This window comes from Mobula hypostoma, chromosome 2 (genome assembly GCF_963921235.1).
Source record: "Mobula hypostoma chromosome 2, sMobHyp1.1, whole genome shotgun sequence".
NCBI classification, from domain to species: Eukaryota; Metazoa; Chordata; class Chondrichthyes; order Myliobatiformes; family Myliobatidae; genus Mobula; species Mobula hypostoma.
The window spans coordinates 28,565,645-28,695,163 of record NC_086098.1 but is presented as its reverse complement, the minus strand read 5'-3'; the positions used below and the strand labels follow the sequence as shown (position 1 = coordinate 28,695,163).

The window sequence follows — 129,519 nt, the reverse complement described above, 5'->3', positions numbered from 1 at the left end:
GGTTGGGTCTGTGGTAAAGAAAGCAAATGCAATGTTAGCATTCATTTCTAGTGGTATAGAATATATGAGTAGGGATGTAATGTTGAGGTTCTATAAGGCACTCATGAGACCACACTTGGAGTATTGTGTCCAGTTTTGGGCTCCTTATTTCAGAAAGGATATACTGACATTGGAGACAGTTCAGGGAAGATTCACAAGAATGATTCCAGGAATGAAAGGTTTACCGTTTGAGGAATGTCTGGCAGCTCAGGAGAATGACAGGGGATCTCATAGAAACATTCCAAATGTTAAAAGGCCTGAACAGATTAGATATGGCAAAGTTATTTCCCCATGGTAGGGGAGGCTAGGACAAGAGGGCACGACTTCAGGATTGAAGGACGTCCATTTAGTTGATTAGTTTGATTTAGAGTAGTTTTTTTTATTGGGGCTTTTTTTTTCTTTTTTCTTTTTCCAGGATATTTTTGTATTTTTTTTCTATATACTACTATATTTGTACTCTGTAAGATGTTGGGAGGTTAATATCTGTGTATTAACTGCGTTTATATCCATGTATACAAATTATTAACAATGTAATCCCAATAGCTTTGTATCAATTTTTTGTAATGTTTGAGATTTTGATATTAATAAAAAGATTGAAAAAGGAAAAGAAGGACGTCCATTTAGAACAGAGATGCAGAGAAATTACTTTAGTCAGAGATTTACTTTCTAGGAATATCAAGTTGTTACCCCTCTCCACATCTGACAACACGAGCCTCTGGGATTTCCTCGTGCTCTGCATCTCAAAGGTCTTACCTGTCTTTCTCTTTGTATTCTCTATTTCTCTAAGTCATTTCACTAACCAATCAACCTCATATTTTTTATCAAAAACGTGCCACCAGGGCAATCCTAGCTACACCCCATCAGAGACAACAAAAATCAAACAAACTACAGGTATTGGAAATCTGAAGCAAAAACAGAAAATGCAGAAAAAGATCTTAGCAAGTTGGGCAGCATCGATGGAAAGAGTAACAGTTATCATTTTGGGTTGAAGACTTTTTGTCATAACTGGGAAGGAAAGAGGACAAGTTAGCATCAAGCTGCAGGGTGGGAGGAGAAGGGATAGACAAAGATAGCTCTGATAGGATGAGGCCACTGCTGCCCTGGAAATAAACTCCAAATGAAGTCAACCATCAATGGGGGAGCAACACTCACAACACGCTGGAGGAACTCAGCAGGTCGGGCAGCATTTGTGGAAAAAGATTGGTCGACGTTTCCGGCCGGAACCCTTCGTCAGGACAGTTCGGGAGGAAGTGGATGGTTGTTCATTCATTAAAGTTGAAATCCTGTTTGTCTTTCCACAGATGCTATGTGGCTTATTTCATCTCTGCAATTTATTTTCTAAACTTGTTTTCTAACTTTTCTGGTTCTGAAAAACATTCTTGACCAGAAATGTTAATTTTGTTCTTCTTATGGACGTCAATAGACCTCCTGAATATTTCTCACATCTTCAGCATCTACAGATTTTCAATTTCCATTTATTTACAACTATTAAGATTCCCTATCAATGGATTAAGAGTAATCAATACAAACTACTTTTAAAATTATAAATGCATCCTTGAACTCTACCTATCTTGTTTCTCAATGTACCTTCCATAAAGAGGAAACATCCATGCATATTAGCACATATGTTATTTTGGCAGCTGTTTGGAACAGTGATTCATGGGTCATTACTGAACTGATTATAGGAGACATACAAGAGTGATCAGAGACTCTGAACCTGACAGAACAGCACACAAAGCTAAAAGAATGCAATGGGGCATTGGGCAACCACACTGTCAGCAGAAAATAGTGCTCACATATCATTATAAAATAATCAAACATTTTGCCCTGCATGTTCCACACAGCTAAATAGCCTAAGGATTTTTGGCAAGTTCCAGGACCAGCAAGAACTATTTTACAGATTTTTTAAAAACTTAAGCACCTAATAAGGGTGGAGGGAGAAGCAATGCAGGACCTATATCAACATTGTTTCAGTCAATATGTATTTGGGGAAGAATTCTCCAGCAATTTTACGGTCCTACAAAAACTCTTGAACAGGACATAAAGGATGCAAACACTACACATATCAGGCTTCTAGCCTAGATACCCAGACCTATAAAAAATTTGGGATCATCTTAAGCTGACTACCAATTACTGCCTAAAGTCAGTGGATTGTAATCTCCTGGAGCTGTGCGGTCATAGATGGTCTCCTGTACAAAGCAACACGCACAAAATGCTGGAGGAACTCAGCAGGTCAGGCAGCAGCTATGGAAAAGAGTAAACAGTCTGAGACCCTCATGTACAAATCTTTCTACAAGGAACAGAGGAAATGATATGGTCCATTGAAAAGGAACATTCCATGGTAATGATGCAACACTTCAGAAAGGGATAATCTCAGTACATGGTCACAGTAGGTTTTTGCACAAGGTCTGTGCTCTGCTATACTATGATAAAGAATGCCAAATGTTTCAAGCCCAGACTGCAATTCAAGAAATCTGATCACTTATCTGTCCTTCTCCTACCTACATACAGAGGCTAAAGAGAAGGGCTTTAGAGATAAGAATAACAAAACGGGAGGCAGAAGAACAACTACAGGATTGCTTTGAGTCAGTGGACTGGGCCATGTTCAAGGACTCATCAAAGGATCTAAATGAAAACACCACAGCTGTCAAGGACTTTATTAAAACAGTCGTAGATGAGTGTGTCCCACAAAATTGTTCAGAGTCTTCTCAAACCAGAAGTCCTGGATGAACCATGAGTCCACAATCCGCTGAGGGCCAGATCAGTGGGATTCAGGTCTGACAACTAAGTAAGGTACATGAGGTCCAGGAATGTCATCTCACAGCTGAAGTGGCAATTCTGGATCAAACTTGAATCACTTTTTTCGATGATCGAAAACCAGCATGGATTAAAATAGAATTAGACAAGATAGGAGAAAATAGACCTGAAGATTTTATATATAGATGGGAATCTAAATGGATACGGGAAAAGAAAGAATCTCCTATATTAACTCATTTGATTGATCTATGGAATAAGATAAATGTTGATAATGAAATACAGAAATCTTTATTAGCAAGGAGACCTTTGTTCCAAAACAGACTTATTCCTTTTACAATGGACAATCAACTTTTATATAATTGGTACCAAAAAGGGATTAAATTTATAGGAGATTGTTATGAACGAGGTATATTGATGTCATTTGAACAACTAAAGGATAAATATAAAATATCAAATAACGCTTTCTTTTGTTACCTTCAATTAAGGGCTTACTTAAAAGGTAAGCTGGGTCAAACAATGTTTTTGCCAAAACCTAATGAAATTGAAACTTTAATTCAAAAAGGGAAAATTTAAAAATTTATTTCTTGTATGTATAATTTGATTCAAAAACAGACAATTAAACAAGGAATCCATAAGTCAAAACAAAAGTGGGAAACAGATCTGAATATTAATATTGATGAAACAAACTGGTCAAGACTCTGTCTTGACAGTATGACAAATACAATAAATGTTCGACTTAGATTACTATAATATAATTTTTTACACCAATTATATATTACACCACAAAAAAATAAATAGATTAAATTCAAATCTATCCAATAAATGCTTTCGGTGTAATCAAGAAATTGGTACTTTCTTACATTCTACTTGGTCTTCTTTTAAAATTCAACCCTTTTGGATAAATTTAAGTCTTATTGGAACAAATTACTGGAACTCAACTTCCACATAACCCTGTATTATTTCTATTAGGTGATATTAAAGGGATAAAACCGAAACTTAAATTGAATAAATATCAGAAAGAATTTATAAAAATTGCATTGGCAGTAGCTAAGAAGACTATAGCAGTTACTTAGAAATCTGATTCGTGTTTAAGTATGAATCGTTGGAATAATGAAATGGCTAGTTCTATTCCACTCGAAAAAATTACTTATGATTTAAGAGATAAATATGTAACATTTTTGAATATTTGGCGCCCTTATTTACAAAAGATAGGATGGCATATTTAAGTGCTCCGATAAAGATCTTGGTCCCTTGGAGAAAGTAACGCATAAGTATACCAAATTTATTTTGAATTCCATGGAGCATGTGGAAACCTTCCAACACCCAAGCAGTTCTTCTTTTTTTCTTCTTTCTTTTTTAGGTAGGACTCTATATGGGGGGGGGGGGGGGAAGGATAGATACTATCTTTTCATGTATTCCTTTTGAAAATTCAATAAAAATTATATTTAAAAAAAACTTGAATCACTGAAGGATGCTCAACAGTTGTGGCAGGGCTTGAATGCTATTACCTCTTACAAAGTGAAACCAAGCAATATAGGTGAAAACAAGGCTTCGCTCCCAGATGAGCTCAATGCCCTCTATGCTTGTTTTGATCATCAAAACATGGAGGAAACTTCACAAACTTTCATAGTCCCCTGATGACCTTGTGAATTCTGTCTCTGAGGCCAACGTGAAAGCATCCTTCAGGAGGATGAACCCATGAAAAGCATCCAGCCCCGATGGGGTGTCTGGCCAAGTACTAAAAACCTGTGCTGATCATCTGGCTGGAGTGTTCACTGAGATCTTCAACCTCTCACTTCAGCAGTCTGAGGTATCCACCTGCTTCAAGCGGACTCCAACTATACCGGTGCCTCAGAAGAATGTTGTAACCTGTGTCAATGACTGTTGTCCAGTAGCACTTACATCCACTGTGACAAAGTGCTTTGAGGGGTTAGTGATGAAACATATCAACTCCTGACTGAGAAGGGACTTGAATCTGCTCCAATTTGCCCACCAGCACAACACATTAACAGCAGATGCTATTTCATTGGCTCTTCACTCAACTTTGGAACATCTGGACAGCAAAAATGCATTTACCAGGATGCTTTTTATCGACTACAGATCAGCATTCAACACCATCATCCTCTCAAAACTAATCAATGAGCTTCAAGACCTTGACATCAATACCTCCTTATGCAATTGGATCCCCTATTTCAGCACTTGCAGACCCCAGTCAATTCAGGCTGGCAACAATATCTCCTCCACAATCTCTATGAGCACAGGTATACACAAGACTGTGTGCTTAGCCTCCTGCTCTGCTTGCTTTAAACTAATGACCATGAGGCTAACGACAGCACCTATGCCATACTTAAGTTTGCTGATGACATCACTGTCATTGACCAAATAAAAGGAGGTGATGAATCAGCATATAGGAGGAAGATTGAAAATCTTGCTGAGTGGTGCTATGACAACAACCTCAGTGCACGTCAGTTCCTCTATCTCCTTAAAACTTTACAAAGATTCAGCAGGATATCTAGGACTTTGACAAACTTCTATAAATGTGTGGTGGAGAATATATTGACTGGCTGCATCACAGCCTGGTATGGAAACACCAACACCTTTGAACAGAAAATCCTACAAAATGTAGTGGATACGGCCCAGTCTATCTCTGGTAAAACTCTCCCTACCATTGAGCACACCTACACAAAAGTGTTGTCATAGGAAAGCAGCACCCATCATCAAGGACACCTACCACCCTGATCATGCCCTTTTCTTCTTGTTGCCATTGTGAAGAAGGTACAGGAGCCTCAGGACCCACACCACCAGGTTCAGGAACAGTTATTACCAACCAACCATCAGGCTCTTGAACCAAAGGTGATAACTGCACTCTACTTCACTCGCCCCATCACTGAACTGTTCCCCATAACTTATGGACTCACTTTCAAGGACTCTTCATCTCATATTCTCGATATTTATTTCCTATTTATTAATTATTATTATTTCTTTTTTCTATTTTGCATTTGCAGTTTGTCCATCCAGTTGGGTGTGGACTCTATTATGTTTCTTAGACTTCCTGATTATGCCCGCAAAAAAATGAATCGCGGGGTTGTATATGGTGAAAATACATTTACTTTGAACTCTGAATGTTTGTGCAGTTGCACACAATGCTATCCCTCACAATGAGGGAAACATTTCTCCCCCTATTTTCAAGAGATTTTTGCATCGTGTCACAGCAGATATGTTATCTATCTTGGATCATCAGATGAAAGGAAAGATGGATAAGGTGACTGACCTTCATTTCTCGTAACATATAATGTTATGCAGCCCAAAATTATGTACTGTACATTTTAATTAATAATAGTTCCTCGGAGTCATCAAAAGCACAGCACAAAAACAGGCCATTTGGTCCATCTAGTCCATGCCAAGCCATTTGAACTGCCTACTTCCACAACTATAGCCCTCCTTAGCCCTGATTCTTGATGAAGCATAAGAAATTAGGAGCAAAAAAACCAAACTGCTGGAGGAATACGATGGGCCAGGCAGCATCAGTGGAGGGAAAAGTCCATGGTTCGGGTCAAGATCTTTATCTGGACTCATGAAGGGTCTTGACCCAAAACGTGGACAGTCCATTTCTTCCATAGATGCTTTCTTATATATAGAAATACAACAATACTTCCCTATTTTTAAACTCCTTCTCTCTTGTGATAACTTTTGTGATTGTTGCACAACTACTAGATCTCTTCGTAATTTTCTTCATTTAGAAAATAGCCTGCCTTTAGCTTCTAGTTAATGAAGTGCATGAGCTAACACTTTCCCATATTAAAGTCCATTTTCACCCACTTATTCACACCACCTATATCCAGTTGCAGAGTCCAAATATCTCAATTGAAACATACACTCCACATATTTTCATGTCATCAGCAAACTACTCAGATAGCTTATGCCCTGCCTGTTTCTCCATTATCAATCAAAAATATTTCAAAGTCAAAGTACATTTATTATCAAAGTATGTACACTTTTTACAACCTAGAGATTTTTACACCTTCTTACAAGCTGCTGCAAAACAAAGAAGCCCAGTAGAACCAATTAAAACAAAAGACTGCTAAACACACAACATGCAGAGGAAAAAAAAGTGCAAATAATGAGTAAGCAAATAGCATTCAGAACTGAAGTTCACAAAAGTGAACACGAGGAAATCTGCAGATGCTGGAATTTCTCGGCCCGAAACATCGACTGTATCTCTTCCTAGAGATGTTGCCTGGCCTGCTGCGTTCACCAGCAATTTTTATGTGTGTTGCTTCACAAAAATGAGTTCACACCATGATAGTAGCAGGCTACAGCCACAGTTTGGTGCAGAGATGAGTAAACCTCGTGGAATGAAGAGTTGAAGCCCCCATAGTGCAAGAACATGTCTACCATATGCTAACATGAGAAAAATAATTCTGCTTTATTTTCTTCTGTCTTTAAACCCAGCTTCTGGGCATGTGGCCAAGTGGTTAAGGCATTCGACTAGCGACCTGAAGGTCATGAGTTCGAGCCCCAGCCGAGGCAGTGTGTTGTGTCCTTGAGCAAGGCACTTAACCACACAGTGCTCTGTGATGACACTGGTGCCTTTGCCCTTTCCTTGGACAACATTGGTGTCATGGAGGGGGGAGACTTGCAGCATGGGCAACTGCCGGTCTTCCATACAACCTTGCCCAGGCCTGCACCCTGGAGAGTGAAGAATTTCCAGGCGCAGATCCATGGTCTCGCAAGACTAACGGATGCGTTTAATAAACCTAGCTTATGCAGTAGCTGTGCGCTGTACAGCAGTTTCAATATCAATGTGATCCTTGAGCTTGAGAGTTTTTAGGAAGAATTAAAATTTCTGGTTCAAGTTGTAACAGCAGAAGCCTCAAGTACCCACATGTAACAACATTCAAGCAGTTTTTGTTTTTGTGAGTATGTGGTTCACTGCACTGGAGCCTCTTTCAACAAGGTAGGAGGATGGAAGTGCAATGGAGCAGTTTGTCTCTTCTCCAAAGATCAGGAATCTCCGTATGACAGTGTAACCACATACCACAAAAGCAGACATTTTTGAAAAGCATTTTTGCTTCTTCATCATTCTAGATTTTGATATTTTCTTCTTGCAAGCTCTCTTCCTATTTTTTCATCTTGCAAAGAAGTGGGTTAATTACTCAGTCTGGAGTTTCCAGTCATTTCCAGATCGTTCAAATCCTTGAATCGATTCTGAAATTCCTTCTTCTGTGACTGCAGGTGCAAGCAGTACTCCTACAAATTACCATCTGTGAAAGAGAGTTCCATACTTTCCGTAAACAAGAGAAAACAAGAGTTGGTCAGGTCTCGCAGTGGGAGAACATTTTGGAGATAGTGATCACAATTCTATCTCCTTTACCATAGCATTGGAGAGGGATAGGAGCAGACAAGTTAGGAAAACGTTTAATTGGAGTAAGGGGAGCTATGAGGCTATCAGGCAGGAACTTGGAAGCATAAATTGGAAACAGATGTCCTCAGGGAAATGTACCAAAGAAATGTGGTAAATCTTCAGAAGATATTTCTGTGGGGTTCTGAGTAGGTACGTTCCAATGAGACATGGAAAGGATAGGAGGGTACAAGATCTGTGGTGCACAAAGTCTGTTGTAAATCTAGTCAAAAAGAAGAGCGTATGAAAGGTTCAAGAGATGATATGAATCTAGAAGATTACAAGGCTAGCAGGAAGGAGCTTAAGAATGAAATTAGGAGAGCCAGAAGGGACATGAGAAGGCCTTGGTGGACAGGATTAAGGAAAACCCCACGGTATTCTACAAGTATGTGAAGAGCAAGAGGATAAGATACGAGAGAATATAGGACCAATCAAGTGTGACAATGGAAAAGTGTGTGGAGGAAATAGCGGAGGTACTTAATGAATACTTTGCTGCAGTATTCACTACTGAAAAGGATCTAAGCACTTGTAGGAATGACTTGCAGTGGACTGGAAAGCTTGAGAATGTAGATATTAAGAAAGAGGATGTGCTGGAGCTTTTGGAAAGCATCAAGTTGGATAAGTCACTGGGCCCAGACGGGATGTACCCCAGGCTTCTGTAGGAAACGAGGGAGGAGATTGCTGAGCCTCTGGCAATGATCTTTGCATCATCAAAGTGGACAGGAGAGGTTCCAGAGGATTGGAGGGTTGCGGATGTTGTTCCCTTATTCAAGAAAGGGAGTAGAGATAGCCCAGGAAATTATAGGCCAGTGAGTCTTACTTCCGTGGTTAGTAAGTTGATGAAGGCAGGATTTATGAACATTTGGAGAGGCATAATATGATTAGGAATAGTCAGCATGGCTTTGTCAAAGGCAGATCATGCCTTACGAGCCTGATTGAATTTTTTGAGGATGTAACTAAGCACATTGATGAAGGTAGAGCTGTAGATGTAGTGTAGATGGATTTCAGCAAGGCATTTGATAAGGTACCCCATGAAAGGCTTATTGAGAAAGTAAGGAGGCATGGGATCCAAGGGGGCATTTCTTTGTGGATCCAGAACTGGCTTGCCCACAGAAGGCAAAGTGTGGTTGTAGGTGGGTCATACTCTGCATGGAGTTCGGTGACCAGTGGTGTGCTTCAGGGATCTGTTCTGGGACCCCTACTCTTTGTGATTTTTATAAATGACCTGGATGCGGAAGTGGGGGGATGAGTTAGTAAATTTGCTGATGACACAAAGGTTGGGTGCGTTGTGGATAAGTGTGGAGGGCTGTCAGAGGTTACAGCGGGACATTGATAGGATGCAAAAATGGGCTGAGGTCCTGTGCCATGAGTCAAGGGGAACTGTTGGGCACCCTAGTTGCTAATTTATGCATCTCCAATCATGCTTGTTTGGTTGGTGAGGTCAGATGAGATTGCTGAACTTCAGGTGAGTTGTGATGATGAGTGCTCACTGCTGAGAGAGCTATGGTCCTTCCTGCATTCCAGTGCCTCATCTTTTTTTTTTGCAAGTGCCTGCTCTACTAGCAGTAGGTCAGGTGTCGTGCCTCAAGTTAGGGTGCTACGTACCACCTTTCTTGAATCTTGAACTCCAATTATGGTATTGCTTTGCACTGCTGTAACTATATGTTATAATTATGTGGTTTTGTCAGTTTTAGTCTTTGGTTTGTCCTGTTTTTTTGTGATATCACTCTGGAGGAACATTGTATCATTTCTTAATACATGCATTTCTAAATGACAATAAACGAGGACTGAGTGTCCTCATAATCTAAAAAAAAAATTGCTTTTATCTCCTCTAAAGCCCTCTTAGGACATGTAACCGCCCCCATTGAATATCTCTGCCATAACAGAATCAATGAAAGACTGCTCAGCAAGTGTGTTCAACCAGGGTGCTGAAGACAACAAACTGAAAATACAAAAAGAAGAAACAATGATAATAAATATATAAGCAATAAATATTGAGAACAACAGATGAAGAATTCTTGAAAGTGAATCTATTGGTTATGGAAACATTTCAATGGTGAGGCAAGTGAAATTGAGTGAAGTTATGGCCTTTGGTTCAAGAGCCTGATGGTAGAAGGGTAGTAACTGTTCCTTAACCTGGTGGTGTGAGTTCTGAGGCTCTTGTACCTTCTTCCTGATGGCAGCAGCAAGCAGAGGTCATGTCCCGGGTGGCGGGGGTCCCCAATGGTAGATGCTGCTTTCCTGTGACAGCATTTTAAAACGATGTGCTGAATGGTTGGGAAGGCTTTACATGTGATGGACTGGGCCATATCCAGTACCTTTTGTTGGATTTTCTGTCCAAAGGCATTGGTGTTTCCACAAAAGGCTCTGGTGCAGCCAGTCAATATACTCTCCACTACACATCTAAAAAATTTTGTCGAAGTTTTAGATGTCTTGCCAAATCTCCGGAAGAAAAAGCTGCTGTGTTTTTTTCGTAATTGCATTTACAAACGTTTGTACATGGTGGGCCCAGGACAAGTCCTCCAAAATAACTTCAACAAAATTAATGTTGCAAACCTCCTCCGCCTCTGATCATCTGATGAGGACTGGCTCATGGACCTCTGCTTTCTTTCTCCTGAAGTTCAAGACAAAAGAACTGATTTTGAACTTCAGGATGGTGAAGTTGAGAGAACACACACCAAACCTCAGCTAATGGTCAAAAGGGAGAGTAGCGTCAAGTTCCTGGACATCGACATCTGAAAGGATTTATTCTGGGCTCAACACATTGATGCAATCACTAAAAAGGGACACCAGTGGTTATATTTCATTAGGAACTTGAGGAGCTTTGTTATGTTACTAAAGATTAGACCATAAGACCATAACACATAGGAGCAGAATTAGGCCATTCAGACCATCAAGTCTGCCCCGCCATTCCATCATGGCTGATCCCAGATCCCACTCAACCCCATACACCTGCCTTCTCACCATATCCTTTGATGTCCTGACTGATCAGGAAACTATCAACTTCTGCCTTAAATATACTCACAGACTTGGCCTCCACTGCAGTATGTGGCAGAGCATTCCACAGATTCACTACTCTCTGGCTAAAAAAAATTCTTCCTTACCTCTGTTCTAAAAGGTCACCCCTCAATTTTAAGGCTGTGCCCACCATAGGAAACATCCTCTCCATATCCACCCTATCTAGTCCTTTCAACATTCGGTAGGTTACAATGCTATCCCTCCACATTCTTCTAAATTCCAGTGAGTACAGGCCCAAAGCTGCCAAAAACTCCTCATATGTTAACTCCTTCATTCCTGGAATTATCCTTGGGAACTTCGTCTGGAGTCTCTCCACTATACATCCTTTCTGAGATATGGGGTCCAAAACTGTTGACAATACTTGAAGTGCGGACTGACTAGTGTCTTACAAAGACTCGGCACTATCTCCTTGCTTTCATATTTTCTTCCCCTTGAAATAAATGCCAACATTGCATTTGCCTTCTTTACCACAGACCCAACCTGTAAATTAACCTTCTGGGAGTCTTGCACAAGGGCTAAGTCCCTCTACACCACTGATATTTGAAGTTTCTCTCCATTTAGATAATAGTCTGCACTAATGTTTCTTTTACCAAAATGCATTATCATACATTTCCCAACACTGTATACCATCTGCCACTTTTTTGCCCATTCTTCCAATTTGTCTAAGTCATGCTGCAATCACATTGCCAGAATCAAGAGATTCGTGAAAAATCATGACCAACGCATCCGTTATCTCTTCAGCAACATCTTTCAGGACTCTGGTCCAGGTAACCTATCCACCTTAAGACGTTTGAGTTTGCCTAGCACTTTTTCCTTTGTAATTGCAATGGCACTCACTCCTGCTCTCTGACACTCACAGACCTCTGGCACACTGCTAGTGTCTTTCACAGTGAAGACAAATGCAAAGTACCCATTGTTCATCTGCCATTTCTTTGTCCCCCATTACTACCTCACCAGCATCATTTTCCAGTGGTCCAATATCAACTCTCACCTCCCTTTTACTCTTTATATAACTGAAAACAATTTTGGTATTCTGCTTTATATTATTGGCTAGTCTGCGCTAATATTTCATCTTTTCCCTTCTTATAGCTTTTGTAGTTGTTTTTTTTTGTTGGATGTTGAAAGCTTCCCAGTCATCCAACTTCCCACTCACTTTTGCTACATCATATGCCCTTTTCTTGGCTTTTATGCAGTCCTTAACTTTCTTTGTCAGCCACGGTTGTCTACCCCTACCATTTGAGAACATCTTCCTCTGTGGGACATATCTATTCTGCTCCTTATGAGCTATTCCCAGAAACTTCAGCCATCTCTGCTCAGCCGTCATGTCCACCGGTATCTTCCTTCAATCCACCTGGACAAGCTCCTCTCTTATGCCTCTGTAATTCCCTTTATTCCATTGCAATATTGATACATGTGAGCTATGCTTCTCTCTCTCAAACTGCAGTATGAATTCAATCGTATTATGTTACTATTCCCAAAGGGCTTCTTCATGACAAACTCCCTAATAAGGTCTGGGTTATTATACAACACCCAATCTAAATTAGCCTTTCCCCGAGTAGGCTCAAGCACAAGCTGCTCTAAAAACCTATCCTGTAGGCATTCAACACATTCCCTCTCTTGCTGTGACACACACCTGATTTTCCTAATCCCCTTGCATATTGAAGTCCCCTCTTACAATTGTGTCATTACCCTTATTACATGCCTTTTCCAGCTCCCTTTGCAACCTCAACCCCACATCTTAGGTACTATTTGGAGGCCTATATATGATTCCCATAATGGTTTTCTCACCCTTGCAGTTTCTTAACCCCACCAACAAAGATTCAACATTCTCTGACCCTATGTCACCTCTTTCTAATGATGTAATTTCATCTCTTACCAACAGAACCACACCAGTGCCTACGCCTTCCTGCCTGTCCTTTCAATACAAAGTACAGGCAGTCCCCGAATTATGAACGTACGACTTATGAACAACTCGTACTTACAGAGGAAGGAGAATGCCGTCCGCCACTTAAAGTCGGATCACAACGCCATCCGCCATTTTAATTCGTTGCTGTTAACACTGTGTTGAGTGTGTAACTTTGAATTTGGCTTAAATTTTTCTTAGCAAGATTCACCCTGACCCCTCTCCTTTTCCGGTCAGCACCACCCCCATTTGTCCATTTAACCTGTCTCAGTGCAGGTGGACTTTAGGACCCGGGGAAGCTCAGGTCAGGACCCGCTGCCCATGGCTGCTGCTGAATCCGCAGCGTTTCTGTTCCGTTGATGGAAAATGATCACGATTGAAAATAAAGTGGAAATAATAAAGCGATCGGAAAGTGGTGAAATGCCATCGGTCATTGGAAAAGCATTAAGCTACAGTCTGTCAACAATCGGAACAATTTTAAAGGATAAAGGATAAAGTGAGAATGATGGAGCATGTGAAAGGCCCTGCCCCAATGAAAGCTACAATTATTACTAAGCAACGTACTGATTTAATTATTGAAATACATACGTTTCTTAAGTGTTTTATATGCATAGAAAGGTAAAATATATACTATATACTAAGACAAACGTTTGACTGACGCTAAATAATACTGGATGTACCTGTTCCGACTTATGTACAAATCCGACTCAAAGACGAACTCAGAAACGGAACTTGTTCGTAACCTGGGGACTGCCTGTATATCCTTTAATGTTAAGCTTCCAACTATGGCCTCCTTTCAGCCACGACTTAGTGACGCCCACAACATCATACTGACCAATCTCTAATTGCATAAGAACATAAGAAATAGGAGCAGGAGTAGGCCATTTGGCCCGTCAAGCCTGCTCCACCATTCAATAAGATCATGGCTAATCTGGCCATGGATTCATCTCCACCTGCCTGCCTTTTCCCCATAACCCTTAATTGCAAAAATATATCCAACCTTGTCTTAAATATATTTACTCCACTGCTTCATTGGGTAGAGAATTCCACAGAGTCACCACTCTCTGGGAAAAGTAGTTCCTCCTCATCTCCATCCGAAATCTACTCCCCCGAATCTTGAGGCTGTGTCCCCTAGTTCTAGTCTCACCTACCAATGGAAACAGCTTTCCTGCTTCTATCTTATCTATCCCTTTCATAATTTTATATGTTTCTATAAGATCTCCTTCCATTCTTCTGAAATCCAGCGAGTACAGTCCCAGGTGACTCAATCTTTCCTCATAGTCTAACCCCCTCATCTTTGGAATCAACCTGGTGAACCTCCTCTGCACCAACTCCAAAGCAGTATATCCTTCTTCAAGTAAGGAGACCAGAACTGCACGCAGTACTTTAGGTGCGGTCTCACCAGTACCCTGCACAATTACAGCATAACCTCCCTGCTCTTAAATTCAATCCCTCTAGCAATGAAGGCCAACATTCCATATGCCTTCTTGATAGCCTGCTGCACCTGCAAACCAACCTTTTGTGATTCATGTACAAGCATTCCCAAATCCCTCTGCACAGCAGCATGCTGCAATTTTTTACCATTTAAATAATAATCTGCCTTTACATCTGTCCTTCCAAAGCGGATGACTTCACATTTGCCAATATTGTACTTCATCTGCCAGACCCTTACCCACTCACTTAACCTATCTATATCTCTCTGCAGGCTCTCCGTATCTTCTGCACAATTTGCTTTTCCCCTCAATTTAGTATCATCAACTACACTCGGTCCCTCTTCGAGATCGTTAATGTATGTTGTGAACAGTAGCAGGCCCAGTACCGACCCCTGCGACACACCACTCACCATTGATTGCCAACCAAAGTAACCCCCATCTATCTCAACTCTCTGCTTTCTTTTAGTTAAACAATCCTCTATCCATGCTACTACATCACCCCCAACTTTATTCATCCTTATCTTATGGATAAGCCTTTTATGTGGCACCTTATCAAACGCCTTCTGGAAATCAAAGTAAATAACGTCCATCTGTTCCCCTCTATCCAATGCACTCATTATATCCTCAAGGAGCTCCAGTAAGTTTGTTAAACAGGACCTGCCTTTGCTGAATCCATGCTGCGTCCATCTGATAGATCCATTACTTTTCAGATGCCTCGTTATTTCTTCTTCAATGATGGCTTCAAGCATTTTCCCAACTACAGATGTTAAACTAACTGGACTACAGTTACCTGCCTTTTGCCTACATCCTTTTTTGAACAGTGGCATGACATTCGCCGGCTTCCAATCTGCCGGGATCTGCCCAGAGTCCACAGAATTTTGGTAAATCATCACCAAAGCCTCTACTATAACTTCTGCCATTTCTTTCAATACCCTGGGATGCATTCCATCAGGACCAGGGGCCCACAAGTTTGCCCAGCACTACCACTTTAGTGATAGCTATTGAATTGAGGTCTTCACCTCCCATCGCATCCATAGCATCTCTCTTTGGCATGTTAGATGTGTCCTCCACTGTGAAGAATGACACAAAATAGTCATTCAAAGCCTCAGCCATTTCCTCAATACTCAATATCAATTACCCCTTCTCGTCCACCAAGGGATCTACATTCACTTTAGCCACCCTTTTCCACATCACATAATTACAAAAAAATTTTACTATCCACTTTTATATTTTGTGCTATTTTCTTCTCATAATCTAGCTTCCCTTCTTTAATGCTCACTTAGTGGTACTTTGTTGCTTTTTAAAGTTTTCCCAATCTTCCAGTTTCCCACTACTCTTGGCAACTTTGAATGTACGAGCTTTTAGTTTGATGCCTTCTTTTATTTCCTTTGTTATCCAAGGCTGGCTCTCCCCACCCTTACTGTCTTTGTTTTTAACTGGAATATACTTTTGTTGAGCACCATGAAAAATCTCTTCGGGCTTAGGCGGAAGCGGGCGAGGCGAGGAAGGTTTGACATTCATTTTCTGTTGCTATTTGAGGAGAGGGGCATTATGACTGTGAGGGCAGTTTGCTGTTCTCGGTGTCGGATGTGGGAGGCCCTGGAGTCTCCAAGCCTCCCGGACGTCTACATCTGCGCCAAGTGCATCGAGATGCAGTTCCTAAGGGACCGTGTTACGGAACTGGAGCTGCAGCTCGATGACCTTCGTCTGGTCAGGGAGAGCGAGGAGGTGATAGAGAGGAGTGGAAGGCAGGTGGTCACGCCGGGGCCACGGGAGGCAGACAAGTGGGTCACGGTTAGGAGGGGAAGGGGAAAAGGCAGGTGATGGGGAGTACCCCAGCGGCTGTGCCCCTTAACAACAGGTACTCCTGTTTGAGTACTGTTGGAGGGGACAGCTTACCCGGGGGAAGCGACAGTGGCCCTGCCTCCGGCACAGAGTCTGGCCCTGTAGCTCAGAAGGGTAGGGCAAGGAAGAGGAGGGCAGTTGTGATAGGGGACTCAATAGTAAGGGGGTCAGATAGGCGATTCTGTGGACGCAGTCCAGAGACTCGGATGGTAGTTTGCCTCCCTGGTGCCAGGGTCCGGGATATTTCTGATCGTGTCCAAGATATCTTGAAGTGGGAGGGTGAAGAGCCAGAGGTCCTGGTACATATAGGTACCAATGACATAGGTAGGAAAAGGGATGAGGTCCTGAAAGAAGAATATAGGGAGCTAGGAAGGGAGTTGAGAAAAAGGACCGCAAAGGTAGTAATCTCGGGATTACTGCCTGTGCCACGCGACAGTGAGAGTAGGAATGCGATGAGGTGGAGGATAAATGCGTGGCTGAGGGATTGGAGCAGGGGGCAGGGATTCAAGTTTTTGGATCATTGGGACCTCTTTTGGCGCAGGTGTGACCTGTACAAAAAGGACAGCTTACACTTAAATCCTAGGGGGACCAATATCCTGGCAGGGAGATTAGCGGGGGTCTACTGAGGTGACTTTAAACTAGAATGGTTGGGGGGTGGGAATCAAATTAAAGAGGCTAGGTGTGAGGAGGTTAGTTCACAACAGAGGGATGGGAACCAGTGCAGAGAGACAGAGGGGTGTAAAGTGAGCGTAGAAGCAAAAAGTACAAAGGGGAAAAGTAAAAGTGGCAGGCCGACAAATCCAGGGCAAGCATTAAAAAGGGCTAAGAGAGTTGTAAAAGAGCGTCTGAAGGCTTTATGTGTCAATGCAAGGAGCATTCGTAATAAGGTGGATGAATTGAAAGTGCAGATTGTTATTAATGATTATGATATAGTTGGGATCACAGAGACATGGCTCCAGGGTGACCAGGGATGGGAGCTCAACGTTCAGGGATATTCAATATTCAGGAGGGATAGACATGAAGGAAGGGGAGGTGGGGTGGCGTTGCTGGTTAAAAAAGAGATTAACGCAATAGAAAGGAAGGACATAAGCCGGGAAGATGTGGAATCGATATGGGTAGAGCTGCGTAACACTAAGGGGCAGAAGACGCTGGTGGGAGTTGTGTACAGGCCACCTAACGGTAGTAGTGAGGTCGGAGATGGTATTAAACAGGAAATTAGAAATGTGCGCAATAAAGGAACAGCAGTTATAATGGGTGACTTCAATCTACATGTAGACTGGGTGAACCAAATTGGTAAAGGTGCTGAGGAAGAGGATTTCTTGGAATGTATGCGGGATGGTTTTTTGAACCAACATGTCGAGGAACCGACTAGAGAGCAGGCTATTCTGGACTGGGTTTTGAGCAATGAGGAAGGGTTAATTAGTGATCTTGTCGTGAGAGGCCCCTTGGGTAAGAGTGACCATAATATGGTGGAATTCTTCATTAACATGGAGAGTGACGTAGTTAATTCAGAAACAAAGGTTCTGAACTTAAAGAGGGGTAACTTTAAAGGTATGAGACGTGAATTAGCTAAGATAGACTGGCATATGACACTTAAAGGATTGACGGTGGATATGCAATGGCAGGCATTTAAAGGTTGCATGGATGAACTACAACAATTGTTCATCCCAGTTTGGCAAAAGAATAAATCAAGGAAGGTAGTGCCTCCGTGGCTGACAAGAGAAATTAGGGATAGTATCAATTCCAAAGAAGTAGCATACAAATTAGCCAGAGAAAGTGGCTCACCTGAGGACTGGGAGAAATTCAGAGTTCAGCAGAGGAGGACAAAGGGCTTAATTAGGAAGGGGAAAAAAGATTATGAGAGAAAACTGGCAGAGAACATAAAAACGGACTGTAAAAGCTTTTATAGATATGTAAAAAAGAAAAGACTGATAAAGACAAATGTAGGTCCCCTGCAAACAGAAACAGGTGAATTGATTATGGGGAGCAAGGACATGGCAGACCAATTGAATAATTACTTTGGTTCTGTCTTCACTAAGGAGGACATAAATAATCTTCCAGAAATAGTAAGGGACAGAGGGTCCAGTGAGATGGAGGAACTGAGCGAAATACATGTTAGTAGGGAAGTGGTGTTAGGTAAATTGAAGGGATTGAAGGCAGATAAATCCCCAGGGCCAGATGGTCTGCATCCCAGAGTGCTTAAGGAAGTAGCCCAAGAAATAGTGGATGCATTCGTGATAATTTTTCAAAACTCGTTAGATTCTGGACTAGTTCTTGAGGATTGGAGGGTGGCTAATGTAACCCCACTTTTTAAAAAAGGAGGGAGAGAGAAACCGGGGAATTATAGGCCGGTTAGCCTAACGTCAGTGGTGGGGAAACTGCTGGAGTCAGTTATCAAGGATGTGATAACAGCACATTTGGAAAGCGGTGAAATGATCGGACAAAGTCAGCATGGATTTGTGAAAGGAAAATCATGTCTGACGAATCTCATAGAATTTTTTGAGGATGTAACTAGTAGAGTGGATAGGGGAGAACCAGTGGATGTGGTATATTTGGATTTTCAAAAGGCTTTTGACAAGGTCCCACACAGGAGATTAGTGTGCAAACTTAAAGCACACGGTATTGGGGGTAAGGTATTGGTGTGGGTGGAGAATTGGTTAGCAGACAGGAAGCAAAGAGTGGGAATAAACGGGACCTTTTCAGAATGGCAGGCGGTGACTAGTGGGGTACCGCAAGGCTCAGTGCTGGGACCCCAGTTGTTTACAATATATATTAATGACTTGGATGAGGGAATTAAATGCAGCATCTCCAAGTTTGCGGATGACACGAAGCTGGGTGGCAGTGTTAGCAGTGAGGAGGATGCTAAGAGGATGCAGGGTGACTTGGATAGGTTGGGTGAGTGGGCAAACTCATGGCAGATGCAATTTAATGTGGATAAATGTGAAGTTATCCACTTTGGTGGCAAAAATAGGAGAACAGATTATTATCTGAATAGTGGCCGATTAGGAAAAGGGGAGGTGCAACGAGACCTGGGTGTCATTATACACCAGTCATTGAAAGTGGGCATGCAGGTACAGCAGGCGGTGAAAAAGGCGAACGGTATGCTGGCATTTATAGCGAGAAGATTCGAGTACAGGAGCAGGGAGGTACTACTGCAGTTGTACAAGGCCTTGGTGAGACCACACCTGGAGTATTGTGTGCAGTTTTGGTCCCCTAATCTGAGGAAAGACATCTTTGCCATAGAGGGAGTACAAAGAAGGTTCACCAGATTGATTCCTGGGATGGCAGGTCTTTCATATGAAGAAAGACTGGATGAACTGGGCTTGTACTCGTTGGAATTTAGAAGATTGAGGGGGGATCTGATTGAAACGTATAAGATCCTAAAGGGATTGGACAGGCTAGATGCGGGAAGATTGTTCCCGATGTTGGGGAGGTCCAGAACGAGGGGTCACAGTTTGAGGATAGAGGGGAAGCCTTTTAGGACCGAGATTAGGAAAAACTTCTTCACACAGAGAGTGGTGAATCTGTGGAATTCTCTGCCACAGCAAACTGTTGAGGCCAGTTCATTAGCTATGTTTAAAAGGAAGTTAGATATGGCCCTTGTGGCTACAGGGGTCAGGGGGTATGGAGGGAAGGCTGGGTTCTGAGTTGGATGATCAGCCATGATCATAATTAATGGCGGTGCAGGCTCGAAGGGCCGAATGGCCTACTCCTGCACCTATTTTCTATGTTTCTATGTTTCTATGTTTCTATGAAAGTCTTCCACAGTTTCTCAACCATCCCACCATATAGTCTGTGTTCTCAGTCTACTCTTGACAAATCCTCCCTCATCCCATTGTAGTCTCCATTGTTCAGGCAAAATACATTCGTTTTAGATTGAACTATTGCAGCCTCCATTTGTATGAGGAATTCAGTCAAACTGTGATCACACTTTCAAGAGGATCCCTAACTACAAGATCACTAATTTTACCTGTCTCGTTGCACAGGACCAGATCTAAGATAGCACATTCCCTTGTAGGTTCAGTAACATGCTGTTCAAGAAAGCCATCACGGATGAATTCTATGAAAACCTCCTCAAGACTGCCTCGACCGACTTGATTCACCCAACCTATGTGCAAGTTAATGTCCCCCATTGTAACTGCTGAGCCATTCTCACATGCCTCAGATATTTCTCGGTTTATTGCCTGTGCCATTGTAATATTGATTGGCACCTGATTAGTTCCAAGGGTTTAGATGGGACAAAGTTTGTTAAGTGTGTCCAGGAAGGATTCCTGTCACAATACGTGGACAGGCTGACTAGGGGGAATGCCATACTAGATCTAGTACTAGGTAATGAACCGGGTCAGGTCACAGATCTCTCAGTGGTTGAGCATCTGGGGGACAGTGACCACTGCTCCCTGGCCTTTAGCATTATCATGGAAGAGGATAGAATCAGAGAGGACAGGAAAGATGGGGAAGTTGTTTCCCATGATGGGGGAGTCTAGTACGAGAGGGCATGACTTAAGGATTGAAGGGCGCCCATTCAGAACAGAAATGCGAAGAAATTTTTTTAGTCAGAGGGTGGTGAATCCATGGAATTTGTTGCCACGGGCAACAGTGGAGGCCAAGTCATTGGGTGTATTTAAGGCAGAGATTGATAGGTATCTGAGTAGCCAGGGCATCAAAGGTTATGGTGAGAAGGCGGGTGAGTGGGTCTAAATGGGAGAATGGATCAGCTCATGATAAAATGGCGGAGCAGACTTGATGGGCCTAATGGCCGACTTCTGCTCCTTTGTCTTATGGTCTTATGGAAAATTTTTAATTGGGGAAGGGCAAATTATGAGGCTATAAGGCTAGAACTTGCGGGTGTGAATTGGGATGATGTTTTTGCAGGGAAATGTACTATGGACATGTGGTCAATGTTTAGATATCTCTTGCAGGATGTTAGGGATACATTTGTCCCGGTGAGGAAGAGAAAGAATAGTAGGATGAAAGAACCATGGGTGACAAGTGAGGTGGAAAATCTAGTCAGGTGGAAGAAGGCAGCATACATGAGGTTTAGGAAGCAAGGATCAGATGGGTTTATTGAGGAATATAGGGAAGCAAGAAAGGAGCTTAAGAAGGGGCTGAGAAGAGCAAGAAGGGGGCATGAGAAGGCCTTGGCGAGTAGGGTAAGGGAAAACCCCAAGGCATTCTTCAATTATGTGAAGAAAAAAAGGGTGACAGGAGTGAAGGTAGGACCGATTAGAGATAAAGGTGGGAAGATGTGCCTGGAGGCTGTGGAAGTGAGCAAGGTTGTCAATGAATATTTCTCTTCGGTATTCACCAATGAGAGGGAACTTGATGATGGTGAGGACAATATGAGTGAGGTTGATGTTCTGGAGCATGTTGATATTAAGGGAGAGGAGGTGTTGGAGTTATTAAAATACATTAGGATGGATAAGTCCCCAGGGCCTGACGGAATATTCCCCAGGCTGCTCCACGAGGCGAGGGAAGAGATTGCTGAGCCTCTGGCTAGGATCTTTATGTCTTTGTTGTCCACGGGAATGGTACCGGAGGATTGGAGGGAGGCGAATGTTGTCCCCTTGTTCAAAAAAGGTATTAGGGATAGTCCGGGTAATTATAGACCAGTGAGCCTTACATCTGTGTTGGGAAAGCTGTTGGAAAAGATTCTTAGAGATAGGATCTATGGGCATTTAGAGAATCATGGTCTGATCAGGGACTGTCAGCATGGCTTTGTGAAGGGCAGATCATGTCTAACAAGCCTGATAGAATTCTTTGAGGAGGTGACCAGGCATATAGATGAGGGTAGTGCAGTGGATGTGATCTATATGGATTTTAGTAAGGCATTTGACAAGGTTCCACACGGTAGGCTTATTCAGAAAGTCAGAAGGTATGGGATTCAGGGAAGTTTGAGCAGGTGGATTCAGAATTGGCTTGCCTGCAGAAGGCAGAGGGTCATGGTGGAGGGAGCACATTCAGATTGGAGGATTGTGACTAGTGGTGTCCCACAATGATCAGTTCTGGGACCTCTACTTTTTGTGATTTTTATTAATGACCTGGATGTGGGGGTAGAAGGGTGGGTTGGCAAGTTTGCAGATGACACAAAGGTTGGTGGTGTTGTAGATAGTGTAGAGGATTGTCAAAGATTTCAGAGAGACATTGATAGGATGCAGAAGTGGGCCGAGAAGTGGCAGATGGAGTTCAACCCGGAGAAGTGTGAGGTGATACACTTTGGAAGGACAAATTCCAAGGCAGAGTACAAAGTAAATGGCAGGATACTTGGTAGTGTGGAGGAGCAGAGGGATCTCGGGGTACATGTCCACAGATCCCTGAAAGTTGCCTCACAGGTGGATAGGGTAGTTAAGAAAGCTTATGGGGTGTTAGCTTTTATAAGTAGAGGGATAAAGTTTAACAGTCGCAATATAATGATGCAGCTCTATAAAACTCTGGTTAGGCCACACTTGGAGTACTGTGTCCATTTCTGGTCGCCTCACTATAGAAAGGATGTGGAAGCATTAGGAAGGGTACAGAGGAGATTTACCAGGATGCTGCCTGGTTTAGAGAGTATGCATTATGATCAGAGATTAAGGGAGCTAGGGCTTTACTCTTTGGTGAGAAGGAGGATGAGAGGAGACATGATAGAGATGTACAAGATAATAAGAGGAATAGATAGAGTGGATAGCCAGCGCCTCTTCCCCAGGGTACCACTACTCAATACAAGAGGACATGGCTTTAAGGTAAGGGGTGGGAAGTTCAAGGGGAACATTAGAGGAAGGTTTTTTACTCAGAGAGTGGTTGGTGCGTGGAATGCACTGCCTGAGTCAGTGGTGGAGGCAGATACACTAGTGAAGTTTAAGAGACTACTAGACAGGTATATGGAGGAATTTAAGGTGGAGGCTTATATGGGAGGCAGGGTTTGAGGGTCGGCACAACATTGTGGGCCAAAGGGCCTGTACTGTGCTGTACTATTCTATGTTCTATGTAATGTTATTATTCGGTGGCCAATAGACAACTCCCACCAGTGATCTTTTTTCCTTTACTATTCCTGATCTCTACCCAGATGGATTCAACATTCTGCTCCTTAGATCTTACATCGTCTCTCACTATCGCCCTGACCTCCTCTTTAATTAAGAGCACTACACCACCTCCTTTATCTTTCTGCCTATCCTTCCATATTACCTGATATCCTTGGATATTTAATTCCCAATCCTCTCCACCCTGCAACCACGTCCCTGTAATGGCCACTAAATTATCCCTCTTTGTACTAATTTGAGCCACAAGTTCACTGACCTTGTTTCGAGTACTACGGGCATTCGAATAAAGTGGTCTTTCACTCATTGTGCTTTTAAAATCTTGTAATTTTTTACTATTTTGCACTTGACTTTTCTTCACTGCACTCATACTTTTCTCTTTTTTATATTTTGTTTTTTCTTTATCTTTATCCACACTTTCCTTTTTCACTTTAGCCATACTTCTCCAATCTGTTGAACCCACCCCTACTATTTAGTTTAAAGCCCTTTCCATAGCCCTAGTTACCCCACAAGTTCATTCACCTTATTCCAAATACTAGGCACATTTAAATCAGCACCTTCAGTCCTGCATTCTTGGCCCTTTGGATTTTTGCCTCTGTGGTACAATTTAACTCGTTGGTCTGTCTGCATTTGTACCCTATCATTGGCTTGTCCTTCCTTACATTCATGTTACATCCATCATCTACTTTGTACTTGTAAACCTGCTGGCTCATCCTCAGCTCTATCATACTGGTTCCCAATCCCCTGCCATATTAGTTTAAATCACTCCTAAATTGCTACAGATGTGCAATGAAGAGCATCTCACACAAAATGCTAGAGGAACTCGGCAGGCCAGGCAGCATTTACGGAAAAATGTAGTTGACGTTTTGGGCCGAAACCTTTGGCAGGCAACGACGAGCATCTGACTGGTTGTATCATTGCCTGGTATGGAACTTCCAACATGCAGGATGTAAAGAGGCTGCAGAATGTTGTAGAATCACCAAGCTGCATCGCAGGCGCAACGTCCCAGCCATCAAGGACATTTTCAAAAGGCAGTGCCTCAGAAAGGCGGCATCTGTCAATAATGATCCTCACGATCTCGGTAATGTCCTCTTCTCAATGCTACCAACAGGGAGGAGGTACAGGAGTCTCTATGAACTAAGAACAGCTTCTTCCCCTCTGCCATCAGATTTACGAACGGTCCATAAACCCCATCTCACTTTATTTGTAACAAAGTAATTTTTTTATGTATTGCACTATATTGCTGCCACGAAACAACAAATTTCACGTCATATATTAGTGATAATAGACATTCTGAGAAATAAAACTCCAGCTGACAACGGGAGACTGTGGGTACATTTGCCAAAGCAGGAGAGGGGCGCTTATGCTCTGCCTACGGTGGGCGGCGGGGATAGGAGTCCCTTCGGGTGGGAGATGACAGGGAGTCGGGGGGCGTCCGGTGACATGAGGGTCCTTCGGCTGCCATATCGCGGTTGGCCGCAGGGGGAGCCGGGCACGGGCGTTCAACCCCCGGCGCATTTCGCCCCACCAAGTTACTGAGGCACGGTTGGCGGTCTCGTTCGTTGGACGAGCCCGGAGGGGAGCAGAGCGTGAACCTCTGAAGCGGCCGAGCCCCCCAACCCCATCGCGTTCCCTCCGACAGCGGGGTCGAACACGGCTGCAGCGAATGGACGGCCGTCCGCCGGCGCGCTACCCACGGCCGAGTTTCTGCACGCTGCCGGAACCTAGGTGCCGCAGCCCTTGCGGCAGGGCGGAGGATGAGGGGCGACGGCGCTGCTGATACAGGAAACGGAAACTGTTCGCGCTTTCGATGGGTATCTGTGGAGCGGGCGGCACAGGCGAGGAAAGTGGCCGTTTCCATGGAGACGCAGCTTCAAAGCATCTTCGAGGAGGTGGTGGTGCGTAAGCGTCTGAAAAAGAGGGGAAGGATCCCATGAAGTGGGGGAGGCAGGGCGAAGTGCATGGATCCAGTATTTGGAGGGAGGGAGGGAGGGAGTCCGGGGAAAGGATTCCAGGGAGAGAGGGTAGATGAAGAGTTGGGAGGGAAAATGGTGGGATTCAGAATATTTGTAATTGCTCACATGAGATGAAGACAGAATTATAGATTTGGAATGCTGTCGGTGGAATTTAAACCAGAGTTGCAGGGGGGTGGGAACCATAGTGCCAGTACAGTTAATGGAGATGTTGTGACGGCAGATGTTGATAAGACCTCAGACAAGGTTAGGAATCAAAAGGTTGAGCATAGTGCGACTAGTGTCATAGAATCATTTGTATTTTGCAAATAATAGTGTTGAAGATGAGCTAGCTGGTGTACAAACAGAGACAATGTTTATTGAGGAGAGGCTGATGATAGGGCAAAATTACAGTCAACAGGATGAGTTGTAACGTAAAAGACAGACAAAATCAAAAAGGGTGAATAGAGGAAATGAGGAAATCTGCAGATGCTAGAAATTCAAGCAACACAGAAAATGCTGGTGGAACGCAGCAGGCCAGGCAGCATCTATAGGAAGAAGTACAGTTGATGTTTTGGGCTGAGACCCTTCATCAAGACTAACTGAAAGAAGAGATAGTAAGAGATTTGAAAGTGGGAGGGGGAGATCCGAAATACAGGACTGAAGTTGTATTTGAATGTGCACAGCATACAGAATAAAGTAGATGAACTTGCAGCACAGTTGCAGATTGGCAGGTATGATGTTGTAGGCATCACTTAATCATGGCTAAAAGATTATAGCTGGGAGCTTAATATCCAAGGATACACATTATATCAAAAGGATAGGCAGGAAGGCAGAGGGGGCAACTTTGTTCTGATGGTAAAAAATGAAATCAAATCATTAGAAAGAGGTGACATAGGGTTGGAAGGTGTTGAATCATTGTGGATAGAGCTAAGGAACTGCAAGGGTAAAAAGACCCAGATGGGAGTTGTGTACAGACCCCGATTTGTAAGGATGTTTCCTACAAATTACAAAGGGTGATAGAAAATGCATGCCAAAAGGGCAATGTTACAAATAGTCATGGGGGACCTCACTATGCAGGTAGATTGGAAAAATCAGGTTGGTGCTGGATTCCAGGAGGGGAAATTTCCAGAGTGCCTACGAGATGGCTTTCTAGAGCAGCTCGTGGTTGAGCCTAATAAAGGATCAGCTATTCTGGATTGGGAGAGTTTAAGGTAAAAGAACTCTTTCTTCTCTGGGCAAGCCAGTTTGGAATCTAACCGGTCTATTCATCATGGATCCCATGCATCTTAACCTTTGGGTGAGCCTCCCATGATGCACCTTGTCAAATGCCTTACCAGGATTCATGTCGACAACATCCACAACTCCACCTTCATCAATTAACCTTGCCATCTCATCAAAAAACTCAATCAAATTGGTCAGATAAGATTTATCCTGCACAAAGCCATGCTGACTCACCCTGATTAGGCCATGGCTTTCCAAATGTTCGTAAATCCTATCCCTAAGAGTTCTCTCCAGTAACTTCCCTACCACTGAGCTGAGATTCACCAGTCTATAATTTCCAGCATTCTCCCTGGTTCCTTCCTTGAATACTGGAACAATGTTAGCTTCTTGCCAGTTCCTCTGACCTTGCCTGTGGCTAGGGAGGACACAAATAAGCCCTGGGGACTTGTGTATCTTAATGCTCTTTAAGAGGCTCAACACTACTTCCTTCCTCTCTTACCTCAAGATGCCCTGGCTTATTAATTGCATTTACATGCTGGGTCTAGGACAGGTTTTCTAAAATAGTAACACCCAGAAATTTAAAGTTACTGACCCTGTCCACTTTGACTTTTGGAAGATCCCAAGAGGTGTGAGAGGGAGGGATAAAGGGGAAGGGTGAGTGAAAAGGAAGTAGGGGAATGCATGGATCCACCTCATCCTCTAATGAGAACTGACTCATGGACTTTGGTTTCCTTCTCCTGGTCTGCAATCAGCTCCTTGGTCTTGCTGACATTGATTGAGAAGTTGTGGTTATGACACTGCTCAGCCAAATTTTCAATCTGCCTCCTGTATGCTGATTCATCACCACCTTTGATATGACCCACAACAGATATCCTCTGCATCCAGTGCTCCCTATGTGGCCTTCTATATACCGGTGACACCTGGCGAAGACTGGGAGACTGCTTCACTGAATACCTATGCTCCATCCACCTGCAGCCACCCATTTCAATTCTACTTCCCATTCCCATTCCAACATGTCAGTCCATGGCCTCCTCTACCGTCGCGATGATGCCATACTCAGGCTGGAGGAGCAACACCTTATTATCGGTCTGAGTATCCTTCAGCCTGATGGCATGAACGTCAATTTCTTGAACTTCCAGTAATTTCCCCCCCTCTCCTTCTCTATTCCCCCATTCCTGTTTCCTTCTCTCACCTTATCTCCTTAACTGTCCAGCACTTCCCTCTGGTGCTCCTTCCCCTTCCCTTTCTTCCATGGTCCTCTACCCTCTCCTATCAGATTTCTCCTTCTCCAGCCCTTTATCTCTTTCACTAACTTCCCAGCTCTTTACTTCACCCCTTCCCCCCACCTCCCAGTTTCACCCATCACCTACTACCTTGTACTTCTTCCTCCCTTGCCTTCATCTTATTGCTCTGACTGCTCGTCTTTTATTCCAATCCTGATGAAAGGTTTCGGCCTGAAATGTTAACTGTTTACTGTTTTCCACAGATGCTGCCTGATGAGTTCTCAACATCCAAGGTTCTCTTACCTTGTCATCCTTATCCTTCCTTCTGATTGGAATATACCTGTCTTGAATTCTGTGTAGTTAGTCTTTAAACACTCAACACATGTTGGATATGGGCTTACTCAAAAGCAGATATTCCCAGTGAACTCTCCCTAGTTCCTGCCTAATGTTCTTGTATTTTGTTCTGCTTCAGTTTAATACTCTCTTACAAGGTCTATGCTTATCCCTGTCTATAGGTACCTTAAAACTTAAGGAGTTGTGGTCACTGTTCCTTAACTGTTCACCCACTGAAAGATCAGTCACCTGCTCAGGCTCATTACCCAGCACCGGGTCCAGTACAGCACCTCCTCTTGTTAGACTATCTAAGAAACCTTCCTAGATGCACCAGTTGAATATAGTAGGTCCCGTTTATATTAGGAAAGCTAAAGTCTCCCATGATAACAACCCTATTGTTCTTACACCTTTCTTTAATCTGCCGCATAGCTGTCCTTCATTGTCACCATGACTATTGGGTCTGTAGTACAATCCCATCAGAGCGAATGCACCCTTCCTATTTTTGAGTTCTACTCATACAGACTCAGTTGATGAGCCTTCCATTATGTGCCATCTGAGTGAGGCTATGATATTATCCTTGATTAGTTGTGCAACTCATTCACACCTTTTACCTTCCTCTCTATCTTTTCTAAAACACCAGACCCCTGAGACATTAAGCACCTATTCCTGCCCCTCTCTCAACGAAGTCTCTGTATTGGCCACAAAATTATAGTTCCATATACTGTTCCATGCTGCTCCAAGTTCATCACCTTTACCCATAATACTCCTACCATTAAAATACACACACTTCAAATTATCCTGCCCCGACTATCACATTGCACTGGGAGTAATCCAGAGATTATTACCTTGAAGGTCCTGCTCTTCAGCTTCTTTCTTAACTTCCTGTACTCACCGTACAACACCTCTCCCCCCTTTTCTACCTATGTCATTGGTGCCAATGTGCACCACAACTTTTGGCTGCTCACCCTTCCCCTTGAGAATGTTCTGCACCCGCTCTGAGACACCCTGGACTTAGCACTGGGGAGGCAGCACCATCCTAGCACTTCTTACGTGGCCGTAGAGTCTCCTATCACTTTTGCTCTGACTGGCTTTATCCTTCCCTCAAAGGTCATAAAGAAAGCTTTTGGCACATTGGCCTTCAGAAGTCAAAGTACTGAGTACAGGAGGTGGGATGTTATGTTGAAGTATGAGATGTTGGTAGGGCCTAGTTTGGAGTTTTGTGTGTAGTTTTGGTCACCTACCTAAAGGAAAGACGTAAATAAGGTTGAAAGAGTACAGGGAAAATTTACTTGGACTGAAGGACATGAGTTATAAGGAAAGATGGACAACACACATCAAAGTTGCTGGGTGAACGCAGCAGGCCAGGCAGCATCTGTAGGAAGAGGTGCAGTCGACGTTTCAGGCCGAGACCCTTCGTCAGGACTAACTGAAGGAAGAGTGAGTAAGGGATTTGAAAGTTGGAGGGGGAGGGGAGATCCAACATGGTAGGAGAAGACAGGAGGGGGAGGGATAGAGCCAAGAGCTGGACAGGTGATAGGCAAAAGGGGATTCGAGAGGATCATGGGACAGGAGGTCCGGGAAGAAAGACCTTATATTATATTATATATAACACCTTATATTCCGTCTGGGTAGCCTCCAACCTGATGGCATGAACATCGACTTCTCTGGCTTCCGCTGAGGCCCCACCTCCCCCTCGTACCCCATCTGTTACTTGTTTTTGTGCACACATTCTTTCTCTCACTCTCCTTTTTCTCCCTCTGTCCCTCTGAATATACCTTTTGCTCATCCTCTGGGTCCCCCCCCCCCCCCGGTCTTTCTTCCTGGACCTCCTGTCCCATGATCCTCTCGTATCCCCTTTTGCCTATCACCTGTCCAGCTCTTGGCTCTATCCCTCCCCCTCCTGTCTTCTCCTTCATTTTGGATCTCCCCCTCCCCCTCCAACTTTCAAATCCCTTACTCACTCTTCCTTCAGTTAGACCTGACGAAGGGTCTCGGCCTGAAACGTCGACTGCACCTCTTCCTAGAGATGCTGCCTGGCCTGCTGCGTTCACCAGCAACTTTGATGTGTGTTGCTTGAATTTCCAGCATCTGCAGAATTCCTGTTGTTTGTGAAGGAAAGATGGAGTAGTTTAGGACTTTATTCCTTGGAACATAGAAGATTGAGGGGAGATCTGATAGAGGTATACAAAATTATGAGGAGTTTGGATAGGGTAAATGCTAGTAAGCTTTTTTCACTGAGTTTGGGTGGGACTACAACTAGAGGTAATGGGCTAAGGGTGAAACGTGAAAATTTTAAGAGGATCCTAAGGGGAAACCTCTTCACTCAGAGGATCATGCGAGTGTGGAATGAGCTGCTAATGGAAGTGGTGCATGCAAGCTCGTTTTCAACTTTTAAGATAAGTTTGGATAGGTACATGAATGATAGGTGTATGGAGGGCTGTGGTCCCAGTGCAGGTCGATGGGACTAGGCAGCTTAGATAGTTAGGCACAGACTAGATGTGTCATTTGCACTCTGTGCCGTACTTTTCTATATCTCCATGATTATGATTCCACATAGAAACATAGAAAATAGGTGCAGGAGTAGGCCATTCGGCCCTTCAAGCCTGCACCGCCATTTATTATGATCATGGCTGATCATCCAACTCAGAACCCTGAACCAGCCTTCCCTCCATACCCCCTGACGCCCGTAGCCACAAGGGCCATATCTAACTCCCTCTTAAGTATAGGCAATGAACTGGCTATAACAATGACCATGAAGGACTGATAATATAGTTCCAGATCAGGATGGGGTGCAGCTTGCATGGGAACCTACTGCTGCTGCTGTTTTCTCAAGCTCTTGCTGACCTTGCCCATAATGATAGTGATTGTGAGGTTGTCGAAAATATCCTTGATAAGTAAGTGTAACCCTCAGGTTTGGCCAGCTTCGTTAATCCAGCGGGAGAAAGCCTTTGGCCCGGCCAAACTGGTGAAATCTTCTTTGGGTGGATCCTGCATGATGTGTCCCCTGTTACAAATCAGTACCGCAAAATAACAAACAGTACACAGTATGCAATTAAACAATTGAGCTTTATAATTCTTAATTTGGTTATAGGATTAGTAAAGAAAACAAAAAGAAAATGGGCCCATTTTAATGAAACAGTCTAATGGGCACATTAGAGCTCACTGTTTTCACTTCTGTTTGTTCTCCATCATTTTCCCCCGGCTGTCGTCGTCTCCTGACCCCATTCCAAGTCCGCTTAGTCCTGCAGCCTGCGACTTCCCCGTTCTGGCATCTTCTCTCTCCATCTTCTCCTGAACTAAACGCCCGCGCATGCCTTCTCTCAGACACACAAGAAAGAAACAATGTGCCTCTCATTGGATGCCACACATTCCAAAGCCCCCGTTATCTCCAGTCATAACCCAAACATTGCTGCTCCAGAGAAACCATTACATTAGGAGTGAAACTTTACATGAGTGCAGTATATTTTGTAGATGGTGTACATTTGTAGGTCTGTTTTGTAGATGGTGGCACTAAACATATGCCACTGTGGCCATGGTGCACCTTTGGTGAAGGAAATGAATGCCTAGGGTTGTGGATGGGGTTTCAATTAAGTGGCCTGCATGATCCTTCAGGGTCCCAATCTTAATAAGTTAGCAGTCCAGTTTTCCAGACAAGTGAAGGCTATTGTATCACACTCTTGACGTGCTTTGTACATGGCAGAAAGGCTTTTAGTTGTCAGAAAATGGGGCACTCACCTGAGAATACACCGTCTCTGATTAGCTCTTGTAGATGTGATTGTTGTATGGCTGGTCCATCTGGGATTCTGGATTCCCAGGAATTTGATGGATTACCTGGTAATGCCATTGAATGTCAAATATACTGTACGTGGTTCGACTCTCTCTTGTTGGAGATGGTTGTTCTCTGGTAGTTTTGTGGCTAACAGTGACTTGTCACTTACTGATTATAAATGTGTACTGAAAAGCCAACAAATTTCTGGCTATTTTTATTGACAGTTTATTAACTTCTGTTTTTGTTTTTTTTTGTGTGTCTTCTCGGCAACCTACAGTTTTTTCCTTTATTTATTAGACTGCAAAGTTTTCCTTGCTTTGATCCAAATTTCACGAGCTTATTGTTTTTGTTTTTGCAGAAAACTGAAGTAATTGAGGAAGCATTTGCTGGGTGAGTGTATACTTCCACATCTTAGCAATTTTGATTCAAATTTATTTATCACGCACATGAAAACGTGTTGTTTGCATTAAAAACCAACACACCACCCAAGGATGTGATGGGGGCAGCCCACAACTGTCACCAATAATAATTGAGCTACAATTATAATACATTTTTAATTGGGATTGGCTTGGACAGAATTTATTTTTTTACATTTAAAAAGATTATTTTGAAATTACTAAGATGATAGGTAAATAGTATCGAACAACACCTGAAGCAAATATCTTAGTGAAAGATGAAAAGTGTAATATTCGTGCATGCATTTTCTCTATCTTATTACCTTATCAGTTGCTCCAAATTTACTTGTATAATATGGACCATGATTGTAAGTTCTATTTGAAAGCCTATTTTTATTTACGTACGCGTACACTGCAAGGGTCAATTTTCATTGATAGGGTGTGAAGAAAACAAGGATTAGAAACTTGTTAGGTTGATGGCACTAAACGTGTTGAGCGTTTTTCATCAGATGTTTCTGACTTCAAATTTCATTGCATTTACTTGGGTGAAGTTGACAGCAAGCAAGATTGAATTTTAGAGCATTTTGCACTGCTGTTCACTATTAATCTGTCGAGCTGGTTGTTTATTGTGTGACAGAATTTGCAAATCCTGATTTTCACTTGTGTTTGAAGAAAAGTATGCAGGTTTACTGAAATTAGTCTTTGTTTAACCTCACAATTGACATCCTTTGGCACAAAGCTGACAAATACTACTTTTTTTTAATTTCACGGGGCATCTTACACCAATGACATCACTGATCTCTGCCTTTTGACAGAGACATTATCCAAGACCCTTTCTCTTCTCTTGAACTGAAACTTTGAAGAAGAATGGGACGTTTATCCCTTGCCCCACTTAATGTTCCATGAAATCCAAGCAACACATACAAAATGATAGAGGAACTACGCAGGCCAGGCAGCATCAATGGAAAAGAGTACGTTTGATGTTTAGGCCCGAGACCTTGTCCTGATGAAGGCTGTTGCGGATAAATCTCAGGAGCAGCAGACAGAGTAGATCAGGCAGACTCAGAGAGTTGTTTCAGACTAAAGGGTTTTATTACATGATATCATAGAGAGTGCAGACTCCTAAAGCAGAGCTCCACAGCTCTGCTCAACAAAAGGTTACTCTCATATTTATAGTCAAAATATACGTGACAAAAAGCACTTTCTCACACAAATTAGAATAGAAAAGTTTCACAGCATGTTCCAGATGATAACCCGAAACACCGATCAGCTTAAAGGTTACTCTGCCTACCGTGTTAGGGCAGATTATGGAACAATGATTCCTGAGAGAAACAAGTTACCACTTCTTTCTCAAAGTACAAGCAAGCATGCGAGTCAGTTACTTGCAGCTAGGTATGGTTAGTTGGCAATTTACCAAGAACAGACAGTACTGCTGTCGTGGCAGAAATGGCTTGACCCTTTGGTCCCTAGTCGGTAATAATGCTTTAAATTTTCTTCCACAGTTCCCTGCTTGTTGATCTTTTAGATCAACACTTACGGTATTTCCTCGTCACTACTGAGGTCCTCATATGGTGGGTCATACCCCTCCGGGAAGGGTCTTTCCTTTTTCGGATGCACCTCCTCACCCCACCAATGTTCCTTGCTGGGTTAGGTTCTGGTCATTTGGGGAACCGGGACTTCAGGTCCTGATAAAGTTTTCTTTATTAACTGGTAACAGCCCAATCTCAAGGCTCTATATACACAGCACCCTAAAACACATATCCTTGCCACTATTAGTATTCCATGTGTTATCCAGTTTCCCCAGCCGGAAAACCATCCCTATATTCCTTCCCACTAAGATCCTCCACTGTTAAAGTTTTTGAGCGGTTCTCCCACCTTCCTAATCTCCTTAACCTTCTCTATAATGTGCTGGCCTAAGTCAGTTATGTCTTTTGTGGCATCGGGAATATAAGTACAACATTCCTCTTCATTCTTTTTTCCTGTCTCCCGTGATGTGTGATTGCGCATAGAGTAATGCTACCGTCTCCCCTGACTTTGACTTCGTAAAGGCGCAGAGCCAGCAAATGCAGAGTTGTATGACACAATGAGCTACCACCACTAAGCAGACCAGGGCAATGAGGCCATAAAAGAGGGGCTATAGCCAGGAAAATATTCCTTCTCCTAACACTGATTTAACTCACCTAAATAAATCCCAGCCTTCTGGAGGGACTTGAGAGTTCAGTCTATGCGTTCCATCTCGCAACTGGGTCATGTGTTCTAACACATGGGTCATATTTTCTGAAGCATCGGGTATGTAGGTGCAACATTCTTTCCCTACTAATGCTCAGACCCCTCCTTCCCAGGCTAATACTTCTTCTCTGCTTTCCTGTTTCTTTGTATTTACCCTCCAACGCTGTTAGGTAATCAATCAATCCCACCCCCAATATGATTATTATCACTACTTCCTTCACGTTAGTCCTCTGTTGAGTATGTATTTTGTTAATAATCAGTCACTATGTATATAACATGAGGTGCAGGTTAAAATAGATTTAAGTTCCAGTCTCTCAATAACACTTTGTTCTTAGTTCTCAGTGCCGTTCCTCTCTCTCAGGGAAGACGTCACTTGTTCTGTGGTTTATTTCATCCTCGTTGTGGTGCAACTTGCACCTGCGGGCATGTATCCAGACAGGTTTCTCCTTCACCTTAACGGCTGTATGGGTTGTCAGCAGCACTAGGTAGGGGCCTTTCCACCTGGGAGAGAACGAATCTTTATTCATTGATCTCACATATATTCAATCTCCCGACTTAAACAGATGCACATTACCTTTAGTTAAAGGTGCCTGGGCTTGCCAGACCCTCTCATACAATTTCCCTGCCTCCTGACACAATACTTGTTCGTATTTCAGTGTCTTCTCATCATTCCATATTAGCACTACCTTTACTGGGGTCATGGGAGGCTTAGTTCCTGTTGTCATAGGCTGCCCATCAGAATTTCATGAGGGATAAGTCCTGTATTTCTATTGTTCTGATTTCGCAGAGTGTACGTTACTAAGGGCATTGCCTCTGGCCATCTGAGACTGTTTTGCTGACAAACTTTTGTCAAAGCCGCTTTTATTTCCCCATTTGCTCTTTCCATCATACCCAGGGACTGAGGCTGGTAGGAGATATGCAATTTCTACTGGAACCCCAAGGCTTCCTTCAGTCCCTGTACTAATTTATTTGTAAAATGGGTTCCCCTGTCGGTATTTATCCCCAGGGGAATTCCAAACCTAGGTATAATTTCTTTCATCAATATGTTCACCACAGTTCTGGCATTATTCCTCTTAGTTGGATAGGCTTCCGCCCATCTGGAAAATATGTCTACTATTACCAATATATACTTAAACCTCCTTTCAGCAGGCATATGTACAAAGTTAATTTGCAGGGGTGTACCATTGTTGAGTGATGGCATGCTGCATCCCTCCTTTGCCCATATGAGCCTGGCCATGTGCCAGGAGAGCCGGGGCAAAAATAAACCATGCGGGCACACTACTCGGCCGTCTGGGTGATGCCATAGCCCAGTATTCTGGTAACATGCAGGTTTGCTCCAGGCACATTTCTCTTGCTGTGAGGCAAGATTTTGGGCTTCCTGCAACTGCTGGACGTCAATACACACAGGGAGCTCCTTCCCTCCCGATTCAAGCTGAGGGGTCTATAGCACAGGTTGTTGCTGAAGGGCCACCTGTTTTGTTACCATGTCTGCAAACCAATTCCCCTTGGATACCTCATTCTCGGCTTAGGTGTGTGCCTCGCACTTAATTATTTCTAAAGTCTGTGGCAACTGTATAGCTTCTAAAAGGTTCAGTACGAAGGAGGCGTGTTTAATCACTTTCCCCGAGGAGGTGATAAATCCTCTATTTTTCCACAATTGCCCAAAGTCATGTGCTATCCCAAACGCATAACATGAGTTGGAATAAACATTGGCAGCTTTTCCTTAGGCCAAAAGGCAAGCAGGCTCGGGTAACAGCATAGAGTTCTGCCGTCTGCACTGATGTTCCTATTGTCAAGGCATAAGCTTCTACTACCTCGTGGGGAGTTACTATAACGTACTCTGCCAGCAACAGATCATCTCTTGGGCAGTGCAAAGAGCCATCTGTGAAAATTATTAAATCAAGGTTATCAATAGGCTCGCTTCTCCGATCTGGTGGGGCAGTAGTAGTGGCTTCCACTGTGATCAGAGAGTCATGGTCATCCCCATCCTGCTGTGCAGATGGTAACGGAACAAAATTAGCTGGATTAATAGCGGAAGATCTTTTGTACGTACAGTTGGATCAAGAGAGAAGAATCACCCCATAACCTGTCCTTCTGGCTTTGGTAAAATGCTGAGTAGCAGCTGAATTCAACAGTAGCATTACAGCTTGGGGTACTGGGGGTACTGTCACAGTACACGGGTGATCCAATACAACAGGAATAGATTTTTCTACCGTTACGTTTAGGTCATATAACCATATAACAATTACAGTATGGAAACAGGCCATCTCGGCCCTTCTAGACCGTGCCGACTATGGAAGGCTTTCTCCCTTTCGGGTGTCTATTCCACGATGAGGGGCTCCGTTTTCAATGTAGCAGAAGGCATTACTGCATCCCTCTCCTGGTATTCGGGAATCCACTGTCGATAGTGCCCTGCCATGCCCAGGAAAGAAAGAATGTCCTGTTTTGTTTTGGGGACTGGGACCTTCTTTATTGCTTTTATTCAATCCCTTCCCAAACTTCACCAATCTTTACTGAGCTGGAATCCAAGGTACAGGACAGTCTCTTGGCAAAACTGCATTTTCTCCACAGACACTCTGTGCCCTCTTCTCGCCAAAAGTTCAAGGAATGTTAAAAAATAGGTCAGACATTCTGGCCCTGTAGCAGAAGCAATCAGGATGTTGTCTGCATACTGAATCAGCGTGGAATATTCAGACAGCTGGCATTCGGCCAATTTATTTTTAACTGCTGCAACATAAACTGCGGGGCTTTCGGTATATCCCTGGGGCAGACATGTCCACGTATGTTGCTCATTCTTATGAGTAAGGCAAATAAATACTGGCTGTCCTTGTGCACAGGTATGGAGAAAAATGCTGAGCACTGATCGACTACAGTAAAGGTACTAACTCCCGCAGGTACAGAAGTAAGCATAATGTTGGTGTCTGGCACCAGTGGAGCAATAGGGATGACTGTCTTATTAATGGATCTTAGGTCCTGCACAAATTGCCACTCATTTCTCCGGCCCACTTTTGGGATAGGTAATATAGGGGTGTTACACAGGCTTTGTGTCTTCACCAGCACCCCTTGCTGCAATGAGTCAATTACTGGAACGACACCTTCTTCAGCTTCAGTAGCTATACGGTACTGTTTAATACAGGGCAGTGGCACATTATTTTTTAGAGTAACTTTATGCTCTGGAGCTGTTTGGGCTTTTCCCACATGATTTTTATGTTTTAGGTTCCCTGGTACCCGCGCTAAGGCTCTAGGGGGAAGTAGAGGGTCTTCTGCTGGTGGTTGTTGCTCTTCAAAGGTTGTTTCCCAGCTCTCGGACTTTAACATAATTCTCCCCTCCTTTTCATTAAAGAATTCTATTCGGGCTTCTTGTTCCAGTGCCAGCAGAGTTATAGTATAAACAGCCTTGATTTCTTTCGCCAGCTTGTACTGGAACCTACTAGGGAGAAGGCATTTCTGGATTTAGGGTTGTGTAATGAACCGGATTTGATAAGGGAACTCGTGGTAAAGGAGCCATTAGGGGGTAGTGACCATAATATGATAAGTTTTAAACTACAATTTGAGAGGAAGAAGGGAAAATCGGAAGTGTCAGTATTGCAGTTGAACAAAGTTGGACTATGGAGCCATGAGGGAGGAGCTGGCCAAAGTTGACTGGAACGATAACCTAGCAGGGATGACAGTGGAACAACAATGGCAGGTATTTCTGGGAATAATGCAGAAGGTGCAGGATCAGTTCATTCCAAAGAGGAAGAAAGATTCTAAGGGGAGTAAGGGGCGACTGTGGTTGACAAGGGAAGTCAAAGATAGTATAAAAATAAAAGAGAAGAAGTATAACATAGCAAAGATGAGTGGGAAGCCAGAGGATTGGGAAACTTTTAAAGAGCAACAGAGGATAACTAAAAAGGCAATACGGGGAGAAAAGATGTGATACGAAGGTAAGCTAGCCAAGAATATGAAGGAGGATAGTAAAAGCTTCTTTAGGTATGTGAAGAGGAAAAAATTAGTTAAGACCAAAGTTGGGCCCTTGAAGACAGAAACGGGTGAATTTATTATGGGGAACAAGGAAATGGCAGACGAGTTGAACAGGTACTTTGGATCTGTCTTCACTAGGGAAGACACAAACAATCTCCCAGATGTGATAGTGGCCGGAGGACCTAGGGTAACAGAGGAACTGAAGCAGATTCACATTAGGCAGAAAATGGTGTTGGGTAGACTGATGGGACTGAAGGCTGATAAATCCCCAGGGCCTGATGGTCTACACCCCAGGGTACTTAAGGAGGTAGCTCTACAAATCGTGGACAATTATTTTGCAATTTTCCAAAGATTCAGGATCAGTTCCTGAGGACTGGAGGGTAGCTAATGTTATCCCACTTTTTAAGAAAGGAGGGAGAGAGAAAACGGGGAATTATAGACCAGTTAGCCTGACATCAGTGGTGGGGAGCATGCTGGAGTCAATTATAAAAGATGAAATTACGACACATTTGGATAGCAGTAACAAGATCGATCCGAGTCAGCATGGATTTACAAAAGGGAAATCATGCTTGACTAATCTTCTGGAAATTTTTGAGCATGTAACTATGAGAATGGACAAGGGAGAGCCAGTGGATGTAGTGTACCTGGACTTTCAGAAAGCCTTTGATAAGGTCCCACATAGGAGATTAGTGAGCAAAATTAGAGCACATGGTATTGGGGGTGGGGTACTGACATGGATCGTAAGTTGGTTGGCAGACAGGAAACAAAGAGTAAAGATTAACGGGTTCCTTTCAGAATGGCAGGCGGTGACTAGTGGGATACCGCAAGGCTCGGTGCTGGGATCGCAGCTATTTACAATATACATTAATGATTTAGATGAAGGGATTAAAAGTAACATTAGCAAATTTGCAGATGACACAAAGCTGGGTGGCAGTGTGAAATGTGCAGAGGATGTTGAGATAATGCAGGATGACTTGGACAGGTTGGGTGAGTGGGCAGATGTATGGCAGATGCAGTTTAATGTGGATAAATGTGAGGTTATCCACTTTGGTGGCAAGAACAGGAAGGCAGATTACTATCGGAATGGTGTCAAGTTAGGAAAAGGGGAAGCACAACGAGATTTTGGTGTCCTTGTTCATCAGTCACTGAAAGTAAGCATGCAGGTACAGCAGGCAGCGAAGAAAGCATGTTGGCCTTCATAACAAGGGGATTTGAGTATAGGAGCAAAGAGGCCCTTCTGCAGTTGTACAGGGCCCTGGTGAGACCACACCTGGAGTATTATGTACAGTTTTGATCTCCAAATGTGAGGAAAGGCGTTTCTTGCTATTGAGGGAGTGCAGCGGAGGTTCACGCGGTTAATTCCCAGGATGGCGGGACTGTCATATGTTGAAAGATTGGAGTGACTGGGCTTGTATACACTGGAATTTAGAAAGATGAGAGGGGATCTGATTGAAACATATAAGATTATTAAGGGATTGGACATGCTAGAGGCAGGAAACATGTTCCTGATGTTGGGTGAGTCCAGAACCAGAGGCCACAATTTGAGAATAAAGGGGTAGGCTATTTAGAACGGAGTTGAGGAAAAACTTATTCACCCAGAGAGTTGTGGATCTGTGGAATGCTCTGCCTCAGAAGGCAGTGGAGGCCAGTTCTCTGGATGCTTTCTGGAAAGAGTTAGATAGAGCTCTTAATGATAGCAGAGTCAAGGGATATGGGGAGAAGGCAGGAACGGGGTACAGATTGTGGATGATCAGCCATGATCACAGTGAATGGCGGTGCTGGCTCGAAGGGCTGAATGGCCTACTCCTGCACCTATTGTCTATTGTCAATCGTTCTATCATCGTCCCGATATCTTTAGGCTTTGCTGGTGGTTTTATGGCCACTGTCAAATGAGCCATTGAGGAGTTCCCTAGTCGGTATCTTTTTTTTTCTGATCTTCCACTAAGTTTACCAGGAGCCTTAATCCCTCGGAACCAAAATACACATACGGTGTTACCTTCAGCTTTACCATTTAAATAAGAGTGTATAGCCTGATCGTAGTGCGGGTCGGTTAGTAAAGTGTAATAGACCGTGCAGTGGAGCTGCTGTTTTTCTCGGCTGCTATTAATCAAATATTGCAGATTTTGCATGTAGAGGTTGGTTCGTCCTATCAATGTGTCATACAGTCTGTGAACCTGCCAAACATAGAGATTACTATCCAGCTGTCGACAGTATGATATGGGTTCTGAACTGTCCTTTTCTCGCCCATTCATTAATTTTAGCATTTGAGGGACCCTAATTTGAGGAAGCTCGGTGTATATACCTTCAGCTGTACAGCGCATTGTTGCCCCTAATTTATAAAGGGTCTGTGGACCCAGCAGGGGAAGTGGGACTGTTCTAGATATAATGAAGGTGTCTGTTAAAAGCTTATCCGCCATTCTCTTTTTCTCTTTTCCTGCATCTTTTTTTTTTCTTTTCAGGCATTTTTTTTTTCTCATCTCTAGTACTTCCTAACACTTCCTTCAACTCCCTTAGCTTCCATTCCTCTTTCCTGAGAACCTTCTCTCGTAACAGAGATATCTGCTCCGCTGGGGGTGTCAGGTGCCTGAACTTCTGGCATGGGGGGTTGTAAGGAGTAGGTGCGGGTTGTCTTAAGGCAGTCATCGTCATTGTTAAATGGTCTAATTCACTATTGGATGCCAGTGGGGCACTGGCCGGTACAGGGAGTTGGGGATAAAGTCCTGTGGCAGGTTTTGTTTCAGCCACAGCCTTCTCTGTTTCAGGCTGCTTAATCTCCTTTTCTTTGGAGGTTGGTGTCTTTTAACTACCTCCTTCCATCATTTAAAACGTTTTAACATATAATCAGCATCCCAGTTTGGGTCGCCGTCCCCATTTCAGGTGGCATCCTCCCAGTGCTGGATTAGTCTCAAATTAAAACTTCTCCCATATGGCCGATCCCCATGTGACCACTCATGTAAATCGCAACTGAATGTTACTGCATATGGATCATCTCCGGCCTCTCTGATTACCATATCTGCCGGGGATCCAGGCAGGACTAAGGGGTCTCCTATTTGCTGGTGGTGCTGTTTTATCTTTCTAATTTTTTTCTTTTTGGCAGCCTTTTTCCTACCTGTCGATGAGTGTTCAAAGCCTTCGTCTTACCTCCGGAACTCTTCGGTTTATTAGCAGGATCAGCGCTAGCTGATCGACTGCTCGCACTTTCCGTTTTTTCTGTTTAGGATTTCAATTTCAGTTAAGACAGCACAAAGTTTCTTTATTCACAGTATGTACACAATGAGCGCTCGCCAGTGTGTTTCCTCTGTATTTACACAAGTCTCTGAGTTCGGTCACGGAATAAATCGGTAGCTACCTTGGTACTCCCATAAGCACCCCTGCTGTCTCCCCCTTTCAGCTAGGACGCAGGGCACCTGTCTCCCCCTTTCAGCTGGGAGACTGATCTTCCTTCCCAACTTGGAAGGCACTTTTCTGTCTTGCTTCTCCTTTTCTGTCTGGGGTTCATTTTGAATCCTGCTCTTCTAACCTCCCCCTTTCAGCTAGGAGACTAGATTGAGGATTCCATCCTCATTGCCAATCCGTTGCGGATAAATCTCAGGAGCAGCAGACAGAGTAGATCAGGCAGACTCAGAGAGTTGTTTCAGACTAAAGGGTTTTATTACATGATATCATAGAGAGTGCAGACTCCTAAAGCGGAGCTCCACAGCTCTGCTCAAGAAAAGATTACTCTCATATTCATAGTCAAAATATACGTGACAAAAAGCACTTTGTCATACAAAATAGAATAGAAAAGTTTCACAGCATGTTCTAGATGATAACCCGAAACACCAATCAGCTTAAAAGTTACTCTGCTTACCGTGTTAGGGCAGATTACGGAACAATGATTCCTGAGAGAAACAAGTTACCACTTCTTTCTCAAAGTACAAGCAAGCATGCAACTTGTAGCGAGGTATGGTTAGTTAGTTGGCAATTAACCAAGAACAGGCGGTACTGCTGTCGTGGCAGAAATGGCTTGACCCTTTGGTCCCTAATCGGTAATAATGTTTCAAATTTTCTTCCAGAAAGGCTCTCGGCCCAAAATGTTGAATGTACTCTCTTCCACATTTCTTTTTGTGCAACCTTACATACATAAAAAATGGTAGGCCATATAGCTCCCACAAACCTGCCGTGGCATTCAATGTGAACATGACTGATCTGCACCAGGCCTCATTTCTTTAGTGTCAATCGCCCTCACCCTCAATTCCTGTAACTATATTGGTATCAGTGTTTTTGATGTTATAACATGGACGGCATCTTCACAGTCATTGATTGCAAAGATGCTGTAAGATGTCTTGAGATAATAAAAACTGCTATATAACGTAAAGTTTTTGTTTTTTTTTCCCCAAGCAGTTTCTGCATCTGTACGTTTCTAAAACGACTCTTAAGCTCTGGTGTTAGTTAGTGGCTATTTCCAAGCTGACTTTAACAATAAGTTAAATTCTTTGTACTACAGTTCATTTTTAGGCAGTTTATATAATCCTTTACTTGTTTTCTAGGGAATCTGTTCCTTCTGAAATCTAAAACATCCATTTTCATTGTTTTTAACAATTACTTGAGAGTTCAATCTTTCACTTCCTTTATTTCTTCTTTTGACGTCTTAGGCCCTGAAGACCTCTTTCTTTCCTATCTGTTACTTCTTCATTACAACTTTATTATGTCCCTAACACCATTCTTTGTTTTGCTTGTCTGAAATAGCTACTTCAAACACTTCATTATTCTGCAGTCTCGTGTCTCCACTTCATTAATCACTGATCTTTCAATCAGTATTCTGGCACTAGCCTGTCACCTTTCTTCTAGTTCCATTCAATTTGCCCACCATTTCTCCTTGTGTAACGCCAGGACCATCAAATGCTACGGTTTTCCTGTTACAGAAAACATTTATTGTAAAGTAGTCACTATGTTCCCATTTTGCTTTTCAATGACTTATTATATCAATATCCTGGCCTGCACTTTAAATTGGCTTGCAAATTGTTCATGGAAGTATGATCCACAAATATGCGATCAGCATTGATGCAAACCAGTTGTCTGTCACCACTTTGCTCAATCTCTCCGTCAGTTTTCATATTTTTATGTGCCCAGTCAAAATGTGGTTAGTGCCACAATTAAGGACCTTGGGATATAAAATATCAGTTATGCCAATTAACATCAAATGCATTAACAGAATAATCTAACCAGAAGAATATAGTTGAGTAAATATATAATGGAAAAGGAATGTACTTCCAAACATTGATTTTTGATGATTATTTAGGAGCTATAATGTAGACTTTTTATAACATACGTATTTGTAGTCTGCAGTTGTTTCTTTACAAAACTTAAAACACTTGGCTGTTAATTGTCTTGTGCCAATACTTGTTTTTGTTTATAAATATATTTTTAAACAAATCTTTCACAGTATGTTTATGGACACAGCTGAAGATGAAAGAACCAAGCTGATCAGTTGTCTCGGAGCATTTAGACAACTCTGGGTGACACTCCCTCAGGTTAGAATCCAAAGATTATTACAGTGGATTTGGTTAATTGGGCCATCGGTGAATCAGGGCAGCCATTTATTTGGGACAACTCTTCAAGAACAAAATCTAAATAGAAAAAATAGTCAGGATTCCTTTTATTTATTTGGGACACCATGATGCTTAATTGGGATAGGACACTTTCTGAAAAGTTTCTAACTAGCATCAGTGGCGTACACTTGTGTGGCAGTTAGACGCTACACCGTGCTTTGAGCGATTCGTTTTTAAATAGCATCAGTTGTGTGTGTTTGTGTTCAAAAAGCAGTGATTTTCATCACTGACAGTTGGTGAGAAATAAACAGTAAGACAATTCGGAACTGTTTTGCTCACCGTGGTTTCAAGCATTCAGACTTAGAGATGCCAGAAACTGCCGGGAGTGAAAATGAAATGGTTTCATTACTTCAACAAGTTATGGATTACAAATAATTTGAAGATATCGACAATCATCTTGAATATTACAATGACAATAAAGATTTGTAGGATGAAATTGTCTAAGACATTGTACGAAGCAGTCCATTATCTGCACTAGGTACCTGAGCTGATTTTGTTCTTTTATAGTCAATCAAAAGAACACAGGTGAATTCCTCCGTTGGTAACTATTTGGAACTAATACACAGCTTTATAGCACTGTGGATGTATTGGTAGTGTTCTAATTTATTCTGTATGTAATTTAAATACATTTATTTTTACTCAGTTAAAATGACAGTTTGTCTTTTTATACCTTTTAACTATTTCCATTATATTTCTGATGTGCCCCAATTAACCAGAATCCACTGTATTTACCTGAAATATGTTTTCGGTTAAAGTTAACTTAATTTTGTATGAAGTTCTTCATATGATACATTGATAAATACTTTTTGACTGCTAGGAATCACATGAACAGTGTGTGCAGTGGATTGTTCGCTTCATCCATGGACAACACAACCCCAAGAGGATTTCTTTTCTGTATGATTGCTTGGCTATGGCAGTTGAAAATGGACTGCTACCACCCAGGTATAACTGAAAGGAGAAAGCAAAATGTTTTATTTTTTTTGTTGGATAAATGATTTAAATTTATCAAAAAATCAAATGCATGAAATTTGAAAAAATTCTTCTAAAATACTTAATTGCAATATTCTATTAATATATCAAATTCTACAGCTTTAGAATGTGATGTATTCTGAGAGTGTTATTTGTTTAGCTTATCTACCTGCTTACTACAGCTCTTTGCTATGTTTTTAATCCTATAGGAAATTCTGTGTTCTAAGGTTCTCTCCTCATATGTGAATATTCTCCATAACAAAACCAACTACTGGCATTTAGGGAATAGCTTTACAGGATTTATTTAACTATACTAAAATTTTAATGGTGTTCTTGAATACTGTGGTCGGGCTTTGACATTTTACACCAGTTTACAGTTGTATGCAATGTACTGGCTGGAGACCAGCTACTTGGCCTCAATCTGCAGTGACCAAATTATATCTGTAGGGTTCAGGTTGGGTAGCAAAAATAAAAAATGATGTAACTGGAATCAGATTGAGCTATGGTAGCTCTTTATGAATGATATACTAGGCTCGGAGCAGATTGCCTAGAAATAGCCAGGAGGGTGAATGTAACACACAAGAGGGGGTTCCTAATTCTCAGTGCCCGATCTGGCTACATGATTTGGCCCCATGGGACCCAATAAAATAGTATTGATAGGTCAGGTTGGATATGAAAAAACAAAAATCAGCTCTGGGCCTGAGTCAGATTGATTTTTGCTCTGATTGGGTCAAGTTCAGCTTCAATATTTAATAACCAAGCAGATCATTAGTGCTAGTAATTTGACTACTATAGCAACTGTTCACCAGTTTGATGTGCTATCAAAGTATATTATGTTAGTTCAGGTAACACTAGTTTTTAAAAAAAGGCATTCCAGTTATGAAAGAACAGTGTCAGTGATGAAATTGAATGCTCCAACATTGAACTTTGATCAGGTCAGATAGGTTCTTGATTGGACATGGCACCAAAGGTTATGGGGAGAAGGCCAGGAACTGGAGTTGAGGAGGAAATAAAGGATCAGCCTTGATTGAATGGTGAAGCAGACTCGATGGGCCAGATGGCCTAATTCTGCTCCTATGAGCCTGCTTTCAGTACTTGTAACAGTTAACATTAAGTCCCCTTTAACAGAGGGGTTTTGAAGTTCAAGTTCAGTTTATTGTCACTCAACCGCATACCTGTATGCCACCAAAAGAAATAATGTTCCTCCAACCAAAGTGCACAACACAGCACTATAACACATAAAGTAATATTACTACAAATAAATTAACAGATAATATGATTATGAAGACACGTAGCCCTCTTTTATTGTCATTTAGTAATGCATCCATTAAGAAATGATACATTATTTCCTCTGGTGTGATATCACAAAACACAGGACAAACCAAGACTGAAAAAACTGACAAAACCACATGATTATAACATATAGTTGCAAACAGTGTAACAATACCATAACTTGATGAAGAAGTCCGTGAGCACAGTAAAGTTCAAAGTTTCTCAAATGTACCACATCTCACACAGACGGGAGAAGGAAGAAAAACTCTCCCTGCCATGCCGACCACAATCCGACTCTGAGTCATCCGAAAACTTCGAGCTCTGATTAGCTGTCCGACACCGAGTACTGAGCAGCATCTCTGCCAAACGATTCGACCTCCTCCTCGGTCGCCAAAAGCAGGCAAGGCCGGGGATTTTGAGGCCTACCCTCCGAAAGATTCCCGACCACACAGTAACGACAGCAGCAAACGAGCGTTTCAGAAATTTCTCCAGATGTTCCTCTGTGCTTTCACGTCCATTCTCCATCAAATCAGAATTGTCCACGGCCCTTATTTAACAGATACGATATCATTTTTCACCAGAGAGCTGCGCACACGCAGGCGCGCTGCCATCTTCTCCTCCTGCTACATGTGGTGCATTTATCACAGTATATGCTACCAGCTCTTCAAACATGAAGAGACCTGGGTGGTAGCAATGAGTTTAGTAGTTTTACAGCCTGGGGGGAGAAACTAGTTCCCATCCTAACAGTTCTTGTCCTAATGCCATGATACCTCCTGCCTGATGGTAGGAGGTCAAAGAAATTGTTGGGTGGATGGGAGAGATCACCAACAATGATAAGCACCCTGCATATGTAGCACTCCTAATAAATATCTCTGATGAGTGGAAGAGAGACTCCGATGATCCTCTCATCAGTCCTCACAATTCTCTGTCGGAACTTCTTCCCAGCATAAACTGAGAATATAATGGAGCTCACGGCAATAAGTAGTGATCCTTAAAAATATACTTTGCATTGTGATTGAGATCCTTTTTCTCAATGTATTGAGTAATATTTGCATTACTGACATCTTAATTAGTAACAGCAAATCCTGTAATGTGTGAGTTAGCTCAGTACGTGTGATCACAATGGTTACTTTAATTTTGTGGAAACATTTTGAAGTGATTTTCTGTATATTTTACCAGACTGGTCTGTGAATCCCTAATCAACTCTGAAAGTCTGGAATGGGAGAGAATGCAGCTTTGGGCTCTAACATTTAAACTGATTCGAAAAATAATAGGAGGTGTTGACTACAAGGTACTATGCAAAGAACTGATTAAATCACCTTCACCTTGATGCTAGTAGCAATTTCTAATTATAAGCAAAACTGTTGGTTAAATTAATATTATTTTTGTGGATAATAATTGAAATCGTTTTAGATAATTATCAATTCTAATGTTTTGTTTTTAAAATATTAAAACCTTAAATCTTACTTAACCCTTGAAAAGGACCCCACTTGGGACTGTCACATCTCCTGCACCATCACCAAACTCATCCAACTCTGGAGATCTCCTAGCGTCTGCCACCAAACTCATAGTTCCCTTACCACACACTGCTTGTTTCTTCCTCATACCCAAGTTCCACAGACCTGACTGTATGGGTAGACCCATTGTTTCTGCCTGCTCCTGCCCCACTGAACTTGTGTCCACATACCTGAACTCCATTTTATCCCCCTTGGTTCAGTCCCTTACCCCACTACATCCACACACTTCATATGCTGTCAGTCTCCTCAACAACTTTCGATCCCCTGGCCCTGATCACCTTATTTTCACCATGGATGTTCAATCCCTATATACTTCTGTCCCCCGTCAAGAAGGCCTAAAGCTCTCTTCTTTGTTGATGAGATCTGATCAGTTCCCTTCTACCACCACCCTCCTCCATCTGGTGAAACTGGTTCTCACACTCAATAATTTCTCTTTTGGCTCCTCCCATTTTCTCCAAATTCGAAGTATACCCGTGAGCATCCGCATGGGCCGCGGCTATGCCTGCCTTTTCGTTGGCCGTATGGAACAATCCACCTTCCAAGTCTTCCTGGAAATGCTCCCCAACTCATTTTGTGCTACATTGACTACTGTAAAGGTGCTGGTTCATGCATTCATTCTGAGCTCGTCAATTTCTTCAACTCCGCCTCCAAGTTCCACCCTGCCCTTAAATTCCCCTGGTCCATTTCTGACACCTCTCACCCCTTTCTTGATCTCTCTTGTCTCATCTCTTGAGGTAAACTGTCTACTGATCTCTTCTATACACCTACCAATTCCCAAAGCTATCTTGACTATAACTCTTCCCACCCTATCTCCTGTAAAAATGCCATTCCTTTTTCTTAGGATAAGGCCATCCTTTCCAGGACATCAGAGATGTCCTAATTCTTCAAAGAATGGGGTTTTCCTTTTTCCGCCAATGATGTTGCCCTCACACATAGCTCCTCCATTTTCTAGACATTCGCGCCACCTTAACAGGGATGTAGTTCCTCTTGTCCTCGCCTACCATCCCATGAGTCTCCACACCCAACGCATCATTCTCCACAACTTGTGCCATTTTCAACGGGAATTTACCTTGCCCCATCTCCATTTTCCACAGGGATCACTCCTGTGTGTCCATTTATCCCTCCCCACTAATCTCCCTCCCGGCACTTATTCCTACAAGCAACAGAAGTGCTACACCTGCCCATTCACCTCTTCCTTCACATCCACTCTGGGCCCCTATCAGTCCTTCCAGATGAGGTAACTCTTCACCTGCATATCTTAATATAACCAGTGCTCCTGATGCGGCCTCCTGTACATTGGTGAAACTTGACATAGATTGGGGTACAGCTCTGACAGGCATCTTTGCTTCATCCGCAAGAGGCAGAATCTCCTGGTGACCAGCCATTCTAATTTCTATCCCCGTACCTGGACTTTCAGAAAGCCTTTGATAAGGTCCCAAAATTAGAGCAAATGGTATTGGGGGTAGGGTACTGACATGGATAGAAAATTGGTTGGCAGACAGGAAACAAAGAGTGGGGATTAATGGGTCCTTTTCAGAATGGCAGGCAGTGACTAGTGGGGTACCGCAAGGCTCGGTGCTGGGACCGCAGCTATTTACAATATACATTAATGATTTAGATGAAGGGATTAAAAGTAACATTAGCAAATTTGCAGATGACACAAAGTTGGGTGGCAGTGTGAAATGTGAGGAGGATGTTATGAGAATGCAGGGTGACTTGGACAGGTTGGGTGAGTGGGCAGATGGATGGCAAATGCAGTTTAATGTGGATAAATGTGAGGTTATCCACTTTGGTGGCAAGAAGAGGAAGGCAGATTACTATCGGAATGGTGTCAAGTTAGGAAAAAGGGAAGTACAACGAGATCTAGGTGTCCTTGTTCATCAGTCACTGAAAGTAAGCATGCAGGTACAGCAGGCAGTGAAGAAAGCTAATGGCATGCTGGCCTTCATAACAAGGGGAATTGAGTATAGGAGCAAAGAGGTCCTTCTGCAGTTGTACAGGGCCCTGGTGAGACCACACCTGGAATATTGTGTACAGTTTTGGTCTCCAAATTTGAGGAGGGACATTCTAGCTGTTGAGGTAGTGCGGCGTAGGTTCACGAGGTTAATTCCCGGGATGGCGGGACTGTCATATGTTGAAAGATTGGAGCGACTGGGCTTGAATACACTGGAATTTAGAAGGATGAGAGGGGATCTGATTGAAACATGTAAGATTATTAGGGGATTGGACGAGCTAGAGGCAGGAAACATGTTCCTGATGTTGGGGGAGTCCAGAACCAGAGGCCACAGTTTAAGAATAAGGGGTAGACAATTTAGAATGGAGTTGAGGAAAAACTTTTTCACACAGAAGGTTGTGGTTCTGTGGAATGCTCTGCCTCAGAAGGCAGTGGAGGCCAATTCTCTGGATTCTTTCAAGAAAGAGTTAGATAGAGCTCTTAAAGATAGCGGAGTGAAGGGATATGGGGAGAAGGCAGGAAAAGGGTACTGATTGTGGATGATCAGCCATGATCACAGTGAATGATGGTGCTGGCTCGAAGGGCTGAATGGCCTACTCCTGCACCTATTGTTTATTGTCCTGTTCCGATATGTCGGTACATGGCCTCCTCTTCTGCCACAATGAGTCCACTCTTGGTTGGAGGCACAACACCACATCTAGTTAGCCTCCAACCTGATGGCATGAGCATTGATTTTCTCCTTCCGGTCATATTTGCCCCGTCCCTTCCCTCTTCTTCGACTCCCTATTCTCGCCCCTCTTACTTCTTCTTGTCACCCCTTTCTTTTTCTCCAGTGGTCCAACTCTCCTCTCCTATCAGATTCCTTCTCCAGTGCTTTACTTTTTCCATTTATCACCTCCCAGCTTCTTTCTTCATCCCCTCCGCCTTCCACCTGGCTTCACCTATCACCTTCAAGCATGTGCGCCTTCCCCTCCCCCCACCACCTTATTCTGACTTCTTTCCCCTTCCTTTCCAGTCCTGTTGAAGGATCTCAGTCCAAAATGTCAACTATTGATTTCCACTGATGCGCCTGACCTACTGAGTTCCTCCAGCATTTTGTGTGTGAAACCTTAATTGTGTATTTAGTGATAATAAAAGTTTACGTATTCTTAAATGCATTCAGCTAATGGGCTTAAAGGAATTTTTGTCAATATTAACCTTATAAAGCACAATTTAATCTTTTAGGGTGTAAGAGATCTGTTGAAAGCAATTTTAGAGAAAATGCAAACTATTCCCAACACCGTCAGCTCCGCTGTTGTACAGCAGTTGCAAACAGCCAAAGATGTAAGTTTTTGATATATCGTTTCCCATATTTGAAGTCAATATTAAACAGTAATCTGATCTTGTTTGGACTCGTGCTGGTACTTTCACATTTGAAATGATTGCATTTTGTTCTTTTGATAGCAATGTTCTTTCATTCTCAATGAAATAATGAATGCCAAGCAATAAACTAATCTTTTTGGAATTCTAGCATGTGCACATCATTTGCTTTTAACCTAATTTAATTATGACAAAATCAATGTTTGAATTTGTTTTGTTTTATATTGATTAGTTCAAATATTTTCTTCTGAATGTAATGGCTGTTCCTTCCATTAACCTTCCCAGGTTGTGGCATATATCCTGGACAGAAACGCTTGTCTTTTGCCGGCATATTTTGCAGTTACTGAGATTAGGAAGCTTTATCCTGAAGGAAAATTGTCTCATTGGGTAAGAGATTCCTGCTGTAGTTTTGCTAAGTAAAGACAAATTAATAATTTTAATGTATTCTGTTGTTAATGATCTGGTGCTAAGTGAATTTGAATTGACTTTATTTCTTACATCCTTCACATACATGAAGAGTAAAAATTTTTATGTTACATCTCCGTCTAAATATGCAATCATGGTAATTTATAATAAATAGAACAGTCAATGTAACATAGAAATACACTCAGATCAGCGTGAGTTAATCAGTCTGATGGCCTGGTGGAAGAAGCTGCTCCAGAGCCTGTTGTTCCTGGCTTTTATGCTGCGGTACTGTTTCCCGGATGGTAGCAGCTGGAATGGATTGTGGTTGGGGTGACTCGGGTCCTCAGTGATCCTTCGGGCCTTTTCTCACACCTGTCTTTGTAAATATCCTGAATCATGGGAAGTTCACAACTGCAGATGCGCTGGGCTGTCCTCACCACTCTCTGCAAAATCCTGCGATTAAGGGCGGTACAGTTCCCATACCAGGCAGTGATGCAGCCTGTCAGGGTGCTCTCAATTGTGCCCCTGTAGAAAATTCTTACGATTTGGGGACCTATACCAAGCTTCCTCAACCGTCTGAGGTAAAAGAGGCGCTGTTGTTCCTTTTTCACCATACAGCTGGTGTGCACAGATCACGCGAGATCCTCGGTGATGTGAATGCTGAGGAACTTAAAGCTGTTTACTCTCTCAGCCCCAGATCCATTGATGTCAATAGGGGCTGGCCTGTCTCCATTCCTCCTGTAATCCACAACCAGCTCCTTTATTTTTGCGACATTGATGGAGAGGTTGTTTTCTTGACACCACTGTGTCAGAGAGATGAGTAGATTACAGCAAAGAAGTACAAGGATACACAAAAATAGGAGCTTGTATAGTTGGGGATTTGTACAAGGCCTTGACTCTTCTGTGCCAGTTCAACAGAGCCCTCATCAAAAATTAACTGCTTCCTCTTTAAATTTCCCCTTGTGATAACCTCCACAACCATCTGAAGTAGAAAATTCCACAGATCCATTACCCGCAAAAAAAAATCTTGTACATCTGCCTGCCCCTTTATCTTACAGCTCTCAAAATCATCTTGATGTTCAGGGACAGTGACCACAACTACCTGACCTTTACCATAGCCTTGGACAGAGAAAGGAGCAGATAATATGGAAAAGTTAGGAGAGGGTGAATTATGATGCTATCAGGCAGGAATATGGGAATACATAAATTGGGAACAGATGTTCTCACTATCTCAGCAGAAATGCCCAGCAGATATGCAAAGGTTGTTTAGGGAGTACTTGCTTGGAGTTATGGATAGGTTTGTCCCGGAGAGGCAGGAAAAGGCTAATGGAGTAAAGGCATGATGGTTGAGAAGAGATGTGAACATTGTCAAGATGAAGAACGAAGTACAAAGGTTAGGAAGCAAGGATTAGACAGGGCTGAGGAGAATTTAAGATAGACAGAAAGGAGCTCAAGAAGGGACTCAGGAGAGCTCGAAGGAAACATGAGAAGGCCTTGGTAAGTAAGATTAAGAAAAATCCTACACATTCTACATGTATGTGAAGAACAGGACGTGACTACAGTGAAGGTAGTAAAAGCAGAAACATTCCTGGGGTCGGAGGTGGTTAGGAGAGGTCCTTAGTTAATTCTTTGCTTCATTATTCAACATTGAGAGGGACCTTACATAGAACATAGAATAGTACAGCATAGTACGGGCCCTTCAGCCCACAAAGTTGTGCCGACCCTCAAACCCTGCCTCCCATATAAGCCCCCAACTTAAATTCCTCCATATACCTGTCCAGTAGTTTCTTAAACTTCACTAGTGTATCTGCCTCCACCACTGACTCAGGCAGTGCATTCCATGCACCAACCACTCTCTGAGTGAAAAACCTTCCTCTAATGTCCCCCTTGAACTTCCCACCCCTTACCTTAAAGCCATTTCCTCTTGTATTGAGCAGTGGTGCCCTGGGGAAGAGGTGCTGGCTATCCACTGTATCTATTCCTCTTATTATCTTGTACACCTCTATCATGTCTCCTCTCATCCTCCTTCTCTCCAAAGAGTAAAGTCCTAGCTCCCTTAATCTCTGATCATAATGCATACTCTCTAAACCAGGCAGCATCTTGGTAAATCTCTGTACCCTTTTCAATGCTTCCACATCCTTTCTATAGTGAGGCGACCAGAACTGGACACAGTACTCCCAAGTGTAACCTAACCAGAGTTTTATAGAGCTGCATCATTACATCGTGACTCTTAAACTCTATCCCTCGACTTATGACAGCTAACACCCCATAAGCTTTCTTAACTACCCTATCCACCTGTGAGGCAACTTTCAGGGATCTGTGGACATGTACCCCCAGATCCCTCTGCTCCTCCACACTACCAAGTATCCTGCCATTTACTTTGTACTCTGCCTTGGAGTTTGCCCTTCCAAAGAGTACCACCTCACACTTCTCTGGGTTGAACTCCATCTGCCACTTCTCAGCCCACTTCTGCATCCTGTCAATGTCTCTCTGCAATCTTTGACAATCCTCTACACTATCTACAACACCACCAACCTTTGTGTCGTCTGCAAACTTGCCAACCCACCCTTCTACCTCCACATCCAGGTTGTTAATAAAAATCACGAAAAGTAGAGGTCCCAGGACAGATCCTTGTGGGACACCACTAGTCACAATCCTCCAATCTGAATGTACTCCCTCCACCACGACCCTCTGCTTCTGCAGGCAAGCCAATTCTGTATCCACCTGGCCAAACTTTCCTGGATCCCATGCCTTCTAACTTTCTGAATAAGCCTACCATGTGGAACCTTGTCAAATGCCTTACTAAAATCCATATAGATCACATCCACTGCACTACCCTCATCTATATGCCTGGTCACCTCCTCAAAGAACTCTATCAGGCTTGTAGACACGATCTGCCCTTCACAAAGCCTTGCTGACTGTCCCTGATCAGACCATGATTCTCTAAATGCCCAGAGATCCTATCTCTAAGAATCTAAGACCTTGGTGAATGTGAGGTCAACGTACAACAGGCTGCTATGCTGGAACATGATGACATTAAGAAAGAGGATGTGCTGGAGCTTTTGAAAAACATTAGGAGGGGCTGGAGGGAAGTATTCCACGTTACTATGGGAAGCAAGAGAAACAATTTCTGCACCTTTGAAGATCTTTGCATCCTCACTGGCCACAGGATTAGTACCGGATGGTTGGAGGGTGGCAAATGTTACTCATTTGTTCAGGAAAGGTAAAAGGAATAATCCTGAGAATTGTAGACTTGGGATTCTTAGTCAGTGGTGAGCAAACTATTGAAGAGGATTCTTAGAGACAGGATTTACAAGCATTTGGAGAAGCAGAGTCTGATTAGGAATAATCAGACACAGTAGTGCCTCACGAGCCTGACCAAATTCTTCAAGGAGAGAACAAAACAAATTGAAGGTAGAGCAGTGGATGTAGTGTATATGGATTTTAGTAAGGCGTTCGACAAGTTTACCCATGATAGGCTCATTCAGAAAGTCAGAAGACAGGGGAACCAGGGAAACTTGGCTGTATGGATACAGAATTGGCTTGCCCAGAGTAGACCATGAGACATAAGAGCAGAATTGGAGGGGATGTCAGAGGTAAGTTTTTACAGAGAGTGGTGGGTGTGTGGAATGTGCTGCAGGTGTGGTAAAGGCCAGTGCATCTGGAATGTTAGGAAAAGAGACGTTCCCCTCTGCCATCATATTTCTGAAAGGTCACTACCTCTTATTTCACATTATTTATATATTCTCATTGTAATTTATAGTAATTGTATATATTACACTGTACTGCCACAAAACAACAAGTTTCATAGCATATTTTAGTAATAATAAGCTTGATTCTGAAATTCTGAGATTTAGATAGGCACATGTTGTTCCTTTTTGCGCCTTGTGGCACATTGGGCGACATTTTTATGAATGAAATACAAAATATTTTGCAAAGAATTTTGAGTAGGTCTGGTGTTACAAGTTCAGAAATTTGAGGGTCTTAAAACACGGTGAAGAGGAAGAACCTATTTTCCTTGACAGATCTGCAACTTGTGGATACAAATTAATGTTAATTATAGAAGGAATAGAGCATATTTCCGCAACAATGCAGAGTGGTTTGGAATATGCCATCAGAAAAGATGAAGGAGGCAGAAACAACGATCCCATTTGAAGAGTCATAACCTACAAGCCTGTTGCGTGAGGGTTAGGAAATGGGAGTAAATTATGTAGCTCCTGGTTGTTTTGCTTAACATAAACAGGCCTCCCGTGCTATAAATATGCTATAGCATTTTTTTTCTTTTATGGAATATCATAATTATTGGGAAACAGGGTATAGCTTTAGAACATATTAAATTTTGAAAGCAATGTTTTAAATGAAGGGAAATCTTTACACATATTGAAAAATGCATTAGTGTAGTCACTTTCAAATGTTTTATGAATATACTAACTAGCTTCTCTATACCTATATTAAATACTTTTCCAAAAATGTTCTCACTCATAGCAGAAGTTGAATGTCATTAGGTGGTTAGCTTCTGTTTTAAGAGTCATATCTTAAAATGAATAAATTACAAAAGATAAAGTATTTTTATTTATGTTATACTAATTCAGTTTTAAAATTTTGCTTGCAGTTGCTAGGCAACTTGGCTTCTGATTTTGTGGACAGCTTTAGACCCACGGCACGAATAAACTCCATATGTGGTAAGAGCACTAACAATTCTATGGATTAATGAATACATTACATCTCTAGTGGAGTTTCCCTGTTTATTTTCATTATAAACCATGTTTGTGTTACTTCAATAGTAACAGCAAAATATAACTGCTGATGCTGGAATCAACAAAATTGTTGAAAAAGAACCCGACTTGTCTAGCAGCATCAATGGAAAGAGAAACTGGTTAACATTTCAGTTGAAGACTCTTTATCAGAACTTCATTAGATCTGATGGAGAAACTTTGACCTGAACTTTAATTGCTTTCTCTTTACACAGATGCTGTTTGACTGGCTGAGTTCTTCCAGTGTCTCTGTTTTTGTCACAAATGAGAAAATCTGCAGATGTTGGATATCAAAGTACTATACACACAATGCTGGAAGAACTCGGCAGGCCAGGCAGCGTCAATGGAAAGGAGTAAACAGTGGGCATTTCAGGCTGAGACCCTTCATCAGGACTGGAAAGTGTCTCAGCCCAAAATGTTGACTGTTTACTCTTTTCACCAGTCCTGAAGGGTTTCGGCCCAAATCATAGACTGTACTTTTTTCCATAGATGCCGCTTGGCCTGCTGAGTTCCTCTCACCGTTTTGTGTGAAATTTAGAACCACACAGTATGTTCATTGGCACCTGTAAAAATGTTATTTTTTTAAAATCCTCAACAGCTTTAAACTTGAACTGAACATCTTAAAAAGATGTGATGGGGAAGATAGCAAATGTCGTGAGAAGAAGGTGGCAGGGTTACTTTTTCTGGTAGAATATGTTTTATCAGAGTCAGGACCTGTTATAAATGGTGTTTATTCACTCTTCCAAGCTTGACAAGGTTCATATTTGCTGCTTATTTCTAATAGCCCTTGTGAAGGTGCTAGTAAGCTGCTTCGATGTACAATTAGTCTTTCTGGTGAAGGCACTCCTGTGATGCTGTTGAATAGGATTCTGTAGGAGTAGGACTCAGCAATGATGAAAGATTTTAAGTATCTGAAGTTGAGTTCATCACCACAGGACACCCAACCTCCAAAATACTTTTGTAGCAACAATATTGATGTAGCTGGTCCAGATAACTTTCTGGCTGACATTGCCCTCGGGATGTTGATCTGAGAGTACCCTGATGATGCCATTGAATGTGGTTAGACAGTCTCATTTTGGAAATGAGTACTGCTTCCACTTTAATTTTATGATTGTGTTACATATCACACTGTGCACAGATCCATTCAGGCATGGATTGTTTTATTTGTGAAGAATTGCACTAACTTGTTGATCAGTGATGGGGTTGTGATCCAGGACAGTAAGATATTAGTAGAGTTGTTGAACATTTGAGGGAGAACTTAGTTTTTTGCATTTTTCATTGCACTCTAAAACATTATTTATGAACATCCAATGGAAATCTTTTTTGATGTAATTTGCCCTTTTGTTCAGATTACCCCACTATTTCCATTTTCTCCTTTAATCAGAAATTTAGATCTGAGAGTTCCTTTGTCCCACCATTGTCTTACGATGCTATGTATTTCTGAAGTGTGGTCAGTATTATATTTAAATTTCCTATCACCCAATGTTTATTTTTAAAATTTCTTTTACATTTAACAATTAATTTTGCAGTTTCTTTTCCAAAACTTTCGCTCCACTCCAATTTGAATATGTGACTGCCGTTATTGAGTTACTTTTGATGGTATTGCTTTATGTCTGCCAAAGTCTACAGTCTGAAATGTCTTCATAAATGTCGTCGCAGCTCTGCCATCCATCTAAAGTCTACCCCAGCCTAATTTCCTTTCTTTTAGCATGAAATTATTATCATGTTTATTTCCTTTGCCAATTATCTACTTGTATGACTTTTTTATTGTTTTGTGTTGAATTCCATTGGATTTACATCAGAGTATTGGGTCAGAAAATTCAAAGTAAATTTATTATGGAAGTACATGTACGTGACCATATGCAATCCTGGGATTCATTTTCTTGCGGGCTGTAACACTGAAGCAGGTTCACGGGTTTGGTAAATGAAACAGAAAACACTGACTGAATAAATATATTAATCATTTATTTACAACCAGTCAAACATTCGACCAAACATTTAAGTTCCCCCAAGTTAAGCAAACTATAGAACTAAATATTCAACGAACAGATAAAAAGTGTACGTGGAGCATACTTTCCTGATGGTTCTGTGCAGAGTCTCTTAGACAAAGGAGAGAGAGGGCAAGCCTCCTGCATGTGATACTTTATACCCCTCAAGGCATCTGGAAATGGAAATGGGTGCTGTGGCACGCAAGCCATGCAATGAGAAGAGAGCATCGCAGACCTTAAACGAACCAATCACTGACTGGCATGACAGAAGCAGGTTTTACTGGGAAATAAGCCACACTTCCACACAACTCTATAGTAGAATGATAGTCTTTATAGAATCAGTGAACGACCACAGCATCTTGGGCATTCAACCAGTATGCAAAAGAGCCTGATGGTTTAGGGGTAATAACTGTTCCTGAACCTGGTGGTGAGAGTCCTGAGGCTCTTGTCCCTTCTTCCCAATGACAGCAGCGAGAAAAGAGCATGACCTGGGTGGTGAGGGTCTCTGATGATGGATGCTGCTTTCCTGAGCCAGCATTCCGTATAGCTGGGCTCATTAGTGGGGAGGGCTTTAGCCATGATGGACTGGGCTGTATCAGCTACTTTTTGTAGGATTTTCCATTTAAGGGCATTGATGTTTACATACCAGGCCATGATGCAGCCAGTCAATATACTCTCCACCACACATCTGTCGAAGTTTAAGATGTCATGCCAGATCTTCACAAACTCTTGCAGAGGCGCTGCTGTGCTTTCTTCATAATTGCATTTTTGTGCTGGGCCCAGGACACATACCCAAAATAGTAATACCGAGGACTTTAAAGTTGCTCAACCTCTATCTCTGATCCTTTGAGGTGGACTGGCTCATGGACCTCCTGGTTTTCTCCTCCTGAAGTCAATAATCAGCTCCTTTGTCTTACTGACATTGAGTAAGAGGTTGCTGTTGTGGCACCACTCAGCTAAATTTTCAGTCTTCCCTCTTATATGCTGATTCATCACCACCTTTGATTTGGCCTACGACAGTGATGTCCTCAGCAAACTTGAATATGATATTGGAGCTGTGCCTAGCCACTCAGTCATAAGTGTAAAGTGAGTAAAGCAGGGGCCTAAGTACCCAGTCTTGTGCTGCACCTGTGCTGATGGAGATTGTGGAGGAGATGTTACTGCCAATCTGAACTGACTTGTCTGCAAGTGAGGCAATCCAGAATCCAAATACACAAGGAGGTATTGAGGCCAATTTCTTGAAGCTTATTAATTAGATTTGAGGGGATGATGGTATTGAATGCTGAGCTGTAGGCAATAGAGAGCATTTTGATGTATGCATCTTCGCTGAATATCGTCATTTAAGCTTCTCTTTCAAAACAGGTTATGAGCTATTTAAAAATAAGTAGCCAATATAAGAATCTTCTAAATTTTTCTTGCTTTTCATGCACTGAATGGCTAGGACGTTGCAGTCTTTTGCCTGTAGTGAACAACTCTGGTGCAATCTGTAACTCCTGGAAATTGGATCCAGCAACTCTTCGTTTTCCTTTGAGAGGACTCTTGCCCTATGACAAGGTATGATATGTAACTATCATTATTTCGTTAAACCCATTCAAATATTTAATAATTGGACAAGCAATAGCATTAAAGAATGTTCAAATAAATTGTATATTGTGGTTTATTTCAGCAGCATATTTTAAGATTCTCACACGTTTTAAAGTTATCTTTTAATCAATTCCTGGCAGGTGTTTTTCCATTGTATGTAAATCTATGTCCCTCACAGATGTAAGTGAGGTTGTATTTTTTATAACAACAGCTTCCACTTGCAGTCAAATAACTTCCAATAATGTAATATCTGTAATGTACCAAAAAAAATTGCTGGTCTTTCACAGGACTATAATACTAAAACAATGGAATCAAGTGATTTTAGGACAATTGACTGAAGGCTTGGTGTAAGAGGTTTTGGAAGTAAGTTCTAGAATGTAGTGCCACGACAGTCCTGACGAAGGGTCTCGACCCGAAACGTGGACTGTACTTCTTCCTATAGATGCTGCCTGGCCTGCTGCGTTCCGCCAGCATTTTGTGTGTGTGGAGGAATTATTAAAATGTGTTGATATTATACTTTTGACTTTTGTAAGCTTAGATTTTTCTGATGAGGTGAGTCTTATTCAACTCAGATCTTGGGGACCAATTTTGTTGGATCTCTGTATTGTTGGGTTGAATCACAACTAGACCTAGGGTGAATATAAACTCCTGATTGGCTTTGACAGAAAGCAGTGCTGGAGTCAGAATTTGACAGCTGTCATGTATTTAAATGGCTCAGAAGCATTTAAAACTTTTAAAATGGATTCAAATAATTAAAGAAATGTTTAAAAATAGAAAATTATAAATAAGGACACATGAAGTAATAAAAATTGTACAATGACAGAATCTTAAAAATGTTTTTCCATTTTTCTACTAATCTGCAGTCCTCAAAGTTAATAGGACTTTGCATTGTCTTGATGGGTTGGCATTGGTTCGCAGTTCCATGGCAGGGAGAGCTAACTAATTCGCCCTCTTCAAATATATCAGTATATTCTGAACTTGTAACGCATGCAGGTAGATCCAGCAATAGTTCACTTAAAATTGCCTATCAGATTTGGAACAGTACTTTTATTAAGCAATGTTGGACAGAGGTCATTTTACATGGAAAGCAGGTGAAATGTGTACTTTTTTAAACTACAACTGGACAGTGAGAAATTGGAAGTTCCAAAATAATGTTAAAACTACGAACTGATTTATCGCGTGTTCATAGAAAGATATTGAAAGTACTATAGAATATTGACGTGGCTTGCACATTATACAAAATATTGTAATTTTCTTTTGAAAGTACTAGGTGTTGTTCAAAAGATCTGATTCATTTCAAATTAGGATAAGTTTGTCAGTATCTTTATAAATAATGAAGAGTGGCAGTTTTCTCACTTTCTCATCAGAACCAGGTTTATTATCACTGGCATGTGACGTGAAATTTGTTAACTTAGCAGCAGCAGTTCAGTGTTATTGTGTCTCAACTGAACGTCACAATTATTATTTGCTCTTGTGATGACATTGAAGGCATCATGCATATCTATAAATCTGGTAAATTATCTGGATTAGAAACAAGGAAAGCTTAAGCCTTATTTACAGCTAATGCATGATACTCTACAAAAGGATCAGTTCTTTGGTGTTTTGTTATTTTTCAGCTTTGTTTTATGTCATTAGATGTCAAACTTTTAAGTTTCACATTACAATGCAATTTTTTTCCATTCTGATGCTGACAACTCCTTCATAATTATAGTGAAGGTAAGAAAGAAAATTCTCAGCAGTTGAGTATCAAGAGAAAAATGCTGGTAAAATGTCAGAGGTCAGAAACAGTGACATTAAGGTACTGCTCATTGTAAGTATGGTATAGATGTTTTGCAGAGGTTTTTCTAAACAAGAACAACCCAGATATTTGAAGCTATTCCTGTCTAGCTTTGGTTGTAGCAAACACTTTTCAACCAGGGAAATTTATCTGTTTAGAACAGGAAGAAATCTTGGATGCTTCAAGGTTTTATCTATTGAATTAAAAACTGAAATAACCAATCACCAAGTGTCTATGATAAGAAGAGCTGAGATTAGATGATCCATTGTCAGAATGAAGGTTAGAAGCTAGGTAGTTACTATAGCCTGAGTTTTGCTGCCTTTCATTTATTTTGATGAGATCCAGTGCTCTGTATTCAGTACAAGAACATTTGGGATTCTTGAGCAACATACTTGTTTCTTATTGCAATTCTAAAATGTGTTGGATTAAACTTTACTAAGTTACATTTGTGCATTAAGGTTTGAATTGACCTTAAATCAGCTTATTTAAAGAGGTACATTTTCCCACCTGATTTAATGGTATTTATGTAACTATTTGGTAGCTCTTAGCTTGTAAGATTCTTTGTAATCTAAAAATATGTTTAATACATTAACATTTCTGTAAGTTTGCTTCCTGATAGTTTTGTCCATTAACCTGCACAGTTAGCTGAATGGATGTTAGCAAACTAGTCGTATTGTAATTCACCTGCCTGTTTGTAGTGGGAGCATTTGCACACCAATTATGGAGGCCCTAGCTCACATGACTGTATTACAGACAACTATTAATTTCATCCTACTGTATTTCTCTACCTTCCCAATTTTTTATATTAATAAATATAAAACAGCCTTAGACAGCAGGCAGCAGAGTGAACCGGGAGCAGAGTGAAGGCTTAAGGGCTTTGGCTCAACAGGCGAGGCAAAGTAGGTTTGGTTTTCAATTTTTCCTGTTATTTGAGGAAAGGGTAGTGTAGTATATGAGTGTGAGGGCAGCTTGTTGTTCTCGGTGTCGGATGTGGGAGGTCCTGGAGTCTCCTAGCCTCCCGGACGTTCACATCTGCGCCAGGTGCGCCGAGCTGCAGCTCCTAAGGGACCGTGTTAGGGAACTGGAGCTGCAGTTCAATGACCTTCGTCCGGTCAGGGAGAGTGAGGAGTTGATAGGAGTTACAGGCAGTTGGTCACACCGGGTACACGGGAGGCAGACAAGTGGGTCACAGTTAGGAGGGGGAAGGGTCAGATACTAGAGAGTACCCCAGTGGCTGTGCCCCTTGGCAATGTACTCCTGTTTGAGTACTGTTAAGGGGGCGCGGGGGAACAGCTTACCTGGGGGAAGCAACAGTGGCCGCGCCTCCAGCACAGAGTCCGGCCCTGTAGCTCAGAATGGTAGGGAAAGGAAGAGGAGGGCAGTAGTAATAGGAGACTCGATAGCTAGGGGGTCAGATAGGCGATTCTGTGGATGCAGTCAGGAGACCCAGATGGTAGTTTGCCTCCCTGGTGCCAGGGTCCAGGATGTTTCTGATCGCGTCCAAGATATTCTGAAGTGGGAGGATGAGGAGCCAGAGGTCGTGGTACATATTGGTACCAATGACATAGGTAGGAAGAGGGAAGAGGTCCTGAAAAGAGAATATAGGGTGTTAGGAAGGGAGTTGAGAAGAAGGACCGCAGAGGTAGTAATCTCGGGATTACTGCCTGTGCCACGCGACAGTGAGAGTAGGAATGGAATGAGGTGGAAGATAAATGCGTGGCTGAGGGATTGGAGCAGGGGGCAGGGATTCAAGTTTCTGGATCATTGGGACCTCTTTTGGCGCAGATGTGACCAGTACAAAAAGGACGGGTTGCACTTGAATCCTAGGGGAGCCAATATCCTGGCGGGGAGATTTGCAAAGGCTACTGTGGAGACTGTAAACTAGAATGGTTGGGGGGTGGGAATCAAATTGAAGAGACTAGGAGAGAGGAGGTTAGGTCACAAATAGAGAAAGCTAGCAGTCAGTGTGTGAGGAAGGATAGGCAGGGGACAGAGAACAGGAGCACTCAGACCGAAGATGTAGGGGAGAAGGAAGAAAAAGATAACAAAGTTGTTTGCACCATTAGGGATAAACAGGGAGTAAGAGGTGGAGAGTTTCTTAAATGCATCTATTTTAATGCTAGGAGCATTGTAAGAAAGGTGGATGAGCTTAGAGCATGGATTGATACCTGGAAATATGATGTTGTAGCAATTAGTGAAACATGGTTGCAGGAGGGGTGTGATTGGCAACTAAGTATTTCTGGATTCCGTTGCTTCAGGTGTGATAGAATCAGAGGGGCAAGAGGGGGAGGTGTTGCATTGCTTGTCAGAGAAAATATAACAGCGGTGCTTTGGCAAGACAGATTAGAGGACTCGTCTAGGGAGGCTATATGGGTGGAATTGAGGAATGGAAAAGGTGTAGTAACAATTATAGGGCTGTATTATAGACCACCTGATAGAAACCATAGAAACCATAGAAACTACTGCACAGAAACAGGCCCTCTGACCCTTCTTGGCTGTGCCGAACCATTTTCTGCCTAGTCCCACTGACCTGCACACGGACCATATCCCTCCATACACCTCCCATCCATGTATCTGTCCAATTTATTCTTAAATGTTAAAAAAGAACCCACATTTACCACCTCGTCTGGTAGCTCATTCCATATTCCCACCACTCTCTGTGTGAAGAAGCCCCCCCTAATGTTCCTTTAAACTTTTCCCCCCTCACCCTTAACCCATGTCCTCTGGTTTTTTTCTCCCCTTACCTCAGTGGAAAAAGCCTGCTTGCATTCACTTTATCTATACCCATCATAATTTTATATACCTCTATCAAATCTCCCCTCATTCTTCTACGCTCCAGGGAATAAAGTCCTAACCTATTCAACCTTTCTCTGTAACTCAGTTTCTCAAGTCCCGGCATCATGCTTGTAAACCTTCTCTGCACTCCTTCAACCTTATTTATATCCTTCCTGTAATTTGGTGACTAAAACTGAACACAATACTCCAGATTCGGCCTCACCAATGCCTTATACAACCTCATCATAACATTCCAGCTCTTATACTCAATACTTCGATTAATAAAGGCCAATGTACCAAAAGCTCTCTTTACGACCCTATCTACCTGTGATGACACTTTCAGGAAATTTTGTATCTGTATTCCCAGATCCTTCTGTTCCACTGCACTCCTCAGTGCCTTACCATTAACCCTGTATGTTCTACGTTGGTTTGTCCTTCCAACGTGCAATACCTCACACTTGTCAGTATTAAACTCCATCTGCCATTTTTCAGCCCATTTTTCCAGCTGGTCCAAGTCCCTCTGCAGGCTCTGAAAACCTTCCTCACTGTCTACTACACCTCCAATCTTTGTATCATCAGCAAACTTGCTGATCCAATTTACCACATTATCATCCAGATCATTGATATAGATGACAAATAACAATGGACCCAGCACTGATCCCTGTGGCACACCACTAGTCACAGGCCTCCACTCAGAGAAGCAATTCTCTACCACCACTCTCTGGCTTCTTCCATCGAGCCAATGTCTAATCCACTTTACCACCTCTCCATGTATACCTAGCGACTGAAGTTTCCTAACTAACCTCCCATGCGGGACCTTGTCAAAGGCCTTACTGAAGTCCATGTAGACAACATCCACTGCCTTCCCTTCATCCACTTTCCTGGTAACCTCCTCGAAAAACTCCAATAGATTGGTCAAACATGACCTACCACGCACAAAGCCATGTTGACTCTCCCTAATAAGTCCCAGTCTATCCAAATACTTGTAGATTCTGTCTCTTAGTACTCCCTCCAATAACTTACCTACTACTGACGTTAAACTCACCGGCCTATAATTTCCCGGATTACTTTTCGATCCTTTTTTAAACTACGGAACAACATGAGCCACTCTCCAATCCTCCGGCACTTCACATATAATGCGGAGTGAAAATTGGAGGAGCAAATTTGTAGGGAGATAGCAGATATTTGAATTAAGCACAAGGTTGTGATTGTGGGAGATTTTAATTTTCCACACATAGACTGGGAAGCCCGTACTGTGAAAGGGCTGGATGGTTTGGAGTTGTGTGTAGGATAGTTTTTTGCAGCAATACATAGAGCTACTAGAGAAGAGGCAGTGTGGATCTCCTGTTAGGGAATGAGATGGGTCAGGTGATGGGGATACGCGTGGGGAGCACTTCAGGTCCAGTGATCACAATGCCATTAGTTTCAATATAATTATGGAGAAGGATAGGACTGAACGCAGGGTTGAGATTTTTGATTGGAGAAAGGCTAACTTTGAGGAGATGCGAAAGGATTTAGAAGGAGTGGATTGGGACAATTTGTTTTATGGGAAGGATGTAATAGAGAAATGGAGGTCATTTAAAGGTGAAATTTTGAGGGTACAGAATCGTTATGTTCCTGTTAGGTTGAAAGGAAAGGTTAAAAGTTTGAGAGAGCCATGGTTTTCAAGGGATATTGGAAACTTGGTTCAGAAAAAGAGAAAGATCTACAATAAATATAGGCAGCTTGGAGTAAATGAGGTGCTCGGGGAATATAAAGAATGCAAAAAGAATCTTAAGAAAGAAATTAGAAAAGCTAAAAGAAGATATGAGGTTGTTTTGGCAAGTAAGGTGAAAATAAATCCAAAGGGTTTCTACAGTTATATTAATAGCAAAAGGATAGTGAGGGATAAAATTGGTCCCTTAGAGAATCAGAGTGGATGGCTATGTGCGGAGCCAAAAGAGATGGGGGAGATTTTGAACAATTTCTTTTCTTTGGTATTTACTAAGGAGAAGGATATTGAATTGTGTAAGGTAAGGGAAACAAGTAGGGTAGTAGTTATGGAAACTATGATGATTAAAGAAGAGGAAGTACTGGCACTTTTAAGGAATATAAAAGTGGGTAAGTCTCCGGGTCTTGACAGGGTATTCCCTCGGACCTTGAGGGAAGTTAGTGTGGAAATAGCAGGGGCTCGGACAGAAATATTTCAAATGTCATTAGAAACAGAGATGGTGCTGGAGGATTGGCGTATTGCTCATGTTGTTCCATTGTTTAAAAAGGGTTCTAAGAGTAAACCTAGCAATTGTCGGCCTGTGAGTTTGACGTCAGTGGTGGGTAAATTGATGGAAAGTATTCTTAGAAATGGTATATATAATTATCTGGATAGACAGGGTCTGATCAGGAACAGTCAACATGGACGTGTGCGTGGAAAGTCATGTTTGACAAACCTTATTGAATTTTTTGAAGAGGTTACTAGGAAAGTTGACGAGGGTAAAGCGGTGGATGTTGTCTATATGGACTTCAGTAAGGCCTTTGACAAGGTTCCACACGGAAGGTTAGTTAGGAAGGTTCAGTTGTTAGGTATTAATATTGAAATAGTAAAATGGATTCAGCAGTGGCTGGATGGGAGACACCAGAGAGTCGTGGTAGATAACTGTTTGTCAGATTGGAGTCCGCTGACTAGTGGTGTGCCTCAGGGATCTGTACTGGGTCCAATGTTGTTTGTCATGTATATTAGTGATCTGGATGATGGGGTGGTTAATTGCATTAGTAAGTATACAGATGATACTAAGATACGTGGAGTTGTGGATAAGAAAGTAGGTTTTCAAAGCTTGCAGAGAGATTTAGGCCAGTTAGAAGAAAGGGCTGAAAGATGGCAGATGGAGTTTAATGCTGATAAATGTGAGGTGCTACATTTTGGTAGGACTTACCAAAATAGGACATACATGGTAAATGGTAGGGCATTGAAGAATGCAGTAGAACAGAGGGATCTAGGAATAATGGTGCATAGTTCCCTGAAGGAGGAATCTCATGTGGATAGGGTGGTGAAGAAAGCTTTTGGTATGCTGGCCTTTATAAATCAGAGCATTGAGTATAGGAGTTGGGATGTAATGTTGAAATTGTACAAGGTATTGGTAAGGCCAAATTTGGAGTATTGTGTACAGTTCTGGTCACCGAATTATGGGAAAGATGTCAACAAAATAGAGAGTACAGAGAAGATCTACTAGAATGTTGCCTGGGTAACATGAGGGGGAACTTCTTTACTCAGAGTGTGGTAGCTGTGTGGAACGAGCTTCCAGCAGAAGTGGTTGAGGAAGGTTCAATGTTGTCATTTAAAGTTAAATTGAATAGCTATATGGACACAAAAGGAATGGAGGGTTATGGGCTGAGTGCAGGTCGGTGGGACTAGGTGAGAGTAAGAGTTCGGCACGGACTAGAAGGACCAAGATAGCCTGTTTCCGTGCTGTAATTGTTATATAGTTAAATATTGCAGCAGCATTCCATCAAATCAAAAAAAATTCTCTGCAAAGTGAATTCCATTCCCTTTGTGCCCTATCCTTTAATATAATGATTTTCCATAATGTGATAGTGCAGAAAATTGGCCTTTCTATACGTGACTTTTGTGAACCGACCAATTAGGTAACTGCTTTAAAAAATTAAGAATATTCTTAAAGTTAAGTAACCGTGTATCTGTCATGGTTTTCTTGCCTGTCTGGAACGGAAATGTTTTCAATATAGGTACTTGTGTGAAACTGGTTTATAAGTCTAGTTTGTGATTCTTTGTATGTGTCTGACCAGAACGTGGAGAAGTGTTCTAGATGCTATAGTATTAGATGATGCATTTTGAGAAGCTGTATGGATACACACTTGCTTTACTGACAATCTTGATGGTTTGAATAAAATTTTGAAATCCACTTTGTCGGATTAAAATCTGAAGGTTGAATAAATCTGAGATTAACATACCAGTTTTTGCAAACTGAAGTTCAAATTGGTTTCAGATCAGATGTTGTCTCTTGCAGTTCCAGATTATATGAGCGTACATCAACAAGCCATAAAACGAGCATACGATTGAAGGAAATGAGTAGCAGAGTTGATTGTAGAGGTTGATATTAAGTACTGCATTTATTTCCAACCCAATGAACTTCAAGGAAATTACTGATAAAAGACAAATTTTAAATGATTTGAAAATAAATTCAGTTCAATGTATTACAAGAGAATTTTTAAATGACTAATCTCAAAAAAAGGCAAAAGCTATTGCAGTTGAGATGAAGAGACCTTTATATTACATTATGACTTGGACAATTTATCACTTTAAATCCATTCTCTGCAGTTTGGATAGAAGCATTGAAAATGTAGGAGATGAATTTTCTAGAGCTTACAATTGCCAAATGTTGTCAAGCCCTCTCCCCAATCCATATAATAATAGTTTATTGGTATGCTTGCAGTATTAATAATCTCAGAATTATCGTAATGTTGAAAGGATTATAATGACTGCCCATCAGCATTGAATTTGAAATCGGTATGAACAGTCATTGAAACCAAGAGTTCAAATTGTATTAACATTTTATGGTTGAAATCAAACACCCATATCCAGTTTTGAAAAGGTAGATGCTAAAAGATGGTTTGTCTATGTCAGAGAGTCTAGAAATAGGCAGTCCAAAGCTGAGTGATTGCAATTCAGATCATGAAAAGTTTCTTGATACGTGGCACAGGATTATTAGTCATTGCATTTTCTTTCTTTTAAAGCTTAGACGAATTGAACTTTGTACAATATCAGCACACGGTGATCAGTGAGGAAAGTGGACAAAGCACAATTCAGCATTGCCTCATTAAATGGCAGAGCAGCTTAGCCTGTCTATTTCAAATGCTCTTGAGTTTCTAAAACAGGGCAGTCACCTGTTTAATCACCTAATCCATAACTCCACCCAAATCCACTATTTTATGATTTGGTACTTAAGTGCTGTGAAGAACATCTTTTGTTAATTTCATAACCTTTAGAACATGGTATTACAAGTATTTGTGTTGAAATTCTCCTCAAATTATTAAATATTAAGCCCATGTGTTTTTTTTCCCTTAGGACCTTTTTGACCCACAGACTGCCCTACTGAGATATGTTTTAGAACAGCCTTATTCCAGAGACATGGTCTGCAACATGCTAGGTCTAAACAAGCAGGTACTGTGTCTCACTATAATTTGCCTTGGATTTGACTTCTAAATATAGCCTGCACTGTTCTTTTTCTCTTTTCTGTTGCTATGGCTAAATAAGCAAAAGAGTGCTTAGCAAGAATAGCAGGACTGTAAGTTAGCATCAGTATCTCATGGATATTACTCTTGAGTTACATGAAACAGGAGAACAAAGTTTAATCTTCCAGTTTGTATTGCCTTGTGGATGGGAACTGTAAAATACTGTAAATGCAGTACCTTATGAAATAACAGTAGAATTAATATAAAGAAATAGAAATACATAATTTGAGTTTTATTTACATTGCTTTAGCTATTAGGCCAGCCTCAAACATTAGAATTTGTACATTGGTTTTTGTGGGGCTTGGCCTGTCTGGGGCATTCTGAGGCTGGCCTCATAGTCACTGTTATGTCTTTCTTTTTTTCTTCCTTTATTTTTGTTCTGTCCTGTCTTGTCCTGCCCATCCTACAATGCTCTAGACCTTGAACATTGCTCAGGTATGTTTACAATCTTACTGTTGTATTGTGACTAACGAGATGCTGACTGCTTGGTAGCAACTGATGCCATTTTAGAGAATAAAGTAGATCTGCATGCTGGTATACGTAGAGTATGTAGTGGTGTCTGTCGCTGTCTGCTACAGAATGTGTGATTGTTGCAATTCTTGCACCTAAGATTTTTTAAAGTTGTCATGGAGAGGTTGTCTAGAAAATATTCTTTTGTTGACCTTTGAAAACTAGATAACTGCATATGTAAAGTGGCATCAAAAGATGTGTTCAAAGTAGCTCTACTTTTGTTAGGGATCATTAAAGCATGCTTTCAAAGGAAGTACAATTTTATTGTAGTTTTTTTTAAGTTTCATGATCATACATGGAAAGCATGCTAATTTTATATGTAGGTAGTAATAGAATTTAGGTTCTGAAGATATCAAAAATATTCTGCTTTACAAATTTGATCACTAGAATATGTGTGGTTAAGTTTCTTGCTGACCAAAGTTGAGTTTTTGACTTTTCCAAAAAAAAACACAAAATACTAGTGTATTTGAATAAGTAGATTTGGGGAGAAGGGCAAATCATTGCAGTGCTTGGCATCTTTTATTTTACGCTACATGCAAATTAGGTGCTTTCTGAAATATCTCATGCAGTATGTTTAGGTTAGCATTTCATGCTTTGTTCATTTTCCTTTGCATAAGAAGTCTGTCTTTGTGTTTAATGTTCATTACTGTAATAAGTGTCTACTTTACAGCACAAACAACGTTGCCCAGTTTTGGAAGACCAGCTTGTGGATTTAGTGGTTTATGCTATGGAGCGCTCAGAGACAGAAGAAAAATTTGATGATGGAGGCACCAGTCAGTTATTGTGGCAGCACCTCTCCAGTCAGCTCATTTTCTTTGTCTTGTTTCAGTTTGCTAGCTTCCCGCACATGGTGTTATCACTTCATCAAAAGGTAAGTTCGGGATGTAGAGGTACATGCATGTCTCATTTCAAACCTGAATTGTGCCCAGTTCACATTTTAATCCATGATTAATTCATGAGTGTCTAAGATGATAAACTTCTGCAGCTTTTTTTTTGCATTAGGAGGTAGCCAATCCAGCTGATAATGTATAAAAAGGAATGTGTCTGAAAATTGCACATGAATAGTCATTGTAAATCAAGAAATATGTAGACTCTGAAAATCTGAAATAAAAACTGAAAATTCTGGAAACACTCAGGTTGCCAGACACAATCAGAGTCAACATTTGACTTTGTAAATCTTTCATTTGGACTTGAAGAGTAAGAAAATAAGGGTGTTTTTCAAAGCATGGCAGGATTGGAGAGAAAATATTTATTATGGAATGGGAAAAGAAAAATGCTGAAGCACAATTTAGCTACTAATAGAGTGTAGTTATCAAAAGCATTGATCAAACTGAAATTAACAGTGCTAATTGAATTGATTAAATACATATCAAATATACTGAAGGAAGCCAGAGATAAATCTTTAAATGTTGACAATGTGGCATATGTGTGAATGATCTCAAAGGTAACAAGTCAATGATAACTCATTTCACTTTAAGTGAAATTTTAGAATTTCTGTACACAAGGTAAAATATGAAAAGTAAGAGGAAGTTGCAAATATCACACTTTAAGAAAAGAAGAAGGCCACAGAAAGGAAATTATAGATCAGTTAGCCTGACCTCAGTGATTGGGAAGATGTTTGAGACCGTTGTTAAGGATGAGGTTATGGAGTACTTGGTGACATAGGTCAAGATAGTACAAAGTCAGCATGGTTTTCTTCAGAGAAAGTTCTTGCCTGATGAACCTCTTGGAATTTTTTGAGGAGATTACAGGTAGGATAGATGAAGGGGATGCAGTGGATGTTGAATATTTGGACTTTCAGAAGGCCTTTGACAAGGTGCCACACTTGAGGCTGCTTACAGAGTGTTGCATTAGAGAGAAAAGTACAGCTCAGGTACAAGGTCACAACAAAATAGATTGTTGAGTCAATTGTCGATCTTTTAACATGAAGGAAATAGTCTTATAATAGCAAGGTTAAGAGCCTATGGTATTACAGGAAAGTTACTCGAATGGTTAGAGCATTGGCTGATTGGTAGGAGGCAAACAGTGTGAAGAAAGGGATCTTTTTCTGGTTGGCTGATGGTGACCACAGGGGTCTGTGTTGGGACCGCTTCTTTTTATGTTGTATGTCAATGACTTGGGTGATGGAACTGATGGCTTTGTGGCCTAATTTGCAGATGATATGAAGATGGGTGGACAGGCAGTTAGTTTTGAAGAAGGACTTGGACAGATTAGGAGAATAGGCAAAGAAGTGGCAGATGGATACAGGTCAGGATGTGTATAATGATGCACTTTAATAGAAGAAATAAAAGCCTAGGCTATTTTCTAAATGGAGAGAAAATTAGAATAACACTAACCCTAACCATAATGTGCGGAGAGGTGCAAAGGGACTTGGGAGTCCTCCTGTACGATTCCGTAAATCTTTATTTGCAGGTTGAATCAGTGGTGAGGAAGGCAAATGTGATGTTAGCATTCATTTCAAGGGCACTACAAAGTAAAAGCAAGGATGTAATGTTGCGGCTTTATAAAGCACTGGTGAGGCGTCACTTTAGAATATTGTGAGAAGTTTTGGGCCGCTTATCTAAGAAAGGATATGTTGACATTGGAGAGGATTCAGAAGAGGCGCATGAAAATGATAAACACAAGAAAATCTGCAGATGCTGGAAATCCAAAGCAAGGAACTCAGTAGGCCAGGCAGTATTTATGGAAAAGAGTAAACAGTCAACATTTCGGGCTGAGGCCCTTCACTGGTCAACCATTTGTGGAGGCCAAGTTATTGGGTATACTTAAGACAGGGGCTGATAGATTCTTGATTAGTCAGGGCATGAAGGGATATGGGGAGAAGGCAGGAGACCTGTGCTGAGAGGGAAAATAGATCAACCGTGATGAAATAGTGGAGCAGACTTAATGAACCAAATGTCCTAAATCTGCTCCTATATCTTATGGTCTTGTGATCTTATCTTATCCCCACGTACAGTAATCCGTAATCTCTTTTGTTGCTTTGAAGTTGTGGGACTACACTGAAACTGTGCACCACTGGATGTAATTTTGGAAAGGCAATAAAGAACATCTTGACCTTTTTCCACAGTGAGGATGGCATATGGAGACTTCTTTCTGCATAAAAGTCTTGATAGGATTTTTTTTTTTGGAGCGAGATCAGACCTTCCGCCATCCTTCCTGTTAATTCCTCATTACAAGTGTTCAGGAATGGATTTATTACTCAATCTCGAAATTGGATCGAAAGAAGCTGCTGAAATCTCTCTGACATGTCTTTATGTAGCTTACCCAGGTGGGCACAGTATACGTGAAGATCATCACCTGGCATTCTTTCTTTCTCTTCTAACTCAGAGAGATTTGGAAATGGGCCACTTAATTGCACTTAACTTGAACAAAAATGTGGACACGTCTGTTTTGACTTTGATAAGATTCACATAATTTCCTTGCAAATGAAGAATAATTTCATTAAACTTCAGGAATAATTCTGGCAAATCAGAAATGTCATACCTAATGTTCCTGAATTGATTACTGAATGAAGCATTTGAGTCTTCAAAGAATTTTATCAATTTCAAAAACACATAAAAGCATCTCAGGCGATTTCCTTTTGAGAGCCATCTGACTTCTGGGTGCAACAGCAAGCATTCAAAACTGCTGCAACACACACAAAATGCTGGAGGAACTCGGCAATCCAGGCAGCATCTGTGGATAAAAGTACAGTTGAAGTTTCGGATCAAGACCCTTTGGCTGGACTGCAGTAGCATCAGCACTAGACTTCAATGTGGATGGTCCAGAGTTCGAATCCGGCCGCGTCCCAACCTGAACAGCAGCAGTACCTGCGCGGAAGAAAGGCCTGGTAATTTACTTCCCTATCTTGCCACAAAAACTCTGGATCGCCGTGAGTCGACGATGACTTGACAGCACTCAACCTTACAGTACTTTAGACCACGTTCAAAACTGTTCATCATTCTCAATACAAATCTCAAAACATTTGTGCAGCTGATACCTTAGGTAATTTGTGACAAGATGTTGTCTGTGAATTACACAATGAATGGTAAATATGTTAGGTACAGCCTTTTCAAGAAAGTAATAACCCCACAGTGGCATCCTGTCATTGATGGTGCCCCCTCTGTCGCACAAGCAGGAATGTTGATGTGTGGAATGTCCTTCTCTTTGGAAAAATTGCTCAACAACCCGAAATATTGACTCCACCTCCATTTCTGTTTCTAGTCTACTTGAAAATAACACTCTTGAACCATGCTCTCATCTTGTATAAAGTGAACATAACCAAGGAGCAACGATTTGTTTCCTGGCAAAGGTGACTCATCCAACTGCAGAGCAAATTCTGTTGTCCTAAGTATGTTGCACAATGTTTCTTCCATATTCTTAGACATTTCATCTATTTGTCTTTGAACAGAGTTGTCGCTGAATGGATTCGCTTTAATTATTTGGTCTGCTGACTTCTGCAAAACTGTACTCAGAATCTCCCTTACTGCTGGCAGAATCAGTTCTTCTCCAATTATACGGGGCTTTCCAGATTTAGCAAGGAGCAATGAAATGTTTTTATGAAGCACGTAACCCATCAGTATTTCGTTGTGAAGTGTTGGCAAACATGTTTTAAGTGTTTTCCATTTCTGAAAGTTATCTCAAATTGTCTGAAAATAAGCTAAGTTCGTGTTTGCTTTATCAAAGTGTATTCTCAAATGTTCAAGGAGCCTTCAAATGCAGTCAAATGCAGTCAAGACCATTTGAAAGGGGAGATTCTGAACTTTACCACTTTGAATGCCATACCCTAATTCACAAGAATTTCATCACTGCATGTTTGGAGTACAGGAATCGTAGAAGCTAATACTGTACCTTAGTAGTGAATGGCAATAATGCGTGGGCTGGGCCCGGAAATAACACAATTACTTCAGTCCAGATTTCTCATGATATGCCAAATTCAGAAGTGTCACATTCCTTTTCAACAACTATAATGTGCTTCAAGAAAATTCTAAGAGAGTGGTGATCATGCACCCCCCCCATACCAAGAACCCCCCCCCACTACAACTTTATCTTCATTACCCCCTTAGAAACTCCCATCGCCCCTGCCAGAGGTGGGTGAGGGGGTTGATATTGCCCCCTTTGGGAACCACTAGTTTAGAGGGATATGGGCCAGGTATGGTCAAATGGGACTAGCTCAGGCAAGCAACTTGGCATGGGTGAGTTGGGCCAGAGAACAGAAAGATATGGGGTGCAGCCTTCAATCTTAAAAATGGACAGCTTGAAATTGGAACAGGAAAAACAAATCAATTTCACTTACATATATGAGATACTGAATTTATTACAATCAGTTATTTTGATTTGTTTGGTCACACTTTGAGTTTTGCAATCAATTCTGGAAACATGGAAGTGATGAAATGAAAGCTCACAATCACATGTATAATCAGCAAAATTGTGACTTTAATCTTTGATATATTGGGCAGGAGCTGAATGCATGCTTAATATCCATTTCAGCCATTAAACATCCAAGTCATCTTTTCCCCAAACCTTCCCAAAATCTAATCTCTTCCCTCTGCCATACATCCTCATTTCAGAAACTTGCACACATAGATGTTTGGCTTGTACCACAATTACATTTTAAATCTGAATTTCTGTTTTCCAGCACTTGAAATATTAAGCAATTTCAATTTGCACCTCTGTTGTCTTTATCTTTTAGCTGGCAGGCCGAGGTTTAATAAAAGGTCGAGACCATCTGATGTGGGTTTTATTACAGTTCATCTCTGGCAGTATTCAGAAGAATGCGCTGGCTGACTTCCTTCCAGTGATGAAGCTGTTTGACCTTCTCTACCCAGAGAAAGAAGTAGGATTTATGCATCAATTTACCAGTGCATTTATTTAAGTAAGGGATGAAGGTAGCTGTCTCGATTTTCACGTGTGCTTGTTCTTTTTTTCATTTGCAGTGTATTCCAGTACCTGACATTAGCAAACCACAGTCAACTCATGCTTTTGCTATGACTTGTATCTGGATACATCTCAACAGGAAGGCACAGAATGATAATTCCAAACTGCAGATACCCATCCCTCACTCTCTCAAACTCCACCATGAGTAAGCTGCTGAATAGAAAGTTTGTGTTTATTGTTTAGACAAGTGTCCCTAATATTTATAATAGCACACTGCCTGCAAGGCTGTTGGCCCATTAATGCCTATGTAATAAATAAAACAGTTGGTCAGATTATTTCTTATAATCTGTTATTCTGTGCAATGTGTATTTTAGCATGGTAAAATGCAATTAAAATTAGCTAGTTTAATGTATGATGTTATCTTACTATCATTTAACTTACTATTAAAAAGATGTTTTTGAAAAGTAGGTATGAATAAAGAGTAAATATTAATAAGCAATGAAGAGATGAAGCTTATCTCTCATCCTTGAAAGGATGATGCAATGCTTTTGAAAGTAATCTTCCTTATATAGAACATAGAAATCTACAGCACATTACAGGCCTTTTGGCCCACAATGTTGTGCCAACCATGTGATCTACTCTAGAAACTGCCTAGAATTTCCCTACCACATAGCCCTCTACTTTTCTAAGCTCCATGTACCTATCTGAGAGTCTCTTAAAAGATCCTGTTCTATCCACCTCAACCACTGTCACTGGCAGTGCATCCCATGCACCCACCAAAACTTCACTCTGACATCCCCCATGTATCTACTTCCAAGCACCTTAAAACTATGCCCCCTCATGTAGCCATTTCAGTCCAGGGGAAAAGCCTCTTTCTAGCCAAATGATCAATGCCTTTCATCATCTTGTACATCTCTATCAAGTCACATCTCATCCTCCATTGCTCCAAGGAGAAAAGACCAAGTTCACTCAACCTATTCTCATAAGGCATGCTCTCCAATCCAGGCAACATCCTTGTTAATCTCCTCTGCACTCTGTCTCTTAGATATCCACATCCTTCCTGTAGTGAGGTGACTAGAACTGAACACAGTACTCCAAGTGGGGTCTAACTAAGGTCTTGTATAGTTGCAACATTACCTTACAGCTTTAGTCCTCAATCCCACCATTGATGAAGGCCATCACACCATAAGCCTTCTTAACAACACTGTCAACCTGCGCAGCAGCTTTGAGTGTCCCATGGATATGGACTCCAAGCTCTTGCTGATCCTTTACATTGCCAAGATTCTTACCATTAATATTATATTCTGTCTTCAAATTTGACCTACCGAAATGAACCACTTCACACTTACCTGGGTTGAAGTCCATCTGGCACTTCTCAGCTCAGTTCTTTGTCGTATCATTGTCCTGTTGTAACCTCTGACAACCCTCCAGACTATCCACAACACGCCCAACTTTTGTATCCTCAGCAAACTGACTAACCCACTCTTCTACTTCCTCATCCAGATCATTTATAAAAATTACAGGAAGGGTCCCAGAACAGATCCCTGCGGACCGCCACTGATCACTGTCCTCTATGCAGAATACAAACCATCTACAACCACCCTTTGCAAGCCAATTCTGGATCCACAAAGCAAGGTCTCCTTGGATGCCATGCCTCATTTTTTTCTGAATGAGCCTTGCATGGAGAATCTTATTAAATGCCTTACTCAAATCCGTATACACTACATCCACTGCTCCACCTTCATCAATGTGTTTTTGTTACCTCCTCAAAGGATTCATTTAGGCTCATAAAGCACGACTTGCCCTTGACAAAGCCATGCTGACTATCCCTAATCAGATTATGTCCCTCCAAATGATCATAAAATCCTGCCTCTCAGGATCTTCTCCAACAACTTGCCCACCACTGAAGTAAGACTCACTGGTCTATAATTTCCTGTGCTATCTCTACTTCCTTTCTTGAACAAGGGAACAACATTTACAATTTTCCAATCCTCTGGTACTTCTCCGGTCCCTATTGATGATGCAAAGATCATTGCCAGAGGCTCAGCAGTCTCCTCGCTAGCTTCCCACAGTAGCTTGAGATATTGTCCTTGGAAAATAAAAATGCACATTTCTCTTCACAAGACTCAATTCTCAATGTTTAATAAATAAACAAAAGTTAATTAATTGTGTTTAATTATTTCCAATGCAGGTTTTTGCAACAAAGTTTGAGAAATAAAAGCCTACAGATGAATGATTACAAGATTGCCTTGCTGTGCAATGCTTATTCCACTAATTCCGAATACTTTACATTGCCAATGGGAGTATTGGTTGAAACAATATATGGGAATGGAAGCTTGAGGATATCTCTTCCAGGAACAAATTGCACAGCTTCAGGGTCTATTACCCCCTTGCCTATGAACTTACTGGATTCACTAACAGTTCATGCCAAAATGAGGTAGTGACTAGAATTAAATCCTGATCAACTACAGTACAATATTTTTTGTTGTTAAGGTTTATCATGTTCATTGTTATTAATCCTTAGTTGGGATATCTTATAGTGATAGGAAGAAACAGTTCTTAAAGGATTAAGATTAGCTTTATTTGTCAAATATTTATCAATACATCGAAACATACAGTGAAAGGTGTAAATTGCATCAAATCAAATCAGTGAGGATTTGCTGGGGGCAGCCTGTAAGTGTCACCACACTTCTGATGCCATCATAGCAAGCCCACAACTTACTAACCCTAACCAGTACATCTTTGGGAGGAAACTGGAGCACCAGGAGGAAACCTACGTGGTCACAGAGAGAACGTACAAAGTCCTTACAGACACCAGTGGGGATCGAACTTTGATCGGTAATACCTGGAACTTTAAAATGATTGTGCATGCCGCCCCAATATAAGGATTAGTTTTAAAAATACAACAAAATATTAGTGAAGTCAAAAGACTATACAAGAATAAATGGTTTTAATAATGAAAAGCTTGGAGTATTAGAGGATGTATTTCCTATTAAAAATGAATGTTGCCTACGGAGAAATGAGTTACCTTAATGCCAGTTTTAAAGATGTTTCTTGGACTCAAACAATGTTAGTTTCAATTTAGTATTGCTTTATTTATTTTAGTAATAACACCATGGTAGCTAGTGATTTTATTACATTCCACATAATTAGTATTTTTTTGTCTGCCTGTCAAGCAATTGGTATTTTAATTACTTGTTTGCATGAATATCATTATAGGCAATAAATAAAGAACATTACTGCTATTCTTTACCATGATTTATGTAATATTTGAGTGTTGATTTAAATATTCTGTCTTTCAGCCTCATTCACAGTATAGCTACAAGGGTGATCAAACTAGCTCATGCCAAATCAAGCCTAGCATTAGCTCCTGCTCTGGTAGAAACTTACAGTCGTCTTTTAGTTTATATGGAGATCGAATCCCTTGGAATTAAAGGTTTTATCAGTAAGTGTATCATTGAAGTCTAAATATACGAAGTACTTTGAAAATTAATGTTGCATGTTTTTAAGTTTAGAGTGGAAAAACATTTTGAATTCAGTGGGGCTAAGAGAATAATTTGGGCTGATGGAAGACTTGTAAAGTTTCTTCCATCAGCCCAAACTATTGAAGCTCAGAAAGAGCTTCGCTAATTTGAATTGGGACTTGGAGTCTTCCTCTAATCTACATGCAAGTGTAAAATCTTGAGAATCAGTATAAAGCAGTAGATTTATTTCTCGGGCTTCTGTTGTCAAACTTGTAGAAGGAAATCTTATATATTTCTCTGATTTTATGTAATGCTTTTAAATCATAAAGTTGGAGTATTCGTAGTCCATTTCCTGTAAATTTGACATTTTTGAAAATATGGCACTCAGAGACCACACACTGGTGTTTTGAGAAAATAATTACCTCAGTTTTCTAGTATCTGTAATGTTTGGATCATGTACTAATTTTGTTGCGGGCAGAATAAAAATATGGATAAACTCCATATGTCAAAATATTCAGTGCTGCAAAGATGAAGAAAAATTAGGACAATTTTCATCTTTACTAAAATGGCAATAGTCTCTTAATAGTGCAATAACTTCTAGAACCTGTTTAGATCTACCAAAGTTTAACAGAATTCATTCATGGATTGAGTTAAGATTCATTGTATGGAATGTAGAGAATGGATTAATAAAATAGAGTTAATTCATTCAAGCGTATGATGGCTGTAGTTGTGCATATGCCAAAAAGTTCTTAAACAAAATTTAGAATGTTTCTATTTTCTAGAATTGCCCTTTGCTGTGCATACCAATATTTTTGCTAGTTGTAACACAGTGCAGTTGTGAGAGTGGAATTTTAATTAAATGTTAAAGATTCATTTGTACCATTAGATAATTAAGAATGAGATTTCTTTAACAGTATTACTATCCTTAAGTTCTGATCTTTCATCCTGGGGCATTGGGTTTAGCTCAAGTAAAATACATATATTTTTGAGGAAAATAAACTCCTCATTGTGCACAAATTTTAACTTTTTTTTTCCCCTTTAGGCCAGCTTTTACCAAATGTTTTCAAGTCACATGCCTGGGGGATCTTACACACTCTGCTGGAGATGTTTAGCTACCGCATGCATCATATCCAGCCCCACTACAGAGTACAACTATTAAGTCATCTTCATTCTTTGGCAGCAGTGCCACATACCAATCAGAATCAACTTCACCTGTGGTAAGTTATTTATTATAACTAAGGTCGTATTTCAATACATGCTTCTTTAAATAGAAATAATATTGTGGCAGTGATGAGAATTCTGCAAAACTTAAAACCTTGCTTTTGTTGAGTGGACTTTAAATGAAGAATGGAAGTTTTAACACAGAAATGAGCCTGCACCTTATCTAGAGCTATCTTATTTCAACATCCTTGTCTTCTTCCATAGCACTTATATTCTCCATTTCAAATACTTGTATCTCTTTTTCAGTGATACAGTCCTGCCTCATTAGGAATCTGAAGTAAAACTTTTACGTTTTGATTACTGATGGTATGAATCTCTTTTCCCCACTTACAAAAACTTATTGCTTTGTTGCAAATGCCTTAATCGGTGAAGGAACTCTTTGCTACTTGTAACCTTCAGTAAGGGATTTTTTTTTTCATCATTTCTAATGTTTATTAAACCATCAATTACAACCCTGTGCTTAAAATGTATGTAAATTACTTTAGATTAGACCATAAGGTATAGGAGCAGAATTAGGCTATTTGGCCCATTAAGTCTGCTCCATCATTTCATCATAGCTGATCCACTTTTCCTCTCAGCCCCAATCTCCTGCCTTCTCCCCATATCCCTTCATGCCCTGACCAATCAAGAATCTATCAACCTCTGCCTTAAATATACATAAAGACTTGGCCTCCACTGCTGCCTATGGCAAAGAATTCCACAGATTCACCACTCTCAGGCTAAAGAAATTCCTCCACATCTCTGTTCTAAAAGGACACCCCTCTATTCTGAGGCTGTGTCCTCTGGTCTTAGACTCTCCCACCATAGGAACACAGGAACATTTTTGTTTCTTACTAAACAAAGCTTCAGTGCTTAGTTTAAACACTTGGAACTCTGAACTAAAAACGAGAAATGCTGGGAATGTTTAGAAGGTTAGGGAGCATTTCTGGAAAGATAATGATGCTTTGTCTGAATTGGTTTGAGTATCTCAAAAATTGCTGATTTGGGATTTTCATACACAACTATGTCTAGAGTTTACAGAGAATAGTGTGGAAAAAACATCCAGTGACCGGCCGTACTGAGGGTGAAAATGCATTGTTAATCAGCGAGGTCAGAGGAGAATGGCCAGACTGGTTCAAGCAACAGTAACTCAAATAACCACGCATTACAACAATGGTGTGCAGAAAAGCATCCCTGAACACACAACTCAACGAAGTGGATGGGCTACAAGAGCACAAGACCACAAACATACACTCATTGACCACTTTATTAGATACAGAAGGTACCTAATAATGTGGCTACTGAGTGCTGCTCTTCAGTGTGAGAATGGGATAAACTCTGGTTGCTTTGGTTTGTAGCCATTTTCTGTAACCAACTACTTATGAAGGAAAATGCATTCTGTTCATTTCCTTATCATTCAGGATGGCTTTTCAAAACCATTGTGGGTCATTTTGAATAGCTGTCTTGAATGATGAGAAGGCATTGGGGTCCTCCCCTCCATTGTCATTGATTTTGTTTTAATTTAGAGCAATACAATTCATTTGTATTCTCTTGTTTAATACACCATTTTTGCGATCATTCACTTGAAATTTGGAAGACCAAATAATTATAATGTTCTGATGCTCTCCTCATTGAGTTTTGGGGAATTGGTGTAATTGTGATGTCTGCAATTTAATTTTACTGTTGAAATTACTGTTATACAAATGAGGTTGCAAATGAACGGAAAGAATTGCCACCACTAACTAAAGCCTTAACAGACTATATTTTATATTTTTAAAAATAATCAGCAAGTTGCTACCTTTGTAGGAACTCTAACCTAAATTTGGGTTTACTTCAATTAGAGATATTTCAAACATGAGCTATACTTTCTTATTGGGATTTGTGTCAGGGGATTTCTTATCCTCCATGTTAATCTGAACACTAAATCTTATTCCACAATGTTGAATAAGTTCTGATACACTTATATTTTCATCACTTTTTCCACAAAAGTGAAAGTACCTTTTTTGTCATCTCTTTTGTTTCAAAAGGTCATATTTCATTCAAATTTAATTAAAATCTTAAATGGCTAGAGGATGTGGCAAGCCTCCTTGAATCACTTTTTTTTAAACTAAGCCTGGTAATTTCAGAGGAAATTGGTGTGAAAATGAAGCACCTTGTAGGCTAGGTCAAAAAGAGGTGACAGATGTGCTTCCCCTAAGATATTAATAAATGTTAGTCCTGACGAAGGGTCTCGGCCTGAAACATCGACTGTACCTCTTCCTAGAGATGCTGCCTGGCCTGCTGCGTTCACCAGCAACTTTGATGTGTGTTGCTATTAATAAATGAGTTAGGTTTTCAAAACAGTATGTTAGAAATTGTAATATTTCTTTTAGCTAATGTCATTTGTTCATTGGCACCCATTGTTTGTTTATTTGTGTGAGTGTTACACACACACACACACCGACAAGTTTGTAGTCCTCTTAGTGGATTGTTTATGTAGGTTTTTTTACTTATGGAAGAATCTACTTGGAGTGAGATTATAATTGGCTTCTTTTAAGAGCTGACAAAATTGCAGAGGAGGGGTGGGCGGTAGTTCATAAATCTTATCTAGGTAAGAGCTGGAATATGGAATTATATGCAAGACTGTAGTTTACTTACAGTTTTATCTTTGACCATTTTAGTGTTGAAAGCACTGCTCTCCGGCTCATCACTGCTTTGGGCAGTTCTGAAGTCCAGCCCCAGTTTACTCGTTTTCTCAGTGATCCCAAAACAGTTCTATCCGCAGAGTCTGAGGAACTTAACAGAGCACTAATTCTTACTCTAGCTAGAGCAACACATGTAACCGGTAAGTACTAATATGTAGCTTCAGCTTTTTATAAATATATCTTGCATTATCCATTGTTAGACTGAGATTATTTTGAGTAAATTATCCAATATTACATGAGATCCAATTTCTGTTAAAAATATTAATGAAAATTGAAGATTTCATGCAAGTTGCTAGGAGTCCACATTTCTAACTGCAATGCACATTAAGCATACGGTACATGAAGAATCTTGAGCGTGACTGCATACTAAGATGCCATTTTTGAGCTTTTCTGTAACATTTAATTAAGGTCCCAATGTTCGGTGAAAGTTTGCTTCTACCCTGACTGGGACCTTCTTAAGCAGTCCTGGTCCAGTACTGTAAACTCAAGCTGTGTGAGTGTCCATTTAGTCATTTGCTTTACCTGCTTGTCCTTGAACTCCAAAATATCCCTCACAGTCTTCTGTAAGCACCATTTGGGCTATGGTAGTAATTTAGCCTCGCCCCTGATTCACAATCCTCACCTGACCAACCTTCTGTTCACCAGGCTTCCTGACTGCCTAGCCCTAGTCACAAATGGCCCTGTGTCTCAATGAATCAGCCTTCTGCAGCTTGCCAGTAGATGTTCTACTAAGTTTGTATTAGCTTAAGGCTGATTTATACTTATGCGTCAAATGGACACCGTAACCTACGCAAGTGGCCTACGCGCCTTGTGAGCATTTATACTTGTGCGTTGGTGTGTCTGCGTCGCTCTGCAATTTGGGTACGTCGCGCATGCGCACAGACCTGCCCGTGCAAGGCCTCACGGTAGTCTTTCTCAGGGTAAACAAGTTTAAAGTGAGCGTCTTTTTTTGTGAAACCGAAATGTGTCCTCCATAATTTCAGAGGTCTGTAAAGCTTTATGGAAAGCATTGCAGCGAGAGTTCCTTCCCTGCCCTTACAGTTGCCCAATGGGAAGCTATTGCAGCGTAGGAGGAAATGCGATGCTACCAAGCAGACTAATCACAATTGTTTCTGCGACACGTAGTTACGTTTTGGGAGAGGTGCACGTCGGGCTACGGCGTAGGGATCTGCGTAGGGTTCGCGGCTACGCCGTACCTATAGCATCAAGTTGAGGCAGAAATATAAATCAGCCTTTAGTCCTAGCACAGGGTTAATAGTTTGAATGAACCACTATGAGGCAGAAAAATAGTTTATATTTTCAATTGATATGTGTTAATTTTTTTCTGTACAATCTTATTTAGTGTTTTTTGAAGTCATTTAGTTGCTATTGTTAAGAGAATGTATGACATTTCCAACCATTCAGCAGTTTGGCAGCCATTTTCATCCTGGAGAGTGGTTTAAAGGCCTGCTTATGTAGTTCTGTGGATTTGAACAGCACCTTGCCGATCGGAAAACTCTCACCATGCAATTCCCCTCATCGTAAGAGCAGGGCTAGTGGGTAGATAAGCGCAGGTGGCTTGCTGCAGCTATGGAATTTGGGTCATGTTTGCCAAGTGCTGGTTTTCAGATTCACTATTGTCTTCATGTACGCCCATGCCCTTGTACTTCTGCATTACCTGCTATTCTTATTGCTTATCATGTCTTTTTAAAAATATATATAGACTTTTTTACAGGGTCAGAATCTATACAAGGTACCTGGTGTAAAGACATTCTACAGACAATTATGGTTTTCACCCCTCACAACTGGGCTTCCCACACTCTCAGCTGTTTTCCAGCTCCATTGCAGGTAAGGTTATCATTTGGAGATTTTGGAGGTAAATATTAAATGTGATAGCACAGAAGTTGGTAGCCATGCAAATAAAATTCTTAATTAGCTTATTAGTTTATTATTGTCATGTACTGAGATTTACAGTACATGTACCGGGAACAGCTTCTGTTTGGATGCCATCTGGACAGATTCCATACATAAGTATATAAAGGAAGTACTCTGTACAAAAAGGGGGAAAAACACAGAAACACAAGGAAATCTGCAGATGCTGGAATTTCAAGCAACACACATAAAAGTTGCTGGTGAATGCAGCAGGCCAGGCAGCTTCTGTAGGTAGAGGTACAGTCGACATTTCAGGCCGAGACCCTTCGTCAGGACTAACTGAAAGAAGAGCTAGTAAGTTTCAAATCTCTTACTAGCTTTTCTTTCATTTAGTCCTGACGAAGGGTCTCAGCCCGAAACGTCGACTGTACCTCTTCCTAGAGATGCTGCCTGGCCTGCTGCGTTCACCAGCAACTTTTATGTGTGTTGCTTGAAAAACACAGAATGCAGGATGTAGTGTTACAGTTAGAGAGAAAATGTGGTGCAGGTAAACAAGTAAATTGCAAGAGCACAAAGAGGTAGATTGTGAGATCAAGAATTCCTCTAGATTGTATAAAAGATCTATGCAAGAGTCTTGTATCAGTGGGGTTAAGTATTTCCTTGAGCCTATTGGTAACATGTTTTCTATCTTCAAATGGGAGAGGGGAGAAGAGAGAATGACCAAGGTGGGAGAGGTCCATGACTATTGTGGCTCTCTTTCTGAGGCAATAGAAAGTGTGGACAGTCAGTAGAGGGGAGGCTGGTTTTTGTGATTGACTGGGCTTTGTTCATAACTCTCTGAAGGTTTGTCTTTGCCCTTCCAAGCTTTGATGCATCTGAATAAGATGCTTTTATCATGCATCTGTAAAAATCTGAAGTATTCTGTTTTATTTCAAAGTTCAAAGTAAATTTATTATCAAAATACATATATGTCACCATACACAACCTTGAGATTAATTTTCTGGCAGGCTTATTCGATAATCCATAATAGAATAATAACCATAACGAGTCAATAAAAGACCGCAAGCACGAGGAAATCTGCAGATGCTGGAAATTCAAGCAACACACACAAAATGCTGGAGGAATGCAGCAGGCCAGGCAGCATCCATCGGAAGAAGCACAGTCGATATTTCAGGCCGAGACCCTTCGTCAGGACTAACTGAAAGAAGAGATAGTAAGAGATTTGAGAGGGGGAGGGGGAGATCCGAGATGATAGGAGAAGACAGGAGGGGGAGGGATAGAGCTAAGAGCTGGAAAGTTGTTTGGCAAATGGGATTAAAGGCAGGAGAAAGGAGAGGATCATGGGACAGGAGGCCTAGGGAGAAAAAACGGAGGAGGGGAGTGCCAGAGAAAGATGGAGAGCAGGCAAGGAGTGATTGTGAGAGGGACAGAGAGAGAAAAAAGACTTCTTTAACTTCCGCTAATGCCCCTCCTCCCGTTCTCACCCCATCCCTTATTTGTTTTTTTTTATTTTTTCTTTTTTTCTCTCTCTGGTGATGTGAGCTCTGAGGCTCCTGTATCATCCTCCTGGTAGCAGCAGTGAGAAGAAAGCATGTCCTGGGTGGATGGATGTTGCTTTTCTGTGACATTTCATGTAGTTGTGCTCAATGGCAGGGAGGGCTTTACCTATGATTGTCTAAGCTTTAGACATAAGTTTCAAAGAAGGCTCTTTAAGGATAGATAATTTGTTACTAACTTGAGATAGCTTCTAAGGTCGGCCCCATTCTGCTTGTTTGAGCGCTAGTTTAAATCATATGTGTAAATATTTCTAAGTAGTGAACTTCAAATAAAATTTGAAATACAACGCCTTGAAAATTAAACATCATATATATCTAACATATTCCTGTCCAAGTATGAAAATAAAAAAATCATGTAATGGTTTCATTATTTGTAATTTTTTAAAATTTATTATGTTTTCATATCAAACTTATCAGAAAGGTAAATTTCAATTTTTTTTACTGTAATCAAAATGTTGAAGTGATTTCAACAGTCACAGAGACAAAGAAAATGTAAAGCAACCTCAGGCATCATTCCAACGCCAAATCAAAGTTAGTTTAGCAAATTTGATTTACAGGCTACTATAAATGGATTATTTTTTGGTAATCTTTTGTCCCAAGTGAATAACATTATTTTAAATGCCTGCCTTTTCCCACAATTTGACCCTCTAAGCTCTTTCCAGGTGAATTATCAATTACTCATTTCAGTTTCTGCTTGCTGTAAGGATCTCCTTTCCATTGAAGAATCTCGAAGCAGAGTGAGGGATTGTTTTGCATATCTTACTGTTAAGTACGAATGTGAACCTTAGCTTCCAGTTGTCTTTCATTTAAATTCACTGCACATTAATATGATCTAAAGCAAAAACAAACTGTTAGAAGAACTCAACTGGTTAAGCAGCATTTGTTGAGGTAAAGAGAGGGTCACCATCAGAATCAGGTTTATTATCACTGACATGTTGTGAAATTTATTGTTTGCAGCAGTAATTCAGTGCAAGGCATAAAAGCTGCGATAAGTTACAAAAAAATAATAAATAGTGCAAAAGAGGAAAAACAAGTAGTGTTCATTGACCATTCAGAAACTTGATAGAGAAGGGAAAGAAGCTGTCTAAAACATTTGAGTATAGGTCTTCAAGCTGCTGTATCTCCTCCCCAGTGGGAGTAATGTTATTTTCAAGATGTAGAATGTCGAGAGAATATAGCTTGTGTATTGAGTTGATAGGGAAGGATGAAATAGGCTGTTTTGTGATGGGTGGAACCAGACATTATGGGCTAATGGGCAGATGGAACTAAGTGGAAGGGGGAAAGGAGAGATGAGCCAAGGGAGAAGGAAGAAGAAATCCTTCTGATGCAGATGAAACCAGATCAGGGTGAGTGAAGAGTCTTGGAGGGAAGGAAAAAGTGATCAGAAGGAGGGGACGCCCGGAAGGACAGGAGTGAGTGGGAAAAGAAGACAAGGGGTGTGAGTTGTTTGAAATGAGAAAATTTGGTCTTCATGCCATTTGGGTGTAGGCTGCCCAAGTGGAATACAAGATGTTGTTTGAGTTTGCTTTTGGCCTTATCACAGCAGTGAAAAAGGCTGAGGAGAGACAGATCAGTGTGGGAAGAGAAAGGATATTGAAAGACTTTTGACCAGAAGCTCAAATGGGCTGTTGTAGGCAGAACACAGAAGCTCTACAAATTGGTAGCCTGGTCTGTGCTTGGTTCTAACGCTGTAGAGAAAGCCACATCGCGAACACTGACTGAAGCAGACAAAAGTTGGAGGTTGATCTTTGCACGCCCAGAAAGGCTGCTTAGGATCCTGAATGTTACTAAAGAAGGAGGTGAAGGGGCAAGTGTTGCACCTCCTACAGTTGCAGGGGAAAGTGCAGAGAACATGGAAGGGATGAGTAGCATAGCTGATCTTGGAAAGAGTGGTCTCTGAAAAGCAGAAAGCGATGGGGAGGGAAGATATGTGTGGTAGTGGGATCCTGTTGGAGGTAGCAAGAATGGCAAAAGATGATATGCTGAATTCAATAGCTAGTGGGGTGAAAGGTGAAAACTAGAAAATTCTGCTTGGCCTGGGAGAGGAGGTTTGAGCACTGACAGGTGGAAATGTGAATGAGGGCTCCAACTGTGGCAGAAGGGAGGCCACATTTCCTGAAGAAGCATGGCCTAGAGTGGAAAGCCTCACCTTGAGAACAAATGTGGAAGAGATGGAGAACTGAGAGAAAGGGATGGTGGGAAAAGGTGAACCGAGGTAACTGTGGGAGGCCCTGGGTTTTCAATCAGCTTATCAGTGGTTAGTTTGTCGACTGAGATGTGGACAGACAGATCCAGAAAAGGAATAGAAGTATCAGAAATAGTTCAGGTGTCTATGAGGACAGGCTACGAATCTGATTCTGCTGTTCTTGGATGTACTTTTTGATTAAGTCCAATGCAAACTGTAGGAACAGAAATCAATTCTCAATGTAATTCTGGAATCTTCCCAGTGCTCAATAATCTCAGATATTAATCATTGCCCACATTTCTTTGAACCAATGTTGTGCTAATTCATACCTCTTTAGTTCTTCTAATTGTTCCTATGTCCCTTTTATCACTTGAACATTCCTGGTACTGCTTCCCTTTCCCCTTCCCCAGCCTCTGTACCTGCTTAAATCTTTATAACTTTTTCTTCTTTTGAGGAATCATCATCTTGAGATGTTAATTTTATTTCTTGCATCAGAATTAGACCAAGTTTAATATCACTGGAATATGTCATGAAATTTGTTGTTTTGCAGCAGTAATACATTGCAATATATAATGTATTAAAAAGCTATAAATTACAATAAGAGCTACAACAATTCTATAACGAGCAGCCTTACCGGTGAAAGAAAGTAACAATGACTACCAAAGTATTCCCACTAAATTCACATTTCTCTGAAACTTGTGCAGCATTTCTCTTCCTGTTTCTGTTTTTTGATTTTATTCTTAGCTAACGAAACGCAAAAGCTCAAGCTCTAATCCTTCCACAAATGTTGTCAATCACATTAGGTCTTTTAAAGTGATTCCAGTGTGTTCTGACTGAACAAAGCGATAAATTGTGAGGCGATAAGATGAAAAATAGACATGGATGGAAAGTTCTAAATGTACTTTGATTAGAGCACTCCTGATCCTGAGTCAAATTATTAAAACTCTGTGAACATATTCTTCCATTCTGCATTCTGATTTTCACTTGGTGAAAGGAAGCTAACTTAAAGGAAAAGGTGGATATAACTGGAATCTGACATGCTCATGAAAGAGCTGTCTACCTTTGCCACTTAAACAATTCACTTAGAATGATACCGCAATACCCATCAAAATTATCTATATTTCTGAGTACAACCATATAGAAGAGATTTTCTATGGTGGTAGTCAAGTAGCTTAAAGTGCATATTCTTTGCAACTCAGTGGTAAAATTCAGAATAAGACTTACTACATTTCTTCACCTTCAAAGAAATGTTTCAATTCAGAACTTGTTTTTATTTGCCCCAATATTTTTTAATACTGTTTCACTTTATTGTAAGGCTATTATAATGACAAATCAGGAAGACAGATTATGATTTAAATAGCAATAAAATAGGAAAAGGGGAGATATAGTGAGACCTGTGAATCCTTTGCACCGGTAGATGAAAGTAAACAAACAGGTGGATGGAGTGGTAAATATTGGCCTTCGTAGTGGGAGGAATTCAACACAGAAGCAGAGGTGCCTTACTACAGTTGTACAGAGTCTTTGTGAGACGATACCTTAACTATTAGTTCAGTTTAGGTCTCCTTATCTGAGAAGTATGTGATTGCTGTGGAGTGAAAGTTCACAAGACTTATTACAAACCCAATTTCCAGAAAAGTTGGGATATTTTCCAAAATGCAATTGAAGCAAAAATCTGTGATATGTTAATTCATTTGAACCTTTATTTAACTGACAAAAGTACAAAGAAATTATTTTCAATAGTTTTACTGACCAACTTAATTGTATTTTGTAAACATACACAAATTTAGGATTTGATGGCTGCAACACACTCAACAAAGGTTGGGACAGAGGCATGTTTACCATTGTGTTACATCACCTTGCCTTTTAATAACACTTTTTAATCGTTTTGGAACTGAGGATACTAATTGTAGTAGATCTGCAATTGGAAATTTTGTCCATTTTTGCTTGATATAAGACTTAAGCTGCTCAACAGTCCGTGGTCTCCATTGTCTGATTTTCCTCTTCATGATGCGCCATATATTTTCAATAGGAGATAGATCTGGACTGGCAGCAGGCCAGTCAAGCACACGTACTCTGTGTCTACAAAGCCACGCTGTTGTAGCTCGTGCAGAATGTGGTCTGGCATTGTCCTGCTGAAATAAGCATGGACGTCCCGGGAGGAGACGTCGCCTTGATGGCAACATATGTCTCTCTAAAATCCTAATATATGCCTCAGAGTCAATGGTACCTTCACATACATGCAACTCACCCATGCCGTGGGCACTGATGCACCCCCATACCATCACAGATGCTGGCTTTTGCACCTTTCACTGATAACAATCTGGATGGTCATTTTCATCTTTGGCACGGAGAACTCGCAGCCCATTTTTTCCGAAAACTAGCTGAAATGTGGACTCATCTGACCACAGCACACGGTTCCACAGTCTTTCGGTCCATCTGAGATGAGCTCAGGCCCAGAGAACTCGCCGGTTGATGTATGGCTTCCTCCTTGCGTAATAGTTTCAAGTTGCATTTCTGGATGCAGCAACGGACTGTGTTGAGTGACAATGGTTTTCCGAAGTACTCCAGAGCCCAGGTGGCTATAATTGTCACAATAGCATGACTTTTCTGTGCACTTTTCAATCTTATTTTAACTCTGTCCCAACTTTTGTTGAGTGTGTTGCAGCCATCAAATTCTAAATTTGTGTATATTTACAAAATACAATTAAGTTGGTCAGTAAAACTACTGAAAATCTTTTCTTTGTACTTTTGTCAGTTAAATAAAGGTTCACATGAATTAACATAACACAGATTTTTGTTTTGATTGCATTTTGGAAAACATAGAATAGTACAGCACAGTACAGGCCCTTTGGCCCACAATGTTGTGCCGACCCCCAAGCCCTGCCCCCACCTTAAATTCCTCCATATACCTGTCTAGTAGTCTCTTAAACTTCACGAGTGTATCTCCCTCCACCACTGACTCAGGCAGTGCATTCCATGCACCAACCACTCTCTGAGTAAAAAACCTTCCTCTAATATCCCCCTTGAACTTCCCACCCCTTACCTTAAAGCCATGGCCTCTTGTATTGAGCAGTGGTGCCCTGGGGAAGAGGCGCTGGCTATCCACTCTATCTATTCCTCTTATTATCTTGTACACCTCTATCATGTCTCCTCTCATCCTCCTTCTCTCCAAAGAGTAAAGCCCTAGCTCCCTTAATCTCTGATTATAATGCATACTCTCTAAACCAAGCAGCATCCTGGTAAATCTCCTCTGTACCCTTTCCAATGCTTCCACATCCTTCCTATAGTGAGGCGACCAGAACTGGTCACAGTACTCCAAATATCCCAACTTTTCTGGAAATGGGGTTTGTACTTGGCTAGCAGGACTAACAAATGAAAAGAGATTGAAACTTTTGGATTTATCTTCATTGGAGCCTAAAAGAATAAGGTGGAATCTCATTGAAACTTATAAAAATCCAAGAAGATCTGGACAGACAAAATGCAGGAAAGGAATTCCTGATTTTTGGGGAAGTCTAGAACAATGGGCCACAGGTTGAAGGTATGCCATTTAGGACAGAGAAGTGGAGAAATTTCTTCACCCAAAAAAATGATAAGCTTGTGGAGGCAGTTGAGGTCAATTTATAAGTGCTGCTATTGACTAATAGTAAAGAGATCAGGGGAAATGGGGAGAAGTGGAAACAGGGTACTGAATTTGGATGATGGACTTGGCTTGAAGGACCAAATGGTCTACTACTGCTCCTAATTTATATTTTGCTATGTTTTCAAAGTATTAAAACAGGTCTTAAAGCAGTTGAAGTATAAAGGTGATCCACTATCAGCATAAAATCAAAAATAGGATTTCATGGCCAGTGTTTAATAGTGATACACTCAAGTTTTGAAAATAATTCTGCAACCACAGTTTTTCATATCTGTGTTTATAATATATTGAAGTTGTTAAATCTGTTGATTTAAAATATTTTATCTGTCTTAGGCCTTTTTCAAACAAAACAACGTACCTCAGGAAAGCCGATTTAATTTAAAAAAGAACGTGGAAGAAGAATATAGGAAGTGGAAGTCCATGACCAATGAGAACGATATCATTACTCATTTCTCCATGCAGGGTTCTCCACCACTGTTCCTCTGTCTACTGTGGAAAATGTTGTTGGAGACTGATCACATTAATCAGATTGGCTACAGGTGAACACCAACAAAATGACTTCATGCAAATTTACTGAAAAAGTAGTAAGAACTGGAAATTTTCTGCAGAATATTCCTGTTACAGATCTTATAAATAACATTGTGCAGGTTTTTAGCTATAATCTAATTGTTTTGAATCGTAGCAAAATAGAATTCCACTTTACACCCACATGCCCACCACCACCACCACAGTATATGAATTGAGCATTACATGAGTTACCAGGTTTGAATTGACTATTGTTTTCAAAGTAAAGGTTGTGGTAAGTTTTTTATTTAGAAAATGTATGAATTATATTCATTAACACATAATTACAGGGTATTGTACAACTATATTAACATAGATTTCAAAATTATATTAGCATTCTTTCAAAATTATGTTAACATTTATATAAAAGAAAATTCCAACTGCGCAGCAACAAAGGCTATATGCATGAGAACATTTCACTTACTGCTGAACAGTGCACGCAGATGAAAGGAAAATGGATGGCTATGTAGTAGGGAAGGTTAGATTGATCTTAGAGTAGGTTAAGAGGTTTGCAGAGCATTGTGGTCTGAATGGCATGCATTGTGCTATACTGTTCCATTTTCTAATATTGTTTAATAAAACATAGAAAATAATTGGGCATTAGGCATTCCTTGCCTTAAGGACCATGTTAGTATCGAAAATATTCACATAAAGTTGAGGGGGTTGCACGTGCTCACTCTTCATACAATCACACAAAACTGAAGCCAGCCTTTCTGGCCCACCTCATTAATACATATTCGTGCTAATCCTATATACCTGTTTTAGGCTACGTCCACACTAGACCAGATAAATCCGTAACAGAGGCTTTTTCTCTTCGTTTTGACCCTCCGTCCACACTGAAATGGCGTTTTCCTCCCCTGAAAACGGAGCTTTTCTAAAACACTGTCCAGAGTGTTTAAATCTGAAAACGCTGGTTGGGCGTTGTAGTGTGTACGGGGTAACCGGCTAATTTTAAAAACGCTGCCATGATGTGCCAGAACAAATGGTGGCGGCAGCGCCGCATTTCATTGTTTTCTTGAACACAGCCTCCAACACCAAACAACAATATCTGACAATAGATGTGTAACAGCCTAATGTAACATTGTATGGAAATACAAGATAACACTAATGCAGACATGTTTTATACATTTAACAAGGTGCTTTATTAATGTATTGCTTGTGCAAACATTCAATAGATGCAATTGTCACTTTTGCCCAGTAACTCGTTTTATTGCACATGTTAAATACAGCAAAATAATACAGAAAGACATGGCAAAAGTAAAGGCAAACAAATGAGGTAACAGCAAATTTCACTTTTGCCCAGTAACAAGCCTTGTTGCATTTAGTTGTAGCTGTCATCCCTTTCATCGGTGAAGAGACTATGGCTGTAGAAAATGTTTCTGGACAAATGTGCACCAAGTCTTTTGTTTGGCAATTTCCTTTTAAGTTTTTCTAGTCTAACTGGACAAACGCGCACCAGGTATACCATTTCCTCTTTGCTTGTTTTCTGTGTGTCCTGCGCATGCCCAGTAGGAGGAGATTCGCCCAAATACCCATTTTAATGTGGACTGGTGTGGACGCCAATCATTTTTACGCGAAACCGGCGTTTTCAAAATTATCCAGTCTAGTGTGGACGTAACCTTAGACCTTCAAGCACCTAAGGCTTTCCTATTCAAAAACTTGCCCAAATGGCTTCTAAATGTATATCTGTACTATTTCTGCTGACAGCTTAATGATTCTTGGTAATTTTGGCCCATGAGCACTCTTAAATGGAAAAATGCAATCTGGATGGTGTTGTAAAACTCAGGTCATGCATTGGGAGTTTACACGGAAGGAGTATATCACCTGATAAAATAACTCAACTCCTTTCCACTTTTCTCCCCCACCTGTGGAAATGTTTGTGTTTACAAAATTGGCTACATTAGATTTCTCAGAACCAACAAAATTGGAATGAAAGCAAGTAATTCTCAATCCTGACAAAGAGTTTAATTGTATATTTCTGTACAATTAATTTGTACTATTATAATTGTAACATTTACCTGTTTTCAACAGATTTAGATATTTCTGTAGTTATTTTTCTGTTTCACAATCTGATTTAGTACCTTAAAGTGTAGTTTTGCCTTTAAGTTTGCACCCACTTAATTTTTTATTTCTTTTAATGTAATAAGCTCTTAGCATCTTGTTTGAAAAATGTAAATTTTATTCTGCGTTGCTTTTGAATTCTAGTATTTTGCAGCTACACATTTTTTACTTGTATAAATGTATAATGTATTTGCAAGTTATGTAATTTTTCTATAAATAGTATATAGTGAAAGAGATCTGTATTTTTCTTTGAATGCAGAGTATTGGAAAGAATTGGAGCTAGAGCTTTGGTAGCTCATGTTCGAACATTTGCCGATTTTCTCGTTTATGAATTTTCAACCTCTGCTGGAGGGCAACAGTTGAACAAATGCATTGAGATCCTCAATGATATGGTGTGGAAATACAACATTGTCACTTTGGACAGACTGATTTTGTGCTTAGTAAGTCTACTGTTAAGCAGTTTTCAAGTTCAGTGGAAAAAATATGAGTCATGCTACACATTTGATATTTCAGACTGAAAATTAAATGCATATTTTTGAATGCAATGTGTAAAACTGGAACATATTTATAGCTTTATTTGTGACCTTAGTGTTCCTCAGAGTAAACACTAAAAATTTCTTATTGTCGACCATTGTCAATTTGAGATTTTCTAGCTATGGCCATGCAATAATTAATAGGGTTTTAAAATCTCTGATTCGGGTGTCTTCCTTTACAACATACCTGATTTTTAGATGAGCTTTTTGGAAGATTTTGAAAACCTAAAAATTCAAAAACTGAAATGTCAGCAGTTCAAAAGTACTCATCCCCTTTTGCTCAGTACTTAGTTGAACCACCTCTCAGAGCCACATCAGCAAAATGGATGAGTCGGTAAGGTATACTGCACCTGAGGAAAGTTAGTATCATAATTACAAAGGGAATGAATACTTTTTCAGCCTCACAGTTTTGGTTTTTACAGGTTTTGGAATTGTTCTTTTGATTTGATATGATGTGCAATGCTTTGTAGATTAGCTCAAAAATCCTATATCAATGTATTTTAATTTTAGAAAATGAGACAGTAAAATATAAAAATAGTTGTGGGGGCTGAATACTTTTTCAAGACACTGATGTAATAGTTCTTGTCATACTTACTTCTCCCATCCCCACAAAGATAAAGAACCAGGAAAAATTGTATCTGAAATATCTTAACTTAAATGCTCCCAGATTATGTGTGTGTGGCCTGTCTTCTATCCTCCTTCTCCACTGTATACAAGAGAACTGACTGCTGTAATGAAAATTATTTTTAAATGTAGGCTTTGCGAAGCCACGAAGGGAATGAAGCCCAAGTCTGTTACTTCATTATTCAGTTGCTGCTGTTAAAACCAAATGATTTTAGGAACAGAGTGAGTGACTTTGTGAAAGAAAACTCTCCAGAGCATTGGCTGCAGAATGACTGGCATACAAAACACATGAGCTACCACAAGGTGAGTGACTTTCTTATTGATACTTCAGTTCAGATTACATGTATCAGATTTATTGTAGCTAAAATGAAAAGCTTCCCTGTAGCAGCAACACAAGCATTAGAGGCACAACATTCACAAGAAAAACACAAGTTAAATGTAAATTATACAAGTCCAATGTAGTGCAAAGTGGACATAATGTTGCTATACTGAGGCAGTGATTAGGGTTATATAAATTGGTTCAAGAACAGAATGGTTGAAGAGAAGCAGACGTTCTTGAACCTGTGGGACTTAAGTCTTCTCCACCTCCTCCTACCCAGTGATAACTACAAGAAATTACCATGGCCTGGATCATGGGCATCTTTGATAGATGATGCCTTCTCTGCAATATCCAAGACTTCTTCAAGGAGTGGTGCCTCAAGGACCCCCACCACCCAGGATATGCCGCCTTCTCACAGTTACCATCAGGAAGGAGGTTCAGAAGCCTGAAGGCACACACTCTGATTCAGGAACAGCTTTTTCCCCTCTGCAGTGGAAGTTGAACCCATGAGCACTACCTCACTACCTTTTTTATTTATTTCTGTTTTTTCACTACTTATTTTAACTTAACTATTTAATATCTATTTACTGTAATTAATTTTTTCAATATTTATCATTTATTAAATTGTACTGCTGCCACAAAGTTAACTAATTTCACATGTGCTGGTGATATTAAACTTGATTCTGATTCTTGAGATTTATCTGGGGTTCAGGTCTTTGTTTTTTAATTTCAAATCATCAGTATTGCAGTAATTTGGAAAGATGTCATTTTATATGCATCACTAGGGAATCAACTTTCCAAGTTTGAAAAAATATAGCTTGTCTTTGTACTGCACGTACATAGAATTCATCATCCCTACAGTCCCTATTGATATTCCTTGTTGCCTTCTCCAGAGAAACATTCAGTCAAGTTAGTTGGTCGTGACTTTCCCATTTAAAAAAATCTTTGCTGAATGTCCTTGATCACTTTGTGTCTTTTGATCATTTGCTGTCTGAAGATTTAGGTTGTCCTTTTGGAGGAGATGACTCTTGTGCTCAGGTGCCCTATGGAGTTTGGAGCAGATAAAGGCCTAATGTTGTAGAGTGAGAAATGCAATTAGCATTTCAGCATGATCTTTCATGTGGTGTAGCTCCATTTGATAATCCCTCTAATTAGGTACTTGATCTCACAGCTGTGGTTATTTCTTTAATCAACCTTTACTCCTAATGAATAAGACAAAGGGAATAACTCTGATTGAAGCCCAGGGTTGCCGCAGAGATAAGTTGCAAATGAAATTATCTGGTTAAAGGACAGTTAACGAGAACTCACACAGAGGAGTATCTAAAACCTGCAAAATGCACAGCTCTAGTAACTAACAAGCAGATCCAACCATGTTAATCATAGTCATAGAAAAGTACAGCACAGAACGGAGTGGTTGTAGCAGTTTTTTAACCTTTTATCCTGACAGATAGATACAAGCTTTGTACTCTCAAAATTTCACTTTTGAAGGCCTTCCATTTACCAAGCACACCTTTGCCAGAAAACGGCCTGTGGAAAGAGAAAAACTGAGCTAATAGCATTGATCAGGAGTTCCTAGCCTTTTTATCCCATCGATCAAAATGTCATTAGGCAGGGGGTCTGTGGGTCCCAGGCTGGGAACTCCTGGCATACATAAATGGATGATATACGTTCGTACATCAGAGCTGATCAATTCCGAAACAAATAGAGAAAACTAGTTATCTGAAGTTGTAGAATTTCATATCAACTCTGGAAGATAAGTTGCTCTTCCTCAAGCTGACATCGTGTTCAACACAGATTTTGTTATCAAACCTGCAGGGAAGGGCGGTGCATGGTCTGGCATGGACACAAGTATTTTCAGTTTTGTAAAGTTTTTGGAGAGTAGGATGAATGAGACTGATCAGGAGTATATACGAATAGCCATACAGCAGAAGAAAACAGGCCTTTCAGCCCACCACGTCTGTTTCACCAAATACAGTTGCAAGAAAAAGTTTGTGAACCCTTTGTAATTGTCTGGTTTTCTGCATTAATTACTCATTGTGTGCTGATCTTCATCTAAGTCACAATAATAGACAAACAAAATGCCTAATCTAATAACACACAAACAATTGTATTTCTTCTCATCAAACACTGAGTATACCATTTAAACAATCACAGACTAGGCTCAAAAAAGTATGTGAACCTTTGGGGTAATGCCTTCCATAAAAGCTGTTTGGAGTCAGGTGTTCCAATCGATGAGATAAGATTGGAAGTGTAGGTTGTAGGGGTACCCTGCCCTATATATTAAAATAAAGACACCCAAAATTAGGTTACTGACAGAGCCTATGCTTTTCTAGAAAAATCTGTTTATGTGTACCATGCCTCAATCAAAACAACTCTTGGAGGACTTTGTAAGAAAAATTGTAGAGATGTATGAAGCTGGAAAAGGCTTCAAAAGTATTTCTGAAGACCTGAGTGTTCATCAGTCCACATTAAGAGAAATTGTCTACAAATGGAGGAAATTCGGTACTGTTGCTACTCTCCCTAGGAGTGGGCATCCACCAAGGATCACATGAAGAGCACAATGTGCAATGCTAAAGGAGGTGAAAAAGAACCCAAGGGTAACAGCAAAAGACCTTTGGAGCTTGCTAAAGTCTCTTTTCATGTGTCCACTATAAGAAAAACACTGAATAAGAATGGTGTTCATGGAAGGACACAATGGAGGAAGCCACTGCTCTCAAAAAAAAATCCTGCACATCTCAAGTTTGCAAAAGACCACCTGGATGTTGCACAACACTTCTGGGGCAATGTTCTGTGGACAGATGAGACAGCAGTTGAACTTTTTGGCAGAAATGCACAAGGCTATGGAGGAAAAAAGGCATTGCACTAAAATACCAAAACCTTATCCCAACGACTGAAACATGGTGGAAGAAGCATCATGGTTTGGGGCTGTTTTGCTGCCTCAGGGCCTGGACAGCTTGCAATCATTGAAGGAACAATTAATTCAAAATTGAATCAAGACATTTTACAGGAGAGTGTCAAGGTAGCGGTCCATCACCTGAAGATTAATAGAAGTTGAGTGATGCAACAAGATAATGATCTGAAACACAAGACTAAATCAACAACAGAATGGTTTAAAAAAAAGAAGATTCATGTTTTGGAATAGCCTAGTCAGAGTCCAGACCTTAGCCCAATTGAGATGCTGTGGCATGACCTGAAGAGGACTGTTTATGCAAGGTATCCCAGAAATGTTGATGAACTGAAACAGTTTTGCATGGAGGAATGGTCTTAAATTCCTCCTCGTCATTGTGCAAGTCTGATCAGCAGCTACAGGAAATGTTTAGTGGAGGTTATTGCTGCTAAAGGAGGTTCGACCAGTTCACATACTTTCTCCAGTCTGGACTGTGAATGATTAAACAATGTGTTCAGTAAAGACATGTAAAGTGTAATTGTGTGTTCTTAGTTTAGACAGATTGTGATCGTCTATTATTGTCACTTAGATGAGGATTAGACCACATCTTGAGTAATTAATGCAGAAAACCAGGTGAGTTCAAAGGGTTCCAATTTTTTTCTTGTAACTGTATTAATCCTATTTTTCAGTACTTAGCCTGTAGAGTTCTATGCCAAGGAACTCAATGTACTGATAAAAGTACGTGTAAAATGTTGAGAGAAATGTTGAGACCTTTCATTCCAGTTGCTGACTGCCCACTTGTTGAGAAAGACTTCCCCAAATCCTTTCTAACTCTCCTGGCACTTAAACAATTCTGCCCTCTGGATACATTTGCCTCTGCAAAAGACTGGATAATTCTTGTCTTACTAGTTAACTCAAAATATATCTCATTTTTTTTCCAAGCTTAGAGTCACTTCTCAGACCTTCTTACCAAATGTAGACGAAGACCACCAAACTTTGTGTAATCAAACTTCCTGCATTGGCATCCAGATGTCAATAACATGGATAACAAACTGTAAAGGTCCCAGTCTCTGTCAGTTGAGTACACCACTAATCACAATCTTCCATTTGCAAAAAGCATCCCTTTGTATCCTAACCAATTTTGAATCCAATTTGCCAACTTGCTGTGGATCCATCAGCTTTACCTTTAGTACTTGGCTCCGTTGTTGTACCTTGTAATAGCCCTTACTAAAGCTCATGTAAGCTACATCAGCCAACCTTCATCAATGTACTTAATGCCTCAAAATTCAGTCAGGTAGGATATTCTTTTAACAGTTCTGATCAGTTCCTTCCTCTCCAAGTATAGATTAACCCTGGCTCAGAAACATTTCCGCCAACTTCCCTCCTACTGATTTTAGACTTGTCAGCCAGTAATTACTGGACTGACATCTGCTGCCTTTCTTGAATTTGGGTTCTCCAGTGACATGGTACCTATTCTGTGACCAGGGATGATTTAAAAATTTCTAATAAAGCTCTAATAATTACTTGCCTTGCCCCGCATTGCCACGCGGGATACAAATTCATCATGCCGTATATTTACAGTCACTAAGATATTTGATGGCACCTTCTATCTGATAGTAATTTGTTCTCAACTTCCACCGTACAAATCTCTGAACTTTACAAATAATTGACCTTCTCCAGGTGAATAAATCCTTCTCCATAATTAATCAACAAGTCTAAAGTAATAAAGACATCATTTCAGGGCATATGAGCTGAAGAAGGAGAAAGCAATGTTAAAATAGGCAATCTTAGTGCTCATGCAAATATGTGGCCCAAAGATCAGTTGGGGGGGGGGGAGTTGAGTTGATCATAATATGGCACCTGGTTCAATTTCAAACAGACTTTGTAGAAAGTGGTTGAGTTGGTGACTGGGTAATGCAATGCATGATGGGGATGAGAATCAGTATCTTTGATCTTCTTGATACTTAGTTGAAAGAAATTATGTTCATCCAATACTACATGTCAGATAAAAGATGGGGAGATACCAAAAGAGAGAGCAGGGTGTCACCAGCAAGCTTTTTTTCTTCTCTAAACAGACAGAAAATAACTTTCTTCTCACACACAGCAATATTTTCCACTTTGCATTTTAGCAAGTTAAAGTCTCTTACTTGTAGTGGGCTGCCACTCTCCTAGATGATGTCCCTAGTTGGGCTGCTATACTCACAATTTTTTATTAAAAAGATTATTGTTAATTGGTGATTAAAACCATAAAATTGGAAGTGTAAAATGTTTACATTGAATATTTAGAAGTCCATTTTTATTTACAGCACCTGAAGATTTTCTATTGATGGTTGCTTGTTTTCTCTTTCAGAAATATCCTGAGAAGCTGTATTTTGAAGGCTTGGCTGAACAAGTGAACCCTCCTGTGCAGATTCAGCCTCAATATCTGCCCATTTATTTTGGAAATGTCTGCCTTCGATTTTTGCCGGTATTTGATATTGTAATCCACAGATTCTTAGAACTACTTCCAGTTTCAAAGTCTTTGGAAACACTTCTTGATCATTTAGGAGGCCTGTACAAGTTTCATGGTAAGTTCTAAACACCTCAGTATAATAATTAGCTTTTGGCTCCTTAATTTGTGGATTAATTAAGTAGATTTTTTTATTATTTATAATTTAAGATCTTCAGGTTAATACTACTTTCATCATTTTCTTTCTGTGATCTTGAACTGGCATTGTCATTTCTAACCTGAAGATTAGTTATGCATATATAATCTGCATGTAACACATATAAAATACTGGAGGAAATTGGCAGGTCAGGTAGCATCTATGAAAAAGAGTAAGCATAGAAACAGAAAATAGGTGCAGGAGTAGGCCATTCGGCCCTTCCGAGCCTGCACCGCCATTCAGTATGATCATGGCTGATCATCCAACTCAGAACCCTGTACCAGCCTTCCCTCCATACCCCCTGATCCCTTTAGCCACAAGGGCCATATCTAACTCCCTCTTAAATATAGCCAATGAACTGGTCTCAACTGTTTCCTGTGGCAGAGAATTCCACAGATTCACCACTCTCTGTGTGAAGAAGTTTTTCCTAATCTCGGTCCTAAAAGGCTTCCCCTTTCTCCTCAAACTGTGACCCCGTGTTCTGGACTTCCCCAACATCGGGAACATCTTCCTGCATCTAGCCTGTCCAATCCCTTTAGGATTTTATATGTTTCAATAAGATCCCCCCTCAATCTTCTAAATTCCAACGAGTATAAGCCTAGCCAATCCAGTCTTTCATCATATAAAAGTCCTACCATCCCAGGAATCAATCTGGTGAACCTTCTTTGTACTCCCTCTATGGCAAGAATGTCTTTCCTCAGATTAGGGGACCAAAACTGCACACAATACTCCAGGTGTGGTCTCACCAAGGCCTTGTACAACTGCTCCTGTACTCGAATCCTCTTGTTATGAATGCCAGCATACCATTCGCAGTTGACGTTTCAGGCCAAGACCCTACATCAGGACCCAAGTATCAACTCCAGCATTTTGTGTGTGTGTGTTGCTTGGATTTCCAGCATCTGCAGATTTTCTCTTGTTCATATGATGCATGTTGTCATTTAATATACAAAGGCTTTGAAGATTCTGCAGACTGGAAAGCCAACCTTAATGGAAATTTCTCAACACAATGCTTGTCAGTCAAATGTTGAGCATTTATCATGAAGTCTCAGAAATTTTGCCTGTCTTGGATAGATGAGAGGAGTGTCAAATATTGTAATTTGTATAACAGAGCATCCCCAAGTTACATTCTTCATGGGGTTTAGATCAGGGAAAGGAAAGGATTTGGACAGAACTGAAATTGCTGTTAATGTGAGCTTTTAAGGCATTAGAGAATCTGTAAAGAAAAACTTTTATAAGTATGTTGGGGGACTTACATAGGCTAGAAAAACTATGAAGTTTACTGCTTTCTTGATCATAATTCATTGCATTAAAATATAATATACTGGGTTAGCAATTGACTAAGAACAGACCCTGGTGTCTATTATATTCCTGTTTGTGAAGAGAATTTATATTTTAATATTAACAGATGTACCCAAATTTGTATATAAAGTTGATTATTTCTACATAGGTTTAAGGGTAATCATTTTTGCTTTTGTTGTAGACCGACCTGTGACGTATTTGTACAACACTCTTCATTACTATGAGAGACATCTGAGAGACCGTACAAATCTTAAACGCAAACTTGTTCATGCAGTTATTGGTTCCCTAAAAGATAACCGTCCACAGGGCTGGTGTTTAAGTGAAACCTATTTGAAATCTGCTATGAACGCACGTGAGGATAATCCATGGGTTCCTGATGACACTTACTACTGCAAATTGATTGGTCGATTAGTGGAGAGTATCCTTCTGTGCTACCTATTTTTACATGCAAAAAGTGATCAGCACCAAAAGCTGTGGGCATTTACTGTTAATCTCATAGGAAGATGTATAAATCAAAAATATTGTCTTTACAGAAAAACATTGCAAGAGGTTTTTGTTATCCTGAAGATTAAAGAGTTATTGTGGTCTTCACCTAAAAAATATAAGAGCTACTACATTTCTTTACGACTTCCAGAATTTATTAAAATTTCACATGTTGAAGGAGCATATGGCATTAAAATAGAAATTAATCGTTCCAGCTGATTGAATTTTATTTGTAGCATTATAATGTGATCCATCTGATTGAGTCAGAAGGTACTGGATTTTGCTGAAAGATGCCAGTTTCTTTCTCACTCTTAAACAACAAAATCCTGAAGCAAATTGTAGCATTTAAGTTTGTGGCCTCCCTAAGCTATGCAAGGGATTTGAAATTACTAGTATTTACAAGGGTAAGTATCAAAAGCTCCCTGCAGAATAGCTGGCAAAACCCAGATGTTTTGTAATTATACGACACAACTTTGTGAATGGAAAATATACAATTTGGCCCTCTGTTTGGGCCAGGTTCTTCCCATATCTATGCTAAGCTGGCAGAGATGTAGGGTCCTGTCACTGGAGTCCCTTGTTGAGGAAATAATGAGAAGTAAGTGGCAATACTTAAGTCATACCTGTGTATTGTTAAAGTCCTGTTTCCAGAATGTGCTGACAGGAAATAAGATTTTTAAGTATCTCTGATGTACATGGACATTTATAGGAAATTTAGAGGAAAATTAAATTTTTTAAAAAGCTTTTATTTCCTGACCTTCAGGTAGGAATTCCCATAAAATGAAGGGAGTTTCAAATCCTGCATGAGGTCTTGCTGGTAGAAACTGGCTGATGCAAATTCCTCAGCCTAATATGCTAGTATGTGTTGCTCAGCTCATTTCAGACAGGGTGCCTCAATGCCACCTGAGTCCAAGGATACTTAACTATGAACAGCTAAACGTTGGGCATTCTGCATAAAATTGCCAGAAATCTTCAACACAGTTCTTGGTTTACTTTCCTGAGGCTTGAGGTCCTCCATTGAGGATAATTAAGACTTAGCAAGGACCAAAGAATAAGAAGCTAGTGTAGTCCATTCAGACTCTTGTGCCAGCACTGCCGTTGGCAGTAAGATGTGGCTAAGCTTTGACTTCAGCATGACGTTCCTGCATTAATGCCTCTATCCCTTAATTCTCTAAAAATCTATTGATCCAACAGTAACCATTTGTTTTACTCCTTTTTGTTTCAAAAGTGTGGGCTGTGTTGAGTTAAATATTGTTCAATATGTCAAGATTATTTTTGAATGAGGTGTGGTTGCTTTATCTGCATTCTGTTTTGTCTTCTCCATGTGAAGATCCTGATGTTCAGTAACATTTCCCTTAATTAGTCCTTCAGCTATGGCAGGAAAATCACCTGGTCCATTTCCGAACTGTGACTGGAGATTCAATGAATTTCCTAACCCAGCAGCGCATGCCCTCCATGTTACATGTGTGGAACTTATGGCATTGTCTGTATCAGGGAAGGAAGTTGGAAATGCACTGCTAAATGTTGTTCTTAAGAGGTAGCTGTTTCCGGAAATTATTTTTAATTCAGTATGTGCAAGGATAGACTAAAAAGAATGGCTAACTTATGAAATGATCAATTACATTTTATTTAATGTAAGGAAAGGTCTTGCTGAAAAGTGTGTGAATTCTGTGTGCATGTGTTTTCAAGATTCCTGGTCCCATTTGCAAAGTTAGCACAATGATGTGGGTAATAAGCACATATTTTTTAAACTGTAAGTGTTTGAGGTTGTGTAATCTTTAATGTTGTAATGTTATTTATATCTAAATCTATTGAATAAATCACAAACTTTCACAGTCTATTACATCAGATTTAAGCAAGGCTCACTCACAGGAAATTGGTTCAGTACTGAATGTGCTTTACAATGTCAAAATGGATCTCAGTACAAAACCTAAAATTTCACATGAAATTGACAGAGTAAATTCATTATTTACTCTTTAAGAATTCAAATACTTAGTGCTGTAGTTAGTTCAAGAAAGTGGGCAGATATTTTAGAGGTATTTGCGCTTGCACTGATGATTTTTCTTTTTTTTCCAGTCAACCTTTGGTTCCGAGAGAAAATATTACAGCTTGGATGAATGCAATTGGACTTGTAATTACTGCATTACCTGTAAGTCTAAAAGCTTTTACATTATTCTGGGGCCACAGCAATAAATGATGAAGCCAATAGGTTTTTGTAATTTAGGCACACATTAACAGGATGGAGGGAAATTACATACCTACAATATTGATGAAGATTCTTCCAACCAAAAGAATTCTTTTTAATGTATGACTCGATAATCACTGACAGAAACAGCTGTTTTATTTTGAAAGCCCATTACCTTTCAAGTGACTGACTCTAGCTTATGTTCAATTCAGATATGCCACATAAAAGATTCCTGCCAGATTTTTAAGTTCCCCACCAGCACAGATGCTTGTATTTAGTTAAAGCAGTTTGCTGTGCATAACATCAACTTCAGTTTTAGATTAATATTAGGAAAGTGCTAAATAGAATACATCACATAATTAGTAGTGTAAAATAACTATTTTAAAATGGGGAGCAAACGTTATTAAGTGGGAAGTGAAGCCTGTAGCCAAGCTAGAAAATTTCTGCTGGGTAACTGCTCTAGCCTGAGATACTTTGCTTTGTTAATGATCTGAAATAAAACACAGCTAATATGGTGATTCATGAAGAGGGTTTGCTGTGACACAGTTTTGGCAACAATAGTATATTAGTAAGCTGAACGAAGTTCTGCTTTAGATTTTATGAAACGCCTGGTTATACTGAATATTCACTGGAATTTTAAGGCTAAAACTGAAATATTTAATGGTTCAGTTTCCTGTTTAGTCCAGATTTAGAAATCTTAACCAGCTTTGAAAGCTCTCTGCTTGCACAGAGTTTAATTTTGCATATGAAATATAGTTTTGAGATGTGTTAACAAGATTTGGGAGTGAGGTATGTGGAGGTCTGGCAATTATCTTCAGTAGTGGAACCAATTGGCCTGTTTCTGGTCCTATATTGTGTTATTAAGTGAGGTTGTCTCTACGGTCATACAATTCAATCTGCTAAACGATAACTGCTGAATTGTTTCCAATTTGCTTCTTTTGTTAAAACATCAAGAAATCTTAGATGCCCAATAGGAACATAAACCAGACAAATATGGAATTCTTAGAATGGAGAGTGGGATGATATGTTGTTATGGATTCATTGAAAAATAGAATTTGAAAATGCTTTCAAATAAAGATATATTTCTCTACAGAGTGATTTTTTAAAATTTTATGTTTTAAGGAGCCCTACTGGATAGTATTGAATGATCGCATTGTGAGTGTTATCAACAGTGCTACACTGACCTCGGATACAGAATGGGTTGGCTATCCATTCCAACTCTTTGATTTCACAGCTTGCCATCAGTCTTATTGCGAGATGTACTGCAGCTATGTTTTAGCCTTGGCCCATGCTGTATGGCACCATTCAAGTATTGGACAGCTTTCTCTTATCCCCAAGTATGTAATAGAGTTCTGTGTTCTATCTCTTCTGAAATGTTCTCTCTTGGTATGCATTGCTGTTGTACTTTTAAAATGTAGCGGGCTTGCTCATGGTCATACTAACTTAGTGATGCCACAGAAGAAGCAAGACTTTATAGCTGAGTTGGTAGCACTTTTGATTTTGAGTCAGCAGGCTGTGCATTCAAGTTTCATTCTTGAGCATTGTCAAGAAAGGGGGCCATCTTTCCCTTATGTCCTCATTCAACATTAACAAAAAAAAATCTGATCATTTAGCTATTTGATTGTGAAACCTTGACATGCACATCCTAAATTTCACTTCAAAATATTTAACTAAGCACTTTGAGGTTGTGAAGGACAATTATTATTCAAATCAGAGTCCAAATCAAAAAGAAGGTTCCCCATTCCCCTACTTTCCCACTGTTCCACCATGAGAATTTTATCTGTTCTGCCTTGTCTCAGCTCATTCTGTTTTCTGCTCCTGTTCCTTTAAGACTTGCTCCAACTGCTTTATTTCTTTTTGTTCCTATAATTATCTACCTCAAATATTGCTGCAGTCTTGGTCATTTCTCAATAGTATAGCTATCAGTATGTGGCATTTGAAATAATACCTAAAGTATGAAATTAGAATCACGTAACCAGTACCGCAAAAAGGGCGATTCAGTGCATTATTCCGACATCCCACCTCTCCTGGAAGTTCCAGGAGTCTCCCGCATATTAATGGCAGCTCCCTGACGCCCGCAAATTATATACAATATCCCGGAAATGAGCGGGAGAGAGCATCTCTCTCACTTTGTGCTAAGTAGACCTATCAGTTTTCTCTGTGGGCGGCCTCTGTCTCTCCATCAGTTTCGTGTCCTGCGCCGCCATGGCAAAGTGTTTCAAAAAAAGGAAATATAAAACGCACTTCACCCCAGACTGCTCTAAAGTGTACCCTGCCTAATAGGGGTCAAAAATAATGACAGTGTTGCTCACTGCACTGTTTGCCATAGTGACTTTTCTATTGCCCATGGTGGGTTAAAATTTAAAAGACATGTTGAGGTGAGTTTAACAGGTGTCATTCGTTCATTAGCATTGCTAACGTTATTTAAACTAGCTGGCTGGCTGCTAAGGAGCTACTCTATTGATGTCCTACATGTTGAGGCCAAACTCCCTGTAGACGTGCTTAAAGTTGTAATAGAATTAAAAACGACTCCATGATAATATATAAGTACATACTGTATTTTAATGTCACATTTTCTGCATATACCCAGTTTACAGATTGGTTTACAGATTAGACAAAATCACTAAACAAAGTATTACATAAGACAATATAATAAGGATACACCTTATGCTTTTATTTCTTTTAGAGACCACAACATATTAGGGAGGGTAATCGCAGGAAAGGCTGCTCAAGTATTTCACAGTTCTTTTCAGCAGAGCCACATCACAGTACAAGGAAAGTTTGCAAAAGAAATAGAAAAGTTATTTGCATTAGCATTGAGATTGCCAACAAAATACTCAACAAGGAGTGTGTGTGTGTGTGTGTAAATAGTTTCAATATGTGTCAAATAAATTGTTGTATTCTTTCATAATCAAATGTCCCGTAAACATGCGCCCTTGGAGGTCGACCAGGGGGTGGGGGGGTGGGAGGAGGAGGGTGCTACCTCCCTGAGATGGTGGTGCTATCTCCCTGAAATGAGTTTTTGCAGGGTGGGATGTCTGCATTATGCCTCTGCTAACTGTCTACCAAACTAAAAATGACGAGTTAAAGTCACAGAGAATCATAAGACAAGAAGGAAAGACATGCAAATAAGGGACATACACAAAATGCTGGAGGAGCTCAGTGGGCCAGGCAGCATCTATCGACATTGATTGGACTTTTCTCCATAGATGCTGCCTGGCCTGCTGAGTTCCTCCAGCATTTTGTGTGCATTGCTTGAATTTCCAAAATCTGCAGATTTTCTCTTGTTTGCAAATAAGGGAATTTGTGGCTCCTTCATTACAAATTCAGTTAAGGATGGTTAGATAAAGATGTGAATTGGGAAAAAAGGTGGAAGTAGTTGAGCAAATAAAAGGAGAAGTGGTAGGTAGACACACTGAGAGGAGGGGATAATGGAGTAGGAGAAGTAAAGTCAATGACTTGAAATTTTACTGTTTCCTTCTCTGTGGTATTGACCACTTTCCTATTCAGTCCTGGTAATACTGAAGCTAAAAGGAAGCTTTTGTTGAAATGCAAATTTTCCTGCCCCAATACTTTCCAAAGATGATTGGAGGGAGGTGAATGTTGTCCCCTTGTTCAAAAAAGGTAGTAGGGATAGTCCAGGAAATTATAGACCAGTGAGCCTTGCGTCTGTGTTGGGAAAGCTGTTGGAAAAGATTCTTGGAGATGGGATCTATGGGCATTTAGAGAATCATGGTCTGATCAGGGACAGTCAGCATGGCTTTGTGAAAGGCAGATCGTGTCTAACAAGCCTGATAGAGTTCCTTGAGGAGGTGACTAGGCATATAGATGAGGGTAGTGCAGTGGATGTGATCTATATTGATTTTAGTAATGCATTTGACAAGGTTCTACACGGTAGACTTATTCAGAAAGTCAGAAGGCATGAGATCCAGGGAAGTTTGGCCAGGTCGATTCAGAATTGGCTTGCCTGCAGAAGGCAGAGGGTGGTGGTGGAGGGAGTACATTCAGATCGGAGGATTGTGACTAATGGGGTCCCACAAGGATCTGTTCTGGGACCTCTACTTTTCGTGATTTTTATTAATGACTTGGATGTGGGGGTAGAAGGGTGGGTTGGCAAATTTGCAGATGACACAAAGTTTGGTGGTGTTGTAGATAGTGTAGAGGATTGTCAAAGATTGCAGAGAGACATTGATAGGATGCAGAAGTGGGCTGACTAGTGGCAGATGGAGTTCAACCCGGAGAAGTGTGAGGTGGTACACTTTGGAAGGACAAACTCCAAGGCAGAGTACAAAGTAAATGGCAGGATACTTGGTAGCGTGGAGGAGCAGAGGGATCTGGGGGTACATGTCCACAGATCCCTGGAAGTTCCCTCACAGGAAGATAGGATAGCTAAGAAAGCTTTTGGGGTGTTAGCTTTCATAAGTCGAGGGATAGAGTTTAAGAGTCGCGATGTAATGATGCAGCTCTATAAAACTCTGGTTAGGCCACACTTGGAGTACTGTGTCCTGTTCTGGTCGCCTCACTATAGGAAGGATGTGGAAGCATTGGAAAGGGTCCAGAGGAGATTTACCAGGATGCTGCCTGGTTTAGAGAGTATGGATTATGATCAGAGATTAAGGGAGCTAGGGCTTTACTCTTTGGAGAGAAGGAGGATGAGAGGAGACATGATAGAGGTGTACAAGATAATAAGAGGAATAGATAGAGTGGACAGCCAGCGCCTCTTCCCCAGGGCACCACTGCTCAATGCAAGAGGACATGGCTTCAAGGTAAGAGGTGGGAAGTTCAAGGGGGATATTAGAGGAAGGTTTTTCACTCAGAGAGTGGTTGGTGCGTGGAATGCACTGCCTGAGTCAGTGGTGGAGGCAGATACACTGGTGAAGTTTAAGAGACTACTAGACAGGTATATGGAGGAATCTAAGTTGGGGGCTTATATGGGAGGCAGGGTTTAAGGATCGGCACAACATTGTGGGCCGAAGGACCTGTACTGTGCTGTACTATTCTATGTTCTATGTTCTAAGACTTGCCCCACTCATCACTTTTGATAAATGAACTGACGGGAAGTCATAGAATAACTTTATTGAAAGTTAATACACTGCATTTCGTAGTGATTTCTGAGCTGTGGTCAATTGTCTTCTCTGACAGAAGTTATTCAAACTCCTCAGTTCAAGTGTGAAATTAACTGAGCAATTTACACATGACAAATGTTGTATAATAGTTGCAGCCAAATTAAGTGAATTGCATTCCATGCTGTTTGTTTCCATGTTTTGATTTGATTTTTTTAAAGGAATAAATAACATTTCATTTGCACCTTCAAACTATGTACTGCTTTTACAGTATTAATTGTAACATATTGGCTGCTGCCCAACTGAGATCATATCGTCACCCAGACCTATCCAGAATTCATGTTTAAAATTTACTCTGGATCTAAAATCTGTCTACTTGCGTATCTAATTAAAATTACTCTATTGACTCGTATATTTTACTGGACACTGATTTTTTCCTGAATACCAGATTGACCAGGGAATGAGAAAGTATTCAGAGTGATCTGTAGCAAATGGGGTGAGATAATAAAAACTTGCATGTTCGAAAGAGGTAGAGACAGGCCAACCTATGTATATCATAACTTCTCATTTCTATCCAGAGCACATTAAAGGTTTTTTTCTGCCACCATTGCAATCCTGATTAACCAATATTGATAAAGCATAATAACAAAAGACAGGTTCATCAGTCTTGGGTAATGACCAGATATTCTGTTCCTGTGAACTGCAACATGTACAGTTTGCAAGTCCGAAATTTTCGAAGTTCAAAGTAAATTTATTGTCAAAGTGTGTATTTTCATTTTCTACCCTGAGGTTCATTTTCTTGTGGGCATTCACGGTAGAGCAAAGCCATACAAAACAATCAATGGAAAAAATGCACACTAAGACTGACAAAACATTGTATAACTGAAGACAAACTGTGCAACTACAAAAGAAAAATAAATAATAATAAATAAATAATATTGGGGGACAAGGGTTGTAGGTGCCTTCAAAGTGAGTCATAGGTTATGAAACCAGTTCAGTGTTGAGGTGAGTGAAATTATTCTTGCTAAATCAGGAGCCTGATGGTGGAAGGGTAATAACTGTTCTTGAACCTGGTAGTGTGGGACCTGAGGCTCCTGCACCTCCTTCCCTACGGCTGAATTAAGAAGGGAGTATGCCAAAGGTGGTGCAGGTCCTTGATGATGGATCCTGCCGTCTTGTGGCAGCACACCTTGTACATTTGCTCAATGAGGAAGGGGTGGCTTTTCCTGTGATGGACTGGGCTGCATCCACTACTTTTTTTAGGCTTTTCCATTCTTGGACACTGAGTGTTTCCATACCAGGCTATGATCCAATCAGTCAGGATACTGTCCGCTGTGCATTCTTAGAAGTTGTTAAAGTTTTAAATGACATGCCAAATGTTCATAAACTTCTAAGTAGAGGCGCTGCAGTGCCTTCTTTGTAATGGCACTTATGTGCTGCTAAATGTGACTGCAAATCGAGTTCCCGCACAGCACAAAATGCCTGAAACCCTGCAGCAGCTGGCAAATTCATGCTGCTGGTCTCCCAGATACTTGTTCATGTGTATGGAATTTACATAACTTGAGTGCCATAAACTAGAAAGAGCCTGTGTTTACATACTGTATTTTTAAATATTGCAGTAAAGGTCAATAAAAGGGTAAAGATGAATAAGGGATCCTTGACTTCGTAAATAAAAGCATTGAACGTAATACCACAAAATATGCAAACGAGTTAGGGCTCATTTAGAATATTATATACCACACATCGGGTCAGCTGTCAAGGCATGTGATGATATTGAAGAAGCTGCTCTCTAGGTCAGAGAAAACTATCACATTAAGATTTATGTGAAACCTCAGATAAAATGTGAATAAATTCATAAATCAATGCTATAGAAATATGGTAAGTAATTTGTTTGCAATAAATATTTAATTTGAACATCCAGTGAAAATTAGTAAACTGCTTCTCTTCCTCAGATTTCTCACAGAAGTGCTGAAACCGTTAGTGAAGACAGAATTCCAACTGTTGTATGTATATCATCTAGTTGGGCCTTTTCTGCAACGGTTCCAGCAAGAAAGGACTCGATGCATGCTTGAGGTCAGTTTTCTGATGCTTAATGTTAATATGAATTTCAAGTAATGGAAAATGAGTTTGCCATTTCTCAGAAACATAAAATAAAGTGCATATCAGGCAGTATTTGTTCATATTTCAGATTAATGACTTTTTCAATCAGAGTAATGAAAATTTTGTTGAATACTTTGACAAAGTACTTTCACTTTTTAAAAGTTTTTTTTTAATCTACTCATCATCTCTCCAAATTTTCATACATTTATGTTCAATGTTTATCATCAAACTCTTTATTTTGGAGTGGTGGTCCACAGGTTGGTAACTATAATTTAGAACAAAATTCTGCTCTTTTTCAATGTCTGAAACTTTGAATCTTCAAATGAGGAATTTGCCTGTGTACTCTCAGCAAATTACACCATGTAAATTATATGAAGTTCACTTCCAATTAAGAAATGTATTTTTGTATCTATCTCAGTTATAAAATGTTGCATCCAAATTACAGCACATTTTTCTTCATATCTGTATAGAATGATCCAATTTGACGGAACAGTTTATTTCCATTCTCTATTGATATTATCATCCTCTTAACATGGCCATCATCATTTGAATTAATCATATTATTACACATCACACATATTAATTCAATAAGTAATTTAAAACTTCTCTTAGTCAGCCAGCTCCAGCGATTCCACCTACTGCCCTGCTCTATGTCAGATGTCTGTTCATTATTCATGGCGTGTTTTCTGTTTTATGAGTGAATGAATGATTAGAACAAACTGTGGTTGAACCTAGTGATGCATAGAGAAAAGGGGCCCTAGATAGTTTCCAAATTGTTTTGTATAAGTTTAAAACTGAGAATTGCTTGGAGTTACTATACTCTTGAAATGTTAGTAACATGAAAACCTTTTGAATGCAATTAAATGCAAATAATAAAGGCACAGGGAAAACTAATGTGCCTGTATACTTTAATTAATGAACCACTGCATTTAAATTCATTTCCAAGTCGTTGCATAAATCATGCAGTTTTTAAAAGTAAGCATGTTGTTTGTGTGGCAATGTACTTTTCTCTGGCTTTCTACAAGTTATGCAAAGTATGATTTAAATTGTTTTTTTTACCAAAATAAACTACGCAACAAATCTGTGGCCTGAAAAGAAGTCTGCAATTTATTTTCATAGTCAGTACATGTTAGGGGTAGATGGGAATGTAGCATCCAGTATTAGGACAATTGAGCACAGGCTTGTCCAGAGAGGTATATTTCAACAAGCATCCTTCGGGTAAAGAGGGGAACTTCACTGATACCACTGGTGGAAAGATTGTATTTGGAGTTGCTTAAGTGGGCTAAGTCAAAGAAAAGCTGAAATCTTAACAGATTGTTGAACTAGAGAATGATGGAGAACAGCATCTTTAACAGATCTGAACTAGGTTAGCAAGCATAAATTTAGATGGAACTCGGTTACCGCCTTCTGGTTTAATAAGATGGTGTGAATTTTGTTTACTGGTACTCTGCTTTTAATTTAACCTTTCTGCATTGCTGTACATAAGGCTTGTCTTATCTCATTTTGCTTTTTCCCCATGCCACACTAAACCACAAGGAGACAATCCTTAAGGTCCCTACTGTCTAAGTTTAACCTTACTTGCACACGCTAAAATTCTGTTATGTTTTAGCAGCAGGATCACTTGGATTTTGCTAATCTGTAGTTGTCATGTGCCCTTTTCGCTGTTTTGTGGTTTGTTTCTCATGATATCCAAGTGAACAGTTGAAGCCAAAGGCACCTCAGGTCATGCTGAATTGTTGTATATGTAAACAACTTGGAAGCATATAAGAAATCAGGCAAAAGGAGAAAGTGGAGTGATGAACGAGGAATCCTTGGGTTGCATGAGGGAAAAGCATTGATAAGGCAAAGAGAGATACAAGAGCGGCTGAGGATTGGAAATGAATGGAGAAGAGGGAGAAGACTTCTGAATAGAATTCATTTCAGAGAATGGTTAATGGAATAAGCTGGAATGGGTGGAGTATGACAAGTTGTGACATTGGAGAGGGTAGATTTATATACATTGTAGTTTAGAAGAGTTAAAAGGGATGTAATTGAAATGCACAAGATCCTGAGAGGCCTTGAAGGGATAAATATAGGGAGAATGCTCCTCCTTATGAGATAGGCTGTAACTGCAGGGTTACTGTTTTAAAAATGAGGTGTTTGCCATTTGCAAGAGAGATGCGGCATAATTTCTTCCCAAATGAGGTTGAGTATTTAGAATTCGCTTCCTTGAACTTGGAAGCAAGTATTTTGAATATTCTTAAGGTGGAGAAAAATAAAATCTTGATAAGCAAGGGAGTGAAATGTTACTGCAGGTAGTCATGAGTGTGCAATTAAGATTAAAATCAGATTAGCTGAATGGAGCATAGGAGGGAAAGTAGATAGTAGTGGAGGAAATGAAGGAATGGGCCAACTTGGAAAGCTGATTGTGAGCAAAAGCAGAAAAAGTCAGGGAAAAGAATGGGAGACAGAAAAGGTGTAAAGGGATGTGGAGGCATGAAGGATGAGATGGAGAAAAGGAGCTAATTTTGTGCTAGTGGTGAATTTTCTGTATCTGATTAAGGTTTTGCCTAAGCAAATGTGGCCAGCTGAAGTTGAGTTTATCATGTGCACAGGTAGTGTAAGGTACAAGTCCAATGGAAAACTTGCAGCAGCATCTCAAGCACATTGGGTCAGACAGCATGCAACACAAATTATTACAAGACAATGAGGAGAAAAGGACTGTGCAAAGTGAGACATTAGTGCACAAAAATATACACCAGCAGAGACAAGTCCATAGCAGTGCAAGAAGTGGTCAGTTGAACTCTGTTGCTAAAGTAGGATTAGGATTACATTTGTCATCTGTGGCTTATGGTGGGGTGTTGTGTATGTTCCATTTTAGCCTGACGTGTTTACTTTCTGCTTCACTGCTGAGAATGGAAATTTGTAGAATTTTCTCACTAGGAGAGTGATATTTATTCTTCAAGATGGAGGTGGGTTATGGACATCGGCAATAGCTCAATAGCCATTTGTTCAATTGCTTTTTTTCTTGTGGTAACTTATAATTCATGTGTTTTTTTCTCAATTTTATGTCCTTTTCATAGAACCTGTTGAAACTTACTGGTACAGTGATTATTTTGACTTCTATGAGGACATCCTGGGTTAGAATTTCATCACTTTCCATTGAGGAATATAAAACTGTCATTCCATAGTGGGTCAGAGAGCATTTTGTTATGGAACCAATATACTGAAACTTAGGACAGGTGCTATTGAATAACACCCCTTCATCGGTTTAAGGATTTAGTGTGACCATTGTTGGATTTCCACAGTGAGTGACACCAGGTTGATTGAGTGAGAGGTTGGGAACTAAAGGCAGGGTGTTTCTTGGGGTTGGTAGGTGGGCGTGATGGGGTTGACTCATGGCAGTCAGTAGCAGGCTTGTGATTGCCATTTGGAGATGGAAACTTGTGAATTTGATTTTTGGTGGATTTGAGATGGAGATGAGAGGGGTAAGCAGATTGGCTATGAGGTGCTGAAAGGTCCAGTTAAGTCATGCACAAAATCTAACTTTTAGGCAGTTTTATCAATTGCGCCATGATTGTAAGTAAGTAGCTTGAAAGGAGCTTGCCTGAGTCAAGTTCCCATTGTCAGCAGAGGCCTATGCAGGAAGGCCTCTGAGTAAAATCATGGAAAAATAGGTCTCAGAGATTCAAAAGCCACTTCTCTTGGAGTGACCTGGGAATGGCACGTGCTGCTCCAGAACAATTGAAATCCTGGATGTGACACCTAGATGTGGGTTGCATATCATTGGTTGCTGTTGCTTGTATTTTGTGACAGGTGCACAAGGAAACCCAATGATGCATGTCATGATGCCCCACTTCTTACTCTTTTTTTATTTTTCATAAACGTTGAATGAAGTAATGCACAAAATCTAACTTTCAGGCAGTTTCATCAATCAGGCCATGATTGTCTTTTAGTTCCTTCATTGGCGAGCCTTAAAATACTGTTGTCCTTTGGTTTACTTGCTTTTATTGGTCTGGTTTTCTATTAATCATTCTTGCCCTTTTAATTAGCCCTGCCACATAATGTAATATTACATGAATGTGCTTGGTAAGTGGCCATGTGGATCCCACTGGAATTTTGAGACAGTTGTATATTTTTCCCATATAATCATTCCATTGCTTCCAGTGATAATCATTATCCTCTAAATGTTTTGTTGACAGCATCACATTCTTTGGCATCTTTTTTTATTAATGTTAACCAATATTTTTGAAAGTTTGTTAGAAACCTAATGAGCACTTGACAAGTTGATCAGCTGGAAGGTAATACACCTGTATGAAATGAAGAAGATGGCAAGCTCAATTTTCTTCTCAATTGATTTGCTACATTAAATTTTCAGATGTGTTATTTTTTTCTGCCTGAGTAAAGCTCCATGCAGTTACAAATAGCTCTTCAAAGAGACAGTTCAAAATACAATGTTGAGTGTTTATTATGCTTTGCAGCTAATGAGATTGCTTCCCCTCTTTTGTGAAGGCTCGCAGCAAAATTTAACTTCTCTCATCCCACATGTGTATGGACCCATTGGCAACTTGATGTTTTCTGTTCAAATGTTAATGAGAGCAATTTGTTGTATTAAATGTATTACCTTGAATGATAAGCAACTCTTGGATTTTTGGCAGAGCTAGTGTATTTAACCAGTTTTAACATTTATTCCCTACAGATCGGCATAGCGTTTTATGAGATGCTACAGAATGTAGATCAAAACAGCAAACATTTGAGCTATATGGACCCTATTTGCGACTTCCTATACCATGTAAAGTACATGTTTACAGGAGATAGTGTGAAGGATCAGGTGAGTAGATTATAAGGACCTTAATAAGTTTGGTAAAGTGTGTCTAAAGTAATAAAATTTGCCTGAGAAGGTCGTTATTCTTTTTTTATTTTCATCAATCATTGGTGGAATCAGAGAGCATAGGATTTAAGGATTTTGAGATAAACAGCAGTGTTGTTTGCCCTGAATTACTGTTTTCCATGTATTGTTCTATGCTGATACTTTGCCTTCTGGCTTTGAATCTTGGATTGTTTGCAAGTCATGGGATTGGGAGGGTTTAATAATCCTTTGTATCCTAGTAGTGAAGATTCTGAGAAATTGAATCCTCCTTTCAGAAAGTAATGAAGGGCAAACAATTCTCAAAGATAAGATGGGTCAGTTAATGAATGGATACACATTAATTATAGTTCGTAACTTGCATAGAAGCAACCAACACTCTAATCTGAGAGTTTTGCTCCTTATTTCTAGGTGGAAAAAATTATCTGTACGTTAAGGCCAGCTTTAAGACTCCGGCTGCGTTTTGTGACTCACATAAGTAAAGTGGAACCAGCAGCTCCAGTACAACCAACAAGCAGTGCTTCCCCAGCCATCACTTCCAACCAGGTCTCCACTGGTGTTGCTCTACCAGTAACACAATAAGAAGATGTGGGTTGCATTTTATTTTGGGTGTTCAAATGTTGTGATGTAATATATTATTTAGTATTTAAGACCAACTCCTGCAATAAGGTTACTTTAAATATTGTACTTATTCACATTATCAAATAAACAACGCTGACCAAGAAGGAGTGTTAACTGCATGTATTCTGCAGAAGTTTCTTTTCCTACTACATAATCTTGGTCGTGATGGCTCTAGGTTCCATTAAAGTAAACCAAAATGAACTGTCTTCCTTGTCCAGCAGATCACTTGCTGATTAACAATGAGAAATATAGATTCTAATGTTTTATACTAAATGTATTTGTTTATGTTGGTGATGCTTTTTATTATTTTTCTCCACACAATGAAATGTTTTTTATTTAAAACTGAAGACAACTTTATTCTTATTTTTTATTAACTTGCCTACTGTTCATATAATTTTACTCATTGACTATAACCACTGGCGTACAATAGTTTGACCAAAAGTGAGTGTTCCAAAACACCCATGGCATGTTGATGTACTTTCTGAAGTAATCCTGATCTAATGTTAGTTGCCAAGATTCAGTCCATGTTTTAAGTTTCAGATTCTTGAAGCTTTACTTTGGGATATAAACTGGTCTCCTAACAGACTTTAAACAGATTTATTGGGCAAAGTTACATGTCCAAGTGGAAGTCAATCCATATTTATTAATGGTATACTTTTTATATTTGCTTCACCTTCTGTGATAAGGATGAGAAAAATTATTTGTCTACTGGCCTTAAATTATTTCTGTAGTTAAGAATTTGAGTGCTTTTATTGAGTCATTCAGGCAGACAGCATGGAAATAGCCACTGACAATCAAACATCTATTTACATTAATCTCATTTTATTCTCTTGTGTTCCTGTGAACTTCCCAGATTCTAGCAATCCCTAACGTTAGACACAATTTGGTGACAAATTCATCTACCAATTCGCTTGCTTTTGAGATGTGGGAGGAAATTGGAGCACCCAGAGGAAACCAGTACAGTTACAGGAAAAACATCTTAACTCCATTCATGTCATAGCAGAGGTCAGGATCGAACCTCGGTCTCTTGGGCTGTGAGGCAGCAGCTTCATTAGCTCTGTGCCACCTAATCTAAACTCTAATTTGTATTCAGACATGATATTCTTCAAACAAAGAAATCTTATTGTATCATCCAGTTAATAATCTTAGTGACTGATAAAACAACTGCACAAGTGAATTGAAGTACAAATATCCTGGCAACTTTTTAAAATCAGCTGTGAAATATTGAAATTTTGATAGCCCATACATTTATTTTGTTAAAATGAGATTGTTGTTTTTCCAGGTTAAATTTTAGCCAATTTACTTTAATTGATTGACTGACTTGCATTGCTTGTGAATTTGAGTGTTTGATATCATGAAGATGGAAACACTGTTACTTCAGTTTGTTCAACAATTAAAAATGTACAGTATTGTGATAATAAAGTGTGTCAGTCATTGCTATTGACTTTGTAAAGCACTCTCACTGACCTCAAGATGACCCAAACCTTTTTACTGCAAATTAAATAATTTTGAATTGCATTCAATATTACTCTCAACCTCAGTAGCCCTATACCTTGAGGATACTTTATTCTGTGAGTTTTGAAATGGCTAATGAGACCAATGTGGGGCCTGCAGACTTTACCACAGTTGGACGGGTATGTCAGACTGGACAGGTGGAGGGGTAATTTGGGAGATAATGCACAGGTTATGCCTTTTACATTGAGCTTTGAGGACATCCTGCAATTATTTCCTCTATTTACCTGTTAATTTCATAATGTCATGAAGTTCCAATTAGTGTTTGCTTTGAGCATCTTCTGTCAGGCATGGAGATGATGTGTCTTTATCTTTGAACCCAACAGCTTAATTAAGGCCTCAATGTAGGGGATATTGATTTACATATTCAGCCAGTAAATTTGGTTTAGATAGTGGTATTTCTCCAGTACTTTGGAATGTCCACTGCAGGCAGTCCAGCAGAGCATGGGCACTATGCCCAATTTGAGATCATTATATTTTCATTACACAGCCAAAAACTTTGGCACATTGAAGATGATGCTGCATTTCTTCACCAATAGCTCCCATGCCGAGCAAATCAGACTCGTGTACTCTAGGATCGTAAGTCGGCAGGAGGAGAAGATGGCGGCGCAATGCAGCTCGCAGCGGCCACTCCGGTGGTGATGTCTGTTATCTGTCAAGTAGGGTGCTGTGCACAATCCTGATTTGATGGAGACAGACGTGAGAGCATGGAGGAACATCTGGTGAAACTTCTGAAATGCCTGCTTCGCTGCCACTGCTGCTATGTGATCCGGAATCTCCGGAGGGGAAGGCCCCAAGTCCTCGGCTTTGCTTGTTGCAGAGGATGGTGCTCGGTGTAGGAGGACTGGTTGGTGGCTTGAAGTTTTTGGACGGACTCAGAGTCTGCTGCGGTCGGGTGCTTCCAATGGTGCTGCATCAGCAAGTTTGCGGCACTTGGAGGTTCATGGCAGGGAGAGTTTCTCCCTTCTGCCACCTGCGTGAGATGATGAGGCTATCGGGACTTTTTTTTACCATGCCCATGGTCTGCTCTTTATCAAATTACAGTATTGCTTTGCACTGTTGTAACGATATGTTATAATTATGTGGTTTTATCATTTTTAGTCTTGGTTTGTCCTGTGTTTCTGTGATATAATTCTGGAGGAACATTGTATCATTTTTTAATGCATGCATTTCTAAATGACAATAAATGAGGACTGAGTGTCCTCATAATCTAATCTAATCTTATGGGTCTTTATTGTCTGATAATGTTGTGGAATGATGTCACATTGGTAGATGACCCTTTCTTTTGAAGATATGAAGTACAGGTCCACTTGCCCAAGTACTGTGTTGTGTGACGCCACTATGACTTGGAGCTTCGACATCGGACATTTGCAAACAAACATCGTCTGCACACTGACGACTGATACCAGAAGTTGGATGTTCTTGTGCATTCAGGAGACTGTGGCACAGGTTGAACAGTTTCTGATTTATAAACTCTCGGGATTCCAGCCGGGTACAGGTATCTATATAACTGACGTTTCAATGACAAAATCTGCCATCTTCTTTAGGGATGAAAGATCATGAAAGAGTTTATTAGTCATATACGCTGGGAAAGCACTAGATCCCTTTTTTTAAGTTTCTGATTTGTCCTACAGAAAAGGTACATCTTGGCAATGAAAAGGATTGAGAAGACCATAAGACAGCAGAATTAGGCCAATCTGCCCATTAAGTCTGCTCCACCATTTCATCATGGTGGATCCCATTCAACCCCACCTGATGCCCTGACCACTGACGGATGTATCAACTTCCACTGTGAATATTCCCATGAACTTGGCCTCTACTGCAGTCTGTGGCAAAGCATTCCACAGATTCACCACTCTGGCTAAGGAAATTCCTCAATTCTGTTCTAAAACATTGCCCCTCAATTTTGAGGCTGTGCCCTCTAGTTCTGGATAGCCCCACTAGAGGAAACACCCTCTCCACATCCACCTTATCTAGTCCTTTCAACGTTCAGTAGCTTTCAATGAGATCCTCCAGCATTCTTCTAAATTCCAGTGAATACAGGTCCAAAGCTACCAAATGTTCCTCGTATGTTAACTCCTTCATTCGCGGAATCATCCTTGTGAACCTCCTCTGAACTCTCTCTGATGATAACACATCCATTCTGAGATATGGGGCCCAAAACTGTTGACAATACTCAAAGCAGGGCTATCTAGTGTCTTATAAAGCTTCAGCATTATCACCTTGTTTTTATTTTCTATTTTCCTTGAAATAAATGCTAACATTAGATTTGCCTTTTTTACCACAGACTCAACCTGTGAATTAATCTTCTGGGAGTCTTGCACGAGGACTCCTAAGTCCCTTTGCACCTCTGATGTTTGAATTTTCTCCCCATTCAGATAATACTCTGCACTATTGTTTCTTTTACCAAAATTATCTTACATTTCCCAACATTGTATTCCATCTGTCGCTTTTTTGTCCATTCTTCTAATTTGTCCAAGTCCTGCTGCAATCGCATGGCTTCCTCAGCACAACCTACCTCTCCACCTATCTTCGTATCAGCCTCAAAACCATCAATTCCACTATCTAAATCACTGACAATGTGAAAAGGTCCCAATACTGACCCCTGAGGAACACTGCTAGTCACTGGCAGCCAACCAGAAAAGGCCCCCTTTATTCCCACTCACTGCCTCCTGCCTGTCAGCCATTCCTCTATCCATGCCAGTATATTTCCTGTAACACTGTAGGATTTTATCTTGTTAAGCAGCCTCATGTGTGGCACCTTATCCAGTGCCTTCAGAAAATCCAAGTAAATGACATCTCCTTTTGTCCACTCTGTTTGTTATTTGCTTGAAGAACTCTTAACAGATTTGTCAGGAAGATTTCCCTTTACAGAAACCATGCTGACTTCGACTTATTTTATCATTAGTCTCCAAGTACTCTGAAACCTTATCCTTAATAATGGACTCCAACACTTTCCGAACCTTCGAGGTGCGGTAAACTGACCCACAATTTCTTTCATTTGTCTTCTTCCCTTCTTAAACAATGGAGTGACATTTGCAGTCTTCCATTCCTCCAGGACCATGCTGTAATCAAGTGGTTCTTGAAAGATCATGACCAATGCAATCCCTTCAGCAACCTCTTTTCAGGATTCTTGGATGTGGTCCATCTGGTCCAGGTGACTTATCCAACTTAAGATCTTTCAGTTTGCCTAGTACTTTTTCACTTGCAATAGCAATGACATTCATTCCTGCTCCCTGACACTCATGGACCTCCAGCATACCTGTTGCTTAGGAAGCAAAGTACTTAAGTTCATCTGCCATTTCTTTGTTCCCCATTGCTATCTCACCAGTATCATCCCTCGCCTCCCTTTTATTCTTAATATAACTGAAAAAACTTTTCATATCCTGCTTTATACTATTAGCTAGTTTGCCCTCATTTCATCTTTTCCTGACTTACAGATTTTTTAGTTGCCTTTTGTTGGAATTTTAAAGCTTCCCAATCATCTAACTTCCCACTCACTTTTGCTACCTTATTTGCCCTTTATTTGGTTTTTATGTAGTCTTTAACTTTCCTTGTCAGCCATGGTTGCCTACCCCTGCCATTTGAGAAGTACTACTTCCGATCTCTATCCTGTCCCTTGTGAACTATTCCCAGAAACTTCAGCCACCTTTGTTCTGCAGTCATCCCTGCCAATATCCTTCTCCAATCTACCTGGGCAAGCTCCTCTCTCATGCCTCTGTAATTCCCTTTATTCCATTGCAATACTGATACGTGTGATTTATGCTTCTCCCTCTCAAATTGCAGTATGAATTCAATCATGTTATGATCGCTGCCTCCTAAGGGTTCCTTTATGTTCAGCTGACTAATAAGATCTGGGTTATTACACAACACCCAATCTAAGATGGCCTTTCCTGAGTAGGCTCAAGCACAAGCTGCTCTAAAAAGCCATCTTGTAGGCATTCAACAAATTCCCTCTCTTGTAATCTGACACCAACCTGATTTTCCCAATCCCCTTGCATATTGAAGTCCCCCATTACAATTGTGACATTACCCTTGTCAATTGCTTTTTCCAGCTCTCCTTGCAATCTTAACCCTACATCATGGCTACTATTTAGAGGCCTATATATGATTCCCATAAAGTTTTTTTCACCCTTGCAGTTTTTTAACTCCACCCACAAAGATTCAACATTTTCTGACCCTATGTCACTTCTTTCTAAAGAGGTAATTCCATCTCTTACCAATAGAGCCACACCACCACCTATGCCTTCCTGCCTGTCTTTTCGATACAAAGTCTATCATAGGGCCATAGAACACTACAGCACAGAAAACAGGCCATTCAGCCCTTCTAGTCTGTGCTGAAACATTATTCTGCTAGTCCCATTGACCTGCATCCAGTCCATAATCCTCCAGACCTCTCCCATCCATGTATCTATCCAATTTATTCTTAAAACTTAAGAGTGAGCCCACATTTACCACATCAGATGGCAGCTCATTCCACACTCCCACCACTCTGAGTGAAGAAGTTCCCCCTAATGTTCCCCCTAAACCTTTCCCCTTTCACCCTAAAGCCATGTCCTCTCGTATTTATCTCTCCTAATCTAATTGGAAAGAGCCTATTCATATTTGTTCTGTCTATACCCCTCATAATTTTGTAAACATCTATCAAATCCCCCTCATTCTTCTACACTCCAAGGAATAAAGTCCTAACCTGTCCAATCCTTCCCGGTAACTCAACTCCTGAAGACCCAGCAACATCCTAGTAAATCTTCTCTGCACTCTTTCAATCTTACTGATATCCTTCCTATAGTTGGGTGACCAGAACTGCACATAATACTCCAAATTTGGGCTCACCAATGTCTTACACAACCTCCCCATAACATCCCAACTCCTGTACTCAATACTTTGATTTATGAATGGCAGGATGCCAAAAGCCTTCTTTACAACCCTGTCTACCTGTGACGCCACTTTCAGGGAATTATGTATCTGAACTCCCAGATCTCTTCGTTTCTCCGCACTCCTCAGTGTCCTACCATTTACTGTGTATGTCCTACCTTGATTTGTCCTTCCAAAATGCAACACCTCACACTTGTCTGCATTAAATTCCATCTGTCACTTTCTGGCCCACCCCTCCAGTTGGTCCAGATCCCTCTGCAAGCTTTGAAAGCCTTCCTCGCAGTCCACAACGCCTCCAATCTTAGTGTCATCAGCAAACTTGCTGATCCAATTTACCACATTATTATCTAGATCATTGATATAGACAACAAACAACAACGGTCCCAGCACAGATCCTTGAGGCACACCACTAGTCACAGGCCTCCAGTCTGAGAAGCAATCATCCACTACCACTCTCTGTCTTCTCCCACACAGCCAATTTTGAATCCAGTTTACATGGATACCTAGTGTCTGAACCTTGTGCATTAACCTCCCATGTGGGACCTTGTCAAAGGCCTTACTAAAGTCCATGTAGACAACATCCACAGCCTTTCCTTCATCTCAGGCCGAGACCCTTCGTCAAGTCCTGACGAAGGGTCTCGGCCTGAAACGTCGACTGCGCCTCTTCCTATAGATGCTGCCTGGCCTGCTGCGTTCACCAGCAACTTTGATGTATGTTGCTTGAATTTCCAGCATCTGCAGAATTCCTGTTGTTCTTTCCTTCATCTACTTTCTTGGTAACCTCCTCGAAAAACTGTACAAGATTCGTTAAACATGATCTACCACACACAAAGCCATGCTGACTATCCTTAATCAGCCCTTGGCTGTCCAAATATTTGTATATCCGATCTCTCAGAACACCTTCCAATAATTTACTCCATAATTCCTCCATAGACAGGTATATGGAGGTATTTAAGGTGGGGGCTCATATGGGAGGCAGGGTTTGAGGGTCGGCACAACATTGTGGGCCGAAGGGCCTGTAGTGTGCTATACTATTCTATGTTCTATGTTCTGATTTACTTACTACTGATGTCAGGCTCACTGGCCTGTAATTATCTGGTTTACTTTTGGAGCCTTTTTTAAACAACGGAACAACACGAGCTACCCTCCAATCCTCCGGCACCGCACCCGTGGCTAAGGACATTTTAAATATTTCTGCCAGGGCCCCTACAATTTCTACACTAGTCTCTCTCAAGGTCTGAGGAAATATCATGTCAGGCCCAGAGGATTTATCTATCCTTATTAGCTGTAAGGCAGCAAGCACCTCCTCCTCTTTAATCTCTATATGTTCCATGACACTGCTGCTTGTTTCCTTTCCTTCCATATACGCTATGCCAGTTTCCTGAGTAAATACTGATGCAAATAAATTGTTTAAGATCTCCCCCATCTCATGAGGCTCCACACATAGACGACCACTTTGATTTTCCAGGGGACCAATTTTGTCCCTTACTATCCTTTCACTCTTAATATACTTTTAGAAACCCTTCAGGTTTACCTTCACATTATCTGCCAAAGCAACCTCATGTCTTCTTTTTGCCTTCCTGATTTCCTTCTTCAGTATTTTCTTACGTTTTCTATACTCTTCAAGTACCTCATTTGTTCCTTGTTGCCTATACCTACTATACACCTCTCTCTTTTTCTTAACCAGATCGCCAATATCCTTTGAAAACCAAGGTTCCCTGTGCCTGTTAACTTTGCCTTTAATCCTGGCAGGATCATGCAAACTCCGCACTCTCAAAATTTTGCCTTTGAATGCCTTCCACATGCTGAACACGTCCTTGCCAGAAAACAACTTATCCCAATCCACTCTTCCTAGATCCTTTCCCATTTCCTCAAAATTGGCCCTTCTCCAATTTAGAACCTTAACGCGAGGACCAGACCTATCCTTATCCATAACTAACTCAAAACTAATAACATTATGGTCACTGGACCCAAAATGTTCACCTTCTCATACTTCTGTCACCTGACCTGTCTGTTTCCCTAATAGGAGATCAAGTATTGCATCCTCTCTCGTTGGTACCTCTATATATTGATTTAGAAAACTTCCCTGAACACATTTGACAAACTCCACGCTATCTAACCCTTTCACAGTGTGGGAGTCCCAGTCAATATGTGGAAAGTTAAAATCCCCTACTATTACAACTTTCTGTTTCTTACATCGGTCTGCTATCACTCTACAGATTTGCTCCTCTAATTCTCCCTGACTACTGGGCGGTCTATAATACAACCCTATTAGTGTGGTCACACCTTTCCCGTTCCTCAGCTCCACTCATATGGCCTCTGTAGACAAACCCTCTGGGCTGTCCTGTCAACGCACAACTTTGATATTTTCCCTGACTAGTAATGACACTCCTCCCCCTTTCATCCCTCCCCCTCTGTCACGTCTGAAACTACGGAACCCTGGAACATTAAGCTGCCTGTCCTGCCCCTCCTGCAACCAAGTCTCACTAATAGCAATAATGTCGTAATCCCACGTGCCAATGCACACCCTAAACTCATTTGCCTTACCTACAATACTCCTTGCATTGAAGTAGATGCACCTGAGAACATTTCTATCACATACAAACCTTTGATTACTGTCCATACATGCAGTCCTCGCATGTCCTTTATCCTCCTCCACCTCATTATCAGCTCTAACTCTCTGGTTCCCCTCCCCCTGCAAATCTAGTTTAACCCCCCCCCCGAGCAGCACTAGCAAACCTACCCGCAAGGATGTTAGTCCCGCTCCAGCTCAGGTGCAAACCGTCCCGTCGGAACAGGTCCCACCTTCCCTGGAACAAAGCCCAATTGTTCAGAAACATGAAGGCCTCCCTCCTGCACCATCTCCTCAGCCACGTATTTAGCTGCATTATCTGCCTATTTCTAGCCTCACTAGCACGTGGCACGGGTAGCAATCCTGAGATTGCAACCCTGGAGGTCCTGTCCTTCAACTTTGCACCTAACTCCCTAAACTCTCTTTGCAGTACCTCCTCCTTTGAGGTTAGGCTCCCAACTATGGCCTCCTTTCAGCCATGACTCAGTGATGCCCACCACATCATACCGACCAATCTCTAATTGCACCATGAGTTTGTCCACATTATTCCGAATGCTACGCACTTTTAAATACAGAACCTTCAATCCTGCATTCTTCACCTTTATAAATTTTGCCTCCGTGGTACAGCTTAACTCTTTGCTCTGTCTACATTTGTACCCAATCATTGGCTTGTCCTTCCTTACATTCATGTTACATATTACATCATCTGCTTGTAAACCTGCTGGCTCATCCTCAGCTCCATCGTACTGGTTCCCACCCATAGTCATAGTCATACTTTATTGATCCCGAGGGAAATTGGGTTTTGTTACAGTTTCACCAACCAAGAATAGAGTATAAATAAAGCAATATAAAACCATAAATAATTAAATAGTAATATGTAAATGCCAGGAAATAAGTCCAGGACCAGCCTATTGGCTCAGGGTGTCTGACCCTCCAAGGGAGGAGTTGTAAAGTTTGATGGCCACAGGCAGGAATAACTTTCTATGACGCTCTGTGTTGCATCTTGGTGGAATGAGTCTCTGGCTGAATGTACTCCTGTGCCCAACCAGTACATTATGTAGTGAATGGGAGACATTGTCCAAGATGGCATGCAACTTGGACAGCATCCTCTTTTCAGACACCACCGTCAGAGAGACCAGTTCCATCCCCACAACATCACTGGCCTTACGAATGAGTTTGTTGATTCTGTTGGTGTCTGCTACCCTCAGCCTGCTGCCCCAGCACACAACAGCAAACATGATAGCACTGGCCACCACAGACCCGTAGAACATCCTCAGCATCGTCCGGCAGATGTTAAAGGACCTCAGTCTCCTCAGGAAATAGAGACGGCTCTGACCCTTCTTGTACTCAGCCTCAGTGTTCTTTGACCAGTCCAGTTTATTGTCAATTCGTATCTCCAGGTATTTGTAATCCTCCACCATGTCCACACTGACCCCCTGGATGGAAATAGGGGTCACTGGTACCTTAGCTCTCCTCAGGTCCACCATCTGCTCCTTAGTCTTTTTCACATTAAGCTGCAGATAATTTAAGGACCCCCCCTTGCCATATCAGTTTAACCCACTCCTAACAGCCGTATCAAACCTGCCTGCAAGGTTATTGGCCCCGTCGGATTCAAATGCAACTCATCCCTTTTGTACAGGTCCCACCTGCCCCAGAAGAGGTTCTAATGATCCGGAAATCTGAATCCCTGCCCCTGCTCCAATTCTTCAGCCACACACTTATCCA

The 129,519-nt window shown here is 40.7% G+C and overlaps 1 protein-coding gene across 4 annotated transcripts; it reads left to right on the top strand.

Annotated features, from left to right (window-relative positions):
• Positions 1-24,822: 24,822 nt before the first annotated feature.
• On the top strand, positions 24,823-121,518 carry med23 (mediator complex subunit 23). Of its 4 annotated transcripts, XM_063034757.1 has the most exons (31): positions 24,823-25,307; positions 32,269-32,300; positions 43,923-44,010; positions 44,906-45,030; positions 47,509-47,620; positions 51,025-51,123; positions 51,445-51,546; positions 56,177-56,246; positions 59,748-59,860; positions 69,499-69,594; positions 70,083-70,100; positions 70,846-71,046; positions 75,847-75,990; positions 76,091-76,236; positions 78,223-78,468; positions 79,334-79,476; positions 80,538-80,712; positions 83,356-83,519; positions 85,082-85,206; positions 92,942-93,147; positions 95,493-95,673; positions 96,523-96,693; positions 101,947-102,163; positions 103,722-103,958; positions 105,392-105,557; positions 106,097-106,169; positions 107,328-107,542; positions 113,221-113,341; positions 118,047-118,178; positions 118,626-118,802; positions 119,689-121,518. In XM_063034757.1, the coding sequence occupies exons 1-30, from the start codon at positions 25,167-25,169 to the stop codon at positions 118,794-118,796; spliced, it is 4,230 nt and encodes a 1,409-aa protein (XP_062890827.1). In that variant the 5' UTR covers positions 24,823-25,166; the 3' UTR covers positions 118,797-118,802; positions 119,689-121,518. The 4 variants fall into 4 exon arrangements, with proteins under 4 accessions (XP_062890827.1, XP_062890832.1, XP_062890838.1 ...); XM_063034762.1 differs by having other exon boundaries at positions 24,824-25,307; positions 85,094-85,206; positions 118,626-121,518; XM_063034768.1 differs by lacking the exon at positions 70,083-70,100 and having other exon boundaries at positions 24,827-25,307; positions 118,626-121,517.
• Positions 121,519-129,519: the final 8,001 nt, after the last annotated feature.

Bases quoted from the DNA above. Each gene is read 5' to 3' on its own strand.
- med23 (XM_063034757.1), top strand. From the start codon at position 25,167: ATGAGGGGCGACGGCGCTGCTGATACAGGAAACGGAAACTGTTCGCGC. The intron at 83,520-85,081 runs GTAAGTACTAAT...AAATATATATAG, and splicing joins TAGAGCAACACATGTAACCG to ACTTTTTTACAGGGTCAGAA. The intron at 96,694-101,946 runs GTGAGTGACTTT...TTTCTCTTTCAG, and splicing joins AACACATGAGCTACCACAAG to AAATATCCTGAGAAGCTGTA.